Genomic DNA, 144,179 nt, shown 5'->3' with positions numbered 1-144,179 from the left:
AGAAAGAAGTGGTTTAGTTCATGGCTAGATGCTTAGATTGTCATGAGGTAAAGGCAGAGTGCGAGCATCCAGGTGGTATACTACAGCCTATAGTGATTCCAGAATGGAAATGGGAGGTCATTTGCATGGATTTCATCACAGGTATTCCGAGGATAGTGAAGCAACATGATTCTATTATGGTCGTGGTCGACATGTTGAGCAAGGTAGATCACTTCATTCTGGTAAAGACTACATATTCAGCTAGTGAGGTAGCACATGTGCTCATCAAAGATTGAGACTACATAGTGTTCCAAAGAATATTGTGTCGGATAGGGATGCAAAGTTCACTTCCAAGTTTTGGAAGGAGCTATTTACAGGCTTGGGTACAGAATTAGCCTTCAACACAACTTATCATCCACAGACAGATTGTCAGATAGAGAAGGTCAATAGGATATTGGAAGATATGTTGAAGATGTACGTGATGCACCAGCAGGGGAAATGGGAATAGTATCTACCATTGGTTGAGTTCACATACAACAATGGTTATCAGGAGTCATTGAGGATGAGTCCTTTCGAGGCATTGTATGGGCGGAGTTGTAGCACTCCCATCAGCTAGAGTGATCTGGTGAACAGGGTAATTATTGGATCAACATGTTGGCAGACATGGAGCAGGAAATGCGAGTTATAAAGAAGAATCTAAAGGAAGTGTAGGATAGATAGGAGATTTATGCAAATCAGCACAAGGTGTTCAAAGAGTTTCAGGTTGGGGAGCATATGTACTTGCACATCAAGCCCAAGAAAATCTCTTTGAGGATTGGTTCATGTGCTAAGTTGGCACCACAGTATTGCGGTCCTTTTGAGATTGTTGAGAGGATTGGACTAGTGGCATATCGACTTGCACTGCCTCCAACAGTGAAATTCCATGATGTTTTCCATATTTCATTACTTAAGAAGTATATAAAGGATGTTGATTAGGTTATTGATTGGTCTGTATTGCAGGTGGAGCAAGAAGGAGAGTTCCAGCCAAAGCCTCAGTGCGAATTGCAGGGGAAACATCTCATGCTCAGGAACAGAGCCATAGATCAAGTTAAAGTGCAGTGGAAAAACTTTGGGCCTGAAGAAGCTACATGGGAGATGACATATTAGATGCGGGCCCTATATCCTTCATTTTTTGCCAGATGAGGCAAAGCAATTTTGGTTTGATAGTGGCATACGTTTGGAATATGTTTTACTGATGTTTTGATATTTGTATATGTATATGTATATGGATGTAAATACCACCGTGAGCTAACTTATAAAGCTCCAATAAGCGGTATGGTTGTTATCTTGTCATGTTGTCATGATTTTTTTTTTTAGCAGGTTCTTCATTGTAAACACTGCAACGAGCTAAGTTATAAAGCTCCAAAGGAAATATGTTTTCTGTTCAGCGGTTTTTTTGAGTTATTGGTGTGGTTTAACACTGAGGACAGTGTTCCCCAAGGGGGAGGGTTTTGTAACAACCCTGGTGACGAGTTCATGTAATAAAATTTAATAAAGGCAAAATAAGACCACGATTAAGGGACATTTATTCCAAGTTGAATGTTGGTTAAATATATCCTAGTGGGCATCACTGGATGTGTGTTTTGGCTAAGGAAAAATGGAAAAGGCTAAAGCAAAGGCATTAAAAGCAAAAAAGGCATTTTTAGCACATTTATTTATGAAAATAAAGGAAATTAAGAGAAAAGGAAGGCAAAAGGTCATAGGTTGCATGTGAGGAGGAAATTGAAGGAAAATAATGCAAAATGAAGAAATTAGAGGTCTCATGAATAAAAAGGCTTATGAGGATCATTTCATGGTTTTTTTCAAGTTCAAGTTTGGAGCTCTCTCATTATTCTCTCTCTCTCACTCTCTTGGTCACTTAGAGTTTTCTTGGAGCACTCTAGTTTGGAGCAAAGGAAAGGGAAGGAAAGGAAAGGAAAGAAAAAGCAAGCAAGGATCAAGGAAAGGAAAGCAGGATCAAGCAACTTCAGCAGGAATATTTGTAGGTAACCTTTTGCATGTGTGATTTCCTAGCTAGTTTGGACATGCATGGCTTTTCATGTTGGTGTATGGTTCTCTTGTTGTTGTTGGCATGGTCTTGTTGAGTTATGACAGTCGATTTCAAACTAGCCTAGCCTTCTTCCAGATGCCATGGTATGTTGGGATGTTTATTTTGGTTTTGGAACTTTGGAATTGCCAGATAGATTTCAGAATCCTGGGCGGAGTTGGTCTCAAGGTTCATTCCCAAAGGCCTAGGAATCCCTTGACCGGTTTTGGTGGGATACATGATAAAGCCTGAGGGAGTGGTCTCGATTTAGGGCCCAGTGATCCAAGTTTGGATTTCGATAAAGCCTAAGAGACAAGGAGACGAAAAAATCCACAAGGATAGTGACGGATTCTGGATGGAATTCTGAGTTCTATTTGGTTGTGATCGGAGCACTAGTTTTAGTGTGATCACGGTTTGATGAGGGTGGAAGTGGTTTAACTTCTAGATTCCCTTGGTTGTTCTTGGATTGGTTTTTCTATGAGATCCCACATTCATGCTTGGAATATGGCATGGGGGTGAGTGGTTGATTAATAAAAGCTAATTTATCTTACTTTTGCATTGATTTATATGTTGATTTAATGGTTGTCATATCTCTAATATTTACACGGTTTAATGTTGGTTATAAGCATGGTTGTGTGACTAGTTTATGTCATGGTTATTTCATGCATTTACTTGCAACTTTTAAATAGATGGATGCAAGACCTAATTGATGGTGTAGCAGTTCAATGCAAAAGGAGGTGATCCTTTTGATGATGTTTCATAAGTTGTTTAAGTCATTTATATTCTATCTTGTATCCTAGAACTGTAGGTTGCATTGATGCCAAGTGTTTTAAAGAATGTCAGTCTTGGTTGGGGATGCTCAGGCCTATCCCTGAGGGTGATTTTGATGGATCAACATTGTTATTGTGTTTTTAATGATTTTTGAAAGTTATAACAAGTTCTGGGCAGAGGCTAGGATTCTGGGCTAGGAAAGAGGATCAAATCCTGGAGTCGTTGGCAAGCAGGATTGTGAGAGCGACTTTGAGTTGTTGGTCACTCCCCTTCACATAGCATGAGAGTGACTGAGGGCTAAGAGCCATAGAATAGTAGTGGGACCTAGGGACAGGATATCTAAGTGGTTGACTTGTCTCCTAAGGGGTTTGTTGATGATGTTGGATGATTGTATGTGATGTTCCATCAATTCTGCTTCCTTAAGGTGACATAGGAGGTCAAATCTAATTGTAGTGGCATCTCTCCTCATATTTACCCCAGTTGGGATGGTACCTTTGGGTAGACCTAGTAGGGGGTGTTACGTGTGGCTCTATTAATATATAAATACATATAGTTTGAATGTTTCTCAGTCCTATGTCTTAATAGCTCTTTCTTGGAATATAGTTTATGTTGGGTGGGGAACCCTTGGGAATTATGATAAGTGTTGATTGTATTCTGGAATTTTATCTATACTCATTGTAAGCATTGGGTTGAAAATATTATTATGGTTTTATTTGGAATAGAGTCAACGACTTTATAGCTAAATGTGATTTGTTATGTAACATTATGCTTTTAGGGATCGACAAGGTTCCTCTTATAACTTCCTCGACTACTATAGCTAGCATGCAATATCATGCTTGAAATCCATTCTATTTGGGATTGATTCCATGACTGAGATCAACGACATAGAGTCTAGGTCAAGGGATCCTACAGTGGAAATGAGAATGTGCAATTATTGGAGATAACTGTCCTCCCTCACATCGCGTCGCTTCTCTCATTTGAGTCTCTTGCCCAATGAGGGTTTTGCTCTGGAACAAGAGGAATCATGCTGCTCTTTGGTTATTTGGATAACGTCTGTTGTTCAGAGCTAGGTATTTCTTCATTTTCAAACCTCTTACTGTCAATTTGTTTAAAAATGTGTTAACAAATGTTTATTTCTTCGTTTTCAAACCTCTTACTGTTAGTTTGTTTAAAAAGGCGTTAACGAATGTTTATTTTCCCTTTTTCCCCAGTGACACAAGGGTATTTTGTAGGTCCAGTCACTCAATATTTCAATGATGTTGGGGGTTAGAAATTACACTGTGGGTTGTTGCAGAATAACAAACCCTTATCCTTCGCGCAAGGGCTTGGTAAGTTTTATGTTATTAACCTTCAATTGTGAGGTTTCTTTTTTAAGCTTCTAATTTCCCAGTGTTTTCCTTTTAATTCCCTAGTCTTGCTCTCCTACACAAGCTATAGGATTGTGACTGCTTCCATAGGGTTATTTTACATATAAATACTTGAATTCCAATTCTTACTTATTTTATATAGGATTTTCCCTTCTCAGTTGTAATACTTTGCTGACCTTTTCCTCATATGGAAATTTCCAGGTTCAGCTTCTATTGATTTTCTATGTATAGAGTTTGGCATTCTTACAACTTCAACTCGATATGGCTTCCAAGTTCTTATTATAACACTTACTTGTGGTTTTGGTTCCTTTAGATCTTTGAAGGGTTGCGACGAATTCTAAATAGGGTTTGTCTGTAGGTTTTCTTGGTAGTCCTTGGACATAAATTTCACTACCAAATTTATATGATGTTGGAGTATTAGTTGTGCAACCTAGAATCCTAAATTAGGAATAACTCATAGGGAATCCTTGCTCTTTTTGGATGATGAATTTTTATCAATCATTGTGTAAATACTTAGTGTTAATACAATGGATCTAGTTTACCAGTTTTATTCCACAGATTCAACAACTAGTGCTTGCGGCCTCTGACCATATTTTTCATGATTTTACTCTTAGTTTCCCAGCTTATGGGTTTGTGTAAATGTAAATTCTTCTTTATAAATGTCGTGGGTTTTGTTTATTAGACTTGTGTACAATTGCAATTTTAAAATTATTTATTTCCTTCTTTTTTTAATTAACCCTAAGAGCTTAAGGGTTGTACTTCTCCACTTAGTTCTTTGACTATTGAGTATCCTTCTCAGCTAGTTGTGAACCTGCATTCTTAGACTAGAAAATAATATATTCTTAATATTTGGCTATGATGCTCATGGCCTCCAACCTCTGTTGTGATTTTTACACTATTTTTTTCAGGTTGAATGAGATCTCTTGTAGCATTATCATGTATAATATTTTGCAATACATGTTTCTTCTCCTTTCTTGTAGTTATCAATGCTCACAAGTTTCTAATTTAGTTCACATTACCCCATAGATGGATTTTACTTATGTTTCATTTGATTGTTGCATTTGTCAGCTTGAATTCAATATGAGTACAACATTTACTTTACTTAGTTCGAACACAACCTCCACTAACATTTACTAAGAACAATTTTATCATTATTCTGGTAGGTTAGCGGGACTTGTTCTCTGGGACTTGTCATTCACCTATCCAAACTAAATATGCATTATGGAATTAAGGATTTTTCTGAACGATGGACAATTTTCTGACAGATCTGGAACTAACCTATTTTCACATTAACATATATCACTAGTTATCATATCAAAATCATAAAATATCATTTGGAGAGTAACAATGTATAAAATTCGGAGCACATTGTACTTATTTGATTTCCAGTAACCAACCTGACACAAAATCATGGGGAATAGAATTATCCACCCAGCCAATGAAAAGAATTACATTGTATTGAACCTCCCCCCAAGCTATCTTCACATCCAAAACAAGTTCAGAACGTATACCTTATTAGGTCCAACCCATAACTTTTTTTTATCCCAACCAAATTCATTCTAGGGTTTTAAATTGAGCACACATATTTCAGTTGGATTTCCACTAGCCAACCAGCTCAAGAAATCCTTGTTTTGGCAGTGTCCTGCTTCCCTCCACAATGTCCCATCAAAGGTATTAGGTTTTCAATCTCTCTCTCCTTCAAGGCTGCCCCAAGTTCCTTTCTTTAACCTCTTGGCTTCCTTTCCCAACTAAGATAGTTTATCTCTAGGGAAAGAAGTTTGGGTAGGCAATTGCCTCTACCTGTAACTATTGTTCAAATGTTTGGAATATGAAAACTCTTTTTAGCATTACTTCCATTGTAATTTTCTGGTTGACTACTTAAATTCTTTCATTAATGAAAATTAAACAAAACATTAAGGTTCGTAGCATGCCAAGTAACTTAAAAAAGTACCTCCATTGTTTAAACATTTACTGATGGGTATTACATCTCCCCCCTTGAGTGAAACATGGTCCTCGATGTTTTCTTGGCCCTTAGAACAGGCAGGATATGCCTCACGCACAAACTTTCCATCCTCCCACGTAGCCTCTTCTAGGTTGAATTGCTTCCATTGCACTTTAACTTGGGTGATAGCTCATTTTTTATGAAGCTCATCAATAGGTACAATATAAGGGTCATGATTCCATCTTCTAGTTTTAGAACTATATCTTTCTTGTAGGTTTTAACCCCATACAGAAATTAACTGCATACGAATTCTAAAACACATAAAATAAATAATGCGAGAGAAGAACACATAAAACACATATACACAGAGATTTTCCCCTGGATCCCAAAACCGGGACTACCAGCTTGATTTTTCATTATGTTCCTTTCAATGTTATAATACATATTTATACATGCCGAAGCATCCAATACCATGGACCGAAAACCATCGCATCCAAAAAACATGTGTGAAAATCATGCACAAAACCATAGGTGGGTCCGCCCAACCTAACATAGGGTCCAAAACCAAAATTTTCCAAGGCCTTGCCCCGGACCCCATAAAGTGGGGTTACGGGTGCCCCTCAAACCCCCTGTTAACTACGTGGAAAGAATATAACACAACCCAACATTTCTCACATTTATTTAAAATTTTTGTTATATTATCCTTAGTGAGAAGGGTAAAAGATGTTTTCTATGTCATGTGGCCTAATATGGTTTAATTACAACAAATGGAGAATTTTTTATATGATTTCTATGCATGGTCTCATAGTAGAAAGAAGGGAGAGATTCTAGGGGGTTGTACACCTCTTTAACTCCTTCAATCAACCCAAGATCACAACACTCTCTCTCATCAGCTTGAGGTCATTGGCAGCCAAGCAAGATGAGGTCATTGGCAACCAAGAAAGTGCAGTTAATGAGGAACAAGATCCACCATTCTCGAGTTGTGGGAGACAAATATTCCTATTTTCTAGGGAGCTGCTAGTAGCTACCCTCTTGTATAAATAAGCATGTAAAAGAGCTCATTAGGATTCGAGTTTTGTTTTCAGCTAGGTAGCTATTGAGCTCAAGTACTTGGCACTGTTATTTTTTACTGTTATATGATGTATTAGACATTGATTCAATGATAATGAGAAGTTTCTTATTGGTTCATCACTAAGTTAGTTCCAGAGGGCTGAGGCTCTTGGGTTTGGGCCCAACCCCAGTGGCTTAGGTCCCTCTTGTGTATTTGTATCTCTTTTTAGTTCAGAGTGCTTATTAGTTTCTTGTATTTCATTAAAGAACAGCCCATCAAAAATCTGTGATTGCAACCTCTACCTCATCTCTCTCATGGAAGAATGAATAGAAGGATTTACAACCACAGTATAAAACTATTATGTTTATGATTTATTGGAAGAATATTTGTGTTGGTTACCTTGTTTTTCATGTGCTTATTATAGCTTAGGAGTTGATTTTTTGATTAAATCAGAGTTTTGGCATAAATTAGATAGCATTTAAATTCAACTCATCTTTTCCACTATTAGTTGTTTCATTCTATCGATGATAAATGGGTATATGCATTTGATGATTGCAGGTTTGTTTGGATCTACAGGCAAGGGCACTTTCACCGCCTCCATCTTGGACTTTCTCACCTTCTCTTATGAATCCAAAATTATGTCCTAAAAGTTTTGTTCATGAGATCATTTTCCTAGACCACTGAGAGTATCCCTCCTAGTACAAAAAAGGCCTTAAAAATTCTCTGAGCTTGGCTAGGGGCTTTGGCCACCCTTCATTCATTTACCTCAACCTCCATCCACCTTTCCATACCCCGAACCCATCATTTCCACCTTCTAAACCTTCTCGGAAACCTTCCTGTAACATTACAGGCCTCCTGTAGCACACCTGTAGTAGCCTATTTCTTCACCCGTTTTTACCTTTGCTACAATCTGGACTTAGTTTAGAAGTATGTTGACCCCTAGCTATGACTTCATGATCAAGGGCAGCTCCTAGTCCACTCCAAACCCTCCTTTTCTCTTACTGCAAAACATTGTTATTAGTTTCCTTATCACATATTTGGCACAAATAGAACATTGATTTATATGCAAGTGTGAATTAGATACATGATACATATAATCTTGAGTTATGATTTGGTAGGATAACTCCTTGTCTACAAGTATATTTGATAACTAGATGGTTAATTGCAAGATAATGTAGTTTCCTTTCTACAAGTAGTGTAGCATTGTCTTTTCATGAATCGATTCAATAGCATTTGCAAGTTGAAGTTAGTAGCATTTCCCTTTTCATAGTTAGAGGTAGCTTCTAAATTGTACCTTCGTTAGCTATTTTTCATTCTAATTTAGTAGGAGGAATGGTCTTGGAGCACTATTGATCAAATGTCCTAGTTGAGGGTGGCATGAGTAGAATCTTATCTACTGTGCATATAGCATTGTCACCTTGAAGTTTGCATGAACCCCAGGTTGATAAATAGAGTTGAGGAGCCCTTGAAAGTTGCAACACTCTTGGTGCAATACTAGGGCTCACCAGTTTTTTGGCGCCATTGTCGGGGAGGTATCTAGGTAGATGTTATTTCTACTTAAACATTGTTTTCTATTTTGCATACAGTTTTGAAAAAGTAACATAAAAGAAAAGGATAAAAAAATTATTCCATGCCTCATTAGGAGTAGAGATACTTAAGGAAGATTCTTACCAAACACCCCCACACTCTCAAGCAGTTAACCTTCACTCTTCTTCGGTGATCGTTAGCTTCCCTATATGACTACAAGGGAGATAGAAGACCCTTTAGGTGAGCAACCTGAAATCTTTGAAGAACCTATTAGGGAAGAAAAATAACCCACTTCACCTGCCAAGCCTATGGCTAAAAATAGGAACAATGAGGTTTTCCCTATCAGAGAGACTAATGGAGAGGCTAGAATGAAGAATATAAGACCTACTATCCTTCCACACTTCAATGGCTTAACCTCTAAGGATCTGATAACTTCATGTTTAAATTTTTTGTTTCCTATAGGACCTATGACTATGCCTCTAATGACCAGAAGCTAGAGTTATTCCCCTCTACCCTTAAGGATGTAGCGTTGCACTGGTTTATGGCTTTGCCTGGGGGGTAGCATCAATACTTGGCCTCAAATGCAACAAGCCTTTAATGAAAAGTATAAGGACTATAGTAGGTCCAAAGAAACCAAGGAATAAATCTTTAGAATGACTCTTGGACTTGATGAAGGACTATGAGGAGAAATTTCAACCCAATTATAGGAGGGCCAGATGCACCTTTGAACCTAAATCACTTAAACTAGTTATTCTCTAAGGGATCAGGGAAGACATGTTGGAGACACTCAACATGTTGTCTGGGGGAGATATCTATCAGTTATCCTATGATGACATTAAACATGTGTTCAAGAGTCACTCTAGAGCTGCTATAAAGAAGGGTAGGGCTATTCAAGGCTTGTCCAATTCCTCTCCTTCTACAACATCCATCAAGAATGAGAATGGGAACATGTTGGAGGACTTTAAAAGTGAAATGTTTCATTCCTTTGCTTTGCAAATGGATATCATGTAGATCAAGAGGAAATAATAGGAAGCAGAGAAAGACCTAGCTATTTTCTACCCTAAATGCACTAGAAGGCACCACAAAAATGAATGCCCATTAAATGTCATGGAGGTTTGCTCAGTCTGTGAGGAAAACCATGCCACATATAAATTCCCTTATTTTCCTGGGTTAGAAGTTAGATACCAAGGGGTAGAAGGTGGGGTTGAGTGGCTCTGCTTTATAAATAAAAGGAGGCCTCAAGGACCTTGACCATACCAACAGGGAATGCAATGTGTATCTTACCCTTATTACCCTCCCAACCAAAATGCACCCTTGCCACCTTGGTACTCTTCCACTCATCCATCATGGTCCACACCTCCTTCTTGGCCTTATGCTCCTCAATTTCCTCCTCAACCTATCAATCAACCATTTCATCCATATGCTCCTCAATGTCCTCCTCAACCTATCAATCAACAATTTCAGCCATATGCTTGCCAACCTCCTCAATGGAACAACCCATCACAAGGGTGGAGGCCTCAACTCAACCAACCTCCTACTTTACTACCTTCACCTCAGCCTCAACCATAGCTCACTCATCCTGCTCCACCCAAGAAACCTCAGATGTCTGCTCGATCCAATATGAACCCAAATAACAAGGAAACATAATAGGTCTATAGTGGAGAGAAACCTTACCCTGCCTATGTTGTGGAGATCTAAGAGATCAACCTTAGGTCTGGAAGAGTGCTTCCATATAACTATCCACCATCTCCACTTAAAGAACTTGAAGAGGAAAAGGAAGAGAGTACCCCTCAAGTAAATCCACCTCCTTTTCCTGAGAGATTGATCCACCCTAGCCAACACACCCCATAAGAGATTGAACTTCTAGGAGAATTGAAGAATATATGTGTTAAAATACCCCTTCTCTAGGCTATTAAGGATGTTCCCATATATAATAAGCTTATCAAGGAGAAATTTTTCAAACACTTTGGGAGAAGAAAAAGAGACACCCCAATCATCAATTTTATTGGTCAATTATTTGATTTGATGTTGGGGGGAGTGATTTGTCCAAAATATTTAGACCCTGGAAGTCTAGTAGTAGATGTGTACATTGATGGCATCATTTTCCCTCATACCCTGATTGATCTTGGGGCAGCCATCAATGTTATTTATAAAGAAACGATGCTAAATCCTCCAAGGAGCTTTGAGAAAGACCAATATAGTGTTGCAACTTGCAGATAGATCTATAGTAGCTCCTGAGGGATTTGCTGAGGATGTCATGGTTTCCACTGACCCTTGGGAGGATCCTACTGACTTCTTGGTTCTCCAGCCCAAAACTAAGTTCAATGGCTATCCTCTCATCTTGGGAAGGCCATGGTTAGGCATTGGTAATGCTTATATTAGTTGCAGGGTTGGGAACATGACCATTAAGAATGGAAATTTGTCTAAACAATTGGTATTATATCCTCCTGACCAGCCATCCATTGAGCATGACTTACCCTTGTGGCTAGAGGAGGACAAATAAGATGAAGTATATCATACAACATCCTACCCATTATGTGTTGTAGATGCTCTTATAGGAGGGGGGCAACTTGATGAAGATGACCTCATTGACCAGATCCATCAGAATCAACCCCCCAATACTATGCCTCTTGATGAGCTAGTGAAAGAATCTGAGAATAATATTTGGCTGAAGTATGCTCTGTTGAGCCAAGTCCTGCACATGTTAAAGTTGTAGAATTTGGACAATCTAGAACCTTGAAGATTAACCCCTCTCTCTCGGCCAACCAAGAAGAAATATTGTGCAAGATGATGAGAGAGGACTTAGATGCCTTTGCTTGGAACTATAAAGAAATGAAGGGGGTGCAACCCTCAGTTTGTACTCATCACATCTACATCAAGGAGGGATGCAAACCTGTGTGCCAAACTTAGAGGAGAATGAACCCAACCCTCAAGGACATAGTAAAGGAAGTGTTACAAAAGTTGTTGGACGTAGGGTTCATATACCCCATCTTAGATAGTGAGTGGGTGTCCCCTCTAGTCTTAGTCCCAAATAAGAATGGGAAGTGGAGGATTTGTGTGGATTACAGAGAACTGAACAAGGCCACAAAGAAATACCATTTCCCTTTGCTTTTCATTGATCAAGTTTTAGATGGTCTTCTAGGGAAGAAGTTCTTCTCTTTCGTGGATGGATTCATTGGTTACAATTAGATCCATATTAGCCCCAGGGACCAAGACAAAACTACATTCACATGTCTTGGGGTACCTTTTCTTATAGGGTCCTCCCATTCGGTCTATGCAATGCCCCTACCACTTTTCAAAGGGCAGTTCTAAGCATCTTTGTTGAGCTTGTCCATGACTCTGTGGATATCTACATGGATGATTTCACTCCCTATGGGAGTGATTTACTAGAGGCTCTCTCTAATCTAGGTAAAGTCCTGATAAAATGCATTGAAATGAACCTCTCACCGAGTCCTAAGAAATGTGAGTTCTTAATGAATGCAGGGACTATCCTTGGCAATTCAATATCTCAAGAAGGGATATAAGTGGACCCAAACAATATTGCCATCATAAAAAGGGTCTCCACTCCTCAAAAGAAGAGGGATGTTAGGAGTTTCTTGGGCTTAGGTTGCTATTATAGGAGGTTTATCAAGGATTTCAATAAAGTGGCTTCACCATTGTTTGGATTGTTGGCCAAGGACTCAGAATTTTTTTGGAAAAGCAACTGCCAAGAGGCCCTTGAGATCTTGAAAGAGAAATTTACCACTGCACCCATACTTAGGGGTCCCAATTAGGCTCTGCCTTTCCATATCCATATTGATGCATCAAACAAAGTTGTGGGGAAAGCCTTGGGGAAAATAGATGATAAGTTACCCTATGCCATTTACTTGATTAGTAAAAATCTGTCTAAGGTTTAATTGAACTACATTGTCACTGAAAAAGAGATCTTAACTATTCTACACTCCTTAAACAAATTTAGGCACTACATCATTGGATACCAAAAATTTTATTAAAACAACAAGAAATTCCAATTTAATTTGTCCTTGAATTAAATTGTGAATTAAAATTTTAATTATTTTCTCATAACGACTTGTAATAGTTAGCTAAGTTAAGTTGACTTAGTTAGCTTAGGAAATTCAAGTTGGAAGTCCATCTAGAGTCATGTAAAGTGATCCCTAAATTTTAGGGGCTCAGGTTGAGTTCTTTAGAGTTGTAATTAGATAACCCAGTCTAACTGAGTTATAGTCAGTTAAACAATTCTAACTATTGGAGGAACTAGTAGAGGTCTAGTAGTGGATTAGTGCACTCGTGCATCAACCAATACCACACCAGTTAACTAAAGCTTCACTCACAAATAATTCATGCATTTAGTTCAGAGGAAGACCCAGTTGAGATTAGAGTGCATGGATAGTGTACTATCAGTTATATAATTTTCTTGAGTTGTACAGATGGTGCATGCAATCAATTGAGGACCTAAGTTTGGATTGTGTAGTTATGGATGAATTATTTCCCAATTAAATATGGGTTGATTCTCTCAGAAATTGCACAAGGAAGTGGGGGCTTGGTAGGAAATAGAATTGGCTAAGTGTTGGTTAAATCGGGCTTGTGAGGTAGAGAGTTAGATAATACTTATGCAGGGATTGTTCTAGTGAGAACAAGCATTGTATTTTCTTCTCAAGTCTTCTGGTTAATGCAATATAGATAGTTGGGGTTTTGAACAATGGCTTTCCCTAGAGAAATGTTGTGTTATGTGTGATTGATATTCTTCCTCTTTCTGATTATTGTTTTCATTGATCATTATTGGTTTCCTCTATAAAGAATAGAGTAGATTCGTGTCTTGTGTCTTAGTACATCACATGATTTGTTGAATCTATAGAAAAATCTACAGGGTATCAGAGTTGAAGATAGTATATAAGAGGAGATTTCAAGTTTGTTGTGCAGGTGAAAACTGAATTTTCAATTCATACTTTAGATTAACAATATGTCTTTCTACGGGTTGTGACTTGAGTATAGCATGGAAGGACGGGATGGAAGCAGTGCTGGAAGACAATGGCCTTAAGGAATTCATTGATTAAGACATTCCTAAGCCTCCAGCATCAGACGCTCAAGATCTAGCTGAATGGAGAAAGTGTGTGGCAAAGGCAAGGTGGATTATCCTTGAAGGAGTTTGAGATCACATTGTCTCTAGTCTCCATGGCAAGGAAAATCCATACTCAATGTGGAAGGCATTGACAGACCTATTTCAGAATAACATTGACCATAGGAAGTTGCCACTGAAGGACAAACTCATAAAGATCAAGAGGTAGAAGGGAAAATCTATTCCGAAATACTTGACCAAGCTCACTCATTGTCATGATGAGCTTGGAAGTGTTGGGATTACTATTGTCGAGGATGATATGGTGAGCCTAAATTTTTTAGGACTCCCCAAGATTTGGCACATTTATCAGGACTCTATCAATGGGATGGAGAAGCTACCAGATTGGGAATGACTATGGTTGGATTTGGCACAGGAAGAGATTCAGAGGAACACTAGAGACAGATCCTCATCAAAGCTGATGAGGAAAATTGTGCCTTAGTGGGTAAGACAAAGAAAGGGAAGGGGAAGGTGTCCCATTCCAAATTGGATTCTTGTCATGGAAGTAAGAAGAAGGACATATCGAAAGTCAAGTGCTTTCATTGTCACGAGTTGGGACATTTTGCTACAAGTTGTCCACTCAAGAAGTCCAAGAAGAATTCCTCAAGAGGAGTGGTAGGTGAGGCTCTTGCCTCACAATTCAAATTGGACTTTACCCTCATCACATTCATGGTGTCATCGATGATGGGTATTTTATGGTATCTAGACAGTGGAGCTTCTTTCCATGTGACTAGTAATAAGGAGCTCTTCAGTGACTTGGAGGAGAAGGATCTCTAGATGCATATTGAGATGGGTGATGACAAGAGATATAGTGCTACCAAGTTGGGTACAATTACCTTTTAGAGGGAGTCGGGTGCTCCCCTCACTTTGCGAGATGTTATGTGTGTTCCTGGTTTGAAGAAGAACTTGGTATCTATTGCCATGTTGGAGGATAGAGGTTATGATGTGATATTTAGTAAGGGAAAGGCATTCCTTCATCAAATAGGCATAGGACAGGTAAAGAGGATAGGGATTCGAGTGAAGAATCTTCATAAGTTGGAGGTAGAATATTGTGCTTCCTTGAGCATGAAAGTAGAGAAGGTGTAGAGCTAAGACATCGGTGAGTTGTGGCATAGGTAGTTGGGTCACTTGCATCATGGTGCTTTGAAAATAATGCTACAAATTTCTACCAGTCTTCCCAAAGGTGCATTAAAGCAAGTTGACACATGCAAAGGGTGTACTTTTGGAGAATTCACCAAAGCTTCCTTTCATGAAAAAGACAGTCGAGCACATGTGATTTTAGATCAAGTCCTTTCAAATGTGTGTGGATGGTTCTCAACAACATCCACGACCAAGAAAAAGTATTAACAATGGCAAGTATGTGTCAAATGAGTTTAGAAACTTATGTGTGGAAGAAGACATTAAACGAGAGTTGACAACACCTGATAACCCACAACAAAATGGGGTAGCTGAAAGGAACAATGGAAGCATTGTAGGGGTAGCACAGATGATGTTGGATGATTAGGACCTACCACTACATTTGTGGGTTGAGGCATGCAACACAGCTCTTTATTTGTAGAACAAAAGCCCTCATCAGATTCGTAGGATGAGTACACCAAAGGAGGCTTTATCAAGGAAGAGACTAGATGTGGGTCACTTCAAGATTTTTGGATCATCGGTATATTTCCATGTGACCAAATATGAACGAAAGAAGCTTGAGCTGACAGTAGTGTTGGGGATATTTTTGGAGTACACTGATACACCTCACAACTATTGGGTGTAGCTGTCGACCAGCGGGATGAGAGTTGTTCGCAAGGATAGAAAATTTGATGAAGAGAAGGCCATGAGATGTTCCCTTGAGAGGGAGCTTCAACTACATGTGGTTGAGGAGCTTTTAGCTCCTAAGGAGGAACCTTAGATTGATGTGGAGCAGCCACATGTAGAGGATCCAGGAGTGGAGACATCCACTCAGGCAGAGTCTTCTAGAGATGGGAGAAAGTGCACCAGAGAGGCTGACAGGTTATTGCAGGATGCGAGAGAGAATGTGGGAGCACCCACATCACAATGTAGGTAGAGGAGGTCACCTAAGAGGTACACTGGATACATGGCTCTTATGAGCAGATGTGTTGAGACAGAGCCATCTTATTTTAAGGAAGCAGTGCAGCAACTGCTTTGGGTTGATGCCATGGTGGAGGAGTATGAATCCATTGTTCGTAACAGTGTTTGGGATGTGGTCCCAAGACCGGAAGACAAGTCAGTGGTGAGTTTCCAATGGATTTACAAGGTAAAGCAAGTAGTAGATGGTAGTGTGGAGAAACATAAGGCTGAGTTTGTGGCCTGAGGATTTTCTCAGGTAGAGGGGATTGATTACGATGAGACCTTTTCTCCTATTTCAAGGTACTCATCAATCAAATCCATTTTGGCACTATTAGTGCAGATGGGTTGGAAGATACATTAGATGGATGTAAAGACAACCTTCCTTAATGGCATGATTGAGGAAGAGGTGTATATTGAGCATCCTAAAGGTTTTGAGACCTTTGACTGAGAGTCGCATGTGTGCCGACTCAAGTGAGGTTGTATGGGCTTAAGCAATCACCCATGCTTGGTACACCAAGATCAATAGCTACTTCACCGGGTTGGGCTTCACCAAAAGTGAAGTAGATGTGAACCTGTACCATATTGTGGTGGAAGGTAAATTTTTTATTATTGTTTTATATGTCAATGATTTGATTTTGATAGATGATGATAAGCTTATCAAGTCTTGTGAGGAGGATATTAGAAGAGAGTTCGAAATGGAGGACTTGGGGCCCATGCACTACTTTATGGGCATGGAAGTATGGCAAGGTGATGGGGCATTGTTTGTCTCTTAGGGAAAGTATGCCAATGAGATACTCAGGAGGTTCCACATGGAGAGAAATAAACCCATGGAGACTCCTATAGAAGCTAATTGGAGGAAGGAGGATGCTACTTCAGGTGAAGTAGAGGAAGATATTGTTTACACATAGCTTGTGGGTTCACTCATGTATTTGGTGAACACACGACCAAACATGTGCGATGCAATTAACCAACTTAGTCAAGTGATGGTTAGGCCAACCAAGATTTATTGGAGGCGACCAAGCATGTGTTGAGATACCTCAGAGGCACTACTCAGTATGGATTGTGGTACATACAGACAAAGGGAGTGAAGATTCAATTCTTCACCGATGCAGATTGGGCAGGGAGTCCATCCAACAGGAAGAGAACATCAAGAGGGATCTTTAGTATTGGGTCAGCAATTGTTTCTTGGTACAATAGGAAACAAATATTAGTTGTACTTAGTTCAGCAGCGACAAAGTACATGACTGCTAGTCAAGTAGCTTATGAGGCCATCAAGATGAGGAAGATTCTGGTTGGTTTGTTTAGTCAGCAAATGGATCCAACTATGATTTACTGTGATAATCAAAGTTATATAAAACTCTCTGAAAATCTAGTTTTTCATGATCGGCCGAAGCATATTGATATCTGGTATCACCATCTTAGAGATTGTGTGAAAAGGAGGATTATGTTGTTGGAGTACATTCCCACAGAGGAGGAGGATGTTAACATTTTGACAAAGGCATTGTCAAGATGTAAATTCGAGTTTCACAGAGACAGGATCAGGGTAGATGATAATCCCTTTCTTGTTGAGAGGGAGTGTTAAAAATAGCAACAAGAAATTCCAGTTTAATTTGTCCTTGAATTAAATTGTGAATTAAAATTGTAGTTCTTTTCTCACTACAACTTGTAATAGTTAACTAAGTTAAGTTGATTTAATTAGCATAGGAAATTCAAGTTGGAAGTCTATCTAGAGTCATGTAAAGTGATCCCTAAATTTTAGGGGGCTAGGTTGAGGATTTTGGAGTTGTAATTAGATAACTCAGTCTAACTGAGTTATAGTCAGTTAAACTAGTTCTAATTGTTGGAGGAACTAGTAGAGGTCTAGTAGTGGATTAGTGCACCAGTGCATCAACTAGTACCACACTAGTTAACTGAATATTCACTCACAAATAATTCATGCATGTCGGTTCATAGGAAGACCCAATTGAGATTAGAGTGCAAGGATGGTGTACTATCAGTTGTATAATTTTCTGAGTTGTACAGATGGTGCATGCAATCAGTTGAGGACATAATTTGGATTGCTCAGTTATGAGGAAGGATTTCCAAAATAAATATGTGTTGTTTCTCTTAGGAATTACGCAAGGAAGTAGGGACTTGGCAAACAACATAATTGGTTAAGTGTTAGCTAGAGCAAGCTTGTGAGGCAGAGAGTTAGATCATACTTGTGCAGGGATTGTTCTAGTGAGAACAAGCATTGTATTTTATTCTCAGATATTCTGGTTAATGCAATATAGATAGTTGGGGTTTTGAGTAGTTTCTTTCCCTAAATAAATATTGTGTTATGTGCGATTGATATTCTTTCTCTTTCTAATTACTTTTTCGTCGATCATTATTGGTTTCTGCTATAAAGAGTAGAGTGGATTCTTGTCTTGTGCCTTAGTACATCACATGAGTTGTTGAATCTATAGAAAAATCTAGACTTTTGTGCATACTGATGATGCAATTATTAAATATTTGATGAATAAGCCTAATTTGAATGCTATAATCATTATATGGTTATTATTATTACAACAATTTGATTTGACTATCATTGACAAGCTAGGAAAAGAAAATGTAGTTGCAATTTTTTTGTCTAGACTTAGTTTGCTTGCAGGTGATGAAGGGATGGTTGGTGATCAAATTGCATATGAGAACCTATTTTATATCTCAGTACTCTCTCCCTGGTTTGTTGACATAACCAACTATCTAGTTGCTGGGAGATTTCCTCCAAATTTATCATCCAGGGAAAAGAGCATAGTTGTAAGGAAAAGTGCCCCTTTCACTTGGATTGGGGGCAATCTTTTCAAGCTGGGACCAGATCAGATTTTAAGCAGATGTGTTAGGGAAGAGGAAGTCTTTGACATCCTCTTAGCCTGCCATGATGGGCCCTATTGAGGTCATTTTACGTCCAAGAGAACAACTTTCAAAGCCTTACAAGTTGGCTACTATTGGCCAACTCTCCATCAAGGTACACGAAGATATATCAACAAATCTAATCAGTGCCAAAGGATGGGGAAACCCACACCTAGGGATGAAATGCCTCTATAACCTCAAGTGGCCTTAGATCCATTTGACAAGTGGGACATGGATTTCATTGGGCCAACTGATCCACCATCAAGGCAGAAAAAGTAAATCATTGTGTGCACATATTACTTGACAAATTGGGCTGATACAAAGGTTGTCAAAGCAACAGCAGAAGAGAAAGTGGCTAACTTCTTCAGGGAAAATATTTTGTACAAGTTTGGGTATCCAAGGGAGATAGTCACCGATCAAGGGGCTCAATTCACATCGTATCTTATTGAGAATATCCTAAGGCAACATAATGTCAAACATATAACATCTAATGCCTATCATCCTTAGGGAAATGGGCAATTAAAGGTTACAAATAGGGAATTGGAGAGAATTCTCACTAAGATTGTGAGCAACAGTAGGAAAGATTGGCCAGACATACTAGTGGAGGCCACTTGGGCCTATAACAACACTTGGAAGACAACTACTGGGTTCACTCCATATGATCTAGTTTATGGGAAGAAAGCTCTGCTTTCTATTGAGTTTGAATATAATACTTTGAGAATGGAAACCCAATTGGACTTAGATATCACCAAAGCACAACGAGAAAGCTTGCTCCAATTGAATGGCTTGCATGAGTTTAGAATGCAGGCCCTCCTCCACACTAAAGTTATACAATTGCAAATAAATCTATGGCATGATAAACATATTAAGGAAAAGGTTTTTCAGGAAGGGGATTGGGCATTATTATATGATTCTAGGTTCAAATATTTTAAAGGAAAACTGATGAAAAGATGGCTAGGCCCATACCTAATAGAAAAATGTCATGAAAATGGAGTTGTTCAAATTAGGACCATTGATGAGGAAGGGATCCCCTTTCTTGTCAATGGTTACATGTTGAAGTTATACAGGAAACCTATGTCTAAGGAAAAATTCATCAATATAATCAACATAGTAGTCAATGTGATTGGGAGCGGCATAGATTCCATTCCATAACACTCTTAGATATCTTTGTTGAAAATAAATAAAGAAAAGGAAAAGGAAAATGGCATGGATGAAAACCTTTTTGAGGCATCTAAGGCCAAATCCTAGGTTGAAAACCTCTATGAGGTAGCCTAGGAGCAAAAAGAGAAGAAAACATAAATAAATATCCCTAGGTGAAAACCTCTCTTGAGGCACCTAGGGTAGGCATACAGGTTGGAAAAATCCTCAGAGGCAACCTTTGTGTCTCAAGAAAAAATATATATATATAAGAAAAGAAAAAACATAAGAAAAGGAATTATACAATTTCTGCAGACCTTTTTGTCGTTTTGAAGGATTATATATAGTTGCAGATTCCATGGCTACAGGGCCAAAATTCTCAAGATTTATTTCATTATTTCATCCATACACTTCCTATCCATTATCTCCACTCATGTGATCACCTCTCTCCACCATCCCATTTTCATAAAATTCAAGTTTCACCCCCTCTCTGGATTGCTACAAGAAGGTCCTATGGTGCTACATGAGGGTTCTAAAAAGCTACAGGAGGGATATCCAAGGACAAGGATAGCCCAACAGGGACCCTATGACCTTGAAAATGATGAATAAGGTTTCCCCATCATGGTCCATCATCCATCCCATTTCACAAAAAATCACTTACTTTGTCTTACCACTGTTGAAAATTAAAAAACACATAGCAGCCATTATCTTCATTTGTACAAGTATACACTACTCCCTCATGGTCCTAGCATTGTCCTAAAGACTTGTTACAAATTCTCTCATCACCCCCATTCAGATTGAAGACCCCAGAGGAAAAAGGAAGGATTACTGTAGGAATAAAACCTCCTCCTATAGTAGCCTCTGCACACATCACAAAAAGCATTGATCTTGTTTTCTCTCATCAAGGGGGGTGATGGAAACTTATGAGACCACTCTAAAGTAGTCATATCACTCCCAAGAGGACTTTTCACCAGAATTAGTAGCTTGAACATCAGTAAGGTACCTACACACACAAAAAACACAACAATCAAGTATCATGAGGAGAAATGAAGAGATACACAGGCAATAAGCTAGTAAGTCAACTCCCTTGATGCCAATGATATGGTCCATCTCCACATGCAAATCCTTGCAACAATTATATCATGAGGTAGTAATAGGTATGGAAAAATATTACCTCCTCCCTATGTGTGAATAACAAAAATGTGTAATTGTCGAGAGGGGATGTTTTAATAAGCTGGAGGTGGCCATTTAACTTGGCCATCCTCGACTAGTAAACTAAAAGTGATTAAGAGAAAAGGGGAAATAATTACTCAAAGTGGGGACAACGATCCAAAATAGGAAATCCCTTATGACTGCCAGGTCACCACAACGCTCCAAGCCTAAACAAAAAATGGCATATTATGTACCTAGGCTCAAGTTCTTTTGCATAATCACTCATTTCAAAAATAGTTAGGGAGAGGACAAGCTCGTGGTGCCATCGAGGAATTTCAAACCCCTTTCTGCAATTTCTGCAAGAAGGAGCTAAAGGCAAGCCTGTAACTACTACAAGAGGGCTGAGAGATTTCTACAAGAAGGTTGAGAAGGTGGAGAAGAGCCAGAGAGGTTCGAATTGATATCCAAATTACCACCTTCATCCTAGAATACTTGAAAAAACATAAGTGCCATCATCTCCTTCATCCATCCATCAGATTTCATGCAAATTTTACTTCAAATTATATAGGTAGTGGCAGTCTAATTGTGAAATTAAAAGGTCTTTTCGAGTAGTAGGGTGATGGAAATGTAGGAAATTGTCATTAACAAGGAATTTTTAACCCGCTGCTGCCACTCAATTACACACTGAAACTATAGAAGAAGTATCTCTCCCTCACTTAATGAAGAACATAAAGAAGAGATTGGGGGGGGGGGGGATTTAACAGGAGGGAGCCTTCAAATAATGAGAGAATCCACCTACACCCTCCTGTGGTAGACATTTATATAACACACTAGTGGCTAGGATTATTTGAGTTATTGAAAGGGTATGATGATGACCTTGGCTTTGAATTTTCCATGGCTCTAAATTCAAAAACATAAGACAATGCCACCAATATGATGAGGGGGTTGGATATCTCTCTCAACCCTAAAATAATTAGCAAAGTAACAACCCTACCTCTAGGAATCAAGTGGAGCAGAGAAGACAAAGCCACCAGTGTCACTGCTAAAAATAATTTCTTCACTGCCAATGAAAATCTTGTTGAGGACAAGAATGGAGTTAGGAGGGAAAGCCTACCTTATCCTTGGGATGAGGTGGCCTACCATATTCTGAAATACATATCTTGTGAGGGAAGAATGAGTGTGTTATATGCTTACCACTTTATATTACTTCATGAACTCAAGTTCTAGGCAGAATTTCCTCTTGCTCAAATCATTAGTGTTCCATACATCCTCCTGCATTCCATCAGGGACATGAGTCAAAAAGTGAGAGAGGGAAAACACCAACACCTAAGGCACCATGGCCTCATTAAACTGATATTGGTGGATGCCTTGAACAATTTGAGAATCCCTGTCCTTTGGTCCAAATCCATAAACATGGATAGAGAAAACTTCATAGAGACACAAACCCTCACACCAGGTGAGACCCCAACCTCTAGTGTTGGAGGAAGAGAGGGAAATATAGAGGAAGAATAAGAAAGGGAACGGATAGAAGAGGAAGAAGTAGCAGGGTCAGAAGAAAAGGAAAGAGAGACAGAAGAAAAATTGATAGTAGAAGAACCAGAGATGAAAACAAAGGAGGAAGAAGAAACAAAGGTAGAGGTAGGAGAAGCACAAGATGAAAAAGAAGAGGGGAGAAAACAGGAAAGATCAAGTCCTAAGAAGACTACTGAGCCCAGAGAAACAAAGATAGCCCCAAAACAAACAATTTTGTCTTCAAGAACCACTGAATAGGAGGTAGCTACAACTTTAACTCCCTTAAGCACCCCAATTAAACCTAAAAGGAAGAGACAAAGGCAAGCCCCCCTATATTTTAAGACTAGGAAAAAAAATAAGATCAAGCAAGGGAGGCCACAAAATCCCACAAATGTCTCCATCACAGTTGAGGAGTCACCAAGCAAGAAAGAGGAGTTAGGTCCAACTACAGCAAAAATCGAAGAGGTTACCTCCCCAAAAACCACAATAAAAACTCCTATAGCATATGTAAGGAAGCTTACCACTAGATCAACCTCCTTCAAGCAACGCAAGACGTTAACAACCCTCCAACAAGAAGAAAAAGGGAAGCTATAGGAGGGGCATAGTATGCTACAGGAGGAACAGAGTATGCTACAGGAGGGACAGAGGATGCTACAGGAAGAACAGAGTATGCTATAGGAGGGACAAAGGATGCTACAAGAGGGGTATAATGAGCTACGGAGGGGGAAAATGAGCTACAGGAGGGGCATAATGTGCTGCTAGAGGATAAAAATGTGACACAATAGCTACAAGAGGTAGAAACCTCCCCAAAAACATTTGAGAAAGACTTTCCAGAGCTCAAGGAGCCTAGTCCACAACCTAGCCTAAGATCCAGCTACAAATTCATTGAAGGAGGGAGGATTATTCCCAAGAAATTTGCAGTTCCACTTTTCTATGAGCTGGAAACAGAAAGAGAAAGAACCAATAGGTGGATGCAAATTTCTAAGTCTAAGAAGGTAGAGGATGTAGGCCTTATGGAATAAAAGGTCCTTTAAATGGGCAAAGAATTAAGTTAGCTAAAAATGAGGGAGTAAACAATGAAGGAGAAACTACAGGCATACAATATGTGGTTGAGAAAGAAGTTGCAGGAGAAATAAACCCAACTTTCTACCATGGAAAGCCTACCCATGAAGGCATTACAGTGCAAACAACCATCCAAGTCTTATGCACTCTTTCTCAAATAATAGTGGCTGCAATTCCAAATCAAAACCTTAGCACAACATGGATCTATTCCCTTTCAGGATTACAAACAATTCATTTAATTTTGCAACCAAGCTAGCATGGAGGACAAAGCAAAATTGCCTGAGTTTTACATACACAACCTCACTCTTACTAATATGTGTTTTTGGGATCCCAATGCAAGATTGGGGGATAAAAAACTAATGGCCTTCACATCTTGGATGACTCATGAGGAGGCAAGAGTCAAGGAAGTGAAGAGAGTATTGGAAAAGGAGGAAAAGGAATCATTATATGTCAGGGCAGAGCTAGTGAGCCCAATTGATGTCATTAGGAATCATAACATCATCTCCAATGATGTTGATTTAGCGCCTAAATACCTTACTAGCTGGGAACAAGCCATCCTACATTTTGGAGACACATTCAAGTTTTTAGGAACATAAAGCCTGGAAGCATTCCAGAGGAGATGGCATGCCTTACCTCACAACCTCCATATTAGAGAATACCACTCTCCTGAAAGGCTAAGGAATGCCTTAGAGAGGACACCCATGTACAAGAGGATCATGTAAAGGTTAAAAGTTAAGTGGATAGGACTCAATATTAGTCCACCCTTGCTACTAGGCCTATAGGAGGGAATAGATGAAGTAGAAGAGCAGAAGGAGTGGACAAAAAAGGAAAAGAATGTAGGATTCTATTCCTAAGAAGGAAAACCATCTAAGGAACCCTGGGATGTCAGGGAGGCCACCAGGGCCATGAAAGAGATGCACATAGATGACTGAGCTGCTCATAGGATGAGAAACAATTTCAGTAGGGGGTTGATGATGAGTCTTGTCAATAGGTACATTATAAGGGTCATGATGCCATCCTCCACTTTGAGAACTATCTCTTTCTCACATTTATTTGCATTTTTTGTTATATTATGCTTAGTGAGAAGGGTAAGAGATGTTTTCTATGTCATGTGGCCTAATATGGTTTAATTGAAGGAAATGGAACATTTTTTAGATTATTTCTATGCAGGGGCTCGAGGTAGACAACATGGAGAGATTCTATGGGGTTGTCCACCTCTTTATCTCCTTCAATTAGCCCAAGATCACAACACTCTCTCTTCAGCTCGAGGTCACTGGAAGCCAAGAAAGACGAGGTCATTGGAAGCCAAGCAAGTGCAGTTATTGAGGAATAAGACCCACCATTCTCGAGTTGTGGGAGACAAATATTCCTATTTTAAAGGGAGCTGCTAGTAGCTACCTTCTTGTATGAATAAGCATGTAAAAGAGCTCATTAGGATTCAAGTTTTGTTTTCATCTAAGTAGCTATTGAGCTCAAGTAGTTGGCATTGTTATTTTTTATTGTTATGTGATGTATATGACATTGATTCAATGATAATGAGAAGATACGTATTGGTTCATCACTGAGTTAGTTCTAGAGGACTGAGGCTCTTGGGTTTGTGCCCAACCCCAGTGGCTTAGGTCCCTCTTGTGTATTCCTATCTCTTTTGAGTTCAATGTGCTTATTAGTTTCTTGCATTTCATTAGAGAATAATCCATAAAAAACCTGTGGTTGCAACCCCTACCTCATCTCTCTCATGGGAGCAAGAATAGAAGGATTTACAACCACAATCCAAAAATATTATGTTTATGATTTCTTGGAAGAAGATTTATGTTTTTAAATAATGAATCCATACAGGTGAGGATAGTTTTAGGTAGAGGAGGAATGACCTGTTGTAGAGTTTTAGGGTTCATAAAACTCTACAACAGGTCATTCCTCCTCTACCTAAAAGATTTATGTTGTTTACTTTGTTTTTCATGTGCTTACTGTAGCTTAAGAGTTGATTTATTAATTAGATTAGAGTTTTGGCATAGATTAGATAACATTTAAATTCAACCCATCTTTTCCACTATTAGTTGTTTCATTTTGTCAATGATAAATGGGTATATGCATGTGATGATTATAGGGATGTTTGGATCTACAAGAAAGGGAACCTTCACCACCTCCATCTTTGATTTCCTCACCTTCTCTTATGAATCCCAAACTTTTTCCTAACTTTTTTTCATGATATCATTTTCCTAGACCACCGAGAGTATCTCTCCCAGTGCACAACAAGCCTTCAAAAGGATCTGAGCTTGGCTAGAGGCTTTGGCCACCCTTTAATCATTTAACTCAACCTCAATCCACCTTTCCATACCGTGAACCCATCATTTCCACCTCCTAAACCTTCTCGAAAACCTTCCTGTAGCATTATAGGCCTTCATGTAGTAATACACGATACTTGTATCAGCCTCCTGTAGCACACATATACCACCCTATTTCTTCACCAATTTTGACCTTTGCTGTAATTTAGACTTAGTTTAGAAGTATGATGACCCCCAGTTGTGACTCCATGATCAAGGGAAGCTCCTAGACCACTCCAAACCCTCCTTTTCTTTCACTGTAAAACATAATAGTGTTAGTTTCCTTATCATATATTTGGCCCAAATAGAACATTGATTTATATGCAAGTGTGACCTAGATAGATGATACATAGAATATTGAGTTATGATTTGGTAGGATAGTTTCTTGTTTGCAAGTATATTTGGTAACTAGATGGTTGATTACAAGATAATGTAGTTTCCTTTCTACTAGTGTAGCTCTTGTTTTTTCATGAATTAATTCAGTATCATTTGCAAGTTGAAATTAGCAGCATTTCCCTTTCCATAGTTAGAGATAGCTTCTAAATTACACCTTCATTAGCTAGTTTTCATTCTAATTTAGTATGAGGAAAGCTCTTGGAGCATTATTTATCAAATGTCCTAGTTGAGGGTGGCATGATTAGAATCCCATCTACTGTGCATATAGCACTGTAACCTTGAAGTTTGTATGAACTAATGATCCCTAGTATTGTGGCAAGGATGTTGCAACTCCTAGGGTGACCAAATTTACTTTATCAACCCAGGGTTCGTACAAACTTGGAGGTGACAATGTTATACGCACAGTATATGCAACAATATACTCTTGTCACTTCTTAATTGGGGCGATAGACCACTAGGGTTTTTCAAACTAGTCTTCTATTGACTAGAAGGAGGCTGACTACTGACAGTCAATGTAAAGTTGTCTTTAGTGTAGAAAGTAAATGCTTGCGTATGTTAAGGAAATGAAAGTGTTGAATAGAAAGTGCAATGAAATGGCATGAAATTACCTAGCTAAGAATCAACACAAATTACTTGAAGAAGAAACCTAATTTAACCTTGCATTCTATCATGTAGTTATCTGGACTAAGTAAGCATGGAAATGATCCTAACATTGCTAAGAATGATGTATGCATGCACTAGCTAAATATTGTAGAAAAGATTCTTTTGGTTTTCAATTCAGAAATGTAAATGTTAAGATAAACAAGATGATCTTTTGTAGGGGAGGAAGGCATGGGAAAACTGGTCAAAATTGGTATTGAGGGGTATGGAGGTCAAGTTGAAGGCCTACCCTAGGCTTTGATCATCATTTTTTCCCAAAATAGTCTAAAACAGTCTACTACAGGGTTTCTTGTAGTTGCTACAAGATGTCCCAGTTTACTACAGGAAACTTAGTTGAAAGATATAGGAAGGTAGGGAAGGTGAAAGGAAGCATTGGGAAGGTGTATAATGGTGGAATAAGGTATGGGGAAGGTGCACACTTCCCAAGGATCAGCCCAATTCTCTAGGATGGTTGGATTTTCTCAAGGTGGCTATCTACAATGGCTACAAAACAGAAATCAAAATTGATGATTAGTAGGATTTGGTGAGAGGTGGAGAAGACATAGATGAGGCTGGTGAAATGAGTTCCTCCATGCAAATCAACAACTCCTACAACACACACATATTCATTTCTTCATTTATGTACAACTTCATGGAAAATATGAGTTGAATTTGAAAAACTGGTTTATTGATGACTAATGGATCAAATCTATGGAATGGAATGTTTTCTAATCTACAACAAACTCAAGAAACCAAAATGAAAATTGCAAGTGCTTCTAAGAAATCATTAACAATGATCTACTCAACAATAAATCCTAAGCTATGTAATAACTAAAAGATAAATATGTTTTTGGGACTGTGAGAGTGGGGCCCTCAAACCATGATCCCATGAGGGAGATGAGGATGAGACCATTGTCACAAGATTTTATGAAGTCTTTTCTTTCACTACTGTAACACTGATCTACTTCTCCAACTAATGGAATCAAAACTAACAAATCATGCAAAGACTTGTAAATTAAACAAAACATAGATAACTTCAACAACTAATCTATGATTCTAATATAAGGATACATGTAGAAAAAGATGAACCTATGCTGCTAGGGTTGGTTCCTAACCTAAGAGATTCAACCCTCTAAGTCAAATCAGTGTTGGATCAAAGAAACCCTTTTCATTATCACCAAAATGTCAAAAATAACATGAGAATAATAGTCACAATATCTTAAGCTCAAAATTTCCTCTTGGCTACAATAAAATGTCCAATCCTAATGAGGCCCCAGGCATTCTTATTTATACAACTGAAGCTACCAACAACTTCCTTAAAATTAGGGAGGCTTGGCTCCCAAACTCGAGATTGAATTGTCTTCAGCTATCACTGGCTTGGTTACTTGTAACTCCGAGCTGCTGAGATCTAGAGGAGGAATCTTCGAGTGATTGAGGAGTTAAGGAGGGAGACCCAATATCCTAAAATCCTCTTGCTTGTCTACCTCTAGTTCCTGCACTTAAATTAGCCCAAAACGACTCCAAATACTGCAATTAATGCACATTAGGCCACATGACATAACATCTCACCTTTACCCTTCTCGCTAAGAAAAAAAATGATAAATTATGTAGAGAAATGTGAGAAAAGTTGATTTTAATAAGCTAGAGAGTGACATTAAGGCCCATTTAATTTACTTATTGATGAGCCTCATCATCACCCCCCTACTGAAAGTTTTGCTCATTGTTGAAAATGGCAATAAGAAATGCTATAAATAGAAATGCTATAAATAACATTGCTATAAATAGCATCTCACATACCAGTGTTGGATATATCAACAAGGAATGAAAAAATGGAAATGCTAAAAATAGCATTGCTATAAATAGTACTTCGGGATAGATTCCAATTTTAGTTAGTCCCTGAACTAAAATTGAGAAGTAAAATTCGAATTTGATCTTAGCAGCTGTTTGTAAAATAATTAATTAATGTATCTTGAGTTAATTAGTTGTAGGAAATCAAACATGAAGTCTATGTGAAGACATGCAATAGTTTCTCCATTGATTGAGGAAGCTATCCCTTGATTAAAGGAGATCAGGATGAGTTGTACTTTGAGTTGTAATTAGTTAGCTTAGTTAACTGAGTTGAGTCCAGTTAGATTAGTTCCAACAGCTTGTGGAATTGATTTTGTGAGTCTACTTAGTTAATGCATGCATGCATGTAACTACAACACTTCAGATAACTGAATATCCTCTCATAAATAACTCATGCATTTTAGTTCAGTCAGAGACCCAGTTGAGATCAGAGGAAGGGACAATGTACTATCAGTTGGAGGAATTTTCCTATATAGGAAGCTCATCCATGCTGAAGGAATTATCTCCTTCAGGCTTGCACAACTACTTCTGAGTTTAGTGAGCAGTATGAGAGGTGAATTCGCACAGGTGGTAGCATTGGAACCTAGGAGAAACTGTGCAAGTAAATAGGAGGCTTGGAGGGAAGAGGAGAAGGTTTGTGAGAAGCCTTTGACTGTCTATGAGCAACAAAGGGATTATACTGAGAGCTAGATAGCTTGTGAGCTAAAGCTTTGTGTAATCCAGAAATATTTCCACTTGTATGATAATACAGATAATAGGGATTTTAGCTGAGGCTTTCCCCAGAGTATTCTTTTGTGTTTCATGTGCATGATTTGTTCTTCTCTGTTATATGTGTTCTATTTGATCTTGCTCAAAATCAATTAAGCTTCCGCAAGTTTGTTTGTAGAAGCAGATCAAGTATTTTTCTTTAGTATATTACATAATCTGTTGATCTACAGTGGGAAATTCTACATGGTATCAGAGCAAAGGTGTGTTATGGGAAAATTTAGTGTTTCTTCAAATGGCTAACCCCTAGACCTAGTAGCAAGTCTAGAAAAATAGCCAAAGTAATTCCAATTATTTTCCTATAGATAATAGATAAAAGAAAGAGGAGCAATAGAACCTATTAGGGCCTAAATCTACCTCACGCTGAAGGAAGGCAGGTCTAGGGTAACATCAAACCTTGCTTAACTTGGCAGCTAGCCCTACCAGGTCAGGAGAGGGCTCTCTCCTTGTCAATCTCAGGAAATATAGCAAGTGAGACTTGAGATGACTAATGTAAAGACTAATTTTAGGCTAGGTATATGCTCAGAGGAGTTTGATTGAGTTTTATGGTTGATTGTTGGATCAAATGTGAAAGGCAGATTTGGGTCCGGGGAATGAACTTAGTCTTGTAGAGGTTTCTGTAGGGCAAGGTAGGCAAATGATTTAGTACTTTGAATTAGGTGAAATGGAGAGTCTTAACACTGGTTAGGAGTTGGAGAGGGCATGGAAGTGTCATGAGGCCTCTTCAAACAGTAGAAAACATGTAAAACTAATGAAACACTAAGGTAGAGCACCGCAATATCAATGATTTCCACCTTTATACTTGATTCATTTAGTTAAGTAGAAAAGAGAGAGATAATGGCACACATAAACATATGATAACTTGAATAACAGAAGGAAAAACAATACTAAGTCACCTTGCCATAAGAATCCCACAAAATGATGCAAACCCTTCTCTATTTCCTTGCCAAACTGCAGAAATGATGTACAATAGTGCTCAAAGCATTCACAAGAGTCCAACATTTACAAATTACTAAAAAAGTACTAAATATAGGCAACAAACCACCCATGCTAGCCTTTAGGGGTCGAATTCATGAGTTTAGGAGCTGTTTCAACAAGATCTAAACTAAGAACTGAAAAATAGGCAGTGGAACAACTTGCCTCTAAAACCTAGGAAATTGATTCATTCAGTTCAAAACCACCTATACATGATATATCTACCTCCTTGAGTCAATTTTCATAATTTTTTCATCAAAGTACATCAATTTACATCAATTTACATCATGAGTTTGACCATGAGAGAGAAAAAGTCAAACTGAGAAAAAACTAGGCGAAAAACAGAGTTTTTGAGCAAAATTGGCACTTTTTCATCCTGTGCGTAACGCCACTTTTTCTGTGCATAATGTTTTTTTCCAGCTGATTTTAGAGGTCTTACCCTTCACCAAATTTTCTCCAAAAATCAGTTCTCCCAACACTACTTCCCGTGTGGCCAAAAAGTGGCAGAGAGGGCATTTTTGAGGTGTTTTTTACCCTTTTGGAGGCCCAAAACTTGTCAAAACTTCCTAGTAATTTCTGGGTATGCATAATTTTTCCTAAGGAATCCAAAAATGTAAAGCTTTCCTCCAGAGGAGGTCCTATCAAAAGCGAGCACCGGGTGGCACTATGCACCTGCTGGAAAAACCTGTTTTTTCCTTAAGAATTTCAAAATTGCCAAAACGTTTGCCAAATTTCTTGAAATTTGGCATGAGTGATCTGCATCAAGTACTCTGTTGGGCCAATGAATCTTCAACCAAGATCTTGAGCTTATCTTTCTCTTTCTTTCTCCTCAAATTCTTCCTCAACGTGGCTTTCAAGCTCCTTATCCTTGCTTTGCAAATCTTGTTTCGTGCCAAATAGTGATAAGCCATGTGCCGCAACATCTTTTTCTCCTTGTTGGCTTTCTCAAGCAGCTTCTCCAAGTGCATATTTTCTCTCTCTAGCCAAGATTCTTGGTCAACATCAATCTCTTGCTCAAGCGGTGTCAATTTGACTTTCCTCTTCTTTGTTACTTGCTTGTTTTCCCTTATGGTTTGTAGCTCCATGATTGTCTGCTTATCTTCCAACTGCTCATTCCATTGCTCAAGGTAATTTATGATCCACTTAGCTCTTTTAAGGTTAAGAGATAACTCATGGATTTTAGCTTCTTGTTCTTTGATGATCTCCTTGAGTTTTGAGCTTTGGGACCCCAAATCAGTATCCTCATCCTGAATCAAAATGAAATCTCTCTCCTGACCTTCAGAAATCCCTTCATCATGCAATGGTTGTTTCCCTTTATCCTATACCTACTTTGCTGAAGAAGAAGGCAAAGCCCCTTTCACCCCAGGTGAAGATAGCATTTGCCTATGGTCCGATGAAGGAAACGAGACCCCTTCCACCCCAGGTGGAGATAGTACTCGTTTGGCAGCTGCAAATAATCTCCTTGTGCCTTTTTGATAAGTGATAAATACTGGCACACCTGTAGTTTGAGTCTCACGAACTTCTTGTTGATTTGAAGGCCCTCTTGTCTCTTGAAATACTGATGAGGTCACTTGAGGGCTTTTTAAAACCTCATGTGAAATGAAAGCATCCCATGAAACATTCAACAAGCTTAGCTGATGCAAAACAATAATCTTGATCAATGCAAACTGATAAATGTTGTTGTACTGTTGATAAGGAGGTTTTCTTTGCACCAATGTGGTCATTTTTTCAATATTTCTGCATATGAAATAGGGGAGGTTCATCGTCCTCACTCTAGTGAAATGCATCAATAATCTAACATGATAAGTGTACAAGCGAGAAAATCTCCCTTCACAGCTGAAGTGTTTGATAATGAGCTTCATGAGTGGAGCATATGTGTCCTGTAGGTATCTGAAAGGAAAGACCCTATTGATTTGGTTCTGATAACTAGCCTTGATATAAGGCTCATAATGCTCTTTGTCCACAAGCTGTCCTTTGTTCCACTGTTCACCCACATTAGGAATACTTGTTGCTTCAACTATAGTTTCAGGTGTCAAAGTGAAGATAACACCTGCTAAATTGACCTGGCCATTGTGAAGATGGAGAACAAATAGTCTAGCAAGTTCATGTTGGTATTTCACCCTTTCCACCATCTCACAAAACCGGTAGCAAGACTGATGTTTGAAACATGCTACTGCAAGAGGACAAGCCAATAACTCTGCGAGTGTAGTGGGCTCCTCCTAGATGTGTTTCCCTCCCTTATGTGGTTTTCTTGGTGCATGAATCTCTTGGGAGGAATCACTCACAGTTTCCTCATCCCTTTCATAAGCTGAATCTATTTCCATATTTGCGACTGTATGGTGTAAAATGATGAGTATGAAGAGATTTTATATCAAGAATAGGTCACTGCTATTTGATGAATGGGACTGATGAATGGAGGATTTTGATGCTAGTTGTAGGGTTATTAGGAAGTGATAGGGTTTGGGTATGCAGATTAGGGTTTGGGAATAGTGGGAATTAGGTGTTAGGGTTTTAGGTTTTTTGGGATAGGGGGGTAGGATGAGTGTAAATGAGAGAGGGAAAGGGAAATGAAATGAGGGAAATTTCAGTGGAGAGGAATGTGAAAATGATGCAGGAGAGTAAAACAGCAAGAATGACAACTTTCAAAACCCTTGACAATTTTTTCAATATAACTGTGCAACAAATTAGGGTTTGATCTTTCACCTATCAAAACGTCATGAAGGAGGACAAAATCTCTTACAATGGCAATTAGGAGGCTTTACTTACTTGGAAGAATGAAGTTTGAAAAAATTTGGAGCTTGGCAAGGTCGTTTGAGTGAAATTTAGGCTTGGCAGACTGGTGCACCGCGCCAACACTCAGGTGCACCGCACCAGTTCAAATCCCTATGTATTTCCTGTGTTCTATGTGCCGTGCCAGGTAGGTTCACTACACCTATGCCTTGGTGCACCGCTCCAAGAAGAATTTCACTGTTTTTCTACAATTTCTCTTTCTTCACCTCAAATCGCGATTTTCGCCTTTTTTTCTCACTTTAGCACAAAAAATGAAGTCTTCAACACAATGGCCACTTTATATACAAGTGAATTTAATTTTTCATTTAGAAAACCCACTTTCTAATGTTTTCTTTTTTCACTTTGTTCTTTAAAAACTTTGTTTTGCAGTTTGGCTCTCTTTTTGACATTGGATGAACTAATGCTTGGATTTTCTTGTCTCTTTTGTAGGAATTGGAGTGTAGGAGTTTGGCAAGGTGACCAAGGGCTGTAGCTGAAGCTTTATTACATATGAAAACATTAAAATTACATAAAATTTGTACATAAAATAGAAAAACTCTGTTTTCACCTCAAAACAGAGTTTTGAGGTAAAAACCCTTTATGAAGCAAATTATCAGTGAAATTTGTGATTTTATGAACTTATTAAACATCATCATGTGTCTGCTGACCTCTTATCGAGTTTTTGAAGGCCATGGTGACAAACCCTAGACCTAATGAGACCTGAAAACCCTAAAATGACTTTTGCAAATGGAATGAAATAAAAATGATAGCGAATGATCTATACATGTGAAAATAGGCCAGCAGATGAAAAGCATGACAGAAATTGACAAAGAACCACTACCATCAGATGATCCATGACCTAATGGAGTGCAACTGATCGGATGAGACACCTAATATGCATGAAAAAAGAGAAATTTGATCATTGATGGAGGGATGAAGATACTGACACTAACAAAACCAACATGTTATCTTTCGCTCAATCCTTCTTCCCTTTGATCGCTTTTGCCGCTCCCTTCCGTACTTAACTCACTTGGAAGGCACCTGCACACAAGACAAGCCAAAAATCATTAAAGCATACATATCGATCTGTTAACTAAACATATTATAAAATCGAAAGTACAATATACATCACATAACACATGAATGGGAAAAAACATAGAACTCTTTATTAATAGAAGGAAAGATTACAACCTGTTAGTGTCGCTATCTTCATACCTCCATCAGTGATCAAATTGCTCTTTTTACATACATATAAGGTGTCCCATCCGATCAGCTGCATTCCATCAGGTCATGTATCAAACTGATGTTAGTGGTTTCATGTCAATTTCCTTCACGACGTTAACTTCCTGACCTGTTTTCACATTTTTTGAGGTCATTTACTGTCATTTCGTTTCATTTCATTTACAAAATTCAGTTTTAGGGTTTTAGTCTCACTAGGTCTAGGGTTTGTTATCATGGTCATCCAAAACGAAAAAAAAGGTCAGCAGGCACATGAGGAGGTTTTATAAGTTCATAGAATCATAAATTCACTGATGATATGCTCAATGAATGTTTTTTAACTCAAAACTCTGCTTTGAGATAAAAACAGAGTTTTTACATTTTATGTACAAATTTCATGTAATTTAAAGTGTTTCTATATGTAATAAGTTCAGTAGCTGCTCTTGGTCACCTTGTCAACTCCAACCACTGCAAAAAAAAAAAAAAACACCAATGCATCAGTCCATCAATTGATCAAGAAAAGTCAAACTTCATTAGAAAAACAGAGTTTTTGAGAAAAAGTGACTAAGACTTTATAAAAGTGGGCTTGCAATGGGGAAATATTAAAGTGCATCCATTTATACAGTGAATTCATGCTAGTCATCCATTTCATTGTGCAAAACATCTTTAAAGAGCCAAAATCACGATTTGTAGGGAAATCAACCAAAGGAGGAAGAAAACCCTGTTTTTGCAGCAAACTTGCCTGGCACTGCACATCAGCCAATTTTAGCCAGTGTTAAAATACAAAGGTGCTGCGCATCAGGAGGGTGCTGCGCATTGGGCCCAGTGCACTGCGCATTGACTAGGAAGGTCCCAAAATCATTCCAAATCACCCAAAACTCTCTCAAACACTGAATTTCTCTCCTACAAGTTTTCATTGATCTTGAGCTCAATTTGGTCTTCTTCATGTTTTCTTCATGAGTTTTTGTATCTTGAAAATCAAACCCTAGCTTGTCTTCATAAATTTCCATTTCATTGCAAAAATTTCACTCCATAACAAAACCAACATCTTTTTCCCCTTTTCTACGCTTCATTGCCCTAAATCAATCCATTAAGTCCATTTTCCCTTTCCCTTTCACCTAAAGAAACTAATTCCCTTTATCAAACCCTAAGTCCCTCATTAGTCAAAACCCTAATTTCCTAAACATGTCCCTTCATTCCCCAACTCCATTCCACATTTGCAAAATCTCTTCATACTCATCTTCCTTGTCCTCGCCCATTATCATTTCCACCATATAATCATCACATCATATCCCTAAGACAAGCACCATGGCAAGAAGTAGTGAATCAAGTTTTGAAGAAGAAACACTTAGTGATAGATCAAGGGAAAGAAATGTACAACCCAGGAGACCTCACAAGGGTGGAAAAATCATTAGGGAGGAACCTATTAGCATGACTGAACTCCTTGCTTGCCCTCTTACCACCACATGTTTCAGATATCAGTCTTGTTTTGAGTTTTTTGAGATAGTTGAGAGGGTTAAACACCATCATGAGTTAGAAGGGCAGTTTGTCATAAACATGGAAAATAATGTGGTGCACCTTGCTGGGATCAATTTCACTTTTTAACCAGCTATCATTGTAGAAGCTACAAGAATGCCAGATGTAGGGAAAAAGTGGAACAAAAGGCAAAATATCAGTAAACAGCATTATGAACCTTATATCAAGGCCAAATACCATGGTAAACTTAGCAGGGTGTTTCCTTTCAAATTCTTGGAGGACCAGTATGTTCCACTCATGAAACTTATCATCAAATATTTTACATGTGAGGGTAGGTTCTCTAGACCTTATGCCTACCACATCAAATTTCTTATGCACTTCACCAGTGTCAGAATGATGTGCATTCCATATTTCATATGTAAAAACATAGAGACGATGACAATTATTGCAAAAAGAAAACCTTTCCCTCAGTAGCTCAACAGTATTTATCATTTTTTTTTCATTAAAATTGTGGTTTTGCATCAGCTCACTTAGTTGGGAGTGTCCTGGGAAAATTTCATTGCCCATGAATTTTTCAAGGGTCCTCAACTATTTTCATATCATCATGAGGAAGGTGAGCCTTCTGGGCAACAAAAAGAGCCTGAAAGAAAAACTGAAGAGGCTCAAGTTCCTGTGTTTGTTACTTATGAAAGAGGCACTAGGATGCTTTTTACAGCTGCCAAATGAGTACTATCTCCACCAGGGGTGGAAGGGGTCTCGTTTTTTTCACAGGATCATAAGAAAATGCTATCTTCACCATGGGTGAAAGGGGCTTTGCTGTCTTCTTCAGCTGAATAGGTACAGGGTAGAGACAAAGGAAAGCAACAGGTGCATGAAGAGGGCCCTACTGAAGGGCAAGACATGGATTTTGTTTTGGTTGAGGAGGATGACACTGATTTGGGCTCTCAAAGCTCAAGACTCAAGGATGTGATCATCAAAGAAAAGGAGGCTAAAATCCAAGCCTTATCACTTGATCTTGATAGGGCCAAATGGATCATTAATTTTCTTGAGCAGGGGATAAGCAACTAGAGGACAAAAAAGCTATTATGGAGCTACAAACAATTAGAGAAAACAGGCAAGTGGCAAAAAGAAGAAAAATCAAGATGACATCCCTTGAGCAAGAAATTGAGGTTGACCGAGAATCATGGTTGGAAAGAGTGAACATCCACCTTGAGAAGATGCTTGATAAAGCTAACAAAGAGAAGAAAATACTGTTCCATATGGCTTATCATTACTTAGCTCGGAATAAAATTTGCAAGACAAGGATAAACAACCTAAAAGCTAAGTTAAAGAGAGCCTTGAGAGCCAAAAGAGAACAAGATAAACTTAAAATTTTGGTTGAAGCTTCATTAGCTCAGCAAAGCAATTAGTAAGCTTGCCTCTTGCCAAATTTGAAGAAAATTTGGGAAAATTTTGTCATTTCACAATTTTGTAATTCAAAACAAAAGAATTTTTAGTTGATGCGCAGCACCACTGGTGCTGCGCATTGAGTTGGCTTAGTATTTTGCAAAATGGCTTGCATTTTTGGATTTCTCATGGAAAAATAATGAAACCCAGAAAGTTTCATAAGATTTGGAGGAGATCTGGGTCACCTAAAGGGCAAAAAACACCTAAAAAATGCCCTCTTTGCCACTTTTTGGACCCACAAGAACCAGTCTTGGGAGAAATGATTTTTGAAGGGTCAAATCAACTCCAAATCAGAAAATTCAAAGTGTTATAGAAACTAGACAGGTAGAGATTTCCAATAAGATATCTTGGGCCTGATCTGGTGAAGGGAAAGGCCTCCAAAATCATCCTTGAAGTGGCACTGTGCATCAGGCTCGGGGCATTGCGCATTAGTTAAATTTTTGCCAATTTTGCCTAAAAACTCAGAATTTTGCCTAGTTTGACTGTTAGTTGACTTTTTCTTCTCTCTTTGGTAAATTAATGATGTAATATGATGTAATATGATTTAAATATGATGAAAAATGACTTGAGAGGGTAGATACATTAGTTATAGGTGGTTTGAGCTTTAATGAATCAGTTTCCATAGTTTTAGAGGCAAGCTGTTCCACTGCCTATTTTCTAGTTCCTAGTTTAGATGTTGTTGAAACAACTCCTTGACTCATGGATTCGACCCATGATGGCTAGCATAGGTGGTTTGATGCCTATATTATGTACTTTCTTAATCATTTGTAGAGGTTAGACTTTTGTGGATGCATTGAGCTTTATTGTAAATTACTTCTGCAGTTTGGCAAGGAAATGAACCAGGGTTTTGCAGCATTTTGTGGGATTCTTGTGGTAATGTGTCTTGGCATTGTTTCTTCCTTTGTTATTTAGTGTTTCTCTTATGTGTATATGTGCCAACATCTATTTCTTTCTTCATAACTAAATGAATCAAGAGAATTAGGTGGAATCCATTGATGTTCAATGCTCTGCCTTGAGGATGCATTTAGTTTTTAATGTTTTCTATTGTTTGAAGAGGACTCATGAACTTTGCATGCCCTCTCCAACTCCTCACCAGTCTTTAGACTTACCATCACATCCAATTCAAAGTTCCATACACTTGCATACCTCGCCCCACAGAACCTCCTGCAAATCTGAGTTGATTTCCCAGACACAAAGTTTCCTTCCTCATTTGATCCAGCGACCAACCATTAAAATCAAACAAAATCCTTTGACCTAATATACCTAGCCTAAAATCAGAATTTATTTTCAGTCATCTCAAGCCCTAGTTGCCATATTCTAATTGATATTGACAAGGAGATAGCCCTCTCCCGACCTGGTAGGGCTAGCTACCAGGTTAAGCGTGGTTTGATGTTACCCTAGACCTGCCTTCCTTCAGCCTGAGGTAGATTTAGGTGCCTAACATAATGGCGACCATACTGGGGAACATAGTTTTATATTCCTCAGCAAAAATGTATTAAGTTTAGATTTTATTGTTGATGGTGAATAACAATCAGACACCGGAAGGTTGAAATCATTCACCTCACGACTCCAGTGTCGAAGAATCCCAAGGTTCAGAATTTTTATGGCAACTCTATTCTTCAAGAACCAATAGCCTAAAGATTTTCTTGTTATCAAAATGGATTTGTCTGCTCGAAGGTATGCTCCCATGAGCCGAGATCACATTCCAGGTTTTCCAAATAAAATTCGAAAGATAGATTGGCAAAGGAATTTGCCTATGTTTAAAGATGATGATAGGAATGATGCTACTTTACATCTGGTTAGATTTCACATACATATTCGCAAGTTGAAGGTTGATTTTCCTGAAGATTGCTTGATGAAGATATTCATGGCCACTCTGGAAGGTGAAGCCCGATCTTGGCATGAAAGTTTTCCGCCTACTTGTATTTATTGTTTAAAAGATTTTCATACCATGTTCTTTGAAAGGTATAAAGAATCTTATCCATCCTTAAATTTAGTTTAGAACTGTTGCAAACATGTCTATAGTTTTATTGAAAATCTTGAGAGAATTTATGAAGATGATAACTTCATGGACGATGAGATCATGGAAGCCCTGTATGAAAATCCATTTCAACAGCATAAAGAGATCTTAGTGGATACTTATCAATATGCGCAGGAAAATTTGCAGCAGGATCAAGATCTTAGTACAATGGAAAATGATGAAAGAGAAGTTCTTATTTCAGATCTGCTCATAGCAGATGACAGTATGCAGGGAAATCAAGTTTTAATTTCAGATTGTGATAAAATCAAGTTGACTATTTCAGATCGTGATGATGAAGAGTACTTTGTTCTGAATCCCATGAAGGAGAGATCTGTTGTTGAGATCGTTTGGAAAGAAGAAGACAAAGTTATTGATCCAAGTGTTCTAAGTTCATTAGAACAAAGTCTTCACGAGGAGGTAATCCAGTCCTTTTATGAAAAAAAAGATGAGATCTTTGTTCATGTAAGTGAAAAATCTTCTTTGGATAACTCAGTGGTAAATGATAGAAGTGTTAGTTTCGAGTTTCAAGAACTATATGAACTTTTCCCTCGTATGACTGATGAGTGCGATGACAATTTGATTGCCATGTCATATGAAGATGAGCAACAATGTTTTCAAATTACAGAAGACCATGGAATTGAGGACTGTCATTCAGGTTTCTCATGTTTTGAAATGTTATTTCAAGAAGACAATAATTGTCTGAGCAAAAGAAAACAAAAAGTATTATCTCCTCTGTCTGAAGATGAGATATATCAACTCCTTAAAGTTCAGGTTACAACCCAAGCTAATGCATGTTTGCAATGTTCACATTGTCAAGAAGGTGTTAATGAAGCTTTTTCCACTTTTGAAAATGATAACAGTCTTGAAATTAGATTTATAGATCAACGATCAAATATTGTTTTCCTTCATGAAAATGATAAGGCTATCATGTTTGATGATCTTGAAGAATGTTTTTTGTTTAAGAAAGGCTTAGACTATGAAATTGAGCCCGAGAGAGACAGTATACCAGAAATCGAGTCAGAATTTCTCATGATCGAGGAATTTATAGCTAACACTCAGATAGCAGAAGCTTATACTTCTCAATGCCTTCCCATCAATCAGCAACCAACTGTTCTTTCAGATCAGAATGAAGGGAGTTCTTGTATTTTTGCTGTTTGACCTCAAGACAAGCTAGTGCTTCAGGATTTTCAAGATCCTTTTGGCATTCTTTTGCAAGCATTAGAAAAGATGAATGTAGCCTGGTTTGTTAGCATAAGCCTTGGTTTCAGTTGTTCTTGTGAGTTGCCTACATGTATATCGTTCTACCTGCTCGGGGAAAGTGAGAGCAGGATATCAGTAAGTAGCCATCTATTGGATTGGTTACATTGGAAGGCCCACTTCACATGATTGTACATATTTCATCAATAGGCAGGTGGTTGTCATCATGATTTGAATCCCTCAAGTCTCGATGGTTCGCTGCCATTAAAAATATTTGTAAGTACTTGTTTTAGTTAAGTGAGTCTTGAGTCATTTTTTTTTTAGTCAGTTTCAAGACAGTTTCAGAGTCCATTTGTCTCTTTGAGTCATGAGTGTTTAGTCATGTAATTTTAGCTTGAGTTTTTTATTCCATTGCCCAATGGACGAGGCACTAGTCTACTTGTCCAGAGATCTATGGTTCTTGGCACCTCCTAGGAGCAACCATCCCCATTGGAGCCAATGTTAGTGTCGGTATCTTCATACCTCCATTACTGATCAAATTTCTATTTTTGCATACATATTAGGTGTCCAATCTGATCAGCTGCATTCCATTAGGTCATGGATGAAACTGATGGTAGTGGTTTCATGTCAATTTCCATCATGACATTAACTTGTTGATCTGTTTTCACATTTTTTTAGGTCATTTACTGTCATTCTATTTCATTTCATTTACAAAAGTCAACTTAGGGTTTTCGTCTCACTAGGTCTATGGTTTGTTATCATGGTCATCCAAAACTCAATAAAAGGTCAGCAGGCACATGAGGAGGTTTTATAAGTTCATTGAATCATAAATTTACTGATGATATGCTCAATAAATGTTTTTTACCTCAAAACTCTGTTTTGAGGTGAAAACAAAGTTTTTACATTTTACGTAATTTAAAGTGTTTCTATATGTAATAAGTTCAGCAGCTGCTCTTGGTCACCTTGTCAACTCCAACCACTACAAAAAAAAAAGCACCAATGCATCAGTCCATCAATTGATCAAGAAAAGTCAAACTTCATTAGAGAAACATAGTTTTTGAGAAAAAGTGACTAAGACTTTATAAAAGTGGGTTTGCAATGGGGAAAAATTAACGTGCATCCATTTATAAAGTGAATTCATGCTAGTCATCCATTTCATTGTGTAAAACATCTTTGAAGAGCCAAAATCACGATTTGGAGGGAAATCGACCAAAGGAGGAAGAAAACCCTGTTTTTGCAACAAACTTGCCTGGTGCTGCACATCAACCAATTTCAGCCAATGTTAAAATACAAAGGCACTGTGCATCAGGAGGGCGCTGCGCATTGGGCCTAGTGTGCTGCGCATTGACCAGGAAGGTCCCAAAATCATTCCAAATCACCCAAAAATCTCTCAAACACTACATTTATCTCCTACAAGTAAGTTTTCATTGATCTTGAGCTCAATTTGGTCTTCTTCATGTTTTCTTCATGAGTTTTTGCATCTTGAAAATCAAACCCTAGCTTGTCTTCATAAATTTCCATTTCATTGCAAAACTTTCACTCCATAACAAAACCAACATCTTTTTCCCCTTTTCTACACTTCATTGCCCTAAATCAATCCATTAAGTCCATTTTCCCTTTCCATTTCCCCTAAAGAAACTAATTTCCTTTATCAAACCCTAAGTCCCTCATTAGTCAAAACCCTAATTTCCTAAACCTGTCTCTTCATTCCCCAACTCCATTCCACATTTGCAAAATCTCTTCATACTCATCTTCCTTGTCCTCACCCATTATCATTTTCCACCATATCATCATCACATCACATCCCTAAGACAAGCACCATGGCAAGAAGCAGTGAATCAAGTTTTGAAGAAGAAACACTTAGTGATAGCTCAAGGGAAAGAAATGTACAGCCCAGGAGACCTCACAAGGGTGGAAAAATTATTAGGGAGGAACCTATTAGCATGACTGAACTCCTTGCTTGCCCTCTTGCCACCACATGTTTCAGATATCAGTCTTGTTTTGAGTTTTGTGAGATGGTTGAGAGGGTTAAATACCATCATGAGTTAGCAAGGCAGTTTGTCATAAACATGGAAAATAATGTGGTGCACCTTGCTGGGATCAATTTCACTCTTTCACCAGCTATCATTGCAGAAGCTACAAGAATGCCAGATGTAGGGGAAAAGTGGAACAAAAGGCAGAATATCAGTAAACAACATTATGAACCTTATATCAAGGCCAAATACCATGGTAAACTTAGCAGGGTGTTTCCTTTCAAATTCTTGGAGGACCGGTATGTTCCACTCATGAAACTTATCATCAAATACTTTACATGTGAGGGTAGGTTCTCTAGACTTTATGCCTACCACATCAGATTGCTTATGCACTTCACCAGGGTCAGAATGATGAGCATTCCATATTTCATATGTAAAAACATAGTGAGGATGACAATGATTGCAAAAATAAAACCTTTCCCACAACAGCTCAACAATATTTATCATTTTTATGTCATTAAAATTGTGGTTTTGCATCAGGTCACTCAGTTGGGAGTGTCCTGGGAAACTTTCATTGCCCATGAATGTTTCAAGGGGCCTAAGCTATTTTCAGATCCTCATGAGGAAGGTGAGCCTTCAGAGCAACAAAAAGAGCTTGAAAGAAAAATTGAAGAGGCTCAAGTTCCTGTGTTTGTTACTTATGAGAGAGGCAATAGGATGCTTTTTGCAGCTGCCAAACGAGTACTATCTCCACTAGGGGTGGAAGGGGTCTCGTTTTCTTCACCAGATCACAGGAAAATGCTATCTTCACCAGGGGTGAAAGGGGCTTTGCCTTCTTCTTCAGCTGAACAGGTACAGGGCAGAGACAAAGGAAAGCAACAGGTGCATGAAGAGGGCCCTACTGAAGGGCAAGACAGGGATTTTGTTTTGGTTGAGGAGGATGACACTGATTTGGGCTCTCAAAGCTCAAGACTCAAGGATATGATCATCAAAGAAAAGGAGGTTGAAATCCAAGCCTTATCACTTGAACTTGAGAGGGCCAAATGGATCATTAATTTTCTTGAGCAGGAGAACAAGCAACTGGAGGACAAACAAGCTATTATGGAGCTACAAACAATTAGAGAAAACAGGCAAGTGGCAAAAAGAAGAAAATCAAGATGACATCCTTTGAGTAAGAAATTGAGGCTGACCGAGAATCATGGTTGGAAAGAGTGAACATCTACCTTGAGAAGATGCTTGATAAAGCTAACAAAGAGAAGAAAATGTTGCACCATATGGCTTATCATTACTTAGCTCGGAATAAAATTTGCAAGACAAGGATAAACAGCCTAAAAGCTAAGTTAAAGAGAGCCTTGAGAGCCAAAAGAGAACAAGATGAACTTAAAACTTTGGCTAAAGCTTCATTAGCTCAGCAAAGTAATTAATAAGCTTGCCTCTTGCCAAATTTGAAGAAAATTTGGGAAAATTTTTTCAATTCACAATTTTGTAATTCAAAACACAGGGATTTTTAGCTGATGCGCAGCGCCACCGGCGCTGTGCATTGAGTTGGCTCAGGATTTTGAAAAATGGCTTGCATTTTTGGATTCCTCATGGAAACAAAATGAAACCCAAAAAGTTTCATAAGATTTGGAGGAGATCTGGGTCACCTAGATGGCAAAAAACACCTCAAAAATGTCCTCTCTGCCACTTCTTGGACCCACAGGAACCAGTCTTGTGAGAAATGATGTTTGAAGTTAGGCCCCTATACTACTAGTGTAACCCTTTATTGTTATTAGTACAACCCCCTTATTATATTGTTGTACCCATGTAGTCCCCATATTGTTATTATTGTGCCCCATAGAAGCCCACTATTGTTATTATTATGCCCTTACATTATTATTGTTATGTCGGCTCTGATTATATTATGACCCCTTAGACTCTTATATATAGAAAGGAGGTCTTGTCATTTGTATCATCTAAGAATTGTTCATTTGTGTAATGTAAAGGAGGTTGCCCCCTCGAAGAAGCTAAATTATAAGGCGTTCATCTATCTTTTCTATCTTTCTGTGAGTTGGTTTCATAACATTTAGTATCAGAGCTTCGGATTCTAGGGTTTCGCTGCTTCAAATATGTTATCGTGGAATTTTCACTATAAATCTCTTTTTGTGACATTTCAGAAGTGAACAGAAAAACCCATTTGAGAAGAAATTGCGCTAAACCTCGGGTCCGAATTTCAAAGCTTTTCGCGCTATATTTGCGGAGATATGATCTGAGGAAGTTGGTCTTTTTGTAGACTCCTGAATTACATTCCAAACAAGTGACCTAGGGAAAATAGTCATAACTTTTTTTTTTAGCATCATATTGAAATTTCGTAAGACGTTACAGAAAGAGGACAGATTGTAGTTTCCTGTGTATATGTTTCAGATCCTAAGGTCAAAACAGTGACACGTGGCACTTCATACAAGTTCACTCTTCTGGAAAGGTATATAATAAGGTCATCCTAGGAGATTGTGCATAACTCTCCCTTAGAGAATCTAAATTTGATCATACTGGTGGCATTGGAAAGAGGACACAGAGGACTAATGCAGGTCGCAATTTCAGAACTGGAAGAGCCAAAATTACAGAGTTATAGTCATTTCAATATCGATCTCCTAAAATCAAGAAAAGGCCATATGAGGAAGTTTGATGGCAAGGATCCAGTAAATTGGATACTTCAGATGGAGAAATATTTTGATCTACATGGTGTACCACTGTTACAAAAGGTATATATTGCATCTTCATATTTAGAGCTAGATCAATTTTTATGGTATAAAGGGATTTTTTCTTGTAAACAACTTATTACGTGGTCAATTTTCATAGAGGAAATGATAGCACATTATGAGGATACAAAGAGAAACACCTTCTTTAGAGCAACACCACAACAATTGGAAAGAGTAAAAGGGCTTTGTTACATAGTGGAAACTAAAATTATGGCAACAAGGAAGTATACCCCTCACAACTATAAAGATGGAAGTGTTGTTTCTCCTAGCCTTCCACAACCTACAAGGGTTACACCACAACAATTGGAAGAAAAAAGAGAAAAAGGGCTTTGTTACAATTGTGATAGCAAATGCACTAAAGGTCATAAGTGTGCTGAGAAGAAATTATTTTACATAGAGTATGAAGAGGAGGAAGAAAAGGATCAAGAAACATCAAAAGAAGAGGATATACACCAGGGCCCAACCCCAGAGAAAGAAGAAATGAATCAGACCATATCTTGTAAAGCATTGGCAAGAATTACCACTCCTCAAACTCTTAAGATAGAAGGACATATCAAGAAGAAGAAGGTGCAAGAAGTGAAAGATCATATCAAGAAATAAGAAATGAATCTAGCCATATCTTGTAATTCATTGGTCGAAATTACCACTTCTCAAACTATCAAAATAGAAGGACATATCAAGAAGAAAAAGGTTCAAGCAATGAAAGATCACATCGAGCATCAACAACAAGTTCTCCAACTTTTAAAGGATAATGCCACTTTGGGGCAAAATCGAATAAAACAACAGGTAGATCAACATCGTAGTGAAAAATGTTTTGATGTAGGTGATTGGGTATTTTTACTGCTACATCTCAAGCAAGCTATTTATGAGAAGGAAATGTTGGCAATACTACATGCACTTAAGAAATGGAGACCTTACTGAATGGGAACACACTTCAAGTTAAAAATGGATCATGATAGTCTTAAATACTTTTTAGAACAACTATTATCTTTAGAAGAATAGAAAAAATGTGTCACAAATATGTTGGGTTATGACTTTGACATCATCCATAGAAAATGGAAGAATTTTTTTGTTGCAGATGCACTCTCAAGAAAGGATGAGAATGTGGAAGCATTATTTTGTGCTATTTCTATTATCCAACCAGATTGGATAAACGAAGCAAGGGATGAATGGAAGAAGGACGAAGAAGTGTGGCCACTCATTCAAAATCCGTAGAAGATCCCAATTCAAACAATATTGCCAGAACTTGAAGAGGAAGGAAAAATCATATTGGAACCTGGAGAAGTCACAGAACAAGAACCCAACAGCTATGAAATTGATCAATTTCAGAGTATCTCATCAAGTGGAAGAACTTACCCGCTGAAGATTCCACATGGGAGGACAAGAATATTCTACAGAAACATCAAGAACTACTCAAGTGTTGAGGACAACACTTTTTGAAGGAGAGGGGCATGTTAGGCCCCTATACTACTAGTGTAACCCCTTATTGTTATTAGTACAACCCCCTTATTATATTGTTTTACCCATGTAGTCCCCATATTGTTACTATTGTGCCCCATAGAAGCCCACTATTGTTATTATTGTGCCCTTACATTATTATTGTTATGTCAGCTCTGATTATATTATGACTCCTTATACTCCTATATATATAAAGGAGAGCTTGTCATTTGTATCATCCAATAATTGTTCATTTGTGTAATGTAAAGGAGGTTGCCCCCTCAAAGAGGCTGAATTCTAAGGCATTCATCTATCTTTTCTATCTTTTGTGAGTTGGTTTCATAACAGATCATCAAAGAAAAGGAGGATGAAATCAAAGCCTTATCACTTGACCTTGAGAGGGTCAAATGGATCATTAATTTTCTTGAGTAGGAGAACAAGCAACTAGAGGACAAACAAGCTATTATGGAGCTACAAACAATTAGAGAAAACAGGCAAGTGGCAAAAAGAAGGAAAATCAAGATGACATCCCTTGAGCAAGAAATTGAGACTGACCGAGAATCATGGTTGGAAAGAGTGGACATCCACCTTGAGAAGATGCTTGATAAAGCTAACAAAGAGAAGAAATTGATGTGCCATATGGCTTATCATTACTTAGCTCGGAATAAAATTTGCAAGACAAGGATAAACAACCTAAATGCTAAGTTAAAGAGAGCCTTGAGAGCCAAAAGAGAACAAGGTAAACTTAAAATTTTGGTTGAAGCTTCATTAGCTCAGAAAAGAAATTAGTAAGCTTGCCTCTTTCCAAATTTGACGAAATTTTGGGAAAATTTTGTCATTTCACAATTTTGTAATTCAAAACACAGGAATTTTCAGCTGATGTGCAAAGCCACCAGCGCTGCACATTGAGTTGGCTCAGTATTTTGCAAAATGGCTTGCATTTTTGGATTCCTCATGGAAAAATAATGAAAACTAGAAATTTTCATAAGATTTGGAGGAGATTTGGGTCACCTAGAGGGAAAAAAACACCTAAAAAATGCCCTCTCTGCCACTTTTTGGACCCATAGGAACCAGTCTTTGGAGAAATGATGTTTGAAGTGTCAAATCAACACCAAATCAGAAAATTCAAAGTGTTCTAGAAACTAGACAGGTAAAGCTTTCCAACAAGCTATCTTGGGCCCGATTGGGTGAAGGGAAAGGCCTCCAAAATCAGCCTTGAAGTGGCGCTGCGCATCAGGCTCAGGGCGTTGCGCATCAGGCTCAGGGCGTTGCGCATCAGGCAAATTTTTGCCAATTTTGCCTAAAAACTCATAATTTTGCCTAGTTTGACTGTCAGTTGAATTTTTCTTCTCTCTTTGGCAAATTAATGATGTAATATGATGAAAAATGACTTGAGGGGGTAGATACATTAGTTATAGGTGGTTTGAGCTTAAAGGAATCAGTTTCCATAGTTTTAGAGGCAAGTTGTTCCACTGCCTATTTTCTAATTCCTAGTTTAGATGTTGTTGAAACAGCTCCTTGGCTCATGGATTCGACCCCTGATGGCTACCATAGGTGGTTTTATGCCTATATAATGTACTTTATTAGTCATTTGTAGAGGTTGAACTCTTGTGGATGCATTGAGATTTATTGTAAATTACTTCTGCAGTTTGGCAAGGAAATGACCCAGGATTTTGCAGTATTTTTTGGGATTCTTGTGGTAATGTGTCTTGGCATTGTTTCTTCCTTTTTTATGTAGTGTTTCTCTTATGTGTATATGTGCCAGCATCTATTTCTTTCTTCATAACTAAATGAATCAAGAGAATTAGGTGGAATCCATTAATGTTCAGTGCTCTGCCTTGAGGATACATTTAGTTTTTAATGTTTTTTGTTGTTTGAAGAGGACTCATGAAATTTGCATGCCCTCTCCAACTCCTCACTAGTCTTTAGACTTACCATCACATCCAATTCAAAGTGCCAAAACACTTGCCTACCTCACCCCACAGAACCTCTTGCAAATCTGAGTTGATTTCCTGGACCCAAAGTTGTCTTCCTCATTTGATCCAGCAACCAAACATTAAAATCAAACAAAATCCTCTAACCTAATATACCTAGCCTAAAATCAGCATTTATTTTCAGTCATCTCAAGCCATAGTTACCATATTCTAATTGAGATTGACAAGGAGAAAGCCCTCTCCCAACCTGGTAGGGCTAGCTACCACGTTAAGCGTTGTTTGATGTTACCCTAGACCCGCCTTCCTTCAGCCTGAGGTAGATTTAGGTGCCTAACACAACCCACGTAGCTGCATGCTCAATTCAGTGTCATCCTTCCAGCTTCAAACCCTTCTCTCCTCATGAAACAACAAATTGACATGATAACATTACTCTCTCTACTAATCTCATTAAAACAACATTTCCTTAGCTCAAGAAGTTCCAACTTCCCCAAGCCTTTGAATGCTTGGCCCATTTATAGCTGGATGGAGGAGGTTAAACCATTAATGGCCCTCATGAATGCTTTTCCAAACTTGGGAAGTGGTTCCATGGAGGAAGGGATAATGGATTAAGGTTCATTCATCCTCTACCTCATCCAAATGCAAGCTCCATCCATCTTGGAAACTTCCAGAAACATCCATTAGATGAGGAATCCGATGGATTCATTTCAAAAATTCGATGAATCTCACTCATCGCAGGTGAAGCAAAGGCTAGGTGCGATGCATAACAACCAGACAGTGTAGTTTCTGCAATGCATTGCAGCCTGATAGAATACTTCCTGCGCTGATCTCCTTAGGGGAATTTTTTGGATGAATGGTGACATGGAAACTCTTGGGAGGAAAGCATGGTGTAGGTTAACTTCATTAGGGAATGAAAACAACTGAATTAGGGATTGATGGACCCTAATAATACAAATCTGGAAGTTGGGGTTGATGTGCCCAAATTTTCCTGTAACAATTGCCCCCTAAAGCATGAGTTCGAAAATAAACATGTCGAGTGAGATGCTTTACCACTTGGAGAGAAGGTTTCGAAATGGAAGGAGACCTGCATCAATTACAATACACATATCATGATATTTTTTCTCACAATTTTGCTGAGGAAAGGCATACCCATGCTTAGCTTTATAAACTTTCATTAAATGTACAAATATAGTCGTCTATAGATGTAGACCCATGAGTGGATGACCATGAATGTAGGGCCATTGTACATTTGATATATTACTCCTGAAAATATATCGCAGCCCAAATGGATGAAACTAGATCCGGGGTCTTCAATCTCATCCAATTAATCACTCAAGTACAAGTCTAACCATGTGAAAAGATGATCTGAAGTTGAACATGGAGAGACATCGTCTGATTACTAGCCAATGATGTAAGCTGTTAACAGATGCGAGAGGAATCATCGATAATAATAATGACTCTCAAGGTATTGCAGTACATTTCACATGGTGTGAATAAATGATTTGATGTCGAACACCATACGAAGTCTTTTGGTTGAAGGCCAGTGATGTCAACCTATCGCCGGAAGCGAGAAACCTAACATTGATGTATGCAAGCCTCAAGGTATTGAAGGGGTGTTTCTAAGTCAACTTCTTGGATGATGTGCTGATGTCAACAAGAAGTGACTCATCGTAGGAGGGCCTTGATGTATCCCACATCAACGACACAAAACGAGGTAAATGATTTTGGAGATGAAACATCGACTGATGACACAAGGTTCAGGAATGGCGGGCATGAAAATGAAGGTTTATTGTATTGTAAAGCATGAAGTTTTGAACTGAATGACTTCTCTTGAACATATCGGCGACAATGAAGTGAATTGGTAGCATTGACCCAAAATAAAGAAATGGATGGTATGATAGACCAACGATATGATAACCATCAAGCTGAATGACCCAACCCACATAGTCACAGTGATGAGGTGAAAGTGTCATGTGCAAGAGCAACCTGCTGTCATAAAGTGTTCCCAGCTTTTTCCCATTTTCCCTAGTCATTTCTGACCAGTACCTCTTTATTTTTAATCAAGCTTGAGGAGGATAACATATGCTTGTTGTATAATTCCACCCTTTAGGTGAATCCATCGCTATTTGATGTTTTAAAGAGTATAGCGAAGGTGAAACTTGGTCTTGTCTAGATGGACAAGTTTGTCGCTATTTGATGTTTTTCACGACAAAGATAACTCGGTCCTTTTCACATTTAGAGAGTCTGAAAAGGGATGAAAAGGAAACTCCAAAAGTTCTTTTTCGTAAATTTGTCTCTCAAGTCCGAAAAAGCATAAAATAATACAAGAGAGAACCTATTGATCATGTTCGATCAATGAGTACCTTTTTCGTCGTTAATCTATCTCAGCCCGAAGAAGGGTAAAACTATACTGAGTAGATATTGATTCTAATCCGTTAACGAGCTAGAAACGACAAATGCTCGACAATATTTTCATGTTTAGAGAGTCTGAAAAGAGCTTAAAGAGAAATCTACTTTGAGGAATGAGTGGTGTCTATGGTAGCAACTGGTTCTGGTGATGTTGGAACTTCTCAAAACATGTTGATTTATGTGAAGAGGCTGGCTAATAAGACCACTCATTACAACTGTTCCTCAAAAAAAGTAAAACAACCAAGTGAAAGCATATGATCAGCCAAAGAGAAGGTGGCGATGGGATGAAAACAACCAAGGCTCATCCGACGAAGGAGGCTGATAGAATGATAATCATGAGGGTTAAACTAGAAATGGGTTCATCTTTAGACAAGCTTGAACCATCGGGAACTATGCTTGGATTCAGTTTCATTTTTACACAAGCTCGAAACGAAAAAAAATATGCTTGGATTCAGTTTCTTTTTTACACAAGCTTAAAACGAAAAAACTATGCTTGGAAATGGTTTGCATGCCCCCAGCATGATGAAAGGGAGAGTCTCCTGTAACCAGATGGAAGTCGCTACGGTGAAGCAAGACGATTATCCAACACCTTTTTGGCTTTGTCTAGATAGACAAAGGTGAATGGGGTGATTCTCTTCACATAACCTATAGGGATACCTATCTTTACCACTAGGTGCATGCCCTTGTTGTTGGGAAAAGTATCTATTCAGAATGCCCCTATCCCACTCTAAGTTGTGATAGTGCCTTAGCAACAAACAAGGAAACTTACTTGAGTATTCTTCTTTATGAAATGTAAATGAGGAGAAAGGATCTAACTAACCTGTGTCTTTCGCTAGTTTGTTGATCCAATCGCTCCTCTCTTCAGTAGCTCCCAGCTCCCAGCTCCCTTACCAGCCCAGCTTCACCGAATTCCTGCAAGATCACAAGAGAGAGAAACAACACGAAGATACAGATATACATTCATAAAAAGCTCAGGATCAGATTACGCTAAACATGAAAATATAACAAAACATCATTGGTACACAGCATGTAGGAGAAACTCAAATAGTTTATTGATAGAATAATAAAGTCCAAGAGGAGATACAACCAAGCGAGTCCCGATCCAGCATCTACCTCCTAGCAAAGGAATCCCTTCCTCTCCTCCAACAAAGCATAAATCAGCCAATGTACTAATCTCAATCTCAAACCAACAGCAATTCTCTGCAAAGTACAAAATTCCAGCCTCTGGATCTCTGGGATGAGGGATCCATATATAGATGTAAGCAAAGAGGATGAGTCAGCTTATGTTTTGACTTGTGGCTTCTCTCTGTCAGTTCTTGCTTCCACTTGGAGATTGAGAGCCTCTTACTCATCACTTGGTCGAATTCAGTGAGGCAAGTGTCATTGGAGAAGATTCTGGAAGCTTCCATGGTCTTTCCACCTCGTTGGATGACTCTGCCACTTGTCCTTTCCCGCTCAACGCACCTGGGTAGTGCATTCAAGTGCATTGCAACGTACCTAGACAGTGTACTGGGGTGCTTTGCAACGCAGGCAGCTAGTGGAGCACTTGAATTGATCCTGAATTGACTATTTCTGAGTGGTTTTTGGTGGAGAACTTCTGGGAGAAGCTGTCATTGGTTGACCTTGTTCCTTTAGGAGCTGTAACAACATATTTAGGGACTTTGGATCCCTTGAATTATGGACATTTCATGCTTATAGCTGTAAGGCACAAAAATGTCTATAACAGTTGCCCCCTAAAGTATGAGGCCGTTTATCGGGTGAAATGCTTTATTAGGAGGATCTGAAGTTCATTCAATGCTGGGAGGAGACCTGTAATAAGATACAATACAATACATTATTTTTCATACTGTTTTCATGATCTAGCTGAGGCGGGCATTCCCATGCTCAGCTTTATAAATTCATTTTATGTACATAGGACAGACAATCGTCTGATGGTAGACTGATGATTCTGATGAAATCATCATCCTTTTGGTAGGATGATTATCTGTTCTGCAATGCTATACATGTCAATGTCTTTATTTCTCCTGAATATATATCGCAGCCCGGATGGATGAAACTAGATCCGGGGTCTTCAATCTCGTCCGATCTTCACTCTAAGTACAAGTCGATCCATGTGAGAAATGTTTTGAAGTCGAACATGGAAATGCATCGCTTGATTACCAGTCAATGATGTAACCTGTTAACAAGCGCGAGAGGAATCACCGATAAGGATGATGACCCTCAAGGTACTGTAGTACAATTCACGTGGTGTGAATAAAGGACTTGGCGTCGAACACCACGCAAAATCTTTTGGTCGAAGGTCATTGATGTATACCTGTAGCCGGAAGTGAGAAACTTGCCATTGAGGCATGCAAGCTTCAAAGTACTGAAGGGGGTGTTCCTAGATCAACTTCTTGGATAATGAGCTGATGTCGACAAGAAGCGATCCGTCAAAGGAGGGCCTTGATGTATCCCACATCAGTGACATGGAATGGAGCAAATGATTTTGATGGAGGTGAAAACGATCTGATGATATATGGTTCAGGGTGGCGGTCATGAAAGAATGAAGGATAATGTATGGTAGTGGATGGGACACGGTTGACTTCTCTGGATGACTTCTCTTGAACATATCGGCGACACTTGTATGATGGATTGGTAGCATTTACCCCAAAGGTGGATGGTATGGCGAGACCATGGTGATGTGACCGGTGAATGAAACAACCCAACCCGACTCTGGCACGGAGTGGAAGTGTCATGTTCAAGAGCGACTTGCTACCAATAAAAGTTCTTTGAGTTTCTTCCCAATTTTTCCCCAGTCATTGCTGACCAGTACCTCTTTATTTTTGTCAAGCTTGAGGAGGATAACATATGCTTGTTCTATAATTTGCCCTTCGGGCACCCATCGCTATGTTTTAACGAGCCTAGCGATAGTGAAACTCGTTCTCATCTAAAGACAAGTTTGTCGCTAATTAACGTTTTTAACGAGTCTAACGACAAAGATAACTCGGTCCTTTTCATTTTTAGAGAGTCTGAAAAGGTACATAAAGTTAACTCCGAATGTCCTTTTTTGTCATCTAATCTCTTAAGTCCAAAAAAGTATAAAACAATACAGAAGGGATGAATTTTCGATATTTTTAACGAGCCGAACAAAACAAGCACTCAATATTTTTGTGCAATAATCCCTCAGGTCCAAAAAGATTAAAATCTAGAGGAGGGATAGCTCTTCTGGTCCCTTTTAATGAGCTGGAAGGCCAAAACTCGGCAATCTTTTCATATTTTACGAGTCAGATGAAAATAGCTTAAAGAGGACTCGTCTTTTGAGGAACGAGTGATAAAATGGGTAGCAGCTGATTCCAGGTACGGGTTGGAATTTTCCAATCACGGCAGTGTCACAAGGATGGCTAGTGAAATCACTCTTCACAGCTGTTCCTCAAAATGGGTAAACAATCAAATGGAGGTGAACGATCGGCCAATGGAAAAGTGGAGGTGACGGTGCAAACACGACCAAGGCTTTAATGGCTGATAATGTTACATTCACGGTGGTTATTTACTGGAGGATAGTTCATTTTTTAACGAGCTTAAACACGGGTTGAAACACTTGCTCAATCTTATGTTTATTTTTTAACGAGCATGAACTATGTGCTAAAACGGATCGATCTTATGTTTATTTTATAACGAGCATGAACTATGTGCTAAAACTGCTCGACTACATGGTCTTGTTTTGATTTTTAACCATAAATAGCTTTGCTTCTTCAAAGATAGTACTGTTTTTTCAATTGCTTCATCAAACTAGTTAGAAATGAACAACATTTACTTGAAAATGAGATTAAAACGCTAATATTTTACTTTGAACTACGTGAAAAGCAATTAAAAAGTGTTTTTACCTCTCATTTTACCATTTCATTTGAACTTGGTTTGTTGGAGCTTTGGAGGTGCCTCTTCCCCCTCGATTTTCATCAGCTGATTTCGAGAGATTCTGTGGATGATTCTCGGTGCCGTCTGGACCAGGTAGGAGCTAAACCTGAGCTCTTTCATTTCATGGTTTCTTTTCTGCATTTTGTGCTTCAGTTCCTGCTTTTCTGAGCCCCTGGGGTTTGATAGGAGAGTTCTGCCATCAACGCACCCTAGGCCTATCGAAACCTGCGCTGAAAGTGATTCATCATGAAGGTGACTTGACATTCAACGCACCCATGACACCTGTGTAGGTGCGTTGGGCGCAGAAAGGAAAGATGTAGCACAGTTTTGAATGAAATTTTTCCCTGTTTCTCGTCAAAATTAGGATTTAATCTCCTCTCTTGTTTATTTTTGCAGAGATATTGGAGCAAAATGACACTTACATGGCGAGAACAAGAACATGAAGAAGAGGACATGATTTCCCTACATGATCCTGTTACAGTGAACGCGCTGCAGAACTGTGGTTTGCTGAAGTTCTTCCGCATCTCTATCATGAGACAACAGATGAACCTACTGCAGTATTTTCTCGATGCTTGGGATCCTATCAATCAAGTTTTCCAGATTAGGGGCAAATCCATCCCCTTGACTGCAATAGACATTTACTTCTTGACTGGCTTGTCGCGGCGGGGTGCCCCCATTTCTTTGTCAAGTTCGGCCCGAGGGAGTGACTCTGTGAGAGATTATGTCCGCCAGTATTGCAGGGAAGGATCTCAACCGAGTAAAGACGACAAGATCATCATCCGAGACATTGCTGACAGGTCCCTCAAGTCTATCCTGTTCACTTTTGGTAGGATGGCCGGGAGTGCATCTCTTCATGTAGCCAACAGGTCCTATATGCAGCATGCCTTGGAGTGTCTCCAACCAAAAATATTCAACTGGTGTGATGCAGTACTTCTTGTGATGAAGAGTCAGTTGACCAAGATAAAGGACGGGCGGTTGAAGAACTTTGGGTTCGGTTCTATTTTGACCGCCTTTGCCTTGGAGAAGATACCACTGATGCAGCCGCAGTACATTGCACTCGACATACCTTCTCCTACTGAACCACACATGCAGAGATGGGTTGACCATATGTCTAGGCATGCTGGTCAGTCTCAGATTTCATTTTCCGATACCTTCTTCAGGTGGTTTGATCGGCAGGAGATGGCTTATGCTGAGTATCCATATGCTGGCATGGATTTCCGGGGTGATCCGGATCTGGTACTGCCAAATGGCGAGCAGTGGGGCGCTATTGGTAAAATATTTGACCATATCACTGTTTACTATTTTTATTTATAATGTCCTTGTGCTTTATTCTATCAAGACTTTTAATCAAACTATTGTGTACATGCAGATGTTGGTCCTGTTCATCCAGTAGTCCGTTTGAGAGTGCCAGCCACTGCCCCGGCAGGAGAGGCTGCTGGGAGGGTTATCCTTTGTGACCTTGATGTGGCCGAGACCCTCACAGCTGTGCAGGAGCAGGTTGAGAGCCTTACTCTCGGTAGTCCTGATGTGAGGATCGACGAGCTACCTTTGCAGTTACAGCGACATACTACTGGTGTGCCTAGATGATGGACTCGTCTCTTACACATGATCGCACAGGCTGTGACTTGCTATCACGAGCATCATTAGACTAGGGTGCCCCCTAGCATTTTGAGTTTTTGGGTCATGTGACCGATTTTGTCTTGTTTACAGAACATTATATGTAAACCATAAACAGCTATATATATATTTTGATTTTCGGGTTTTATTCTGGTTGAGCTATATGATCCACATGTAAAACATTGATGATGTGTTTCTTTTTATAAATGTCGTAAATTTCTATCTAACACATAGTTCGCTAATGAGTCGGTTAATGTGTTTAAATTTCTGGAAATATGTTGGTATTGAATAAAATCAATTTGTCTTTCCAAAATCTTAACTCTTAGGAACATGCGATAAATAGTTGGATTTCGGACGGAATATATACCATTGAGTTGTAGTATTACGAGTTGTGAGTCTAGCCTGACGATTAGTTGGCGTATGCCATGAGTGATGGCATCAGAGAGAAGTTCTATCAACGCGCTATACTCAGCGATGTTATTCGTTGATTGACCAATACATACACCTCTGAAACTTACTAACTCGCCGCTTGGATCAAAAATGGCCCAGGCTGCGGAGGACAGGTTCGGCGAACTACGACTCGCTCCGTCGGCATATCCAACACATGTCTCCAAAAGGTTTGACATCTGCAATAAATGTAAAAAGGTGGATTACTCAACCAAAATGAACACTTTAGCGAAAACAAAATACAACAAAAGAATATTGGTTACTATTTAAGCATAGTAACGCTTGAGGTACAACCCATTACGAGGTTGCGCCAGTGGAATTCTGTCACAATCCATTAACTCGTAGGCTCCTTTTGCTAACACTCGTTTAACAATATAGGGGCCCATCCATAAAGAAATAAATTTACCTGCTCCCAATTTATCGGATTCTTGGTCGTAAAGCAAGACCAAGTCACCTTCTGAGAAGACACGGGGTTTGACATTTTTGTCGAACTGCGCCTTGACTCGTTTCTTATGGGCTTCGTTAGCCAAAGTGGCATCACAACAGGTTTCATCCAATTGGATTAATTCCAAGAAACGTGCCTCTTCTTCTGAAGTTCCGTGGAGGAGATCGATTGCGAGTTTAAGAGACGAGATTTCGCACTGGACTGGTAGGATTGCTTCCAGGCCATATACCAGTTGGAAGGGTGTGAACCCGGTTGCATTCCTTACCGATGTTCGGTAAGCCCACAAGGCTGAGTACAGGATTAGGTGCCACCTTCTTTTGTGAACTCCGATCATCCTTTGCAACATACGCTTCAGGACCTTGTTGATCGCTTCAACTTGTCCGTTGGCTTGCGGATAATACGGAGTAGAGCTGTCGTGAGACAATCCTAGCTTGGAAGCTAATTCAAGCATCATGTGATTGCGAAAATGCGATCCATGATCCGTGACTATAGCCTGTGGTACGCCGAATCTGGCGACTACATGATTGAAAAAGAAAAGGGTAGCTGTTTCACCAGTGTTATCTAATGTAGGCATCGCCTCGGCCCATTTGGTAAAATAGTCAACGGTGACTATAATATACCCATGCCCCCCGGTCGAGGTGGGGTTACATGTCATGAAATCGATGCCCCATTTGGCGAACAGCCCAATAGCAACTATTGGTTGCAGAGGCGTGGGTGGTCTTCTGGTTTTGCTATCAAAAATTTGATAAGCATGGCAACTTCTGACTGCGTTTATGCAATCTTTGAACATTGTTGGCCAGAAGTATCCTGCTCATAAGATTTTTTGTGCTGTAGCATATCCAGATTGATGCCCCCCACAAGCTCCTGAATGACACTCATTCAGGGCTTTTTCGGCCTCCTCATGTGTGAGGCACCTTCTCAGAACTGTATCGATACCACGACGGTAAAGCGTATCACCGACGATCATGTAGTCTTTCGCTTGGTATCGTATATGTTTCTGTTCGAAGTGAGAGGTGTTAGGCCTAAACTTTTGGGTTTGGAGATAAATTATTATATCTCCATACCACTCATTGCTTTTGGATATCAGAAACAAATTCTCGTCCACGATTGATTCTTCGGATGTTTCATTGTTGGACGACAATGGGAGATCGCATAATAATTCTGCAAAAACTAGAGCTTTCTTTGATTTGGATTTCACAAATTCCATATCAAACTCTTGAAGGATTGCTATCCATTTTGAATATTTTCCCCCCAGCAACTGTCGCGACAATATATAAGTCATGGGGTTGCAATCAGACAAAATGGTAGTTTTCCGAAAGAGGACATAGTGTCGAAATCTTTGTATCGCTTGAACAACTGCAAGCACTAGTTTTTCAACATAAGAATATTTAATTTCTGTATCATTTAAGTTTTTACTTAAATAATATATGGGGTGTTCGACTTCTTGAACTAAAACCATTGCGATGGTCGTATCTGCTACAGCCAGATACAGGTTAAAATCTCTTTGATAATCGGGGGCGTACATTAATGATGCTTTCATTAAGGAATCTTTTAAAGCATCAAAGGAAGCTTGCGCAACCTGATCCCAGACGAAGGGTACCTCCTTTTTCAAGAGACGTGTATAACCTTTAGCAAGTTCGGAATGAACCTCCTTAGAAAGTTTACTTTCCCTTGGAGTTTCTGTATCTGAAGCAAATTTGAAGGTGGAGGCAAATTTATGATTGCCTGTACCTTGCACGGGTCGAGACGAATCCCATCCTTGGAGACTACAAAGCCAAGTAAACGACCAGAACTGACGCAAAATACACATTTGTGTGGATTGAGCCGTATCTTGTAGTGTCGGCAACGTAGAAATATTGCTCTTAAATGCTGCGGATGATCAGTCCGCTTTCGCGAATGAGCCGGAAGGTCGTCAAGGTATGGTTGAACGATGTTTTTGATGTCATGGAAGGCATAATTCATTTCCCTCTGAAAGGTCGCCCCTGCATTCTTTAAACCAAAGGGTAATTTTCGATATGCGAATGTGCCCCACTGACAAATGAATGCAGTCTTTGACTAGTCCTGTGGGCGGATATTTATTTGATTATACCCGGAAAATCCATCCATGAACGAAAAGATTTCACATCCGGTGCATTCATCAATTATCTGGTCGATGAAGGGTGTAGGGTAGTTGTCTTTTGGACAAGCTCGATTTACATCCCTATAGTCGACACACACTCTAATTGCCCCTTGTTTCTTCATAACAAGGACAATATTCGATACCCAATCGGTTAGAGGAACCAGGTAGATGAAACCAGCATGGAGAAGTTTTTCAACTTCTGCTTTAATGGCAGCGGCTTTCTTGGGGTGCACCTGCCTGAGCCGTTGTCGTACCGGTTTGACAACTGGATACATCTTAATTTCGTGTTCAACGATACTCGAGTCGATGCCTGGCATTTCACTATATGACCAAGCAAAGACATCTCTGAATTCGCAAAAAAGAGCATTATATATTTCCAGTTCTGAAGTAGAACAACATTTGCCAACATAAATATTCTCTACAACATATGTTTTAGTTGAGATATTTATGGCTATAGTCTCTTCAATGTTGGATAAGTTTCGCTCGGAATCCACCGTATTTACAGTATTTGAAAGGAATTCAAAAACTGAAGGATGATAAAGGTCATCTTAAGTATCTTATTCATAATCTGGAAGAAGGGAACGATGGTGGCAATCATTCCATGGTGCCCCTTCAATCAACATTGATTGTACAATTCCTTCGTCGGTTCCATGCACTCGCGACCAAGGATCTGAAGGGGTACCATATTCTCTAGACCTATCTACCCAAACGCTTGACGAGCGTTGATTTGGGTTTGCCTCCCATGCTAGAAACATTGATTGCTACAATATTTCTATTGGGCTTGGGGGCAAAACCATTACATGATCCATGTTGATATCGTTTTCTGAAATCTTTGTGGAAGATATCATATTGCAGGTTCCTATCGACGCTACTTCTGCCAGATTGATTGGAGGTGGAAGAGCGAAAGTTCCCATTAGTATAGGATCTTTTAGTAGGCCTACTCCGATATTTTGAAGCGAATGGGGGCTTCCATGGATCATGGGAATGCTTCCTGTAACTTGTGAACCATTAAGGAGGAAGTTTTGTTGATCGACGATTGTAATCCCTCCTTGAAAGGGAAATGCAATATTTCTAAAATAGGTTGACACAATAGCTGCCATGGCATATATCCACGGTCTTCCTAGTAGGATGTTGTAATCAAGATTTCCATCGATGACTTCAACATCTATTCCTACTGTTTTTCCCCCTAGTTCAACCTTCAAGTTATTTAGGATACCATATGGGGTATATGACCTTCCGTCGAATGCTTTTAATGTCGTCGAAGATCACGACAAGGTTGGAGATCCTAAAGTTTTCCAGCAACTCATCGACATAATACATGTAGATGCCCCCTCATCAATAATTGTTCGATGAACAGTTTTGTTGAGGGCTTTCACTTGAATAAGGAAAGCTAGTTGAGCTGGTAACTGAGGATTGTATCCTTTTTGGTCGAAGGATACAAGATTGGAATCCTTAGGATCGACCCCACCAATGGCTGATAAAAAAGCCTGCCTTTGGGATGGGAAATTTTGTAGCACCTCAAGAGTCGACATAGCGGATGGCGATTGGGCCAAATCTTCCACTATGTTATAATGCTGCGCCGCTCTAGTGCGGGGATTAAACGTCGACTTGTGTACTACTCCCTTTGGCGGTTTTATTGTTAATTCAGGGATGATGGGTGGTACAACTTCTGTCGAAGTTGTTGTCGAACTACTTGGTTGATCTTTATCCTTGTCGTGCAATAGCTGCGGATTCCCGTAATCTTTGTTCCTTGTCGAAATCAAAGCATCATTCTGCTGTTTCGAAATCGACAGCATTAGCACTTGCGATGGGGAAGCATTTCCACTATCAACTAGATTTGTTCCTGGATTTGGAAACAGATCAGTTAACACAGCTGAGGTTTGCGAACTTTTAAAGAATTTCTTAAGCTCAGCTTTGTATGGACATTCTTTTGTCCAGTGATTCTCATCACATATCTGACACCCAAAGGGGGGTTTCCTATTTCCAGGAGGGTCTGAAGAAGTTTTTTCAAGAGATGACTCACCCTGTTTCTTCTTCTTCCCTTTGCCTTGTTTCTTCTTGCTCCCTGGTTGTTTGGTTTCTTTGCCCTTATCTATCGATACGGCATTTACTTCCGAAGCAAGAATTTCGTCTTTTGCATTTTGATCTGAAATCTTACGGGCTTTCTTGGACGTAGCCTTTGTCGATTTCGCGTTTGTCGTGCCAATCACGCCATCGCCGGTGTGAGAGTCATTGTTTGATTTAGGAGGAGGAGGAATTGAAAATTCCGATCTAGGGGTGTCAGGTATTTTGTCGTAGAGCGTGCCAGACTGAGTATAGACCAAGTCTAGATATTGCGCACGAGCAATAACTTGCTCCTCCGTTACGACTCCCCCCTTTGCCACATCTTCCGTTATGGCCGGAAGTAACGACTTGATAAACCATTCAACTAATAGCTGATCGGGAACGTACATTTTTACCATCCTACGACGACATCGCCACTCATGTATATGATCAGATATGTGAGTGGCTGTTGTCTGTTTGAAGTTGGTTAGGATTTCCGTTCCCGTTTCATACCTTATCGGTAATTGAAAATGGGTTAAGAAAGTCATGGCTAAGGTACTGAAATTGTCGAACGAATCTCTAGGCAATTCAATATACCATTTTTCCGCTGGACCCGTTAACGTCCTCTGAAAAAGGCGAAGCCTTATCGAATCATCGTTTAGGGTGTTTGATGAACACCATAGATGAAATTTCATCACGTGATTCGATGGATCTTCACCTGGATTTCCATTAAATTTAGGAATATCTGATGGAAGTTTGTGTGGAATCGCTGGCCACCAAGGGGCGTAAGCAATTGGATCGTTTGTTAACCGGTGTAAATCAGGTAACTCTAAAGTTGCCACGAATGGTAACTGTTGATTCAGGTTAGGTGAAGCATACCCAGGATATGATGGAATTGCCTGAGCAGTTGGCCTTTGTATACCAGCATAATGTAGTTGATGCTGGTACGACTGATACGGTTGGTGGACATGACCATTGTAAAGTGGTTGATTTTGACCATTTTGAATGTACGGTTGTCCACTGTTCGCAAAGATCTGCTGCTCAGAACCTTGGTATACTTGTTGGAATTGAGGTTGTTGGTATTGCACCAGCCACGGTTGTGAAGCCATGTTCTGTTGCGCTATACTAACCATCGGACCAAGGTGTGGGGTAATTGTACCCGTTTGGACCTGTGTCACCCCACCAGTCGGCGATTGTGGTTGAGTCACAGGGTCAAGGGGTTGTTGCATTACAACCTGAGAAATCTGAGGTTGACATACAACATGCAGTGTTTGAACTTGTGACACTGTCACAATAGCTGGTGTAGTCGGGATGTTCGACATAGGTACACATTGTTGCATAGAATATACAACCCTTGGTTGTTGGGGTAGTATAGGTACCCAACCACTTGATGTAATTCCAGTATAACCTGAATACTATTGTGAACTCCCGTATGGATACCCTCCCGGAGGGGGTAATGAAAGGGCATACTGCCCCCCATACGGTGGCAATCCGGAACTCAAGGGGATTGTCTGCCCTTGGGGACTGGATGCCCAAATTGACCTCCAAATGGATCAATTTGGCGAGTCTCAACATAAGAGTTGCCAGATATTATTCCGGAGGAACAAATAGGAACGGACCATACTGTCGAAATAGCCCCTGGATGGACTCGTTCTAGCGGTTGTGAGCTAGTCGGGACAGATGGTATGCCGACAAACATTGTCGGAGTGACGGCAGGCAGTTCTGTTGTCGCTGTGTCAGTCGACACAGTCCTAGATGTTGACGGTTGTTCAGACATTTTGAGTCTATCCAAAAGATTACCTAGCGATTCTACAGGAACTTCCACTGGTGGTAGACTAACTTATGATGTCGAAGGAAATAGAGTGACCCCGACTCCAAAATGTGTTGGAGTACTTGCTTGCGGATCTTCTACAATTTCCTCTATCGCAATCAAACCAGGTGGAAGGGGAATACCATCAGGTCCGTAAAATATTTCTGGTGCCGAAGAAGGGGTTGAATCGACAGCGACAGATGTTTGAAGAGCAAGACCCTCCGAATCGGTTGCAGATGGAACTGGTTCAGTAACACAAGTGTTTGCTCTCAGACTAGGATCAGTATCACTGTCCCTCTGTGGCTGTTGAACTTCTTCTGTAGAGGCAGGGTTTCCACAAATGTTTGGAGTAACCGGAATCTTGTATGTTGTTGGAACAGTTGTTCTAACTTTAATAGGAGATTTCGAACCGGTTAAACGAGTTCGCTTTGTCCGTACTGTTTTCGATTCCGGAGACAAATACGGTTGACTTGTAAGCCTCCGCGAACGACGGGGTTTCAATTGACTTTCTTCCACGATTGCGGATTACTCGATCAACTAAAATACAAAGGGGAAATGTGTTTCCTAATTAAATGAATTTTAGACGCTTTGGACACAACTTGTTTTTTCAATTTTAAAGAGTCGAGAAAAAGAAAAAGATGACTCTAGTCTCCTTCGATGTTTTAACGAGCCCGAAGTGACAAATGCTCGGATGGACTTTTTCTATTATAGAGTCTGAAAAAGGCCACAAGGAACTGCTCTGGATTTCTAGGTAGAGGGTGTGCCAAACTTTTCACAAAACCGCAAATACTTTTTAAGGTACGGGCGGTCAATCTTCTCGAATGCTGTGTTCAGTGCATTGCGATCAGTAGGGCGGCCGACACGGCTTCCTATGGATAAAGGTTTTATGCCTATAGGGATCTCCCAATATATACTCGACGGTACGTGGGAGCACAATCCGTACTGGCGCTTATCGTCTCTCAGGAGGAATCACCCAACCATCAGCGAGATCGACAGTCACCAGGTTTTACAACGCCGGAACACGTCTCTAGCCTAGACCTCTATGTTGTGCGTTAAGTTACAAAGCGTTGTTAAGTTCATTCAATTTATTTTAGGTTGATCTTTCTTAGAAGTTTGCCTTTTTGGATCACCACGAGATGTATATACAATTCCTAAATGCAGTCTAAAGATGATAAGCAAGCATTTATCTCTTTTCAACAATGAAAATCCTAGCTACAAGGGGAAAAGAAAGACACAAACTTTTCTCAAAGAGCAAAGAGCACACTGTAAATGCACTTTTTCCTAAATCAAAGCATGCAAACTGTCAAAAATGCAAATGCACAAATGCATGTATTTGTTTTCACTTTCTTAATATTGATGCCTAAAAAGAAAGCTGTTGTACAAATTTGAATTCGATTTCAAGTGAAAATACAAACAAGTTTCTTTTTGAAAACAAAAAGATGATTACGACACTTTATGATTTTGAAGTAAACACTTGTTTCGACACTAGAAATTCACAAATTCAAACCAAAAGACAAAAGTAAAAGCGCAATCAACTGTCAACAGTAAACACACTTACTCCTAAGATCAAAACGACACTTATGATAGGTCTAGATCTAAGGGCGACAATATGACTAGTTTACTTTTGTAATGGGAAACTGCAAATGATGTAACAAATACACAAAGAACAAATACAGTTTCTTTATACAACCGAGGCGGAATTAAGGCAGAGAAAAGGGGTTTTCAGATAGGTACACACACTGATAATAGGCTGCAAAAAACAGAGATAAAACTGAACACAAGGATGCAAAGAACCACAGCTGCACAGGGCAAAGGCTGATCAGCGCACCTGCAGAACAGAGAAACTGAATTGCAGTGCAGGTAGCCCTCTCGGGACCTGCGTTGAAATGCAAAGTCTCTTCACAGAGCCTGTGCTGAAGCAGAAACGAGAATTGTCTCTGGGTTCTGGGTCACGGTTTGCAGTTTGATCTAAGGTTTTTGGCCGGATAAAAGCTATCAATAAGGTACAATTAGGAGGATGATTTAAAGGAGGACTAAGAGCTATCACAAAGGGCTGTTAGAGCATTTGTGGATCAGCTTGTTCAGATCATAAACAGGCCTAGTAAATGGACTAGAGTAGCAGATCTCTACTTTGCATTTGTAAATGGAAAATGCAGTTCGATTCAATACTCTTGAGTTTATGAGAAGAACAACAAAAGAAACACAAATAAACTAACTAGATACGATCCCCAGCAGAGTCGCCAATTTGTTGTTGGGAAAAGTATCTATTCAGAATGCCCCTATCCCACTCTAAGGTGTGATAGTGCCTTAGCAACAAACAAGGAAACTTACTTGAGTATTCTTCTTTATGAAATGTAAATGAGGAGAAAGGATCTAACTAACCTGTGTCTTTCGCTAGTTTGTTGATCCAATCGCTCCTCTCTTCAGTAGCTCCCAGCTCCCAGCTTCACCGAATTCCTGCAAGATCACAAGAGAGAGAAACTACATGAAGATACAGATATACATTCATAAAATGCTTAGGATCAGATTAAGCTAAACATGCAAATATAACAAAACATCATTGGTACACAGCATGTAGGAGAAACTCAAATAGTTTATTGATAGAATAAGAAAGTCCAAGAGGAGATACAACCAAGCGAGTCCCGATCCAGCATCTACCTCCCAGCAAAGGAATCCCTTCCTCTCCTCCAACAAAGCATAAATCAGCCAATGTACTAATCTCAATCTCAAACCAACAGCAATTCTCTACAAAGTACAAAATTCCAGCCTCTGGATCTCTGGGATGAGGGATCCATATATAGATGTAAGCAGAGAGGATGAGTCAGCTTATGTTTTGACTTGTGGCTTCTCTCTGTTAGTTCTTGCTTCCACTTGGAGACTGAGAGCCTCTTACTCATCACTTGGTCGAATTCAGTGAGGCAAGTGTCATTGGAGAAGATTCTGGAAGCTTCCATGGTCTTTCCACCTCGTTGGATGACTCTGCCACTTGTCCTTTCCCGCTCAACACACCTGGGTAGTGCATTCAAGTGCGTTGCAACGCACCTAGACAGTGTACTGGGGTGATTTGCAATGCAGGCAGCTAGTGGAGCACTTGAATTGATCCTGAATTGACTGTTTATGAGTGGTTTTTGGTGGAGAACTTCTGGGAGAAGCTGTCATTGGTTGACCTTGTTCCTTTAGGAGCTGTAACAACATATTTAGGGACTTTGGATCCCTTGAATTATGGACATTTCATGCTTATAGCTGTAAGGCACAAAAATGTCTATAACAGCCCCCCAAGCTTCATTACATTCACCTAAGTAGCCTACTCATGGCTATCAGGTGGATGGAATGAAGGTTCTTTTACAAGATCAAGTGAAAGACTCAACTAGGATTTTATGAGATCTACTCAAAGACTCGACTTGGGACTTTTCTCCAGGGGACCTTGTTTCATTTTTTAATGAGCTTGACACAAGAAAAGGAACTATGCTCATATCCTTGGTTTCATTTTTTAAGGAGGTTGACACAAGACCAGGAATTGTCCTTGGACCCTTGTTTCATTTTTTTAACGAGGTTGACACAAGACAACGAACTATCCTCGGAGGCCTGTTTCATTTTTTAATGAGGCTGACACAATAAAAGGAGCATGCTTGTGCTTGTTTCATTTTTTTAACAAGGTTGACACAAGACAACGAACTTTCCTTGGATTCCTTGTTTCATTTTTTTAACGAGGTTGACACAAGACAACGAACTATCCTCGAATTCCTTGTTTCATTTTTTAATGAGGTTGACACAAGACAACGAACTATCCTCAAACCCCTTATTTCATTCTCTAATGGGGTTGACACAAGACAACGAACTTTCCTAATAGATCCTTGTTTCATTTTTTAACGAGGTTCACACAACACAACGAACTATCCTCGGTCCCTTGTTTCATTTTTTAATGAGGTTGACACAAGACAACGAACTATCCTCGGGAGCTGTTTCATTTTTTAATGATGAGGTTGACACAATAAAAGAACTACCTCATTCTTCTTGGTTTCATTTTTTAACAAGGTTGACATAAGACAACGAACTATCCTTGGACTCCTTGTTTTATTTTTTAACGAGGTTGACACAAGACCAAGAACTATCCTCGAGCCCTTGTTTCATTTTTTAACGAGGTTGACACAAGACAACGAACTATCCTCGGACCCTTGTTTCATTTTTTAATGAGGTTGACACAAGACAACGAACTTTCCTCGGACCCTTTAAATCACAACTCATAAGAGGTCATGAAGGAGAGATCTAGTTCCAATGCCCCCAGTACATGATGTACAACATCACTGAATTGATCGTATGTTGATGTAGGTATGGAACAGGTTGCCACATAATTAACCCATGGCAGGGATGATACCATTGGTATAAAGGGACCATTTAGAGATGATGGTTGACTAGTAGCCATATTTGGACTGGGAAATGAAAGTTGGTCAATGGTGACAATTCTACCTTCATGCGGGAAACACATCACTCGAAAGAGTGTGGAAACAATAGCTCCCATGTCAGAAACATAGTCACACCAAAGAAGTAAGTTATAGTCTAAAGGTCCTGGGACTACCATCACATTCAGATAAATGGTTTTTCCCCCTAAAGTAATGGGTAACTGAGGGAGGATCCCTAATGGTTGACTGGTTCCTCTGTTAAAAGCCAACAGATTCTGGGTAACTGGCACAAGTGGCAGTGAACTAAGCACTTGCTAAGAAGATGAGGAAAGGATACTCATTGATGCGCCTTCATCTATAATAGTGCCAGATACAATGATATTACAAACCTATACTATGATTTGGAAAGGCACATAAGAAGGAAGGCAGAATCCTGCCAGTCGATTCCAATAAAAGGAAGTGACTAGACTACTTGGATGGGTACCCTAGGAACGGGAGGATTAACCCCTTGAGATATGAGAGTGGGAGGATTTTCCTCTTGTATTGATGGAAAAGGAGGACTGCCCCCAAGCTCATTAGAATCTAAAGAAACAAAAAGAACTTGAGTGGTATCATGTTCACTCTCTTCGGGAAAGGTACGATTTACTGAAGGTGAAATCGAGTCAACTGTTACCTCGACCTGTTTATTTGGGTCTGGTATAAACTCAAAGGAGTCACTTTCAGAGAGAGTGGGTTTGATTGATGATTGATTTGAGTCAGTAAGTTCATCAACTAGTGAAGGATTTAGGGAGAGTTTCCCAGGGAAAATTTTAAGAACCCCCCATAAATTTATAAATATAATAAATGGGCGAATCTCCATGGTATATAGGAAAAATATAAGGCGATTTTATCAATAATATAATATGTATATATAATTTTTTGGCAAATCTCTCACCAGGCATGGCAAATATTTTACTCAATTATAAAATATTGTAAGATCTTGGCGAGTCTTTCACTAAATAATAAAAATTTGTAAAGTCCTAGTGAATCTTAGCATAGGCTACATGCTGGTTTAATTCCCCCATTTAAATAGGCTACATTCCAGGTGAATACCATGGGCCAATACCATGTGCCATTTTGGTGAATACCATGGGTCAATACCATGTGCCATTTTTATTTTTATTAATTCTAATATTAGGGTTAATAATGGTTTTTTGCATGGTATTAATAACAATCTAGTCCATGGTATTTGTCCCATAGTATTTTGGCCATAGGTTTCACCTAAATATAACCCATTTTTTGAGTGTTCATAAATATAAGGTGACTTATGGAGTAAATATAAAAAAATGTTTTATTTGTTTACCATACCTCTCGTTTATTTATATTTTTATTAATTTACCATACCTCTTTTACAAATATGGTATTTGGCCCATAGGATTCACTTAAATAAAACCTCTTTCTTGAGCCTTCATAAATAGAATGAGGGTTATGGACTAAATATAAAAATAGGTTTTATTTATTTACGATACGTCTAGTTTATTTATATTTTTATTTATTTACCATACCTTTTGAGTAAGTATAAAAAGACGTTTTATTTATTTACCATACCTCCACTTTACATATATTTTTATTTGTTTACACCCTTACATGTATGTAAGGTGACTTATGGAGTAAATATAAAAAATGTTTTATTTATTTACCATACCTCTCATTTATTTATATTTTTATTAATTTACCATGCCTCTTTTATAAATATGGTATTTGGCCCATAGGATTCACTTAAATAAAACCTATTCTTGAAAATGGGCGAATGGATTCACTTAAATAAAACCTATTCTTGTAAATGGGCAAATGGAAGGTTGTAAGTCCTAATTTCCAGGGCTAAATTTACCTTTTTTACCCTCTCCCTTAAAATAAGGTGGGCTATTTGAGGTGATTTGTAAAAATGTACTATGATACAAAATATTCGCCCACTAAAAATTTAAAACCCCTTAATTTCGCCAAAGGGCGAACACTCGCCCCTAAAATTATCCTTGGAGTTTCCTGTAACCAGATGGAAGTCACTGCGGTGAAGCAGGACAATTATCCAACACTTTCTTGGCTTCGTCCAGATAGGGATAAAGGTGAATGGGGTGATGCCCTTCACATAACCTATAGGGAAACTTAACTTTTCCCTTATTTCCATGATATTTACTACCACTAGTTGATGGTTTGTCACCAACATGATCTCCAGAGGTTGATGACACATGATGATGTGAACGAGAGGACCATTCCTCTAAGTTATGAGGAATATCAGGACAATTTCGAAGAAGATGGTCTCCCGCACAAAGTTTGCATGGATATCAAACTTTGTGAAGCTTGATGGATAGTTTCTCATCAGATTTTGCATTCAAAGCAATGGTTGCTTGGTTTTCCCTCTGTTGAATTTGATTCTTCTTCTTCTTCTTCTTAGCCACCTGGTTACTAGTACCAATACTTTCATGAGGCGAAGAGGAAGAAGGCGAGGAAGAAACAACCGAGGAAGAAGGCAAAGGGTCAACTTTAGGATCAACTGGAGGTTGATTTTTTCCAGTTGGAGGAGTACTCGATTGCAGAGAAATCATAACATTTTGAACCAAGGAGGTTAAAAACAACCATACCGGCAAGCCAATAGTAAATCACGGAAGGGACAATGTAGCCATGTAAGGAGCACCAATATTTCCGAAAGGAGGAAAAGGACTAGGATTCCCATCAAAAGGAATTCTTTGATTGGTGGACTCCGGATTTGTCGCCATATGTTTCAACCTAAGATCAACTAAGGAGTGAGTGTTGAGGATGTTATCTGCAGTCAATTAGTTTTTATGACACTGGAACACAATTTTGATTTTTCACTTTTAAAGAGTCGAGAAAAAACAAAATATGACTCTAGTCGCCTTCGATGTTTAATGAGCCTGAAGGGACAAGTGCTCAGATGACTTTTACTTTTAAAGAGTCAAAAAGGAACGAAAGTGACTGCTTTGAATATTCTAGATATTTGCGTTAAGTGCCAATGTGTTATTAGGTTAACATATGTAAATTTTAGGTTGATCTTTCTTAAAATTTTCCTTTGAAGGTTCACCACGTGATGTTTTCTGAAATTCCTAAGAATGCAACTAGAATGAGAAGCACTCTTTCCATTTGTTTTCAACAATGAGAATCCTATCTATGAGGGATAGAGCTACAAGTACTTTTGGATCAAACAACAAAGAGCACAAATTAATGCAATTCCCTAAACCATTCCCTTCAAGCATTCACAAACTTGAATATGCACAATGCATGTTTTTCTTTTCAGTTTCTCTTAATGTGAATGATGCACTAAGAAAAACTAATGCACAAGCGATTCAAAAACTCTTTTCACAAAAATTTTGATTTATGACAATTTCTCTTAAAGGGAAAGGAAGACTAACGACACTTTCAACTTTAAGGAAATGATGATTTTTGAAACTTTTAATGAAAAGACAAACCATATGCACATATAAATCAATTGATCTTTTATGAATGAAGAATTTACGATAATTCAATTTTTGAAGGAAAAGATGACTTTATGACACTTTCTTTCAACAAATATCAATCGACCATATTCTAACTTTGACTATAGACTGATAATGACAAAGAAAACATTAAAGAAACATTAATCAATCTAATCAAAGTCGGGTTGGATGGCTAAGGAGATGAAAAGACTGTTTTCAGAGATAAGACATCATTGATATTCAGCAAGCAAGCAATTAGAAGAATTTTGGCAAAAATTCAATCCAAATGTGGGAATTTAACCTAAGGTTTATCAGTGTAGGTCAAAGAGGGGCTAACTGTAATGCATAACACTGTCTCTCACTAAAAACTGCGTTGATTTCAATGAATTGAAAACAGATTAGTGCAGGTCAAAGAGGACTGGTCTGCATTGATCAGTGCAGGCCAAAGAGGGCAAAACTGCACTGATTAAAATATTCCTTTGTTAATCAGCGCAGGTCAAAGAATGCCTAAGTGCGATGCATAGAACTATCTCTAAGGCTAGCCTGCAGTGATTCCTGTGAGGCCACAAAAAGTCATCTAACCTCAAATTTTGACCAAACTTCAACTTAAAAGGCTGAATTACAACAAGTAAAGTATGTCCAAGGTGTCTAAGGAGGTGATAAGCTACTAAAAGGGATAGGATCTCTCCCCAGTGGAGTCACCATTTTGTTATGGGCAAATTTAGTGTTTCTTCAAACGATTAACCCCTAGACCTAGTAGCAAGTCTAGAACAATAGCAAAGTAATTCCAATGCTTTTCCTATAGATAATAGATAAAAGAAAGAGGAGAAAAAGAACCAACTTGTATCTCTCGCTCAATCCTTCTTCCCTTTGATCACTTTCATCGCTCGCTTCCGTACTTAACTTGCTTGGAAGGTACCTGCACACAAGCTGAGACAGAAAACCATCAAAGCATACATATCAATCTGTTAACTAAACATATTATAGAATCGAAAGTACAATATACATCACATAACACATGAATAGGAAAAAGCATAGAACTATTTATTAATAGAAGGAAAGATTACAACCCATGTAGATCCATGCTCGATTTAGTGTCATCCTTCCAGCTTCAAACCCTTCTCTCCTAATGAAACAACAATTTGACATGATAACATTACTCTCTCTACTAATCTCATTCAAACAACATTTCCTTAGCTCAAGAAGTTCCAACCTCCCCAAGCCTTTGAATGCTTGGTCCATTTATAGCTGAATGGAGGAGGTTAAACCATTAATGGCCCTCATGAATGCTTTGCCAAAATTGGGAAGTGGTTCCATGGAGGAAGGGATAATGGATTAAGGTTCATTCATCCTCTTCCTCATCCAAATGTGAGCTCCATCCATCTTGGAAACTTCCAGAAGCATCCATTGGATGAAGAATCCCATGGATTCATTTCAAAAATTCGATGAATCTCGCTCATCACAGGTGAAACAAAGGCTAGGTGCGATGCATAGCACCCAGACAATGTAGTTCCTGCAATGCATTACATCTTGATAGAAGGCTCCCTGCACTGATCTCCTTAGGGGCATTTTTTGGATGAATGGTGACATGGAAAATCTTGGGAGGCAAGCATGATGTAGATTAACTTCATTAGGGAATGGAAACAATTGAATTAGGGATTGATGGACCCTAATAATACGGAACTAGAAGCTAGGATTGATGTGCCAAAATTTTCTTGTAACAAGGTGATCAAAGCGAAGAACAGTATACAAAGAAAGGAGAAGTTCCAAGTTCCAAGTTCCTGATTATAGAATTCGAATTTTTATCACATCTCAAATTTCACCAATGGCATTCAATGGTTTAAGACTCGAGTATTCCCTTGATGGCAGCTCAAATTATATAGCCTGGAAGGATTGGATGGAAGCAGTATTAGAGGACAACAGTCTAAAGGACTTCATTGATCAAGAAGTCCGCAAGCCAGCAGCGGTTAATGCTACATACGACAGAATGGAAGAAATGTGTGGCTAGAGCAAGGAGAATCCTTCTGGAGGGAGTTCGAGATCACATAGTCTCGATTATCCATGGGAAGGAGACACCATTTTCAATGTGGAAAACATTGAAAGATCTATATCAAAATAGCAGTGATTAGAGGAAGCTGGCATTGAAAGACAAGCTTCAGAAAATCAAGTGTGAAAAGGGCGACACGATCTCTACATATCTAAACAAGCTCACCACCTATAGGGATGAGCTTGGAAGTGTAGGGATCACAACAGCTGATGATGACATGGTGAGTCTTGCTCTCCTCGGTCTTCCTAAGAGCTGGCATAACTACCAAGACTCAATAAATGGAAGAGAGAAATTGCCAGATTTGGAACAACTTTGGTTGGATCTGATGCAGGAGGAGATAAGGAGTAGCACCATAGATGGTTCTTCATCCAAGGAGGATGAATAAAATTGCGCCTTAGCGAGTAAGGTGAAGAAAGGGAAGGAGAAGGATTCTCATCCAAAATAGAGTTCTTCCTATGTTGGGAAGAAGTTTTACAAATCGAAAGTGTGATGCTTTCATTTTCATGAGGTGGGCCATTTTGCTACAAATTATCCATTGAAGAAGTCCAAGATGGGATCCAAGGAAGGATCTGAAGGTGAGGAATTGGCCTCACAGTTCGAGTTGGATTTCACCCTATTTTCATGCATGGTTTCATCCATGGTGGGATGTGGTTGGTTTCTTGATAGTGGAGCTTCATTTGACATGACCGGTGAGAAGAGTTTGTTCAGTACCTTGGAGGAGAAAGATCTCCAGATATTCATAGTGATGGGTAATGTTGAAAAGTATAATGTCTCAGGCGTAGGCACAGTTGTTTTTCAGAGGGATCATGGAGCTCGTATTACCTTGATAGATGTGAAGTATGTGCCAAGACTGAAGAAAAACTTAGTATTGATCACGATGCTAGAAGACAAAGGCTATGATGTAGTCTTCAGTAAGGGAAAGGTTTTCCTTAGACATGTCATCATGAGACAGGTGAAGAAGATCGGTTCACGAGTCAAGAACCTGTATGCTCTTGAGGTTCAAGATGCATGCAAAGCCTTGAGGAGCAAGGCAATTGATGGAGACTTACTAATAGAGAGGGAGAGTACATTACCTCTCAACATGCAGCGCCAAAATAAGTCTCAGACAATTGTGGAGGAGCCACAATTGGTGAAGTAGCTTTAGGAGGTTGTGGAGTAGCCACAACTGGAGAAGTCGAGAGGAGATCGAGTGGAGGCATCCACTCATGCAGAGACCTCTAGTAGGGGGAAAATTTGAGCCAAGTGGGTAGAGGAATCACATGCATTCATACCTCCAGGTCAGAGGTGCGACGATGTGGAGTGACAGTCCCAAGAAGGCTGGAATAGGGAAAGATCATTGAGGTACCCAACCTCTTTGATTAGACCTTGCTACGAGAGCCCCAATGAGGAGTCGCAAGATTGGCTGAGTGGGTAGAGATAGATGTGGATAGAGTTCATAGAGACTACAATGCAGGAATCCCAAGACATCACAGAGCTAGCAGGCTACAACAATGCGAGAGGCATAGGAGTGTTGCACTAGTGCAGGATGGCACAGAGAGGTGTGCAATGGTGCGAGATGCATGGAGTGTTGCAGCAGCTTAGAGGTCACAGAAGGAGCACTTGTCAGCGACAGAGGAAGCTTTAGCATCAGAGGATGTTTCTAGCCCAACAGGGAGGTCAGTTGGGAGATTTTTTTGTTTCTAGAGTTGCTGGAGCAACAACACTTGGGAGAAGTGTTGCGTACAAAACATTCCAAAGGTTTAGGATCGGGTTCGAGTTGAATGCCTTTCTTGTTGAGAGGGAGTGTGTAAAATGGCAACAAGAAATGCTATAAATAGCATCTCAGGTACCAGTGTTGGATATAGCAACAAGGAATTAAAAAATGGAAATTCTAAAAATAACATTGTTATAAATAGTATTTCGGGATAGATTCCAATTTTAGTTGGTCCCTGAATTAAAATTCGAATTTGATCTTGGCAACTGTTTGTAAAATAATTAATTAATTTATCTTGAGTTAATTAGTTGTAGGAAATCAAACATGAAGTCTATGTGAAGACATGCAACAATTTCACCATTGATTGAGGAAGTTAAATCCCTTGATTAAAGTAGATCAAGATGAGTTGTACTTTGATTTGTAATTAGTTAGCTCAGTTACCTGAGCTAAGTCCAGTTAGATTAGTTCCAATAGTTTGTTTAGTTAGTTAATGAATGCATGCATGTAACTACTACACTTCAGGTAACTGAATATTCTCTCATAAATAACTCATTCATGTCAGTTCAATTAGAGACCCAGTTGAGATCAGAGGAAGGGACAGTGTAATATCAGTTGGAGGAATTTTGCTATATAGGAAACTCATCCATGCAAAAGGAATTATCTCCTTCAGGATTACGCAATTACTTATGAGGTTAGTGAGCAGTGTGAGAGGTCAATTCACACAGGTGGTAGCATTAGACCCGACGAGAAACTGCACAAGGAAATATGAGGCTTGGAGGGTAGAGGAGAAGGTTTGTGAGAAGCCTTTGACTGTCTATGAGCAGAAGAGGGATTGTACTGAGAGATGGATAGCTTGTGAGCTAAAGCTTTGTGTAATCCGGACATATTTCCACTTGTATGATAATACAGATAGTTGGGTTTTTAGCTGAGGCTTTCCCCAGAGTATTCTTATGTGTTCCATGTGCATGATTTGTTCTTCTCTGTTATATGTGTTGTATTTTATCTTGCTCAAAATTGATTAATATTCCGCAAGTTTGTTTGTAGAAGTAGATCAAGTATTTTGCTTTAGTATATTGCATAATCTGTTGATCTACAGTGGGAAATTCTACATTAATCCTCTAAGAAACTTAGTCAATGTCCATATCTTTCATAGCTCTTGTGGCCTCTCTGACATCCCAGATCTCTATTGATGGAGTTTCCTCTTGTGGATAAAACCCTCCATGTTTCTTTATTTCCTCCCACTGCTTTCTTTCTTCTTCCTTCTTTCTACTTTCTAGCACACCCAATAGCAAGGGTGGACTGAGTTTCAAACCAATCCATTTGATTTTGAGTCTTTGTAGTGTATTCTTATATATTGGGGTCCTTTCTATTGCATCTCTCATCATTTCAGGGGAATGATACTCCTTGATCCTTAGGCTGTATGGTAGGGTGCCCCATCTCCTTTGGCATGCTTGTTGTCTTTCATTCCCTAACAATATCAAGGTGTTCTCAAAATGTGTGACTACTTGCTCTTGTGTAGCTATGTATCTTGGTACAAGCTGGGGATCATTGGCGATGATGTTGTGGGTTCTAATGATAACCATTGGATTTAAAAGTTCTGATATGATGTAAAGGGGCTCCCTTTCTTCTCTTTCCAGCACCCTCTTCATCTCCTTAGCCTTGGCCTCCTCATGACTGATCCATGATGCAAGGGCCATTAGTTGTATGTCCCCCAACTTTGCATTGGGGTTCCACACATTCAAGTCTGTTAAGGTCAAGTTGTGCAAGTATAATTCGTATATCTTGGCCTTATCCTCTAGGGTGCTCTTGTCACATAGTTCAATGTACCACCTATAGTCTTGGAAAGGCATAGTCCCCTGTTGTGCTAGTGTCTTTATCTGAAATTGTATCCATTGATCTTTGAGGTATAGGGCATATGATTTTGGTGGCATCTAGCACTGGAGTGCCTCCATGGAGAGGCTTTCCATGGTGGCCAATTGGCTCTCTTTTTCTTGTAACTCCCTCCTTAGCCATGTGTTTTCTACCTCTAGTTGAGATCTCATAATTTGTTCCCTATCTCTTATCTTACTCAGCCCATTTCTAGTAGCTTCTCTTGCATATGGCCCACATCCTCTACCTTCTTTGATTTGGAAATTTCCATCCAGCGATGTGACCTTCCTCTCTCTTTCTCAAGCTCAAAGAAGAGAGGGATGGAAAATTTATGTGTTATTACTCTGCCTCCCTTAATGAATCTATAATAAGAGCTCAGATTGGGCTGCGGGCTAGGTTCTTGCAACTCTTGTGACTCTCCCTTAGATGTCTTTGGAGAAGCTTCCCTCTTCTGCACTTGTTTTGCTGCTTCCTTGCCTTCCCTTTGTCCTTGTTGTCCTTCCTGCTGCTTTTTATGTGTTTCATGTAGTGCTGATAGAGTTTCTTGTGGGACTGTCTAAGGACCCTGCAGAAGGCTTTTTCCTTTCTGAAATGGGGTCAAAGATGCCTTGTCTTGCTTTGCTGATTCTGACCTATTAACAAGCCTCCTAACATAGGTGATGGGAGAATTTAGGGAAGCTTGTTTTGTGTGCCCTCTTCACCTTTTATTTCCATGGAAAATAGCTTCTCTTTCTCTTTTAGTGAGTCCTCAATTATGGTTGGAGTCTTGGTGGGTGTTTTTGGTTTCCTTTGTTTTGTCCTAATGCTCCTCCTTGTTTTGAAATAAAGGGGAGCTTACCTCTGTCTTTTCCCTTTTGACTTGACATATGTGCTTAGGGTAGTCAAGGCATCAACTGCCTGCCTCTCAATAGGTCCAGGAGACAACCTTGGAGATTCCTCCCTTTCCTTGGTGTGTTCCTTAGGGCTTGCTTCTTCCTTCTATTATTTCTCTTCACTTTTCTCCTCTTCTCCTTCTTATTTTGCTTCTTCTTCCTTTGTTTTATCTGTTTTTGCCTCCTCTTCCTCCTCTGGTTCTTCTTCTTCCTCTTCAGGTTCTTCTTCATCTTCTTCTGCCTCCTCTTCACCACTAGAGGTATTGTCCCTATCATATTCAAGGGCTTGTATTTCAATCACAACCTCTCTATCCATGTCTCTAAATGTGGACCATTGAATGGGGATTCTTAGTTGGCTCAAGGCATCCTCTAGTATTAGCTTAATAAGTCCATGGTGTGTCAATTGTTGATGTTTTCCCTCTTGGACCTTTAGGCTCGTGTCTATTATTGATTGCAACAAGAAGTAGGGTACACTAAGTCTTCTATCAATGGGTATCTCCTCTCCAAATCTCAACTCATGGAGGAGACTAAATTGCTAGTCATAGATTATACTAAGCCTCCCTTCACAGGATATATATTTGAGAATATGATAGCTCACCTTATTCCAAGGGTAGGGAAGGCTTTCCCTTATTATCCCAATTTTTTCATCAATTGGTTCTTCATCCCTTAAGAAGAAGTTTTCCTTTGCAAACGTGCTTGCAACCTTATCCTCCTTTCTCCATGGCATCACTTGAGGAAGTGTTGTGATTCTGCTAATTACTTCAACAGTAATTGACAGTCCTCTTACCACAACAGTATCATTGATTCTAGCTTTAGGGTTAAGTTCCATGGCAAATTCTTGAGCTACATCATCGTCATACCCTCTGAGTAGCTCAAAGAATCCCAACCAGTTATGCCTTCTAAATATTTCTACCACAGGAGGATGGAAGTGTATCCTAGATATCTCTTTGGGTTCCCTTCTGTTAAACCCTCCTATCATGTCTCGTTTCTGGTTGGCTGACTGTAGGGAGTTTGGTAGGCTAGCCTTAGTTTTTAGGGTGACTGAGAGTTTATAAGAGAGGTGGATGGCTGCAATTTCTTTCTATCTCCACACAACTTTTAAACTATTCAAAATTCTTTTAAAACTCCAAGTCCCACTGTAATCACTTAAAAACTCAGATTTTTCTATTCCTAGCTATCAATTCAAAATATAGGAGATATGGGACACCTACCTTTCACTATTCTTTGGATGAGGATAATCTCTGAGTAGCTGGGTGGGCCTAGCCACCCCCTTTTAGCATTCTCTATGAATTTCCACTGTCTCCTGTAGCTCCCTATGTTTCCTGTAGGGTGGCTAAAATAGTTTTTCCTCCTCGATGGCTCTCCAAGGCGGTCCCAGTCTTTTCTGATCTTGAAATGAACAAATGGTGCATGAGACTTTGGAATTTTTTCTATTTATGGTCGATTCCTTGGAGCATTGTATTGGCTGGTAGTGTACGAGATTTTCTCTTTGGGACCATTGGGCCATCGTTAGTTATCATGCAACCTCCCCTCATAATCATCACCCACTCTCTCACAACTTAACTCGAACACATTTTCAACTCATTCTTCTTGATGTGATATTGCCATGTTTCATGCTGATTAGGAGTTCACTTTTTGTTTTTGAGCTAAGGGTGGCCAAGTTAACTGGCCACCTCCAGCTTATAAAATTGAAATTTCTCATATTCCTACACTTTTATGATATCATATTGTTGGGATAGGGTCCCCTAGGGTCAATTTTGGGGCAAAAGCCCAAGTTTTATTGTAAAAAGTGTAAATTCTTCACAAATTCTGGTCGCAGAGCATGTAGATGGTAAAGTGTCATAAGGGTTTTACCCTTCTTTTATGTAAGTTGTGTCAGCTTGTATAGACCTACCCACGGTCTGCGGACCATGGGATTGTATAAAAAGAGGAGTCTTAGAGAGTCTAAGGCATAGAAGTAGATATCAATGAGGATGAATGTAATGGGTCAGTAGAAGAAAGAGCGAAGAAGTCTCAAAATAGAAGAGAGGCTCTGCTGCTGTGTGTGTAGAGGCCTAGAGTAGAGTCCGCAACTGAGTGCATGGACCCTTGCAGCTGAGTGCGCAGGGTGGTCTTGAGTCTGTAAGTAGAACTAAAGTACTAACAAAGAGATTGTTCCAACAATTCCTATGTTTTGGCTACTTATTTCTATTATGAATGAATGCACTATTATGTTATGATGGACGATGGGTTTATGAATTAATACTGTATTGATGTGCTGTTTTACACGATTTATATTGTCATATGAACACAATTAATAATAACTATTTACGCGAAGAATATCTTGCTTCATGTTAAAGTTATTGAACACTTAAGACAATCTGGGTAAATATGGAATTAGGAGTAATCACAGAGGTGCATAAATGGTTGATTCACCTATTTAGGGTCTGCGAAAGACAGTCATGAACATTCACGGAGGTATAGAATCTGATTAAGGAGGATCTGTGCAAAGTCAGGTTTAGGGCATAAAATGACATCATGCTCATCTCTAGGTGCGGAAACTTGGTTCCAGCATCCCCCATACTGCTTCAGGTGAGACTTCAGTCCACGCTCCGCAGGTTGATGCTGAAAGGGCCAGTAGTGTAGGGATTTGTTTGGAAAACTTAACTCTGAACTTGGGTCAAGACCCACTAAGCCAACAAATGGTTCCATTGCCGGGACTAGGATCTGTATAAAGAGATGTGTGATGTCGCATCACTAAAATCCAACAAAGAAAGAAATTGAGGATTGGTTGGATAGAAAGATTCACGAATTCATGACGTAAGAAAAAAAAAATTGTGATTGAGAAAAGAATAGTGGTTGGACAGGTATTTGTACATAGAAATACATGAAATTTTCTTATGTTCCTTCCCGATCAAGCTATATGAGTGGATCGCTAAGTTGGTAGATGACCAGGGAAGGTGGAGGCTTGACGGTCCAACAGTGTGGACCCCAGAGTTAGTGCATGGATTGGAAGCCTCTAATGATAAGATCATGCGCATTGTCGATCACTGGCTTGATTGTGTCATAGGAGGATTTGTGACAGAATTCGTGGTCGATACCTCTATCAGCTATAGCGAAGCAGAGCGATGATTCTTCAAGGGACTGCGAGGTAAGTATTTGAGATCTTTGAATAATTGGATTAAAATTCTCTTGTGTGAAAGCGGGTTATGTAATTACCTTGATGTTTGGAGCTACACGAAGCAGAAATTTATTCAGGGATAGAGGGAGAATATGCCCTGAATATAGCCTGTTGATTGAGCCTCCTCTGAGTGATGACGAAGGAGAAGCACAGGCTTCATCGCAGAGCGCTATCCAATTAATAAGGCAAGGGTTCTCTCGAATACTTCATCCACCCACACCACCTCCTTCTTCACCTCCACAACATACACCTTCACCCACACCACCATCACCTCCACCACTTTTCAATATGGCGAATCAAGTGAAGTTGCCCATTTTTAAGGGCTTTGGAAATGAGGACCTGGACTAGTTTTGGTTCATTGTGAAGGCCATGTGGACAACCCAAAATATTACAGATGATCAGATGAAGAAATCAATGTTGGTTACTTCTTTATAGGATCGCGCATGAACGTGGTACATTAAGTATTGCACAGATAACCCGACGACTGTGTGCGCAGACATTCAGACTGCGCTGAGTAAGGAATTAAGTGGGCCCAAGTCTGAATCACAATCAGTCATTGGATTCATGGAAATCATGATGAGGCATGGCGAAACACGCTAGGAGCTAGATCAGAGATTGAAATACCAAATCCATGAAGCTAACATGAATCTTATGGATGGGCAACACCACGAATGGTCTGTAGTTGTGCTCTTGCCTCACCTAAGGGTTGCTTTGTCACAAAAAAAGATTGGGACCCAGGTAGAGGCCTTGGAGATTGCGATGAGGTTGCACGAGACACCGATTCCAGATGTTGCTTTAGGAGTTTAACAGATTCACGCAGAGTTGTAGAATATTTTCCTAGAGTTCCAAAATATGAAGAGGGATAGAGCAGCTTGGCGAGAGGTGCGCGAAGAAGTTTGGTGCCTGAAGTGTAAAAGCCAGGATAATGATAAATTTCATTGTCCCATATTTGTGAATTATGTTGTAGGAGGAGGTCCAAGCCCCTGAGGCCGGAAGCTCGAGCCGGGCTATGTACAACACCCTTGCTGTGGTGTGCTGTTTGTCAGGTAGTTGGAAAACATGTAACAGACAATTGTCACTTGCTAAAGAAATTTGTAGAGACACCGCAACATCTCTTTTGCAACTTCTGCAAATCAGTGGGCCACGATGAGCATAACTACTGTAGCTATGAGTTGATGATGGAAAAAATGCCCACATATCTACGTTGCGTTGTGACATGATGACTAAACCATTGCGTTGTGTATCATTGGAGGAAAGGAGTTTGCCTTATTATGATGGTCTAACTAACGTAGATGAATTTTTGGATGCATTTGAAAGGGAAGTGCCTGAGAAGCATTGCTTCCAAGCACTGGATTTGGTGTGGCACGCTACGCCTACAAGATGGTTTGGTATGCATAAACAGAGTTTCGATGGATGGAGTGAATACCGAAGGATGATGAGGTTGCGGTTTGGTCACCCAAAAGTGCGATTGACAGAGAAATATGATGGGAGGAGTGATCCGCGTGATCACCTAGAGAAATGGACTGACACTTATCGAGTAGAGCCACAACTGGAGTGAGTGCATTTGTTTTGTCACACTTTGGATGTAATACCAATGAATTGGTACTTGGAAACAGAGCTTTGTGATGACACTAACGAGTGGGACATTTTGTGGCAGGGATTCTTGATGACATTCAGCTTTGAGTATGGATTCAAGTGCATCGATGAAGCATTGTAGGAGGTCAAGGAAGTGATCTTCAGAATACCATAGGATCCCTTGGATTTTATTCAACTAGATCAAACCACCCAGCTGCGCCATGCGCTGGAGGGCTACAATGTGACAGCTGAAGAAGAAGACGAGGACCCAAGGAACATTAATATCCCATAGGCAAAAGCTTATCGTGAAGTTGAGGGACCGTAGATAGAGAGATATCACCACACCGCTGAAAACTAGACAAGTAAACATTGGAACAGAAGCGGAGCCGAAGCTTGCAAAGATTGGGGACTATTGGGATGATGCCATGGTGGACAAGGTCGCTGCGTTTCTCCTCGAATATCAGGATTTGTTCCCCATAAAGTTTTCAGACTTAAAAGGCATCTGGGCAATTTTGGAGTGGTGAAAATAATGTTGAAACTAGATGCGAAGCCTGTTAAGCAGAGATCATATTCCCTTAATCCTAAGTACAAGGAAAAGGTCTGCTTGGAGTTGGACAAGATGTTGGAAGTGGGTATTATTGAACGAGTGGAGGAATCTGATAGGGTGAGTCTAATGGTAGTTCAGGAAAAGAAGTAGAAGGACGAGATAAGGATTTTCGTAGATCTTAGGAAGCTGAACGATGCTTGCGTTCATGATCCTTTTCCAACTCCGTTCACAGATAAGATACTGGATAATGTTTGTGGACAGGAAGCATATTCGTTTACTGATGGGTTCTTTGGATACCATCAGATAAAGATCGCACCAGAAGACATGAGTAAGACTACCTTCGTGACTGAGTGGGGATGTTTTTAGTATGTGGTAATGCCTTTTGTACATAAGAATGCACCGTCAATCTTCTCGCACGTAGTCATTGTAGCGTTTAAAGAGTTCATTCACAAGTTTTTGGAAGTATATTTTGATGATTGGACGATTTTTGGACTGGTAAGATGCCATGTAGCCAGTTTGCACTTGATGCTGGATACGTGTTGGAGGTATCAAATCGCGCTAAACTTGAAGAAGTGCTTATTTTGCGTCCCTTTCATAATCTTGCTGGCTCATGTGGTGTGCAGACAAGGCTTAATGGTGGACCCATCTAAGATCATGGTCATAATTAATTTTGAGGTGCCAATGAGTGTTAAACAGTTGCGTGCAATGTTGGGTCATACTGGATACTATCGAAAGTTCATCAAGAGTTATGCCCAAATTACCTTGCTGATGGAAAGGCTATTAAAGAAGGATGCTACATTCTGTTGGGATGAAGAATTTCAGCGGAGTCTGGATGTATTAAAGGAAAAAATGATCACCGTGCTGATCCTAGTCTTCCCCAATTGGAAGAAGGAATTTCATGTGCATGTGGATGCTTCGTGTATTGCATTGGGAGCAGTGCTGACATAGGCCAGTGAAGGAGAATTGGACCACCTAATAGCATTTGAAAGAAGGAAGTTGTCTAAGGCTGAAAATAATTATTCAACGACGAAGCGTGTAGGGTTGGCTATGGTGTATGCGCTCTAGAAGTTCAGGCATTACTTTCTAGGTAGACACTTTAAGATGTATACAGACCATTCTACATTAAAGTACCTAGTCAAGAAGCCTGTGTTGGGGGCGAAATATGAAGATGGTTTTTTTTGTTTCAAGAGTATGGTTTCGAAGTAATTGTGAATCTAGGGCGATTGAATACAGGGCTACATCATCTATCACGCATTGAAACAGGAGCGAAGCCTACCAATTTAGAGGAGGGGCTGCCTGACACGCAACTCTTTGTGGTGTGTGTAGCAGAAAATCATTTTGCAAACATTATCCACTCCCTGACTATGTGAACGACTCCAAAAGGACACACTAGTCAACAGAAGAAGCAATTGGTGGTGCACACGACAGATTTTTCTGTTATTGCAGGTCACTTGTATAAGATGGGATTAGATGAGACAATGCGACGATATGTGCCTGATTTTGAATGAAACAGTATCCTAGCTGAAGTTCATGGAGGAGATGTGGGAGGCCATTATGGAGGAAAAGAAACGACGCAAAATATTTTACACGCTGGGTTGCGGTGGCCAACATTGCATAAGGATTCCAAAGCGTATTGTAGGGCATGTGATGCATGTCAGAGAACTGGTAGGCCATCGTCGAGGGATGAGATGCCTTTGAATCCACAGGTATCATTGCATCCACTTGAGAAATGGGAAATTGATTTTGTAGGACCGATTCAGCCTCTAGGCAAGAAGACGGGTGCACGGTATATCATCACCGCGACCGAGTATTTGACTAGATGGGCAGAGGCACAACCTATAAAGGACTGTACAGGGGCAACATCAATAAAATTTCTATTTGAGTATGTGTTGACCAGGTTTGGTTGCCCAAATATTTTAATCAGTGATCGCAGTATGATTTTTCTCAATGAAATGATCAGTGTGCTGACAAAGGAGTTCAAGGTTTATCACCAGAAGAGTACCCCATATCATCCTTAGGCCAATGGGATAGTTGAGGCATTTAATAAGATATTGGAGAGCGTGGTAACAAGGGTTTTCAATGTGTAGAGGAATGATTGGGATGTGCTCATACCAATTGTGTTGTGGGCTTACAGAACTAACTGTAAAAAGCTTACTGGTCAGACACCTTTTAGGTTGGTCTATGGTGTAGAGGTTGTGATGCCTATGGAGTATATTGTGCCTAGTCTATGCATATCGACATTCACAGGGATGGAAGCTCACAAAGCCTTAGAATAACGACTCGCGTAGCTGACAGAGCTAGAAGAAGATAGGTTTTTGGCTAGATTCCATCAGCAAGTTCAGAAGGAATGCGAAAAGGCATGGCACTATCGGCACATCAAACTGTGCACCTTCAAGGTAAATGATTTAGTTTTATTATATGATAGTAAATTTGATAAGTTTCCAGGAAAATTTTAGATTCATTGGCTGGGGCCATATGTTATCAAAGAGATTACCAACGGTGGAGCAGTTTAGCTTGTGAAATTGAATGGAGATCCATTTTTGGGAAAGGTAAATGGCATCCGATTGAAGCCATACACTGGGGATCCGGCCCAATGACAACATGATGGTAGCATAGTCTTAGCGCTCCAGGAAGCTGCAAGGAGGAACATGACTATAAACTACAATGCTCGGCTTGTAGAGTTGCGTGATCAAAGGTCTACATGAAACATGAGGATGTCATAGTACCAGAAGAAGCATGAAGGGAGCTACACTGTAGGGGTGGAGACCGTGCAGCGTAGCCAAAAAGTGAGCGTTATTGTCATTGTTCATGATTTGAATGACAGAAGATGGTTAAGAGGAGTGGGCGATCGATATTTAAGGCATTTAATGCTGAAATTAAGAGTGAAATCTTTGGAAGTCTGCCGCAAATCTCGCATTTATGAATGGATTTTGGGGGAACGGTCAAATTTGAATTCGAATTTGCCTATAAAATACGTGTGACTGCCCATTGAGAAACACTTTTTATTTTGAGAGTTTTTGAGTTGTGCTGTCTATTGCGTATGAACTGTGAGTTCTTTGAGGATTTTCTCACAAGCCCCATGTTCGATCAGTATTCCGAGTAAGAAAGAAAGCTTATTCCTAATATCATGTTAGGACCAGGTCCTGCATAAATTGCAAGCGCTAGAGGGTCTATTGGCTTTGAGGGAGCTTCCCCTGAGGTTGTGAGTATGGAGGTTCCATCAACCATGCCTACGGTGCCGAGGTTGCCTAGGCCGAAGCCTACTGTGACGAGAGAGGTCCATCTCCCTCAACACACCTGTGTTATCGGAGAACATCACCTTTAAAGGTCCGCGCTTGGCGTGGGTCCTGCACTTGAAGCTCGAAGACTGGATTTGGCAGACCATGAGTGGTTCCCCCACCCTTCATGCAGAGGGTTTTCTACAAGGATTCTGGTGACACTGCGTTAGAGCTGGTGGAATGGATTCGCGGAGTGAACAAATCAGGATTGCTGACCCTGTTATGGGTGTTGTACTATCATTGGTCCAATATCAACCAAATTGTCATTAAGCCGCTACTATGCCTGGTGCATGATGGGTGCTTGTGGTTAGATGAGCTGATCCCTATAATAGATATGCTGATCCATCAGATCACATTATTAGCCCATTCAAGACTAAATCTGGCCAAAGCATTTGGCGGAAAGACAAGTGAGTGCAACCTTGCTGAGAAGATGAAGGACAAGTTTAAACTTGTCAAAAAGCCATGCGGGTACTCGATTACCAGCATTACTGACCCCATGGTTATGGTTGCCACACAGATTATGGCTGGAAAAGTTATGCGAAAGTGTCGTGTAGCCAAGGTGTCGACACCAGTGATTTCATTGGCGGCTCAGTGCACAGAGGGCGTACAATTCAACTGGGCATGCTACTTGTGTAGCGAGTTCCTTGCGAACTGCAGAGATGCACAAAATGATAATAAGACCTTTCACTATTCATGGATGTTGCTCTCAATTATGTTGTTCGTGTGGAATTTGCCGAAGGACAACCAGTTTCCTCCTATGGAGAAGGATTTACCGGAAGCTGTGAAGTTTGCATCTCTTTGGGCCATCAAAGACACTGCGTAGGTCATAGAGAGAAAAGTCTTTTGGGTGTTGATGGAGGCAAGTATTCACATGGCCATCAACCAGAAGCTGCGGTTGTCACCAACCCTGTTTGAGAAACTCTTGGGGTATGCAGAGTTAAAATCGAAGTTCCATCATGTTTATATCCAGGCACGTAAGGACCCCGAGCAGAAATGGTTCAACTTACCCTATTTGGCCACAGATGATGCTATTGCAGAAGTCATCAAGTGCTGGCCAACAGATTGGCATGTTGCATCCGATGAGGCCGCTAGGACTAGCAAGTCTGTGGAGAAAAAGAAAAAGGAATCGTCCAGACAGAAGATTAAGCTATTGGTTGAGAATAGGAAGAAAGAGGCCAAGGAGAAGGCCCATGTAGAAGTAGAGCACGATGCAAAGGAACAGGCATAACAGGAAGAGCGCAGCTCTGAAAGGAGTTAGAAGTCTCCTTCGCCCCAAACGGAGGAAGAAAAGCGGTTTAGAGCAGGGCGGTGGGGATCAATAAGAGAGCACTCTCTTTCGAGTCAAGTAGTACAAGGAGCAGGAAAAGCGAGGACTGCGCAAAAAGACAAAATCCACTAAGTCGTCGCTAGATCCAATACCTTAACGGAGGGAGACTTGGATGATATTGGAGATAAGGTGCAGGATACAACAACAGAACGACTGTAGTAGTCTGAGCAACAAAAAAAACAAGAATTGGTTGTCATACAGACGGGTTTTCTCGAGTTGCAGATCCAAACAACTAGACTTCAGGCAGGCACAAGATAGAGCAGCATTGGATCAACCAGTTTGGCACAAGGGACCACTCAAGTAGCAGAGCTGGGTCGCTCAATGGATCTCCGAGTAGTCGCGCTACCTGATGGAGCTTTGAGCACAGAGGCGGCCGCTGACAAGGCTATTGTTAACACTTTGAAGAATGCGGGCCTCAAATTGTCCACGCTCCCCAGTGAGTTCCTTCAGACACTGCACGAAAGTGTGATCGCAGAGATTAAGGCCCGAGAGCAGCGCCCGCTAAGCATGATTAGCGAGTACAAGGTCAAAAACGAGAAAATGTTCATGGAGAAATATGCAGCGCTGGAAGCATGGAAAAAAGTTGAGGCACAAAATGAACAAACTGTAGCTGTGGTGGCCGAGGCTTGCAGGACAATCCCTGAACTGCATATCCCGAAGGAAGCGCCAGTGGATGCAAATATCAGGAAGTTGGTTGCAGGTGTGTGCAATGCAAAAATGTAAGTGGCTAAGGTTCAATTTGAACTAAACCTAAAGATAACAGAGCTCGAGTTGAAGTCACAGCCTTCAACTCCGCCAGATGGTAGAGAACAACGTGAAGTCACTGTGAGGGATGGAGTCGCAGCAGTGGATGCTGCGATGGGGAATTGCACTGTGCTTTTTGAGCAATCCATGGAGGTAGTCACAGAGCTGGAAGAAGATCCTAACCTATAGAGGTTAAAAAAAGAAGCTCATGAATTGCAGCAATGGTACAATGAAGCAAGAACAATAGCGTGCATTGCCGCTATATCACAACAATTGGCGAAGTTGCATGAAGCCAAACAGTTGCTCAAACAAGTGGAGGTAGCACAAAGGAAAGAGGCAGTCCTCAAGGCTAGATTGGGGCCTTAGCTAGATGAGGCCTATGTTATCTCTGCCACCATTGAGGAGAAGCTAGCAATCTTACAGAGAACACAAAAAAATATAAAGGAAGACAGTGCATGACCAACAACAGAGCAGCTGGTGGAGTAGATGAAACAGGCAGCCATGTAGAGCGTGGCTAAGGTAGCAGTAGCACAAGTAGATCTGGGAGGTTTCCCTAGTGCGAACTCCATGCCAAGAAGGTGACTCAAGGTAAAGTCATGATATTTGTGTTGGGGGCCTATTGGGACAGGGTTCCCTTGGGTCAATTTTGGGGCAAAAGCCCAAGATTTGGGGCAAAAAGCCCAAGTTTAATTGTAGAAAGTGTAAAGTCTCCGCAAATTGTGGTCGTGAAGCGTGTAGATAGTAAAGTACCATAAAGGGTTTTACCTTCTTTTATGTAAGTTGTGTCAGCTTGTATAGACCTACCCATGGTCTATGGACCATGGGATTGTATAAAAAGAAGAGTCTTAGAGAGTTTAAGGCATAGAAATAAAGATCAATGGGGATGAATGTAATGGGTCTGTAGAACAAAGAGCGAAGAAGTCTTAGAATAGAAGATAGGCTCTACAACTATGTGCACAGAGGCCTAGAGTAGAGTCCGCAGTTGAGTGTGCGGATCCTTGCAGCTATGTGCACAAGGTGGTCTTGAGTCTGTAAGCAAAACTGAAGTATTAATAAAGAGATTATTCCACTAATTCTTGTGTTTTGGCTACTTATTTTTGTTATGAATGAATGTGCTATTATGTTATGATGGATGATGGGTTTATGAATTAATACTGTATTGATGCATGATTTTACACGATTTATATTGTCATATGAATGCAAGTAATAATAACTGTTTACACAAAGAATATCTTGCTACATGTTAAAGTTATTGAACACTTAAACCAATCTGGGTAAATATGGAGTTAGGAGTAATCACAGAGGTGCGTAAATGGTCGATTCACCTATTTAGGGTTCATGAAAGACAATCGTGAACATTCGCGGAGGTATAGAATCTGATTAAGGGAAGTTATATCGATTAGCTCTAAAGGCTTATCGATCTGTGTGAAGGTAGGTTTAGGGCACAAAATGACATCACGCTAATCTCCGGGTGTGGAAACTTGTTTCTAGCATCCCCCATACTGCTTCAGGTGAGACTTCAGTCCGTGTTGTGCAGGTTGATGCCGAAAGGGCCAATAGTGTAAGGATTTGTTTGGGAAACTTAACTCTAAACCTAGGTCAGGATCCACTAAGCCAACACATACTTAGGGAATAATTCAGATGAGGTGCCATACATGTGATTCCTTCGCTTGGTTGATGCATGTTGGAGAGTGACTTTGCTGTGCTTTTTTTTTCCTTCAGGTAAATGCTTTTCCTTGGTGAATTTTCTATACATTTCTTCCTGTTGATGTGGTTGTCTTCTTTGTTGTTGTGTGCAGGCACTTGGTCTTTTATTTCTACTGTTGAGCTCTGGATAGGAGTCATAGTGTTTGTAGGGGTGCTAGAGCTCTTTTCTTGCATGGGTGTTGAAGGAGAATGCATGGATAAACTGTTGTTGTGAGAACATAGGCTACTACAGGGTTCCTATAGTTACTACAGGAAATTTTATAGCTACCTTTTTCATCATTTTTTTTTTCTTTTGTTTTTCACTTGGAGGAGGAATGGGTGGTGATGTAGGAATGGATGGATGGAAATGGAGGAGATGGAGTGGTAGGTGAGCGAGGCCAATGCTGGCATGGAACTTGGACTCTATGTTGGCTTGATGTGGCTTGACCTAGGTTCAAATTTAACTGCGGCAACCAACAAAACCCTAACTGCTGGCCCTTTCGACAACAAATTGCATAGTGTAGGCTGCAGTCTCACTTGAAGCAGTATTGGGGGATGCTAGAACCAGGTTTCTGCATCTAGAGGCGTGTGTGACAGTTTCCCTATTCCCTTGTGGCTTAGATCTTCCTTCATGCAGATCTATTCCTTTCGACAAACAACTACTGCAACTCTATCTAAATGAACTTTAGATCTTTGTGAAGGCACTTAATTGTACTTATCATGCATAAATATTATAGATATACGAGTTCCACATAGTAAATAAGGATTAATTCATATTAAAAAGATTACAGAATGAAGATATATAAACTTATTAGAAGTAAATAAAAGAACACAGATGCATCATTTTTGGCCCAAAACAGTCTTTATTAGATATAAACGTTCAGATATAGACTTCTTATCCCTACGAACTTAGCTATAGGGCCCATGCACTCAGCTTGCAGACTTACCAAGGTCTCCATGCACTCAGCTATAGGAGCCTTCCCCTTTCACCTAAGTACCGGAAAGAAACCTTTCTTGCCTTAGCACCTTTCCCTTACAATGATTCTTCACTAAAAGTTATCTTCTAAGACTCGCTATGACTCAAATTTATAAAGCCTTTTCTTTACAATACCATGGCCTGCTGGCCATGGGTGGGTCTCAAAAAAACTCTATTACCTACCCACCTAAGGGACTAAATCCCCTTTGACTCTACTTAGCTTCACGCTTCGATTTCCGCATTTCACAGATACTTTACCTTTGCTACAAAAAGATATTGCAAAAATGAATTAAAAATCAACAAAATTGACCCGAGGAATCCCATACCAATAGGACCCCAACATAAATTGGGTGACTCGCCCTCGAGTTACTCAGCTGGCACCTTGATCTTATTGCGGGGGTCATTGAACTCGACTTGCAATGCTGTTGTGTCAGCAGAACCCTATACTGCAACCTGCAACACTTCCTTTACCAACTTTTTTGTAGTCGACCCCTCCATCGCGAGGCACAGCATCCTTTGAGTCTACTAGAGTGTCTTCAAATTTTCTTGGATGGATAGAGTAAGTTGACTTGCTTCCTCTGTCTATGGCTGGATTTTGGCCTTTAAAATGACCTCTTTTCTTTGTAGCTCTTCAATTTGTTATTGTAGCTATTTCCCTTCCTGCAATCGAGTGAGGCGCTAGACTAGTGCCAAAGTGTGCACAGTTGCCCCGATTTCATCAAACTTTCACTGCATCTCCCAGACATTTGTGCGTAGTTTCTACAGGTTTGGGTCCTCATGCAAAGTCATCCATAATTCCATGGCCTGTTCGAGAGATCAGTGTGTAGCTTGTGACTATTGCATCCAAAGTGGCCACACTCTCCCTGATGGCTACTCCATGCTGCTCTTGGATTTCCGGCGGAGTGGTTGGTTGTAATTTCAATTCCAGCTCTAAGATCTTCATTTGAAATTCAAATGTTACTCAATCGACCCCATTCTTTGATTCTCTTACTGCGGTAGCCAACTTATGAATCTTCGCGGCTGCTTCTACATTGTATGGAATGTGAAATTCTGGCAGTGTCTTGCATGCTTGTGAAATTGTTGCCTCGAAGTTCTAGCTTCACGCAGCCAGTTATTCCTTTCTTTCAACGCCTGAGCCTTTTTTGCAAAAATCTGCTCATTTTTCATCTTGACCTCACTTATGACTGATAGTTCACACTTCTCCCTGATCTTGAGCTCGTCTAATACCCCACGAGGAAGCACGTGGAGGGTCTGAATAGGTAGCACGACTAAGTTGACACCCACATCCTTGATCTGCCTGAGCTGAGTGTTTGCTTCATCTGCCTCTACGCGCTATGATCCTTTTAGTAAGGGAATAAATATGAGGTCCAGGGTCCTATCTATTTCTAGTACCAATGCGCTAGCTTGCTGCAGGCTCGCTTGAATCCCACTCGCTTGTCCCACGCTTGCCTGAATTCGGCCTGTTTGAATCTACAATTCGTGTAGATCCTTTTGTATGCTCCCCAACGTCTGCATGTACTACTGCTCAAACTGTGTCCACAGCTCTATTTTTGTGTCACAGACCTTGTATCCGATCTCATCTAAAAAGAGATTAACATCATTTAAGCCATCATAAAGCGGAAGTTTTCTTACATCCATAGGTATGCACCGCAGTGATTTGGTCATCATATTTCATTGTAGCTTAGAGACTTCATGCAACTGATTCTGCCATTGTTTGAGCTCTTCATCTAAGTCTCAAGTACATGAGCTGTTTATATCCCATGTGATCCACCCATCTACATTGGGGTTGATCCAATCTCTGGCGCACGCAGTTATCTTGTACATCTAATCTAGATAATCATCTTCTTCATAATTATGGACCGGTTTAGTGTAATGTGCTCCTTCAACAAGGTTAAATGGTAGAATAACTCTAAGCACCTTCTTTTCAAATGTCATCCTTCGCTTCTTCAGATTAATCACTGCATCCATGTTGAAGGCCCAATCAATTCCTAGTAGCGCTAGGTAAGGATTGCTGTCATCCACTATTTAAGTTACCTCAAAATCAGCCAACACACTCGCTCCTTCAATGTCCACTGTTACCCCATACAAGTGCCCCATAGGAATGATCTTCTATTGATTGACCATGCATAGCTGTATAGAAGACCATTGTAGCACAAGTCTCCCCATCCTTTCCAATGTCTACTTCGGTAGCACGTTTGCATCAGATCCTAGATCTAAGATGACTTGATCCATTTCATATTCTCCAATCTGTGTGGTTAACCTCATCTCACACCAGGTCCGCTTCTTGTGTTTACCTAGTTTCCTCATAGTGCACTATTTTGAAGGAATATTACTTTTTCCTGTACAATTGTCAATCAATTCCTGGAGCCTTTCTACCGCCTTCTAATCCCTCAACAGCTTCATACAAGTTTTGAGAAAGGTGGCTAACAACAAATGATCCACATCTTGCACTTCACTATTTCCAATCGGTTTTTCCTGACTCCCCAACGTAGAAGCCTCAGCGAAGTTCTTTTTTAGCTTCAATGAAAGTTTCTTTAGCCTGGTTGAGGTCAAACCCAACTTCCTTTTCAGAAGCCTTGTGCACCCATCCCTCAGTTTTTGGCTGCTTTCCTTTATCTTCTCCTCTAGCCATACCACTGCACGTTACAATATTAATACTATGCTCTTCTTCACGAGGCTCTGTCCTCATCATTTGGATATTCTACATAGGCTGTTGTGTCTTTTTCTCCTACATCTTGGCAATCAGCATCGGGTAGCCTTCTATCACATGATCGAATTATCTGCAATATTGACAAGATGGACATGTTGGGTTCTAACATTCGAGCGCAAAATGTCCAACTTCACCACAGTTTTAACAAATAACTTTTCCTTGACCTCTACCAACCCCTCCTCCTCTTCCTCTTCCACATCCTTGGAATCCTCCATGCGCTACACCCGCATCCTGATCCTGAGGCTAATTTTTCGCCTGCATTCGATAGGTAGGGGTCCTTTCCATCATCAATTTGTAACTTCGACAGTTTCACTCATCATGTCCAACCAATTTATAGAAGGTACAAAATAATTGTTGTGATGTCTGAACAAACTTCTGCAAGAGGTGACAATTATCAGGTGCATGCTTCCCATTTATCTGATAGATAGCACATCATAGTGGTACTCCCATTCTCGGTCGCACAATAGTTTCAAGCTTTAGAGACACAGGACCTCCTCCAATAAGGTAATTATGATACACATGGAAATGATCCTTATCATGTCCCTTGTCCTTGAATTTTAGACACCAAACTTCAGTGTGCACCTCTGGCTGAGCTTACTTTCATGTTTTCAAGCTCTACAACTCCATGTGCAAACCTGTCAGTCACGACTAAATTTGTTGTACTCTAATATTCGTATCTTGTACTGGTGAGGCTTCCAACCTCATTGCGATCTCCACAAAATCTTCTTCTGTTCCTATCTTCTACTGCGATAATAGTAATCTTAGGTGAGGCAATAAGAAAGCAATGTACTAGTCTCTATGTTGATCATCCGTGATGTTCATATTAGCCTGCCGGATCAGGCATTTTAGCCTCTGATCGAATTTCCACGATGATTCATTTACCCTTTGCTGTATCTCCTTAAATTTTGTGATAGATTTCACCTGACGCTTAGGCTTCTTCAATTCACTATTCAACTCTTACTGAGTCTCTGCCAATGTCTTGCCAGGTCTATGTTGACAGAACTTGATATACCAAGTGAGTGCCCTATCCTGCAGCGCTAGGACTAGTTGGGATTTCTTTATATTATCATCAACTATCTATTGCACTATCCACACAACATTTGCAACAAACTAGAATTGCTCAGGGTCTTCACTCCCTACCTTTTAAATATCGACATCTTCATTGCATTTTCCATGTTTAATGATTGAGGCGGAGGTGGAGGTGGAGGTGAAGGTGTAGGTGTATGCGACAGGGGTGGAGGCGAAGGTGGAGTGGATGGATGAGGTATCCTCAGGATACCCTGACTTACCAACTGAAACACACTTCGTGGTGTATTCATAATAGTTCCTTCGTCATCGCTTGAAGGGGGTCCCAATAGTAGACTATATTCATAGCCTGATTCTCTGTTCCTTCTAAAACGTTTTCCGCTTTACGTAGTCCCAAACATCAAGGTAATGGCATAACCCATTTTTCACACAACATATTAATCCAAGTTTTAAGAGATTTTAAATACTTACCTCACGATCCCTTGAAGAACCTACATTGCTTCACTATAGCTAATGGACGTATCAATCGTAAGTTCATTGACACATCCTCTGACTATGAGGTCAATCCAATGATCATTGACCCACATGATGCTATTTTATGAAGCTTCCAACCGCCTCACCAGCTCTGGAGTCCACATAATAGGGCCATCAAGTCTCCACATACCCTAACTGTCTGCTAATATATTCAACCACTGCTCTTTGGATAACTAAGAGTTTCTGTTCTTCTAAGCTGCAAACATGTGCAACTTTTGATCGATCTGTTTCTCGATTTCCTTCTTAGTAGGAAACAACTTATTCGACAATGAATTTTTTTTTTTTGAGTGGTTTTTGATGGACATGGAGGTTGGTATGGTCATGAGCTGTTGTTGGGTGAGATGTGGTGAGGTGTATGGTCCCTTATTTCAACCTAGAACAAGCCTACATCATCATTTTTCAATCAGAATTTCATTCCTGTAGTGTTTCAGGACATTCTACAGTACTACAGAAAACTCCTGTAGTAACTACAGGAACCTTGTAGAAGTCAGAAAACTACAATAAAAACTAGTTTTTGATGCCTAGAAGTGAGGATGGATGATGGAGACATAATAGGCATGGGAGATATGAAGTGAATGAAGGAAGAATGGGGTGATTCTTATCTTGTTGTCCTCTGAAATCTAAGTCCTTTGTTTCCTTTAAAAACCAGCAAAAATCACGGAATTTTATTAGTGGGTAGGTTTGAGGTCCCTCCCATAACATTTTGGTTTTTCTTTTCTATTTTCCTTCCTTTCTTTTTGAAAGACACGTGGGTCGCCTCAAAGGAGGTTTTCAACCTGTCTGCCTGCCCTAGGTGCCTCAAGGAAGGTTTTCACCCATGGATCTTTTTATTTTCCTTTTTTTTGTTCTTGGGCTACCTCAAGGAGGTTTTCAACCCAAAAGTTGGCCTCAGGTGCCTCATAGAGGTTTTCACCTAGGTCCCTTCTTGTTTTTTTTTTTTCAAAAATAAAAAAAGTCCTTAGGATTTTGGTGAGATCAAAGCTAAGACACTTCCAAGAGCTTTCACTTCCTTACTGATGGTACTGATGAACTCTTCCCTTGACAAATGTCTTTTATAGGATTTCAATCTGTATCCATTTACAAGTAAGGGGATACCTTCTTCATCAATGGTCCTTATTTGCACAACCCCATTTTCATGGCATATTTCTATCAAATATGGGGCCAACCACATGGTCATAAATTTTCCTTTGAAGTCCTTGAACTTGAATTCATATAGCAGATCCCAATCACCTTTTTGAAAAACTTTGTCTTTGATGTTTTTGTCATGCCAAACCTTTCTTTCTACTTGAGTAACTTTTGTGTGTGGGAGGGCTTGCATCCTATATTCATCTAAACCATTGAGATGGAGAAACATCTCTTGTTGTGCCTTTATAACATCCAAATGGGATTGTGCTTCCATTCTCAAAGTGTTGTACTTAAACTCAATTGAGAGAAGAGCCTTCTTCCCATAGACCAAGTCATAAGGGGTGAAACTAGTGGTTGTCTTCCAGGTTGTATTATAGGCCCAAGTGGCCTCCACTAGTCTATCAGCCCAATATTTTCTACTGCTGCTCACAACCTTGGTGAGAATTCTTTCCAATGCTATGTTGGTAACCTCTACTTTTTCATTGGCCTGAGGATGATAAGCAATTGACTTCTTGTGTTTGATCTTATGCTGCCTCAATAAATTTTCAATCAGATGTGAGGTGAATTGAGCTCCTTGATCAGTGAATAGCTCTGTAGGGTACCCAAACTTGTAAAATACATTCTCCATTAAGAAATAAACCACTTTATTTTTTGTCACTACCTTGATAGCCTTGGTTTCAGCCTACTTTGTTAGATAATTAGTGCACACAATGATGTAATTTTTCTGCGGTGATGGTGGATCAATGAGCCCAATGAAATCCAAGCCCCACTTGTAAAATCGCTCAAGAGTCACTTCAGGTTGTAAACGAATTTCATCCCTGGGAGTAGGTTTCCCCATTCTTTGGCAGTGGTCACATCGACTTGTGTGTCTTCTTGCATCTTTGGTGGAGAGTGGGCCAATAGTAGCTAGCTTGCAGTACCTTGAAGGCTATCCTCTTGGATACAAAGTGACCATAACAAGGCCTATCATGACAGGCCAAAAGGACATCAAATACTTCTCCTCACTGACACATCTCCTCAAAATTTGATTTGGGCCAAGATTGCGGAGATTGCCCCCAATCCAAGTGAATGGGGCGATCTTTCTTATAATTCTATTATTTTCCTTGGAGGACAGATTTTGAGGGAACTGTGAAGCCACTAAGTAGTTGGCTATACTAGAAAACCATGGAAAGAGAACTGAAATAGAAAATAAATGCTCATTTGACAGCTGATCATCAACCATTACTTCCTCACCTGTAGGCAAAGCAAGTCTAGACAAAAAATCTGCAACTACATTTTCTCTACTAGGCTTATCAATGATAGTTAGATCAAACTGTTGTAATAAAAACAACCATCTAATAATTCTGGCATTCACAGCAGGCTTGTTCATGAAATATTTAATAGCAACATGGTTAGTATGTACAAAGGTCTAGGAACTAGTGATGTAATGTCTAAATTTATTCATGGAATGGACAACAACTAGGAGCTCTTTTTCAATCATAGTATAGTTCAATTCAACCTCGGACATATTTTTGTTGATGAAATAAATGGCATAAGGAAACATGTTATCTATCTAGCCTAAAGCTTCATCATAGATATCATAATGGATGTGAAAAGGAAGAGCCCAATTTGGGCCTCGGAGTATGGGTGCAGTGGTCAACTTGTCCTTTAAGGTTTCTAGGGTCTCTTGGCAACTTTCTGACCAAAAAAATTTAAAGTCCTTGGCCAATAGTCCAAAAAAAGGTGAGGCTACTTTGCTAAAGTCCTTTATGAATCTCCCATAGTATCCATCTAAGCCCAAGAAAATTTTGACATCCCTCTGCTTCTGAGGAGTAGGGACCCTCTTTATGATAGCAATTTTATTTGGGTCAACTTGTAGTCCTTCTTGGGATATTGAGTGACCTAGAATAGTCCCTGCATTCATCAAGAACTCACACTTCTAAGGACTAAGGGATAGGTTCATTTCAATGCATTTATTTAATAATTTCCCAAAGTTAGAGAGAGCATCCAGGAAATCATACCCATAGGGAGAGAAATCATTCATATAAATTTCTACAGAGTCATGGACTAGCTTTGTAAAGATGCTCAAAACTGCCCTCTAAAAAGTGGAAGGGGCATTACATAATCCAAAAGGAAGGACCCTATAAGAAAAGGTACCCCAAGGACAAGTGAAGGTGATTTTATCTTGGTCCTCTGGGCTGACCTGGATCTGACTGTAACCACTGAAACCATCCAGGAAAGAGAATAACTTCTTTCCTGCAAGACCATCGAAGACTTGATCAATAAAAGGTAGAGTGAAATGGTATTTTTTGTGGCTTTGTTTAACTCTCTGTAGTCAACACAGATCCTCCATTTTCTATTCTTATTTGGGACCAAAACTAGAGGAGACACCCACTCACTATCTGAGATGGGGTAAATGAATCCTGCATCCAACAACTTCTATAGTTCTTATCTAACTATGTCTTTGAGGGTTGGGTTCATTCTCCTTTGAGGTTGCATATTGGCTTGCAACCTTCCTTGATGTAAATGTGGTGAGTACACACCAAAGGGTGCACTCCCTTCATTTCCTTATAACTCCAGGAAAAGGCATTCATATGCTCTCTTAGCATGTCACATAACTCCTTTTCCTGATGTGCAGAGATAGGGGTTGATTTTCAATGTTCTAGCTGGACCAAATTCTATCATCTTGACATGAGTAGGACTTGAGTCAACTAGGCACAAATCATTCTAGGGGTTATCTTTAGCTTTCCTTACTAACTCATCAAGAGACATGGTGTTGGGGGGCTGATTCTGGAGGGTTTGATCAATCAGGGCATCTTCATCAGGTTTCCCCCCTCCGATAGTAGCATGTAGGGTACATATTGGGTGAGATGTAGTAGAGTAGACTTCATCTTCCTCCTCCTCTTCCAACCATAAAGGTAGGTCATTCTTTAGAGATGGTTGAGTAGGAGGGTACAAGACCAATTGTTTGGAAAAATGCCCATTTTTAATGGTCATATTCCCAGACCTGCAACTTATGTAAGTGTCAGCAGTGGAGCCATGGCCTTCCAAGGATGAGAGGATAACCATTGAACTTGGTCTTAGGTTGGAGAACTAAGAAGTCAGCAGGGTATTCCCAGGAATCAATGGAGACCATCACATCCTCAAAAACTCCCTCAGGAGCTACAGTGGATCTGTCTACAAGTTGCAAGATTTTCATGGTCTTCCTTAATGATTCTTGGAGACTTAGTTTAAGCATAGTCTCCTTAGTCATCACATTGATGGCAGCCCCAAGGTCAATTAAGGTATGGGGGGCAATGATACCATCGATGTGAAAATATACCACATGACTTCCAGGGTCCACATACTTCGGGAAAATCACTCTCCCCAACATTAATTTAGAAAGTTGTCCAATGAAATTAATGGTAGGGGTGTCTTTCTTTATCCTCCCATGATGTTTGAAGAATTTCTCCTTGATAAACTTGTTGTAGATGGGGGCATCCTTGATAACTTGGAGGAGTGGGATTTTAAAACACGAGTATTTAAATTCACCCGGAAGTTCATTCTCTTTTGGGGTGTGCTAGCTGGGATGAATTAATATCTAAGGAAAAGGAGGTGGATTGGCTTGAGGAACACTCTCTTCCTTTTCCTCTTCAAGATCCTGAGGTGGAGATGGAGGTTGATTTTTTGGAAGCACTCTTCTAGACCTTAGGTTTATTTCTTGAATTTCCATAACATAGGTAGGGTAGGATGTCTCTCCACTATAAACCTGTTGTGTCTGCTTGTTTTTCGAGTTCAGATTTGGTTGAGCAGGCATTTGAGGTTACTTAGGTGGAGCAGGGTGAAAGATATGTGGTTGAGATGGAGGTGGAGGCAGTTAGGCCAAATATTGGTTGTATGGGGGTCTCCACCCCTGTGATGGTGTATTCCACTGAGCTTGTGGGGGAGCATATGGCTAAAATGATTGATTGGCAGGTTGGGAATGGTATTGAGGTGAAAAAGACCAGGGAGAAGGTGTGGACCATGAAGGATGATTAGGATGCCACCAAGGGGGAATTAATGCATTCTGGTTAGGGTTGTAATATGAATAGAACACCCCTTGCATGCCTTGCTGATATGGTCGAGATCCTTGAGGCCTCCTTTGGTTGATATAGTAGAGTTGTTTAGTCACACCTTGATGAACATCATCATTGGGTAACTATATGGACCTTAATCCACCTCCTAGCTTAGTTAAATAAACTATTCTCACAATTTATTACATATTTTGATTGTATTTTGTTTAATGAGATGAGTCAAAGTGAGATATTATGCCTAGTGGACTAATGTGCATTAATTGCAGGTTTTTAAGAGAAAATCATGGAAATTTTGGCTAATTAAATTATGAAACTTGAATGAGACAAGGAGGAGAGATCGTAGGAGGTAAATCCTCCTCATGTACTCCTCACTCATTCGAATATTCCTCCATCAATCACACTATCTCGGAGTACAAGCAACAAAGTCATGGAGATCAAAAGGAAGCCGAGCAAGTGACAATTAAAGGGCTAGTTTATCTTGAGTTTGGGAGCTAAGCCTCCATATATTTAAGGAAGTCATTGGAGACTTCAGTTGTATAAATAAAGAGGCCTAGAGCCTCATTAGGATTCAAATTTTTGTTGTAAAAACACTAGTCATTTTCGAGTTCAAGACTTGTGGAAGACATTGTTATGTAATTTTCTGATTTGATAATGAGAATGAGCATTTCCTTGATCCAACATTGAGTTGAATCAGAGGGCTGAAGCTCTTGGGTTAGGGCCCAACCCTAGCAGCAAAGGCTCCTCTTCTTGTATTTGTATGTTTAGTTGATTTCATAGTTGAATTGTCTTTAGAATTATTTCATTGCAAGTAGTTGTAGATTTGATTAGTTTGCTTCCATTTGTGCTTTACTTCAGTAGTAGCTTAGAAGAGATAAAGGATCATAAAAAATATTTCAGTAGGTGGTTTTGGCCTCACTCCTTCCTTCAAGGATCATGGTTTGAGGAAAGAACTCCTATGCAGCCCCAAAAAGACAAAATTCTACTTTTTCATGGAACTTAGGGTTTTTTGTACTTAGGTCAGCGTTTGATTAGTTTGCAAGAGTACTATTTAGTTATCATTTCTTTTATCTTCAGTCTCACATTAGATCTCATCAATGTTCCATATTATTCTGCAAGTTTTCCTCATGCATGAAGTAGGCAACTAGCTCATGAAATTTTGTTTTCCTTAGATAATAGAAATTCTTCTTGTTTACATGATTTGTGGATAGATGTCAACGTTTGATGTAGTCTGTTAGGGTCCTATAATAATAGGATTCATAATTTTGAATTGGTTATGGTTATTCTTGTAATATTGTACATACTTTTGCTTTCCGCAAAATGTTTTCCCATATTAAAATTAAAAAATGTAAAGAGGGTATGTCCTAAAAGAATAATCAAAGGACAAAAATAAAGAAAAGATCAAAAAAGTAAAACATATGAACCCCACAAAAGCGATAAAAATAGATCATGAAAGTGTACAAATTCAAATGCCACTCTGTGGTGAAGTAGAATTATAAGTGCAGACACGAACAAATTCCTCTAACCTGATAATGGGTCTAGCCACAAAAGATACATTCTATGGAAGATTTCCTTAGATTAGAATCAATCAAGAGGGCCTACCTCTTGGTTGCTTATCCTACTTGATGATGTCCTTGCTTGCTCACTCCAACAATCTCTCGCTTCCTTCTTCAAGCTCCTGAAACAAGTAAACAACAATAACACACAAACATAATAATAGAAAAATTGCAATTCAACCTACTTAATGAGTCAAGAAGCATTAAGACACGAATATGTAATATTAAAAAACATGTAGGAAATCAATCGATATTTTCATATATTAATATCAAAGAGAGATTACAACCATTCGTCTTAACGTCACAATCTTCCTCTGACAAGACCAGGTTCCCACACATTTCTGCTAGCACTTCATGATGGCTTCAAACAATAGTTTAAAGACTCTTCCCTTTAGGCTTCACTCCAAACCAACACAATTCTCCCTCACACAACTAGATGGCTACAAGTAGTAATAGATTTCTTGTCTATTATATTTACACTTTAGCCAAAACCCTAAGTCTAATTTTCACACTAGTCACTAGTTTGTGCTTGGGAAGAAGGGAGGTTTATATAGGAAAGAAGGATGGGAGATGGATCCTCTTCTCGTGGGAGAAGGACTTATCCCTTGGGGTAGTTCCATCGTTATAGGGGAAAGGAGCCCAAACTTTCATCCTCGACCCCATTCGGCCAAACCATTTACCAAACTTTCATTACGGAGCTTCTAGAGATGGAAGCTTTAGCTCTAATTTAAAAAACTTTCCATAACAGGACCGTTGCGACTTGAACACTGCTTAGTCACACCGATCATCGTGGGGAATAGTGCTAATCTCTACACATTGGTGTGGGGGAGACAAAGGTCATTAGCGCCGGTCTTGTAAATTGGGCAAAATAGAAGTTTCAAGGGAAATGATCTGCTCATGAAGAGGATCATAATGGGAGTTTCTCCATGAAGACAAAGCATGCGGGGTTCACTGTAGAGGTCCTCCAGGATCAAGGAATGGAGAGTACAGGGACAGTGACAAAATTCTGTGTAACAGATGCCCCCTAAAGCGTGAAGTCCGAGACGGAGTGAGGGATGAAATGCTTTATGAATCAGCATGGGGAACTGATCTGTCGTCGGAAAACCTGCAAGCAAGTATAGATACATATACATAAACTGAGATCTCTATCAAATGATACATGAATCATGGCATGGACGTAGCCATTCAGAGAATGATCATATAAATGGATCTAGGAATGGGCGCAACCATCCGTCAAAGAGGATCATAATGAAACCAAGGTATGGTCACAACCATCCAATAATGAGAAGGATCACATATGATAACTCATGGTCTAGTCGTAGCCAACCATCTGAAAGAGACATGCATATCATCATAAACCATGTCACACCACCTTGCAGTTAGAGTCGGTCTGGTCAGCCCTCCGTCAGAGATCAAAACTCTTTATGCATTTCATGTTTAGGTGTCCCGCTCCATTCACTCGGCTAAATTTCGCTGGGGGCATGCCATGATCTGATGGATAAAGTCATGCTAATCATTCCCCCTCATGTCTGGCTCCTGCTGGCTCAGGTATTTTGTCAATAATCACCAAATTCCATGACAGTCAAGGTCTGGTCCTTTACAGGACAAAGGTCATTTTCTATGTTTGGGTCTAGGAATTCATCAATTTGGTCTTTGAAACATGCCCAGAAAAGCCATGCAGGCCGGAGTGAGGCCCTTACAAAGTTATGATTCAGAGAGCTTCATCGTCATGTGGATAGACTTCGACTCTTCTTCAAAACTCGTTTTTGAAGAAAAGTCAAACAGTGTCATTTATGACAAAATTTTCCAAAAATTTGCCAGTTGATTTTTTCAGATGAAGTCATGGTTTCCATGGCCAAATGCCCTGTCGTACAGTCCCTGCAAAGAGTGCTGAAAATTTCATCATTTGAGCCAAAATTTCAAAGGGAAAGTGAAAATTAGTGTGTTTTAAAGTCAATGAAAAAGTGCAAAACACAACATTAGAAAAATGGGTTTTCAAGGAAGCAAAAATTAAACCCATCTCTTCCAAGGCTATATATACATGTTTTTATCCAAATCAAGGGCATTGTGTTATTACAAGCCTTGGAGAGACATTGCAAAGGTGTGAGTGCGAAATCGTGAGCGTTTGAGTGAGTGGGAGTTGGTTTTAGAGGGCGCGGCGCACATACCTAGGAGCGCGGCGCACACAGAGCTAGCCTGTAGTTGAAAGTCTCCACAGGCATGGCACATACCCAGCGCATGGTGCACTGGGCTTTGCGCTCGGCGCACACAGACCAGGGGCCGAAAAACATTTCCAAACCACTCCAAATTTTGGTGAAAGCTATCAAATCGAGAGGTAGGCCTTACGACATCTCCTGTTCATCAAATTTTATCAATGATATGGTGTTTATAGAGATGTTTAAATGTCACCAAAATGCATAAGGTCAACCATAGGAAATCACCAAGAAAATGATGGCTAGGGTTGTTAAAATCTGTTGTTAGTGCCAAGGTTTCACTCCACTCACCTTTTTCCCCTCACCTATCATTTTTCCCATTCTCCCTTTATCATTTTTCCTGAAACCCCTGCCCTAAATTACTACCAAACCCTCTCACTATCCATCTACTATTCGATCAACACAAAATCACCATAAGACAAGCTCATTGTGCAAGCAAGGCGGTGGAAGAAAGGTGCAAGGTCGAAGAGTTGAAGAGTGAAGCGATTAGGAGCAATTTAGGGTGATCTCAGAGCGTGCGATGCACTCTTTGGGCGTAGTGCACACAGAGCCCGTTCACTGTGTAAATATGCCACTAGCGCGGCGCACTCAGAGCGCGCAGCGCACTGGGCATTGCGTGCGGCGCACAGGGATATAAAGCCCAGAAACCAACTAATTCGCCCAAAAATTTTGTGGATGCTCATCAAATTTGAAAGGTAGGCAACCTACCTCCACTCTTGCATCAAACTTGAAAGGAATAGCATGGTTTTAGGATTATAAATCAAATGCAAAAAAATTTTATAAAGCAAACAAGGGAAGACACAAAGAAATTATGATCCTAGGGTTTGTGCTACAGTGACAGTGCTGCCAAGGTGTTTCCTACCCTACCCCTATTACTCATTCCCCTATGCTATTGTCCCCATAATCACTACCCTTACCCTACCAAAAAATCATACTCCCTTTCCCCCTTTCCTATTGCTCAAAAAACCCAAACCCTACCCCATCAACACTATACCCAAACTACTCCCAAGTCCCTGACAAATCTCTCCCTTTAACCCCTATTCCCATTACATCATTCCCTTCCTAATACTCCCTGTTTTATTGTCCCCTTGGTGGCAGATTGTCAAAGTGACTACCAGCTTCATTTGAATCAAAGGGCAGCCTAAAACTCAGGGTACAAACAGTAGTAATGGCATCCGAATTTTCATCAGAATATGAGGAGGAGACCCACAGTGATATAGCTTCAGGAGAACAGGCCCCCAGGAGACATCACCGGAGTGGCAGACATCTTAGAGATGATCCAAACAACCTCACCGAGTTGCAGGCATGCCCTCTTGCTATGTCTTGTTTCCAACACTTAGCATGTTTTGAATTTTGTCAGAGGGTGGCAAATGTCAGAGTTCATCACAAGTTGGCCCGTCTTTTTGCACTTCACCTGCATGGAGGACGGTCTATCTTGGCTGGGGTCACTTTCACATTGACACTCGAAACCATATCAGTGGCAACAGGCATACCAAATATTAGAGAGCAATGGCATAAGAATAAAAGGGTGGAGAGGCATCATTATGAGCATTACATCAAAGAAAACTGTTTAAGCCACCTCACGAGAGTTTTTCCATTAAGATTTTTGAGAGATGAGTTTGCCCCGCTCATGAAATATTTCAGTTGTGAGGGGAGGTTTTCTCGCCTTTATGCCTATCACATCAGGTTGCTCATGCACTTTACGAAGGTGTGAATGATGAACCTCCCATTTTTCATCTATGGGAACATAGAGAGGATGAAGAATTTCATGCAGCATAAGACTCCTCGACAGCAGCTCAACAATGTTTATCACTTTTCCCTTATCTGGATTTTGGTGGACCATCAGTTGGGATTGCAGGGTATTGCTTGGGAGGACTTCATCTCCCATGACTTCTTTAGTGCTCCACAGATAGTATCAGAGGCAGAGCATGAGATAGGTGGCCCATCTCATCAGTATGAGCGACATGAGACTGCTACTATGCCAGTATACATCACCTACCAGAGAGGCAGTAGACCCTTATTTGCAGCAGCAAAGCGAGTGTTATCTCCAACTGGGGTGGAAGGGGCCTCGCTTCCGACATCAACATCACAAGAGCAGGGTAAGGGTAAGGAGCCAGTGCAGGAGGAAGGGCCATCAAGTGAGCGAGAGACCGAGTTTGTTCTCCTCCATGATGATGAGACAGATGCAGAACCAACAAATGAGGAGCTTACAGAGATCATCCAGGAGCAGCAGTCATTGATTGAGTCCTTATCCCTTGACTTGGAGAGGGCCAAGTGGAACATGAAGTACCTAGAGCAGAGAAACAAGTAGCTTGAGGACCAATAGATGATCATGGAGTTGCAAAACATTCGTGAGCATCGCCAAGCTGCTCAAAGAAGAAGACTTGCGCTCACATCTTTGGAGCGAGAAATCAATGAGGATTTGGAGGCAAAACTTAAGAGGGTAAACATGCATTTATAGAGGCTACTGGACAAGGCTAACTAGGACCTTTCTCTGTTGAGACATATGGCTTTCCATTACAGGGTGCGAAACATGAGTGCACAGGCCCGGATAAGGAACTTGAAGGAAAAATTGAGGAAAGCAACAAGAAGATCAAAAAGGGAAAAAGAGCAAGATCAGCTTCGAATCTTGGCTGAGACTTCCTTGGCCCATCATAACACCCCATAGGGAACCTCGAGCCCAAATTTCAAAAATTTTGGGGAATTTTTGGTCACATGGTAATTTTTTGGGCAAAAAACAGAGATTTTCTCCTTGTGCACCGCGCCACTGGCGTGACGCTAAAATTATAGTGCTCCAAATGAGGAATGGCTTGCATTTTTGGATTCAGCAGGGAAAATTATGACTACTGGTGTCCGAGCAAGAAATTTTGGCAAGGTATGAGTCTCCAAAAGGTCAAAAAAATCCAAAAATGGCCTCTTTGCCACTTTTTTGACACACAGAAAGCAATCTTGGGAGAATGGAGATTTAGAGGGGCAAATGAGCACCAAATTTGAAAATTCTAGTTGGGTTAGAAAGTTGACAGGATAGGCTTTCCAACAAGCCCACTTGGGCACATTTTGTACACCTGAAAGTGCCCCAAAATAGGCCCCAAAGTAGCGCGACGCACAGAGAAAATGGCGCGGCGCACAGAGGAAAAATTGCCAATTTGCTTCTGTTTAGCGAAATTTCGGTTCGCGACTTCTCCAAGTGGGCCCGCTCATCTACACTTCAGTTTTTTGGCACCAAAGGTAGCATTTAAAGTGTTTTTTCTCCAGATTGGCTTCTATCCAAGTGGCGAAGGAAGGCAAACGGTCACCCAAGCCAAATGTCATGTTTGTAACGCTGCACCTGTAGCTGATGGTTGGCTCTCCAGCTCCATTTTGCAATGATTCAAGTAAATACCCAACCCTTGGGCGTTATATCTCTTCCTCACACATTCTATATATTGTATGCAAGTTATTTGCAAAGGGTTGGTTGGATTGTAACTTCTGGGAGACTGTGGGAAAGAAACTTTGTTTCTTCACTATGTATTTTTGACAGAGAATTAATGAAAGGCAGCGGCTCTGTTTCATGAGATTCTTGTGGTTGTGAGTGTAGCAAATGTGTCTCTTATGTTTTCATATTTATTTCATTATGTTTCATAATTCAATTCATGTTCATTTCCAGTGAAATTACTAAGTGAGATTAGGTAGAATTCAATTGCATTGCTCTGCTTGTGGGAAAATTTCATGTTCAGTGTTATTCTTCTGTTGAAAAGGATTCATGTCACTATGCCCTTTTCACTTTCTTCAACAATCTATTCATGCCACTGTACCTCAAACTAAATTGTGGCATTTTCCGCCTACCTTGCCTCACGGAATAATCTGTGCCTTCATATTAAATTCTCTGTTCTTTGCTGACCGTTGGTCCCATACCATCCCAGAAGCTCGGTCATTCATGAAAATTGTTTCTCAAATCCCTATTCACTTACTAGCCTAAGGTAAATATTTCATTTTAAGTCATCTCAAGCCGTTTTTGCTTATATATTCACTGAGCGTGACTCAGAGAGAGCCCTCTCCTGTTCTGGTAGGGCTAGTGTTGTTGGGAAAAGTATCTATTCAGAACACCCCTATCCCACTCTAAGGTGTGACAGTGCCTTAGAAAAAAAACAAGGAAAACTACTTGTGTATTCTTCTTTATGAAATATAAACGAAGAGAAAGGATAAACTAACCTATGTCTTGCGCTAGTTTGTTGATCCAATCGCTCCTCTCTTCAATAGCTCCCAGCTCCCTGCTCCCTTACTGGCCCAGCTTCGCCAAATTCCTGCAAGATCACAGAAGAGAGAAACTACACGAAGATATAAATTTACATTCATAAAAAGCTCAGGATCAGATTAAGCTAAACATGCAAATATAACAAAACATCACTGATACATAAGCATGTAGAAGAAACTCAAATAGTTTTATTAATGCAATAAGAAGATCCAGGAGGAGATACAACCAAGTGAGTCCCGATCCAGCATCTACCTCCCAGCAAAGGAATCCCTTCCTCACCTCCAACAAAGCATAAATCACCCAATGTACTAATCTCAATCTCAAACCAACAGTAATTCTCTACAAAGTACAAAATTCCAGCCTCTGGATCTCTGGGACGAGGGATCCATATATAGATGTAAGCAGAGAGGATGAGTCAGCTTATGTTTTGACTTGTGGCTTCTCTCTGTCAGTTCTTGCTTCCACTTGGAGACTGAGAGCCTCTTACTCATCACTGGTCGAATTCAGTGAGGCAAGTGTCATTGGAGAAGATTTTGGAATCTTCCATTGTCTCTCCACCTCGTTGAATGACTTTGCCACTTGTCATTTCCCACTCAACGCACCTGGGTAATGCATTCAAGTGTGTTGAAACGCACCTAGCCAGTGTATTTGGGTGCTTTGCAACGCAGGCAGCTAGTGGAGCACCTGAATTGATCCTGATTTGACTAGTTCTGAGTAGTTTTTGGTGGAGAACTTCTGGGAGAAGCTGTCATTGGTTGACCTTGTTCCTCTAGGGGTAGGAAAAACACTTTTAAGGACTTTGGATCCCTTGGATTATGGACATTTCATGCTTAGAGCTGTAAGGCACAAAAATGTCTATAACAGTTGCCCCCTAAAGTATGAGGCCGTTTATCGGGTGAAATGCTTTATTAGGAGGATCCAAAGTTCTTTCAATGCTAGGAGGAGACCTGTAATAAGATACAATACAATACATTATTTTCATATTGTTTTCATGATCTAGCTGAGGTGGGCATTCCCATGCTCAGCTTTATAAATTCATTTTTATGTACATAGGACAGACAATCGTTTGATGGTAGACTGATGATTCTGATGAAGTCATCATCCTTTTGGGTAGGATGATTATCTGTGCTGCAATGCTGTACATGTCAATGTCTTTATTTTTCCTAAATATATATCGCAGCCCGGATGGATGAAACTAGATCCGGGGTCTTCAATCTCGTCCGATCTTCACTCGAAGTACAAGTCGATCCATGTGAGAAATGTTTTGAAGTCGAACATGGAAAGACATCGCTTGATTACCAGTCAATGATGTAAACTGTTAACAAGCGCGAGAGGAATCACCGATAAGGATGATGACCCTCAAGGTACTACAGTACAATTCACGTGGTGTGAATAAAGGACTTGGCATCGAACACCACGCAAAATCTTTCGGTCGAAGGTCATTGATGTATACCTGTCGATGGAAGTGAGAAACTTGCCATTGAGGCATGCAAGCTTCAAAGTACTGAATGGGGTGTTCCTAGATCAACTTCTTGGATAATGAGCTGATGTCGACAAGAAGTGATCCGTCAAAGGAGGGCCTTGATGAATCCCACATCAATGACACGGAACGGAGCAAATGATTTTGATGGAGGTGAAAACAATCTGATGATATATGGTTTAGGGTGGCGGTCATGAAAGAATGAAGTATAATGTATGGCAGTGGATGGGACACGGTTGACTTCTCTGGATGACTTCTCTTGAACATGTCGGCGACACTTATGTGATGGATCGGTAGCATTTACCCCAAATGTGGATGGTATGGCGAGACCATGGTGATGTGACCGGTGAATGAAACAACCCAACCTGACTCAGGCACGGAGTGGAAGTGTCATGTTCAAGAGCGACTTGCTACCAACAAAGATTCTTTGAGTTTCTTCCCAATTTTTCCCCGGTCATTTCTGACCAGTACCTCTTTATTTTTGTCAAGCTTGAGGAGGATAACATATGCTTGTTCTATAATTTGCCCTTCGGGAAAACCCATCGCTATGTTTTAAAGAGCCTAGCGATAGTGAAACTCGTTCTCGTCTAAAGACAAGTTTGTCGCTATTAATGTTTTTAACGAGTTTAACGACAAGGATAACTCGGTCCTTTTCATTTTTAGAGAGTCTGAAAAGATACGTAAAGTTAACTCCGGAATTCCATTTTCGTCATTTAATCCCTTAAGCCCAAAAAAGTATAAAACAATACAGAAGGGATGAATTTTCGATAGTTTTAATGAGCCGAACAAGACAAGCGCTCGATCTTTTTGTGCAATAATCCCTCAGGTCCAAAAAGATTAAAATCTAGATGAGGGATAGCACTTCCGGTCGCTTTAACGAGCTGGAAGGCCAAAACTCGGCAATCTTTTCATATTTTACGAGTCATATGAAAAGAGCTTAAAGAAGACTCGTCTTTTGAGGAACGAGTGATAAAATGGGTAGCAGCTGATTCCAGGTAAGGGTTGGAATTTTCCAAGCACGACAGTGTCACAAGGATGGCTAATGAAATCACTCTTCGCAGCTGTTCCTCAAAATGGGTAAACAATCATATGGAGGTGAATGATCGGCCAAATGGAAAAGTGGAGGTGACAGTGCAAACATGACCAAGGCTTTAATGGCTGAAATCTTCATTCACGGTGGTTATTTACCGGAGGATAGTTCATTTTTTAACGAGCTTAAACGCGGATTGAAACACTTGCTCGATCTTATGTTTATTTTTTAATGAGCATGAACTATGTGCTAAAATTGCTCGATAATCCAGTCATATGATAAGAACGTCTCATATAAAACGACAACATTTAGATTTTTGCCCCACATCCTTTCTTTATGCAAGTTAGGAAACGACTAATCCAAAAAACAGATAAATAACCGCTCTTTGCTTGCACTCCAAAAGGTTTGCATGCCCCCAGGTATAAAACAGAGTTTCAAGGTTACCTCTACTTCACTTCCGCCAAAATAATTGTTTTACCGAGAGAGGCCTACCTCTTACAGGTCACCCAAAGATTGTTCTATTAATCTTTCAAACAAAACACTTCTTCGGCGATGTCTACCAAGATAAACAAAGGTGAGCGACGATGCCCGCCAACTCACATAACTTTGACAAAAGAATCTTATTCTAGAACAACCCCTCTTCTAATCACGGACGGGGTACGGACTAGTCATATTCTCCCGCGGAAACCTACTCTATACCCGAATTTTTCCTGCCGAAGCAGACGAGGATGCATGCCCCCTGGGTTCCAGTCATATCCCTCCAAATTACTCGCGCTCATCGGGAGGACGGACCGTAGGTTAAGACATTTCTTGCGTGAAGAGACCATTTAGGGATGGTATATGACTATTTGCGATGTGTGATCCGGGAAATGAAAGCTGGTCCACGAGCTTGACCACTCTTCCTTCGTGCGGAAAACACATTACTCTAAAGAGTGAGGAGACGATGGCTCCCATGCAATAAATATAGTCTCATCCAAGGAGTAGGTTATAATCCAAGGGTCCTTGAACGACCATTACGTTCATTTGAACTGTCTTCGCTTTCAATGTTATGGGCACATTGGGGAGGATCCCTAAAGGTCGACTGGTTCCTTTATCAAAGCCTGTCAGATTTCTCATTTCAGGCAAAAGCGGTGGCGAACCAAGCTCTTTCCAAGCAATAGAGGAAAGGATACTCACAGAAGCCCCTTCATCTATGATGGTACCAGCCATGACCATTCTATATATTTGGACGATAATTCTGAATGGTATGCTTGCTGGTAAATGGGGTCTGCCTAGTTGATTCCAGTCGAAGGAGACAACTAGGTTGCTTGGAGGTGGGACTGAGTAGACAGCCGGGTACGGCTCTGACGAACTTCCTTCCTGCAATAAAGGAATGGGTAGGTTACCCCCGTGTTCGTTGGAGTCTGTGTTGATGAAGAGAATTTGGACGGTGTCATCCTTGTTCTCTCCAGTGACTGTGTCATTCGAAGATAAATCCTCTGAAGGCAAGACCGGGTCAACTGCCACCTCGACCTTTTGACTTTCATCGGGTATGGATTCAACCGGTTCATCTCCAATGACAAGTGCTTCAGCTGACCACTTGAGCGGGCCAGCTGGATTCTCAACTAACGAAGGACTCGGCAAGAGTTTTTTATATCCAGGAGGAAGTGGTAACGGTGAAACCAGACGATCATCCAAAACTCTTTTAGCTTCGTCTAAGAAGGGACAACAGTGGATGGCATGATCGCCTTCGCACAGTTTACAGGGAGATCTAGCTCTCCCTTTTTGTCCTGGGACTTCACTTTCGCTAGTTGACGGTGTGCTTTCAACATGGATATCAGAGGTTGACGCCACCGGATTGTGCAAACGGGGAGACCAGTCCCTTAGTATCCGAGGGATGCAGGGACAATCTCTGTGAAAGTGGTCTCCCTTGCAAATGACACATGGTGATTTAGGCCTGGTCAGAGCAGTGTGTGTATTTTCGTTAGACGACACTCATTTGCCCCCAGTCACTTTTGGCTCCCTCTTCTTCTTCTCTTTCTTCTTCTTTTCCTTCTTCTCCTTAGGATCTTGACTTTTGGCTTTGCCAGCCCCATCAAGCGAAGAGGAAGGTAGAGAGGAAGAATTAGAAGAAGTAGAAGGTTGGTGGGTAACTCTGGACTGTTCTAACTGCTGATTCGATTGTTCAGGAATAGTGGTGTTCTGAACGACATTGGTTGAGAAGAGCCAGACTGGCAAGCCAATTGTCAGTCCTGGAAGCGACAATGTGGCTATATGGGGTGCACCAACATCTCCCCAAGAGGAGAAGGGACTAGGATTTCCACCAAGGGGAATTCCTTGGTTGGTAGACTCCATTTTCTCAACCTAAGATCAACGTAGGAAAAGGGTGTGAATGTTCCGTTTAAAATAAGTTTTACGACGCTTGGACACAACTTGTTTTTTCAATTTTAAAGAGTCGAGAAAAAACAAAAGATGACTCTAGTCTCCTTCGATTTTTAACGAGCCTGAAGTGACAAGTGCTCAGATGGACCTTTTCCGTTAAGGAGTCTGAAAAGGAACGAAAGGGACTACTCTGGAGATCTAGGTAGAGGGTGTGCCAAACCAATCACAAAACTGCAGAGTACGTTTTACGGTACGGCAGTCAATCTTCCCGAATGTTGTGTTCGGTGCATTGCAATCAGTAGGGCGGCCGACACGGCTTCCTATGGATAAAAGGTTTTAAGCCTATAGGGGTCTCCCAATATATACTCGACGGTACATGGGAGCACAATCCGTACTGGCACTTATCGTCTCACAGTGGAGGAATCACCCAACCATCAGTGAAGACAATAGTTACCAGGCTTTACGACGCCGGAACACGTCTCTAGCCTAGACCTCTATGTTGTGCGTTAAGTTCCAAAGCGTTGTTAGATTCATTCAATTTATTTTAAGTTGATCTTTCTTAGAAGTTTGATTTTTTGGATCACCACGAGATGTAGATGTAATTCCTAAATGCAATCTAAAGATGATAAGCAAGCATTTATCTCTTTTCAACAATGAAAATCCTAGCTACAAGGGGAAAAGAAAGACACAATATTTTGTCAAAGAGCTAAGAGCACACTGTAAATGCACTTTTCCTAAATCAAACCATACAAACTATCAATATGAAAATGCACAAATGCATGTATTTGTTTTCACTTTCTTAACATTGATGCCTAAAAAGAAAGTTGATGTACAAATTTGAATTTGCTTTCAAGTGAAAAACACAAACAAGCTTCTTTTTCGAAATCAAAAAGGTAGAGAAGATTACGACACTTTATGATTTTGAAATAAACACTCGTTTCGACACTAGAAAGAGACAAATTCAAACCAAAGCAAAAGTAAACAGTATAATCAACTGTCAACAGCAAAGAAACTTTCTCCTAAGATCAAAATCGACACTTACGACAGATCTAAATCTAAGGACGACAGTATGACTATTTCACTTTTCAATGGAAAACTGTAAATGATGTAACAAATACACAAAGAACACCTACAGTATTTTTGTACAAAGGAGGCGGAATTAAGGCAGAGAAAAGGGGTTTTCAGATAGGTACACACACTGATAACAGGCTGCAAAAATCAGAGATAAAACTGAACACAAGGATGCAAAGAACCTCAGCTGCACAGGGCAAGGGCTGATCAGCGCACCTGTTGCACAGAGAAACTGAATTGCAGCGCAGGTAGCCCTCTCGGGACCTGCGTTGAAATGCAGAACCTCTTCACAGAGCCTGCGCTGGGGCAGAAACGAGACTTCTATCCGGGTTCTGGGTCACGGTTTGCAGTTTAATCTATGGATTTTGGCCGAGTAAAAGCTATCAGTAAGGTACAATTAGAGGGATGATTTAAAGGAGGACTAAGAGCTATCACAAAGGGCAATTAGAGCATTTGTGGATCAGCTGTTCAAATCATAAACAAATCCAATGGGTGGATTGAAGTAGCAGCTACTTTGCATTTGATAATGGCAAATGCAGTTCGATTGCTACTTCTGTGTTTATGAAACAAACAACAAAAGAAACACAAACAAACTAACTAGACATGATCCCCAGCAGAGTCGCCATTTTGTTGTTGGGAAAAGTATCTATTCAGAACGCCCCTATCCCACTCTAAGGTGTGACAGTGCCTTAGCAACAAACAAGGAAAACTACTTGTGTATTCTTCTTTATGAAATGTAAACGAAGAGAAAGGATAAACTAACCTATGTCTTGCGCTAGTTTGTTGATCCAATCGCTCCTCTCTTCAATAGCTCCCAGATCCCTGCTCCCTTACTAGCCTAGCTTCGCCAAATTCCTGCAAGATCACAGAAGAGAGAAACTACACGAAGATATAGATTTACATTCATAAAAAGCTTAGGATCAGATTAAGCTAAACATGCAAATATAACAAAACATCACTGATACACAAGCATGTAGAAGAAACTCAAATAGTTTTATTAATGCAATAAGAAGATCCAGGAAGAGATACAACCAAGTGAGTCCCGATCCAGCATCTACCTCCCAGCAAAGGAATCCCTTCCTCACCTCCAACAAAGCATAAATCACCCAATGTACTAATCTCAATCTCAAACCAACAACAATTCTCTGCAAAGTACAAAATTCCAGCCTCTGGATCTCTGGGATGAGGGATCCATATATAGATGTAAGTAGAGAGGATGAGTCAGCTTATGTTTTGACTTGTGGCTTCTCTCTGTCAGTTCTTGCTTCCACTTGGAGACTGAGAGCCTCTTACTCATCACTGGTCGAATTCAGTGAGGCAAGTGTCATTGGAGAAGATTCTGGAAGCTTCCATTGTCTCTCCACCTCGTTGAATGACTTTGCCACTTGTCATTTCCCACTCAACGCACCTGGGTAGTGCATTCAAGTGCGTTGCAACGCACCTAACCAGTGTATTTGGGTGCTTTGCAACGCAGGCAGCTAGTGGAGCACCTGAATTGATCCTGATTTGACTAGTTCTGAGTAGTTTTTGGTGGAGAACTTCTGGGAGAAGCTGTCATTGGTTGACCTTGTTCCTCTAGGGGTAGGAAAACACTTTTAAGGACTTTGGATCCCTTGGATTATGGACATTTCATGCTTAGAGCTGTAAGGCACAAAAATGTCTATAACAGCTAGCTACCAGACTGAGTGTGGTTTGTGGTTACCCTAATTTTTTCCTTCCTTCAGCCTAAGGCAGATTTAGGTGCTAACATAGTGGCGACCATACTGGGGAGGAACTGAAATCCAATCCCCTTGTTTCATAATAATTCTAAGCTTCTGGATGATGAGCTTAGGATTGGAAAGGCTGAGTAAGTTGGTTGTGTCCTCTGATTTTTCTCAATAGCACGCTGGCTTTGAGATGATATACCAGAGCCAATCCAAACCTGGATCCTCGTCATATTTACGAAAATCCCAATTTGATCCCAAGACTCCTTCATCAAGAAAGCACCATAACTCCCATGTTCAAATCCCATTCATGTCCCGACATTTTTGAGTATCTTGAAGAGCTTGAGTTTGATGAATGGTTTGAGATATCATTGTTTGAGTCTAAATCCGAAAGGGCTGTTGATTATACTATCCCCAATCTGCAATTTCTTGTAGACCTCAAAATAGAAAGAGCTAATAGGTTAATTGATAATTACATTGCAACACAGCCCCAAACTCCAATTGCAAGCCCCTTGCAAACTGTGCACACTCCTCCAACACCTCCAAGGCCAAATCCACTGAGAATGATGGCTGCCCGTTTCGCACCCCTTGTTTTGCCCCAAGTTCTAGATGATATGCCAATGGATTATCAAAGTAAAATCTTGTTTTTTGATGGCACTCCTAACAACATTACTGCTCAGCAACATGTATAGACAAAATGGCAGAATTCTATGAACTTCATGAGATCGATGCAGAGAACGTGGTAATGAGGCTCTTTGTACAGACATTTGCAGGTGATGTGAGGAAATGGTTCAGAGGTTTGCCGGCAGCAAGTATCACTACCTTGGTTGAACTACAAAGATAATTTTTGAACCAGTGGGAAGTGAAAAATAATCCCCTTCAAATTCTGGCTGAATATGAACAAATCAAACGGAACATTGGTGAGTCGGTCCAAGACTATTGTGTTAGATTTAATGCAGTCTATAAAAAAATTCCAAATCATCTAAAGCCACCTATGGGACTAGCAATGATGAAGTTTCTAGATGGTTTTGATGCTGACATGGCATACCAATTAAGAGAGAGAGAACTAGCCACAATGGAAGATATGCAGAAAATCGTGGTCAGCGTTGAAGAAAATTTGTTGTCCAAAAGAGCTAGAGCGAAAGCATAAAAGAAAATCACTGTAAAAGAAGAGTCTTCTTCAATGGATCAACTACTCAAAAAGGTAGAGCAAATGCTTGAAAGGGTAAAAATTGACAAGCCTGAGCCACAAGTTAGGAATCCTAACTTTCGTGGCCAGCAGCAGCCACAATATAGAATAAGACAGAGAGATCAGCGAACTCAAGAGCAGACAGCACAACAGCTGGTACAAACACCTTTGCAATAGAATTTTCAATAGGGACCGAAGTCAGATGAGGACGGGAACGTAATAGGCGAAGAAAACCACCTCTTTACTCCAAATGATCTGCCTACTTACATTACCGAAGAAGAAGAATGTGCAGTGAATTCAGCTGCACACCAAGACACAGATTTTATTCTAGCTAGCGACACTGTTTTGGAAGAAGAATCAGAATAATATCAAAGGGGATATATGAATGCTTTTTCTGTACAACAACAGTGATATTCACTTAGAAATAGATATGTGCCAGTCAAACCAATTCAGAAAAGGAAGGAGGTTGAAACAGCAAAAAATGATTCATCAGCTACACAAAGAAAAGGAAAGGAGGCGGTTGGTCCGGAGAGCAGCAAATCAAAATCAACAGAACAATCACAGCAGCAAGCTACATCAAAGGAAAAGGAAAGGAAAGAGATCCCAGTCAAAGAGGTAGAAAAGAATCCCGCTTTTAGCTTAGAGAATGAGATTTCTAAGTTAAAGGTATCCATCCCCTTGACTGAAATAATGAAGAACAACAGTTATAGAGGACAGATTTCTAAAATGTTGAATTTGGACCCAATTTCCAACATGGTAAATGTAGAAGATGATCAGCCTGAAATGATTTTTGGACCAGCATCGAATGGTGAGTCTCCTGATAGTGATGTGCCACCCTTCTATATCAGTTTATGATTGCATGATTTTGTGTTACACAATGCCATGTTCGATTCCAGAGCTTCTCACAATCTCATGCCCAAGGCTATCATGGATAAGCTCGGTCTGGACATCACCAAGCAATATCAAGATCTCTATTCATTCAATTCCAGCAGAGTAAGATGTATAGGACTCATCAAAGACTTGGTTGTGAGTTTGGATCAGCTTCCTATGAAAAATGTTTTGATGGATGTGGTGGTAGTAGATATTCCTCCAAGGTTTGGCATGCTTCTTTCCAGGTCTTAGGTACGAAATTGAAAGGGACACTACAGCTCGATTTCTCCTATGCAACAATCCCGATGTTTGGAAAAATGAGGAAGTTATATCGGGAACAAAAAATGAAATATATGATCACCAGCAAGGAGAAACCTATAAATCATCCTATTAACTATGTACATACAGATTTAGAGTCCTTTGTTTTGTTTTCAGATATTTTAAATGATATAGATAGTCAGATAGTAGAAGCAGATGAAATTCCGGAAATAACAGAAATTTCAGAGAAATTTTGAAAAAAGAAGGACAAGAAAAGCAGCAAAATGTTGGGCAATCAGCTAAAAGTAATGGACAACAAGCAGACAAGGCATGGAAAACAGATTTCCAACACTTACAAGAGGAGGAAGAAGGCTTGTGGACCATGGATTTCGATGGAGCAGTAGGAAATGATGGTGCTGGAATTGGAATTTGGGTACGCAGTCCTTTCTCCCCCCCAAACGAAGTTCCTAGCAGCGTGAGGGTTTGCTCTTACAAGCTGGCCTTTGAGTGTTCAAACAATGAAGTTAAGTATGAATCTTTGATTGCTGGCCTGAAGATTCTTAGAAAGTTGAATGCAAAAAGGATTTCGGTATATGGCGACTCCGAATTGGTAATAAAGCAGGTCAGAGGTGAGTATCAAGCAAAACATCCTAGGATGCGGGCCTATCGTAATGCAGTTTTAGACATCTTGAAGTTATTTTCAGAATACACCTTGACATGTGTGCCTCATATACAAAATAGTATTACTGATGCTCTTGCCAAGGCAGCAAGCAGTTTGAAGATCCCCATGAACTCCAGCAATAAATTTTAAATCCATGTCAAGCATCGTCCGACCAGTCCAGACAATCAGCGATATTGGCAAGTGTTTCAAGATGATGAGGGGATTAAGGATTTCCTGCTAAATAAAGGCAAGTTCAAAGAAACCTCAATTGATGTGGAAAACGATGAGGGCAAATGGAATGGTACAGATGAAGTGCAGATCAATGAAATGGACGTGTTGCAGCTGAAGAATAACATCATTCCTAAAAGATTGATACCTCTAGAAGAACATTTTGATCAAGATGATGTCGCCTGCAAGCCAACATTACAGCCAACAGAGAAGGGTGTAGAAGAGGTCAACATAGGAACAGCTACCAATCCAAAGTTGGTAAAATTGTCTAAAGCATTACCGCCAAAGATCAAGGACAAATACATTAGTTTGATGGCTTCATTTGCATATGTGTTTGCTTGGGACTATTCTGATTTAAAGACCTATGATACCAATATTATTCAGCATACAATACCAATCAAGCCCAATCAAAAACCATTTAGACAAAAGCTGAGAAGGATAAATCCAAAGTTGCTACCATCTATAAAAAATGAGGTAAAAAGGTTGTACAAGTCAGGTATCATTGTGCCCATCAGATTTTCAGATTGGATATCTAACTTAGTGCCTATACGTAAAAGACCGGTGAGATCCGCTTGTGCATTGACTTCAGAAATCTAAATAAAGTCGCATTGAAGGACAACCATCCACTGCCAAAGATGGACCATATACTTCAGCGAGTAGTGGGGGCATCTCCTATGTCATTGCTTGATGGTTATTCCGGATATAACCAAATTGTTGTCCATGAAGATGATAGAGACAAGACATCATTCACCACTCCATGGGGAACCTTTCACTACGCCGAAATGCCCTTCGGTTTAAAGAATGCAGGTGCCACATTTTAGCGGGCAATGGACTTGGCTTTTGTTTTTGGTGGTGTACCTGGATGATTTGACAGTGTTTTCCAAATCTGATGAAGAGCAAATGCATCACCTAAAAATTGTCTTTCAAAAGTGCAGGAAATATGGTCTATCGCTGAATCCTAAGAAGAGCTTGTTCACCATGGAGGAAGGTAAATTACTTGGGCACATCATTTCAAAGGATGGAATTCGTATAGACCCAGCACGTGTGCAAGCAATTCAGCAAATCGATCTGCCTAGGAACAAAAAAGAGATACAATCATTCAATGGTAAGATGAATTTTATGTGTCGCTTTGTGCCTAATCTTGCAGAACACTTAAGAGAAATGACCAACATGCTTAAGAAGGACAGCTAGGTGAAATGAATAGAGGAGGCTGTAAAATCTTTCAACTTGGTCAAATTGGCCCTTTCTTCAGCTCCAGTTCTAGTCAGCCCAGACTACACTCAGGATTTCATATTGTTTTCATTTGCTTCTGAGCACACTATGGCAGCGGTATTATTGCAGAAGAGAGATGATCATGAAAGATCCATTGCATTCTTCATCATGGCTATAAGGGATGTAGCTTTAAAGTACAACATCATTGAGAAGCAAGCCCTGGCATTGGTGAAGGCATTGAAGGATTTCCGGGTATATATCCTACATTCTCACATTCTGGCCTATGTTCCTAATACTGCTGTAAAAGATGTTTTAGTGCAGACCGATCCAGAAGGAAGAAGAGGCAAATGGATTGCAGCCTTGCTGGAATATGATGTGGAAATAAAGCCCACAAAGCTGGTCAAAGGATAGGGGTTGGCAAAGCTAATGGTCGAATCAAACTTGCATGCCTTGGACATAAATCTGATCGCTGCCATGTCCGATGAGAATGGGAAATATCATCCATTCATGTATCTGAAATGTTTGCTTTGTCCCCATGGTATTCATATATAATATATGTGCTGAAAAATCTGTCACCACCGCCCAGCATGACTAGAAACAAAGCGAGAACACTCAAATTAAAGGCTGCCAAGTTTTGTATTTTGAATTTTGCACTGTATTGGAAAGATCCCGGTGGCATTTTGTTAAATTGTTTGGTGGAAGAGGAGGCAAAGAAAGTCATGGAGGATTTCCATGGAGGAGAGTGTGGTGGTCACCTTTTTTGGAAGTCAACAGTGAACAAAATTTTGAGAGCAGGGTACTACTGGCCTACTTTGTTTGCTGATGTGTATAAGATGGTCAAGCGCTGTCATAAATGTCAGATTTTCGAAGGAAAACAGAAATTACAGCCTTTGCCACTTAAGCCTATTGAGGTGAGCGCTCCTTTCAAGTAGTGGGGGTTGGATTTCATTGGGGAAATTCATCCCGCCTCTTCCGGACAACATAGATGGATCCTTACAGCGATAGACTATTTAACAAAATGGATTGAGGCAGCTCCCACCAGACAAGCTACAGACACGGTAATCATTTCATTTCTTGAAAATGACATCTTGTCTCACTTTGGTTGTCCAAACAAATTAATCACCGATAATGCATCAGCTTTCAAATCGAAAAGGATGGTAGAATTTTGTCATAAATATCACATCATTTTGGGTCATTCAACTGCCTATCATTCGCTAGGCAATGGATTGGCGGAATCTTCAAATAAATCATTGGTCAACATCATCAAGAAGCTGCTGGAAATAAATAAAAAGAGCTGGAATAAGAGGTTGGTCCATGCGCTTTGGGCAGGTCAGAAAACGTCCATTGGTATGTCACTGTTCGAGCTTGTTTATGGAGTTGACACATTATTTCCCGCCTCTCTTGCTGCCCCGGTAGTCAAACTTCTTCAGGAGGCTGGCAGTGAAGAAGATCCTATGCAGAGAAGGTTGAATCAAATGATCCACTTGCAGCGAACAAGAGAAGAAGTTTTCAAGAACACATCCAAATTGCCGGAGAAAATAAAGAAATCTGTGACAGAAAAGCAAAGGCAGATAAATTTCAGTTGGATGATGTGGTGCTGAAGTGGGATGTAAGGAATGAAGAGAAAGGCAAGCACGAAAAGTTCGAAAATCTTTGGAAAGGTCCTTTCGAGATTGCAGCATATAGGGGTCAGAATGCCTTTCTTCTGAAGGAAATGAACGGGGAAGATTGTCCTGGAGGGTTGATCAATGGTCAGATGCTCAAGCGGTACCACTGCTGATGTATTAACACTGCTTCCACTGTCATTGTAAATACCATTTTTATTTCAGTTTGGTTTCAGTCTGTCAAGTTAGATTTTGAGTTATTTCAATGTCAAGTATGAGTCAATTTCTTGGTCATTTCAGTTTCATAAATAAGTCAGAGTCTTGTGCTGTTTATCAAAATGATGACTCCATAGCCTAATGGACAAAAGGAACTGTCTAGCTCCTCCAGATATCTATTGTTCTTGGCACCTCCAAGGAGCTACCATCCCCCATTGGAGCCAACGTTAGAGTCGATCTCGTCAGCCCTCCATCAGAGATCAAAACTCCTTATGCATTTCATGTTTAGGTGTCCCGCTCCATTCACTCAGCTGCATTTCGCTAGGGGCATGCCATGATCTGATGGAGAAAGTCATGCTAATCATTCCCCCTCATGTCTTGCTCCTGCTGGCTCAGGTATTTTGTCAATAATCACCAAAGTCCATGACAGTCAAGGTCTGGTTGTTTACAGGACAAAGGTCATTTTCTATGTTTAGGTCTAGGAATTCATCAATTTGGTCTTTGAAACATGCCCAGCAAAGCCATGTAGGTCGGAGTGAGGCCCTTACATAGTTATGATTCAGAGAGCTTCATTGTCATGTGGATAGACTTCGACTCTTCTTCAAAACTCAGTTTTGAAGAAAAGTCAAACAGTGTCATTTATGACAAAATTTTCCAAAAAGTCGCCAGTTGATTTTTACAGATGCGGTCATGGTTTCCATGGCCAAATGCTCTGTCATACAGTCCCTACAAAGAGTGCCAAAAATTTCATCATTTGAGCCAAGATTTCAAAGGGAAAGTGAAAATCAGTGTGTTTTAAAGTCAGTGAAAAAGTGCAAAACACAACATTAGAAAAATGGGTTTTCAAGGAAGCAAAAATTAAACCCATCTCTTCCAAGGCTATATATACATGTTTTTATCCAAATCAAGGGCACTGTGCTATTACAAGCCTTGGAGAGGCATTGCAAAGGTGTGAGTGGGAAATCGTGAGCGTTTGAGTGAGTGGGAGCTGGTTTTAGAGGGCGTGGCGCACATACCCAGGAGCGCGGCGCACTCATCGGGCGCGGCGCACATAGAGCCAGCCCACAGTTGAAAGTTTCCACAGGCGCGGCACATAACTAGCGCATGGCGCACACAGACCAGGGGCCGAAAAACATTACCAAACCACTCCAAATTTTGGTGAAAGCTATCAAATTGAGAGGTAGGCCTTACGACATCTCCTGTTCATCAAATTTTATCAATGATATGGTGTTTATAGAGATGTTTGAATGTCACAAAAATGCATAAGGTCAACCATAGGAAATCACCAAGAAAATGATGGCTAGGGTTGTTAAAATGTGTTGTTAGTGCCAAGGTTTCACTCCACTCACCTTTTTCCCCTCACCTATCATTTTTCCCATTCTCCCTTTATCATTTTTCCTGAAACCCCTGCCCTAAATTACTACCAAACCCTCTCCCTATCCATCTACTATTTGGTCAACACAAATCACCATAAGATAAGTTCATTGTGCAAGCAAGGCGGTGGAAGAAAGGTGCAAGGTCGAAGAGTTGAAGAGTGAAGCGATTAGGAGCAGTTTAGGGTGATCTCAGAGCATGCGGCGCACACACAAAGGAGCGCGGCACACTCATTGGGCGCGGCACGCACAAAGCCCGTCCACTGTGTAAATCCGCCACTGGCGCGGTGCACTCAGAGCACACGGCGCCCTGGGCATTGCACACGGCGCACAGGGATATAAAGCCCAGAAACCAACTAATTTGCCTAAAAATTTTGTGGATGCTCATCAAATTTGAAAGGTAGGAAACCTACCTCCACTCTTGCATCAAACTTGAAAGGAATAGCATGGTTTAGGATTATAAATCAAATGCAAATTTTTTTTATAAAGCAAACAAAGGAAGATACAAAGAAACCATGATCCTAGGGTTTGTGCTATAGTGACAGTGCTGCCAAGGTGTTTCCTACCCTACCCCTATTACTCATTCCCCTATGCTATTGTCCCCATAATCATTACCCTTACCCTACCAAAAAATCATACTCCCATTCCCCCTTTCCTATTGCTCAAAAAACCCAAACCCTACCCCATCAACACTATACCCAAACTACTCCCAAGTCCCTGACAAATCTCTCCCTTTAACCCCTATTCCCATTACATCATTCCCTTCCTAATACTCCCTATTTTATTTTCCTCTTGGTGGCAGATTGTCGAAGCGACTACCAGCTTCATTTGAATCAAAGGACAGCCTAAAACTCAGGGTACAAACAGTAGTAATGGCATCCAAAGTTTCATCAGAATATGAGGAGACCCACAGTGATACAGCTTCATGAGAACAGGCCCCCAGGAGACATCACTGGAGTGGCAGACATCTTAGAGATGAGCCAAACACCCTCACCGAGTTGCAGGCATGCCCTCTTGCTATGTCTTGCTTCTAGCACTTAGCATGTTTTGAATTTTGTCAGAGGGTGGAAAATGTCAGAGTTCATCACAAGTTGGCCCGTCTTTTTGCACTTCACCTGCATGGAGGACAGTCTATCTTGGCTGGGGTCACTTTCACGTTGGCACCCGAAACCATATCAGTGGCAACAGGCATACCAAACATTAAAGAGCAGTGGCATAAGAAGAAAAAGGTGGAGAGGCATCATTATGAGCCTTACATCAAAGACCGCTATTTGAGCCACCTCACGAGAGTTTTTCCATTCAGATTTTTGAGAGATGAGTATGCCCTGCTCACGAAATTGATCATGAAATATTTCAGTTGTGAGGGGAGGTTTTCTCGCCTTTATGCCTATCACATCAGGTTGCTCATGCACTTTAACAGGGTGCGAATGATGAACCTCCCATTTTTCATCTGCGAGAACATAGAGAGGATGAAGAATTTCATGCAGCACAAGACTCCTCGACAGCAGCTCAACAGTGTTTATCACTTTTCCCTTATCTGGATTTTGGTGGACTATCAGTTGGGATTACAGGTATTGCTTGGGAGGACTTCATCTCCCATGACTTCTTCAGCACTCCACAATAGTATTAGAGGCAGAGCATGAGATAGGTGGCCCATTTCATCAGTATGAGCGACATGAGACCGCTACTATGCCAGTATACATCACCTACCAGAGAGGCAGTAGACCCTTATTTGCAGTAGAAAAGTGAGTGTTATCTCCACCCAAGGTGTAAGGGGCCTCATTTCCGACATCAGCATCACAGGAGCAGGGTAAGGGTAAGGAGCCAGTGCAGGAGGAAGGGCCATCAAGTGAGCGAGAGACCGAGTTTGTTCTCCTCCATGATGATGAGACAGATGCAGAACCAATAAATGAGGAGTTTACAGAGATCATCCAGGAGTAGCAGTCAGTGATTGAGTCCTTATCCCTTGACTTGGAGAGGGCCAAGTGGAACATGAAGTACCTGGAGCAGAGAAAAAAGCAGCTTGAGGACCAACAGACGATCATGGAGCTGCAAAACATTTGTGAGCATCACCAAGCTGCTCAAAGAAGAAGGGTTGCGCTCACATCTTTGGAGCGAGAAATCAATGAGGATTGGGAGGCCAACCTTGAGAGGGTTAACATGCATTTGGAGAGGCTACTAGATAAGGCTGACCAGGACCTTGCTCTACTGAGACATATGGCTTTCCATTACAGGGTGCGAAACATGAGTGCACAGGCTCGGATAAGGAACTTGAAGGCAAAATTGAGGAAAGCAACAAGAAGAGCAAAAAGGGAAAAAGAGCAAGATTGGCTTTGAATATTGGCTGAGGCTTCCTTGGCCCATTATAACACCCCATAGGGAACCTCCAGCCCAAATTTCAAAAAATTTGGGGAATTTTTGGTCACATGGTAATTTTTTGGGCAAAAAACAGGGATTTTCTCCCTGCTAAAATTCTAGAGCTCCAAATGAGGAATTGCTTGGATTTTTGGATTCAGCATGGAAAATCACGACTACTGGTGTCTAGGAAATAAATTTTGGCAAGGTATGAGTCTCCAAAAGGTCAAAAAACACCCAAAAATGGCCTCTCTGCCACTTTTTTGACACACAGAAAGTAGTCTTGGGAGAATGGAGATTTGGAGGGGCAAATGAGCACCAAATTTGAAAATTCCAGTTGGGTTAGAAAGTAGACGGGATAGACTTTCCATAAAGCCCACTTGGGCACATTTTGGACACCTGAAAGTGCCCCAAAACAGGCCCCAAAGTAGCACGATGCACAGAGAAAATGGCGCGGCACACAGAGGAAAAATTGCCAATTTGCTTCTGTTTCGCGAAATTTCAGTTCGCGACTTCTCCAAGTGGGCCCGCTCTTCTACACTTTGGTTTTTGGCACCAAAGGTGGCATTTAAAGTTTTTTTCCTCTAGATTGGCTTCTATCCAAGTGGCGAAGGAAGGCAAACGGTCACCCAAGCCAAATGTCATGTTTGTAGCGCTGCACCTGTAGCTAATGGTTGGCTCTCCATCTCCATTTTGCAATGATTCGAGTAACTCCCCAACCCTTGGGTGTTCTATCTCTTCCTCACACATTCTATATATTGTATGCAAGTTATTTGCAAAGGGTTGGTTGGCTTGTAACTTCTAGGAGACTGTGGGAAAGAAACTTTGTTTCTTCACTATGTATTTTTGACAGAGAATTAATGAAAGGCAGCGGCTCTGTTTCATGAGATTCTTGTGGTTGTGAGTGTAGCAAATGTGTCTCTTATGTTTTCATATGTATTTCGTTATGTTTCATAATTCAATTCATGTTCATTTCCAGTGAAATTTTCTGAGTGAGATTAGGTAGAATTCAATTTTATTGCTCTGCCTGTGGGAAAATTTCATGTTCAGTGTTATTCTTCTGTTGAAAAGGATTCATGTCACTATGCCCTTTTCGCTTTCTTCAGCAATCTATTCATGCCGTGGTACCTCAAACTAAATTGTTGCATTTTCTGCCTACCTTGCCTCACGGAATAATCTGTTCCTTCATATTAAATTCTCCGTTCTTTGCTGATCGTTGGTCCCATACCATCCCAGAAGCTCGGTCATTCATGAAAATTGTTTCCCGAATCCCTATTCACTTACTAGCCTAAGGTAAATATTTCATTGTAAGTCATATCAGGCCATTTTTTCTTATATATTCACTGAGCATGACTCGGAGAGAGCCCGCTCCTGTTCTGGTAGGGCTAGCTACCAGACTGAGCGTGGTTTATGGTTACCCTAATTTTTGCCTTCCTTCAGCCTAAGGCAGATTTAGGTGCTAACACTTGCAACTTGGACTTTTTGTAATCTAAGTCTAGGGTCTTACCCTCCAACACGACTCGATCAAAGTACATATTCTAACATACGAATAGATGTGTTGACGTCGAACACGCTAGAAAGTCGCTTGATTACCAGTCAATGATGTAAATTGTTAACAAGCGCGAGAGAAACCACCAATAATGACAATGGATCTCAAGGTACTATTAGCACAATTCATGGAATGTGAATAAATGAACTGAAGTCGAACACCCATGAGATCACTCGATCAAAAGCCAATGATGTGAACTTGTCGTCAAGTGCGAAGAACTTTCCATTAAGGCATGCAAGCTCTAAGGTACTAGAAGGGAGTCTCTTGATCAACTTCCTGATAATGAGTTGATGTCAAAGGAAAGTGACCGTGTCGAAGGAGGGCCATAATGAATCCCACATCATTGATGCGAGATGAGAGGATGAAAAATGATTTTGGATTATACAGAGAATTAGAGGTAAGTGTAACTACAAAAGGACAACTCTTGAACACATCAGCGGCACAACTAGAATTTTGGCATATTTTGGAGCCATGGGATCGGTGGTCATAATGATGTGGAAAAGATAAAATGGAAGGAAAAAATGAACGGCCTAAACCCAGGAAAGTCAACGATGCAAAGGAGGATGTCCCAACTTGACACGAAGCAAAGAGTGTCATGTTCAAGAGTAAGTTGCTGACATGACTAGATAGATTTCCAAATTCCCCCCCCCCCCCCCCCCCAGCATTTCTGGCGAGTACCCCAATTATTTTTTAATGGCAACCTTGAAGGGGATAACATATGCTTGCACTGTAAGTTCATCCTTCGGATGAATCCGACGTAGTAAGTTTAACGAGCCCTAGGAAGGAGAAGCTCGTGTTCATCATGATGATGAATCCGATGTCGTTTAATAGTTTAACGAGTCAGACAAAGGGGTAGCTCAATATCTTTTTCATGTTTAGAGAGTTTGAAAAAGACACATAAAAGAAAGCTCCACATGGTCCCTTTTCATGCATTTTTGTCCCTCGAGCTAAAAAAGATAGAAAATAATACTTGAGAGAACCACTTGACCATTTCAGTCAAGGAGTACCTTTTTCATAAATAGTGCCTCCCAGTTTGAAAAAGGGCTAAACTTGAACTGGGCACAAGAAATTTCGCATTCATTAACGAGTTCGAAACGACAAGGGCTTGACCATCTTTTCGCTTTTAAAGGGTTGGAAAAGAGTTGAAAGTGGACCCACCATTTTATTCTCTTTAACAAGTCAAAAAGGGAAAAATACTCGGCGATCTTTTCAGATGGGTGTAACGAGTCAAGAAAAGAGCTGAAATATGACTCATTGCCATTGTTGAACATCCATCACTACACAAGTAAGGAAAAGTGTATTATCAAGTCCTTGAGGAAAAATAGGTCAAAATATTTACAAAACATGATATTTTCATGAAAAAATGAATAAAAAGGGGAAAAGTAAATATAGTTTTAACATTTACCATTTTACCTTTGCAGTGAAGACTTTTTACCCACTTTTTCCCTAGTTTTTCCAGAGCAGATTGAGGGAGATTCGGGAGGTCAATCGATGAGCCATCAGTTCCAGGTAATAGCCAAAGCCCTGAGCTCCATTCTCTTGCTATTCATTTATGCTTTTAACCATTTTTTTTTGGATTTTTAGGGATGTTTTTGAGAAAAAATTTCACCCTCGGTCAGCACGATATCCGGGCATGGGATCATGCCGGCCAAGGGTTATTTTCACAACCATCCGCACTGACCAGTGTGACTATTTCTAAAACAAGCATGTCAGTGCCATGGATAGGGAAAAAACAAGTTTTATCAAGAAATGACTGTTAAAATTTGATTTTTATTTGTCATAATTGATGATTGACTCAAATAAATGGCTTTTGCAGGAGAGAAATTACCGAAAATGGTGGATTGGAAGGAAAGAGAACATGAAGATGTGGAGACCCAAGCAATGAATGATCCAAATTTCCTGGAGGCTTTGAGGGTTTGCGGGTTCCTCAAATTTTTCCTTACACCAGGGATGCGTGCCCAGCCCGAATTGCTTCGGTACTTAATAAGCCTTCGGGACATCAATCGTGAGTTTTTTGTCATTGGGGAATAGGAGCTGGAGTTAACAACTTTAGACATTTACTTCATCATTGGGCTGTCTCCCAGAGGTGAGCTAGTGAATTTGTATGGGTCACGTCTAGTTGGGGCTAGCATATCTTCCCTGCTTGCTGCGCATTCTCCCGAGGCCCTGAAATCCAAAAGTGGGAAGATCGAGATTTCCAGTGTGTGGGATTTGACACTTAGGGTGCTTCTGTTGACCATCAATAGAGTGGTGGGATCCCAAGCATATCCGAGACTAATAAGTTGAACTTCCTTTTCACTATTAACTGCACAGCTCCTACGATCTTAAATTGGGTAGAGGCCATGCATATGAACATCAAGCACCAGTTGTCCAAGGCCAAGGCGGGAAATCTGAAGCAATTTGGCTTCAGATAAGTACTTGTGACCTTTTTCTTGGAACAAGTGCCATTGTTCCAGTATCAGTTGACTGAGGTTGATCCTCCTGTGCCACGCAATCTGCGGATGGACCACTAGAGTCATTTGATGCCCAAGATCACTGGGGGTTAGTAGATGTCCTAGAGACCAACATTCTTTTCGTGGCTACGATGACAGAAAATCGTCATGGAGGACTGGCCGTACAACGACACTGATTTCCATGGAGACTTGGATATGCCTTTGCTAGATGGCGAGGACTTTGATGACGAAAGTAAGAACCAAATAAAATTTTTGATTTTGATGTTTTTAAAAAAAAAAATTGGTATATGCATGCTTACAACATTTCGCTTGTGTATGCAGATGTTGGACCAGAGTGGCCAGTCAGGATGTCCTCGATAGCCAAGCACTATCCCCATCCTATTGATGATGTTACCCATTATCAAGAAGGGAGCGATAACGAGGAGGATATTGCGAGGAACCTCGAGGGGTTGACTCATGGTATCCTCGAGTATGCTTGGATAGGAGACATGCCTTAGTGGTACCAGAGGCATAGAGTGGGAGTCTCAAGTCGGATCCACTGATTGCTGAGTCATGTCATACAAGCTGTCTCATGCTATTATGACCACCGTGCTGAGTAGTTCCTAGGTCCAGTACTTACATATTTTTTGAGGCCTGCGTGCCACGGATGTATGAGGCCTGTGAGCCACTGATGTTATTATGGACATACATATTATTTTTTGGGGTTTTGATGTATCAAACATTCACAAACACACACACACACACATATATGTTGTCTTTTCCTATTTATTATGGTTCAAATGGTTTGTCTTATCTTTTACATGTTTCACAAATGTCTATCCAACACATAATTAGCTACTGCATCTATTAATGTATTCATGCATCTAGGAATATGATGATACATAATATAATCAAAATACCTTTCCAATATACGGATATGGAGATACATTCGTAATATTTGAGGGTTGCTGACAGAATATTCCCGTTGAGTTGAAGGACGACAAGCTATGAATCCAGGTTGACAACCAATTCTTTGATGCCCAGAGTGATGGCTTCTGATAATAGTTCGGTGACCGCACTATATTCAACAATGTTGTTGGTTATATGACCTAGGAAGATACCTTGCAGGTCAATCAACTCACCGTTAGGGTTGTAGATAGCCCATGTCGCAGATGATAGGTTCTGGGTACTTCAGCAAGCACCATCGACGAAACCAACATGAGGAGCTTCAGACATATACAAAGCAAGAAAAGCATAGTGAACATGAGGGCTGTTTGAAAACTTTCACACAAAAGCGTGCTGTACAGAAGTGAATCACACACTACTGTACATAAGTAACCATACAATATGACTTGAGCATAGTAGTTTTTGAGGTAAAGCTCGTTTTGGGGCTTATCGAGAGGATTTCCTTCATAATCAATAAGTTCATAGGCTCCTTTCTACAAAACACATTTTACAATATAGGGCCCGTGCCACATAGGTTAGAACTTTCCTGCTTCCAACTTATCATTATCTTGGTCGTATAGCAGGACCAAATCAACCTCAGAAAAAGTGTGAGGGGAGACCAATTGGTCGAAATTGGATTTGATCCGTTTCTTTTGTGGTTCAATGACCAAGGAAGCGAGATGGCAAGTCTCGTCCAATTGTTCAAAGTATAAGAGGCATTCCTCTTAAGGTGATGTTTCAAGAAGGAGTTCAACAACTAACTTCAATGAAGGAATCTCACATTCTATCGGAAATGTTGCTTCCAGACCATAGACCAACTGGAATGGTGTGAAACAAGTGGCATCTTTGGTTGAAGTTCGGTAGGCCCATAGAGCTGAAAAAGCATGAGATGTCAATTTGGCTTGTGCATCCCAATAGTACGTTGAAGCATGGTGAAAAAAACTTTGTTCATGGCTTCCACTTGGTTGTTGGCCTAAGGGTAATTGTGGAGTACTAAATAAGGTATGTTTTTGATGATTATTCCAGTATCTAGTTTATAAAGGATTTTCTGGCGAAGATCACATGAGACATCATTTGTCAACGTGTTTCGAACCAACCAGTGTGGTTCCAGTATCTTTTCATTAGAACTTACAAACATTTTACATCATGAACTAGGAAAATGATAAAGAATTGTAATAAAACATGTGAGATTAATATGCAAGACGAAAACGCTGACAATTGTCATTTCCTTATGCAGGAAGGAGGAAAAACGAGAAGTTTTCGTTCCAAAGGAAAGGACAAGGACGGGCTAACCATTGTCCCTTTGACGGGAGACCGAATGCAAACAAGGCAAAGAAAATCAAAGCGAATCAGCCTGGGAAAGGAGGTGGAGATATCAGCTTGGCGCAGGAGAGAAAAGAAATGACTGAGGACTAACGGTTCGGCGAATCCCTCAGGATCCTTGATCCCGAGGGATCACTGTTTTATCTATTTCTGCACTTGGATATCTCCGCCGTCACCCTTATAAAAGGGGCAGCACTATTAGCTCGAGGGAGAGTTAGATACGGTTATGCTTTTATGTAATTTCTTTTAAGATCAAAACTTTGATCATCAAGTCTCATTAAGAACTGGTTTATTGTAATTCTTCTCTATGCATTAATACAAACTTGGTTACTATTTCATCTCTGAGTTTGGAATAACTTCAAGTGGTGTACCCCTGGAGGCTAAGGGCCCGACCCTGGAGGACACTTGCTCTTGTACCATTACGTTTGGTGTATGCGTGGTTTGCTTATCGACGTCATTTGGTAATTTGATGTGTTTTATAAGATTACATCACATGCTTTGTTATGTTTAATTTATTAAGGTTTCTACAGACAAAACTATTGTATTGACTTTGCATCATATTACTGTTCTTTTAGGAGTTGATATAATACTGCTAGTCTTTACAGAATACTGTTACTATTCCATTACAAAGCCTTTGTGTTGTGCACTTGTTCATTAACATTACGAAATTCATCTTGGAAGTTATGTTCTTTGCGATTGTTGGATTTATGAACAATGTCATTCTATTTTGAAATGCAGTCGTATTCTTTGTAACTGAGATCGATACTTGGATCATATTACTATTTAAGTGTGCTATGTGCGTAAATGGTTTTCAAGCATTGTTCCATAATTTATCAGTAATCAGAGCTGTTCCATTGGTGTGTGTTATTCAATCCGCCCTTAAGAGTGAAATATTACTGTTTGATTCCTGTAGGTTATGATTAATTCATCTGATTTGATAGACTAAGATGTTATTGCTTGTGAGACTTAGTTGTTGTTCCATTTCGGATTTGCTGTTTCATTTCAGATTTGCTGTTGAATTTCTTATTTGTTGTTCCATTTCTTATTTGTCGTTCCATTTCTTGGTATTAGCATGAAGAACAATCTCAGGCTGTAGTGAGCATTGACATCTACTATCCGACTCCTAGATCCACGATCTATTCTCTGATTTCCTTTTCCATCAGTTTCCAAAGGGATGGGTTGTTGCTACCAAACCCTTGACTGATAAGTTGTTTAGTCTTTTGAATGTGTGATTTAATCCTTTGAAGTAGTTAAGCTGTAGACAATCATCCATTTACTCTTGTATTTCTGAACATTGTACTACTAGCATTACTCTGATAAATGATAGCCTCAGAATGAGACACTCTTTGAAATAACAAAATGTTCCCGGATTGACATATTAATGTGAGTTAATTAGAGGTGAAAGAGACCCTTTTTATAGCTCTACATTTTGGCGCCGTTGCCGGGGAAAGAGTGTAGCCATCTGTTCTTGTTTTTTTTTCAGAGTAGTGTACGAACCTGCTAGGGAAGAATTGGGTTTTAAAAATGGAAGGTAAGAACCTACGTGTGGAGCATGTAAAAGCCCTGCTCCTCTACCCACTTTCCTACAGATTTGTTGATGTTTTGTTTGAGTAGAATTCAGTAGTTAATTTGAGTGCATGACTAAACAGAAAAAGCCAGAAAAAAATTCAAAACCTCTACCCAAGCTAGAAAAAGCTAAGGGGCCGGTGACCCTTGGCCAACCAACCTTCATAGATGAAATCTACAAGAAAGCAGAATCTCAGCCCTCAGTAGGACCCAGGAAAGTCATTTCTAAATAGCCTACTAGCTCCCTTCAGGCCACAGGATCACCATCTATAGCCTTTGCTGAGGTGCAAAGTCAAACTGAAGAGCTGGACTTTCAAGAAATTGAAAATTCTACTCCAGAACTATTGCAAGAAGGAAATTTCAGCAATATTTGTGAAGGAGGTGGAGAGACAGGGGAAACCAAGTAACCGAGATCTCCTCTCGAGACAACTCAGCCATTGAATAGCCCAAACAAGGGAAGTGCTGCAAAAATCATCTTTGAAGAAACTCAATCTCCTCAGACATTAGACACTCTCATTATCCCAGATAGAGAAAGTGCTATTAAAACTATCCCTGTTAAAGCCATTCCCTCTCAACCTAGGAATACCCTCCTAGATATCCCAGAAGGTTATTGGCATATATTCGACCCAACGGCTCAAAACCAGCCAAACACCCAAACCTCTATATTACAATACCCCATAGTGGATTCTGCAGCAAATGCGCCTATGAAAGAAATCCCTCTTCAACATATCCCTACATTCCACGGTCTTACATCAGAAGACCCGGATGCATTTTTATTTGAATTTGATGTACTGTGCAGGGGATATGATTACACCACCGACCCCCAAAAACTGAAACTATTCCCCTCTACATTAAAAGGGACTTCTTTAAGATGGTTTATGGGATTACATGGCAGGGTTATAAATAACTGGGATCAAATGAAAGAATCTTTTCTAAAAAAATATCAAGACTATTGCAGGTCTAGAGAACTGAAGGACGAAATATTCTAGATGATAGCTAGACCAAACAAAACATTAGAGGAGTATGTGGAACGTTTTCAGTATAATCTTCAAAGATCTCCTTATGCATCACTACCTTTACCTGATAATGTGTTAAAAATAGCATTAATAAGGGGCATGAAGGAACAATGGATTGAAACATTAAACATTATGGGAAAAGGAGATATTTATCAAGAAAATTTTGTTGACATTATTGATTTATGTATCAGGAGCTCGAGAGGCAGAACAAGAGTAAAATTGGCAGAACATGATCGGTTTGTAAGAGATAATAAAATTTCGACAGAAGGAGTAACGTGTGTAGAAATTGGAAATTTATTGGAAAATTTTAAAACTGATATACTAGGGACACTAACTACACAACTTGACATTATGCAGGCCAAACAGAAGCAAATGGAGGCAGAACAGAATTTGGCAATCTTCTGTCCCCGATGCAGGAAAAAGCATAGCCATAAGGAGTGTCCACTGGATGCAGTCCAAACATGCGCCATCTGCACAAAAGATCACCTTACAGAAAGTTGTCCCTCACTTCCCGGATTAAAAGCAGTATATAAAGAGGCAGAAGAAGAACCAGAATCGTTGTATTTGCTCAACCAGCGCCGTTAGTGGCAACTGAGACAATCTGGTATGTTTCTAGACCCAAATTCTTCTTTTCAGTCTCTACAGTATAATGCTCAACAATATAATATGTGGCAAAGTCAATCCCAACCCCCCTTTCCAAACTGGTCACCACAGTCCTTTCCTTCCTCAAACCTGTGGCTGAATCAGGCAAGCCAATCTGGTTGGCCAAATCTTCCTTATACTCCACCATATTGGCAAAGTAACTCATACCCACCACAATGGACTCCCCCTACTTCACAAAGTTCAGCCTGGCAGACAAACTGGCAGAGACCGATGCATCAGCCAGTAGGAACTATTCCGCTCCCTCAACCTACACTGCCAGCCTTACAACAAAATCCCCAGTCTAATCTGAGACTGAAACTCCCAGCCCAACCCAACCCCAATCCAAATAACAGACCCGTCCAATCTATCCAAATCATAGAAACACCAGAGGTAGGAGCCAATCTGAGGGAGTGTAATGATCTTCAGTTAAGATCTGGGCGTATTATTGAAACTAAGGGAGATAATACAGTTCAGGTTGAAGATTAGTTACCCAGAGAACATATGTCACAAGAAGAGGATGTGAATAAACAACAAACTCATAATCAAGCAACCACATCCTCTCCTCCATTCCTAGAATGATTAGTCATACCTCAACCTATACAATATCCTTATTTTTACATTCTGGGAGAATTACAAAATTTGTAGATAAATTTTCCATTCCTACAAGCCATTCAAGACATCTCGATATATGCAAAAACTATCAAGGAATTATGCATAAAGAAACCAAGGAGGAATATAACAAATAATCCAAGATTCCAAGTAGTCGGCACTCTATCTGACTTACTATCAGGAAAAGAAACACCCATTAAATACGAATACCCAAGAAATCCAATTATAACTGTCCAAATTTATGGTCAGACCTTATCTAATGCCTTAGTTGGTCTAGGAGCTGCAATCAATATCTTAACAACCACTACTTGCCAAAAGCTAGGCATTACATCTGTAGAACCCACCTCTACCTTGCTAGAATTGGCTGACCAATCTGTGGTTAGGCCGGAGGGCACACTACATGATGTCATGGTCTCTGTTGATTCCTGGGAATATCCAACCGATTTTCTAATAATAAATCCCAAAACCCGACTTGATGGACATCCATTGATTTTAGGTAGACCTTGGCTTGCCACTGCCGATGCTTATATTGGCTGCCGACAAGGAAATATGACCATAACCAAAGAACCAAATAGCAAGAACTTAGTTCTATATCCTCCAGCGCAACCAAGTGTCACAATAATCAAAACTAATAAGCACCCTGTATCATATCTTACCGATAACATTAGATCTCCATTAACTATACAAGAGGCACTTGATTTCAAAGACCAAACAGAAGATGATGCCATTAATAATTTCATTAGTCAAACTAAACTCACATCCCACACACAATGTCATATGATAGAAGCAACATTTGATAATGAATTAGAAGAAGATCCTCTGAAAGATACACATGATCAAACAATACCTGTTACTTCTGTTGCAAATAGTAAAATTGTGGAAATTGAACCGGGAAAAACCTTAAATATTAATGCCAACCTCACACCCGAACAAGAAATGAAGCTCATCCATTTGTTAAGGAAATATAAAGAAGTATTTGCATGGGACTACCCTGATATGAAAGGAATTGACCCCCAATTATGTACACACCACATTTATATAGAAAAATATGTGAGACATGTTCGTCAACCTCAAAGGAGACTTAATCCTCATCTAAAAGATGTGGTAAAAGCCGAACTTCAAAAACTTTTAGATGTCAGTTTCATCTATCCTATCTCTGATAGTAAATGGGTCTCTCCGCTTGTAGTGGTACCAAAAAAGAATGAGAAATAGAGAATTTGTGTGGACTATAGAGAGCTAAATAAAGCAACACAAAAAGACCACTTCCCTCTCCCATTCATCGACCAAGTATTAGACACTTTGGTAGGAAAGAAATTCTTTTCTTTCCTGGATGGCTTCAGTGGATACAATCAGATTCAGATTGCCCCTGAAGACCAAGACAAAACTACTTTTACTTGTCCTTGGGGAACATTTGCCTACCGAGTTCTACCTTTTGGCTTATGCAATGCTCCTGCCACATTCCAAAGGGCTATCCTTAGCATTTTTACAGATTTAATAAATGAAGGACTTGAAGTATACATGGATGACTTTACACCATACGGAGATGATTTCGATCCAGCATTGGATACCCTAGAAAAAGTCCTACAACGCTGCATTGCTACGAGGGTTTGTTTAAGCCACGAAAAATGCTATATGATGATGATTGAAGGACTTATCCTAGGACATTATATTTCAGTAGCTGGAATTCAGGTAGACCCAGCCAAAATCCAAATAATTTTGCTTATTCCCACTCCTACCACTCAAATGGAGGTACGTAGTTTTCTTGGATTTTCTGGTTATTATAGGAGATTTATAGAACATTATTCGCACATTGCTGCACCTCTGTATGCACTAACTGGTAACGTTGATTTTCTTTGGACAGAAAAATGTGAACATGCTTTCTAGGATCTGAAGAAGCTTTTGTCCACAGCCCCAGTCCTTCGAGGACCAAATTGGGATTTTCCATTTCAGATATCATCTGATGCCTCAGATATAGCCATTGGAGCAGTCCTTGGGTAGGAAGAGAATAAGAAATCATATGCCATTTACTACATCAGCAAAAAATTATCCCCTACTAAATTAAACTACATTGTTACTGAAAAAGAATTTCTAGCTGTAATACATGCTGTCAATAAGTTTAGAAATTACATTACTGGATATCCTGTTATCTTGTACACAGATCATTCTGCCATAAAATATCTAGCAAACAGGCCTATCACAAATGGCAGAATAACTAGATGGCTGATTTTATTGCAGGAGTTTGATATTACAATCTAGGATCGACCTGGCAAAAAAAATCCTGTAGCTGATTTCTCTCAAGAATGCCAAAGCCAATCGATGCAGCAGCAGTTGAAGACCAATATCTGGACGAGCATCTATTTTCTATGGCTGTTCAAACACCCTGGTATGCTGATGTTGCCAGTTACCTAGCAGTGGGTAAATTACCGAAGCATCTAACCCCTAATGAGCAGAAACAGATTGTTCAGCGGAGTGCTCGATTTTCTTGGATTGGGGGCTATTTGTTCCATACAGGTTCAGACATGCATATTAGGAGATGCATACGAGAAGATGAAATCTTTGACATTTTAAAAGCTTGCCATGATGGACCATGTGGTGGACATTTTGCCGATCACAGAACTGGACATAAAGTGCTACAAACAGGGTATTATTGGCCCACGATTTTCAAATATGCAAAGAAATTTGTCCAAGCCTGTGACATTTGCTAGAGAGTAGGACACCCTGGTCAGTCTGATGAGATGCCTCTAAAACCACAGCTAGTCATCGAACCATTCGAGGAATGGGCTCTTGATTTCGTTGGACCAATTAACCCATCATCAAACCAGAAAACATATATTTTGGTGGCAACAAAATATGTCACCAAGTGGGTTGAAGCAGAGGCATTGCCAAGAGCTACAGAGGACTTTGTCATACAGTTCCTATTCCATCTATTTGTACGTTATGGCCTTCCAAGAGAAATAATTACAGACGGTGGACCACAGTTTGCTAGGAACAGAATAGCTGCAACACTCAACAATTATCATGTCTAGCATAAAATCACTACTCCATACCACCCACAGGAAAATGGGCAGGTAGAAAGCAGCAATAAAATAATAGAAGCAATCCTAAGGAAAACCATTGCGTCACATAGATGTGATTGGGCTGCCAGACTACCTGAAGCACTGTGGGCTTACAGAACAACATGGAGAAGCACCACTGGTTACTCACCTTATCAATTAGTGTTTGGAACACAACCCATTTTTCCCATAGAATTCGAAATCCAAACACTGCAAACAGCACAGGAAGTTGGCTTAGATTTAACGAAGGCACAGATTAATCGATTGCAGCAGATCAATGAGCTTGATGAAATCAGGCTCTCTGCACTCCAAAATACTGCACTTATCCAATAGCAGCGAGCTAAATGGCATGATGCTCTCATTAAAAATAAAGTCTTCCACGAAGGAGACTGGGCTCTTTTGTACGACTCCAGGTTTTAGGACTTCCCCGGGAAACTCCAGACTTGTTGGTTGGGACCATACAAAATCCAGAAGGTACATGAAAATGGGGCCCTTACTCTAATCACTATTGACGGTTCTAGATATTCCTTCAAGGAAAATGGCCACCGAGTTCGTCTCTATCGCAAACTACTCACTTGGGAGTCCTTCTACCAGCAGCTACGCCAAGACTCTGATATGGAGATTTTGGGGGAGGAAGAGAAGTCTTCCTCACCTGTAATTCATTAAGGAATTTATTTCTTTTTACAGTTTGTACATAATTTATTTTCTTGAACATTTTTGTACATATTTTTTGAATCAACGTTTTGCTGTTATTATTTTTGTTGTTCCTTTTGTTCAAAAGAACAACTTTTTCTTCTCGTTGTTCCTTTTTCAAAAGAGCAACTCCCTTTTGGATCAGCCATCATTTTGTTGTAATTTGGTTCTTTTTTTTATTTTTGTGTTCTGCTGTTCCTTTTCCAAAGGAACAACATTTTCGATTTCTGCTGTTCCTTTTCCAAAGGAATGACATTTGCCTATTTTGTTGTTCCTTTTCCAAAGGAACAACATTTTCAATTTCTGTTGTTCCTTTTCCAAAGGAATGACATTTGCCTGTTTTTTTGTTCCTTTTCCAAAGGAACAACATTTTCGATTTCTGTTGTTCCTTTTCCAAAGGAACGACATTTTCTTGTTTCGTTGTTCCTTTTCCAAAGGAATAGCATTTTCGATTTCTACTGTTCCTTTTCCAAAGGAACGACATTTGCCTGTTTCGCTGTTCCTTTTCCAAAGGAACAACATTTTCGATTTCTGCTGTTCCTTTTCCAAAGGAACGACATTTTCATGTTTTGTTGTTCCTTTTCCAAAGGAACAACATTTTTTATTTCTGTTGTTCATTTTCCAAAGGAACGGCATTTCTGTGTGTTTTGCTGTTCCTTTTCCAAAGGAACAACATTTTTGATTTCTGCTGTTCCTTTTTCAAAGGAACGACATTGGTATGTTCTGCTGTTCCTTTTCCAAAGGAACAACGTTTTCGATTTCTGTTGTTCCTTTTCCAAAGGAATGACACCTGTGTATTCTGTTGTTCCTTTTCCAAAGGAACAACATTTTCCATCTTTGTTGTTCCTTTTTCAAAGGAACGACATTTGTGTTTTCTGTTGTTCCTTTTCCAAAGGAACATCATTTGTGATCTTTTGTTGTCCATTTTTCCAAAAGGAACACCACTTGCATGATTTTTCTCTCCCTGTGAAACAGCTTGTTCCTTTTGCTCTTCTAAATTGAGGATGCTTATTGCTCCTGTTCTTTCAAGTCTTTTAGAATATAGCTATGCACTTATGCAATGGATACAAAATCACAACATACTGAAATCAGTCAATCATAAATCGCTATCTTTATAAGAAATTTCTCTGAATTGGTAAGAGGAAAGAAGGAAGGACACGCTTATTTATCATCTTTTGCTGTCATTGTTCTACTAATTTTGCTCTCATTGGTTATATTTATCATGTTGATCCCTTTTAATCCTCTTCGATTATTATTTAGGAATAAGAGCAAAGGGTTTATATCTTCCTATTGAGATGTTAAAACTTCCTCCACCATTCCTACTCTTAAGGAGTGTTGAACCACCCTTTGTGTATAAATAAGGGAAAGTACTTTATGAAAAAGAAAGAAAAAAGAGCAAACATGACTTATAAGTTGTCAAATGCAGGATAGGGGGTCTCATCAAGAGCCAGCCTACCATGATCATGAGGACGAAAGCGAAGTGGCATTCCCACTATGGCCACCACACTAGGGATATGGTCCAAAATGTATATCAAATAAACAACCCTTGGAACAGGAGGTCTCATCACGAGCCGGCTTGCCCACTTTTCGCTCCTTCCTCGTGAATGGCATTATGCCTAACTGGTCACCAAGCCAGCATAATGGCCTACATTTTGACATCACACAAAATTTCCTAAGCATACACAAAGGATCATGGTTCCATGGGTGAAATAAACAACTCTGCCAAGGTTATGGACACCTGTCAGCAGTAGAGCACTGTTAATGGTATTGAAGTCACATTATTTACACCAATATGTAGCTATTAGCACCCTTATATTTTTTATACCTTAGTAATCAATCATATATTATTTCCCGAACCATATAATGCATGGACATCTATTATTACCAATCATGACAGAATAGTTGAAAATGACTGCATAAGATTCCGTTCCACGACATATGTCCTATCCCCCAGCCTCGCATCATATCACAACAGTTTCTTACGTATTAAGCGATCCAACTCTATGCCTCGATTTTGGTAATTCGTTGCTTTTGTAAACATGGCATGTTGCCATACGTTGTTCCTTTATGACTCTACTTCAGAACGGGTGCTACTCCTTTATTTGACAGTTGGGACAACCTATCACATTACGGGGGGGGGGGGAGGTTAACCTCATCATTCCCTGGATTACATGTCAGCCCACTATTCGGGAAGTTGTGTACTAGGTTATAGCATGGCTCAACAACATATTATTTTATTTATTTATTTTTTTCTACATGACTTGCTATTCATAAGCCATTTGTATTGTATACTCTGCAGCATTAGATTTTGAACAAGTCTTGCGCCTGTCAGTCTCTCTGTGTTTCAACAACATGAACAGCTGCTGTTCCATTGAGAGTTTACAGTGAACCATGGGAGGAAGATCAATTCGGAGAGAACCACAGGTGTTAACAGTCTCTGTTGCTGCCTGGGAAATCCTGGCAAGAGCAGGGTGGATGACTTATCTCAATCGCTTACAGGAGTCTAATGAGACTGTGGCAATTGAATTCTTGCAGAACTTGCAAGAGGATTACTCCACAGTGAGGGGGAGACACATAGCAGTCACTAATGACATAATCGTAGAAGTCTCAGGACTACCAGCCACTGGACCTGTATGGACATTAAAAAAGGTGAGATTGCAGAAGATTATAGAAATCTTCCAGGACGAAGGCCAGAGCCTGGCAATTAGAGGAAAGGGAGTTCTGCCAGCAGCATTAGGAGAGCCGTGGGTGGAATTGGCAAAGACCATTCAAAGCTACATCACCTGTGAAGGAAGAAAAGACGTGGTAAGACCATGAAATCTCAAACTTTTAGCTGTACTAAAGCAAAAATGCTCTGTAAATTTACCTGCATTTTTGAAGTCGTTACTTCATGACGTTGCACGGAGCATAAAAAAGGCATAGCATGTAGAGTCAGTTGTTAGTCATCATGGGTTGATTCGGTTAATAGTTAGCCATAGCCTCACCCAGCAGTAGAGCAGCTGGGAAGAGCTAATTGCCATGATAAATAGGGGATTGACCACACCATCCCAAAAAAGTAAACATGCCACCAGTACACCCGAGCATCCAGAAAAACGCAGAGAATCAGCAAAGCATAAACATGCCACTGGTACACCCGAGCGGCCAAAAAAATGCAGGAAAGCGGTCCGGATAGCACGGCTACGAGGGGGGCTGGAGAAGCCCCAAGAAAACACCAGCCAGCTGGTAGAAATAGAAGATGAGCAACCCCCATGACCAGAAGGGGAGGACGATGAGAAAGGAGTGTAAGAAGAAGAAGAAAAAGAAGAAGAGGCCGAGCAATCTGAAGAAGAAGGAGAAAAAGAAACTGAAACTGAAGAAGATAAAGAAGAAGAAGCTGAGCAATCCGAGCAGGAGGAGGAAACGGAATAGCAGGAAGGTAGCCAATTGCAGGACCCAGTGGGAGAAGATGAATTGGCCGAAGTTTTGGCAAATATGGGCGAATATGGTCAACCATCCAGTCCATCAAACCCCCACACCGAAAAGAAACCCCAAGGGGAAAATGCACCTGAAGAATCACATGCAAAGGAGGCAGAAGAAAAGAATCTGCCTGTTCATGATGAAAAGATGATAGGAGATGCTGAACAAGAACAATCTGTTCCTAACCAGAAGACACCAGAAGAAATTCCAAAGGAAACAGGGGCAGAAAGAGAGGTCACCCAAGAAGTAACAGAACTAGTTAGGGTTCTTGCCCCGGAACAGCCAGAGCAGAATAGTGAAGAAACACCCCAGATAGAAAATCCGGGAATTAGTCATAGTCCAGGCCGCAGTTAATAGCCTACTGTTCCTTCTAAGGAAATTCTGGAAATTAAAGAATTGCAAAAGGATCAACATAGATTACTGAATATAATAGTCCAGCTCCACCAGCAGATTAGGATTCTAAAAGCAAGGCAAAGGGTAAAAAGGACTTCGGGAAGGAAAAATGTAACCACTCCAGCAAAACCCCTCAAGGCAAAGGGGCGGAGGACCAAAATCCATCCTGCTGTACAAAACCCTATCGAAAACTAGGCTGCTGTTCCAAATGATGCTGAGAAATAGACTATTGTTCCAATTGAAAAGGAATAGCAATAGACTGATAT

Source organism: Pinus tabuliformis, chromosome X (genome assembly GCF_031772625.1).
Source record: "Pinus tabuliformis cultivar Carrire ecotype Pingquan chromosome X, CPIR1, whole genome shotgun sequence".
NCBI lineage: Eukaryota > Viridiplantae > Streptophyta > Pinopsida > Pinales > Pinaceae > Pinus > Pinus tabuliformis.
The sequence above is the reverse complement of the archived record's forward strand: the minus strand, read 5'-3'. Positions refer to the sequence as shown.